The sequence below is a fragment of the Amblyomma americanum genome, unplaced genomic scaffold, assembly GCF_052857255.1.
Source record: "Amblyomma americanum isolate KBUSLIRL-KWMA unplaced genomic scaffold, ASM5285725v1 scaffold_12, whole genome shotgun sequence".
Lineage (NCBI taxonomy): Eukaryota > Metazoa > Arthropoda > Arachnida > Ixodida > Ixodidae > Amblyomma > Amblyomma americanum.
In genome coordinates, this window is record NW_027526484.1 from 226,188 (window position 1) to 370,366 (window position 144,179).

The 144,179-nt window shown below is 45.1% G+C and overlaps 1 protein-coding gene across 3 annotated transcripts; it reads left to right on the top strand.

Annotated features, from left to right (window-relative positions):
• The first annotated feature begins 25,063 nt into the window (after positions 1-25,063).
• Positions 25,064-91,877, top strand: LOC144111901 (nose resistant to fluoxetine protein 6-like). 3 transcript variants are annotated; one of them, XM_077644938.1, is made up of 15 exons: positions 25,064-25,525; positions 36,006-36,217; positions 36,537-36,648; positions 60,742-60,808; positions 60,928-61,019; positions 64,119-64,298; positions 65,136-65,229; positions 67,501-67,587; positions 68,058-68,229; positions 68,731-68,813; positions 77,905-78,027; positions 80,532-80,652; positions 87,958-88,147; positions 88,884-89,026; positions 91,501-91,877. In XM_077644938.1, exons 1-15 carry the CDS (start codon positions 25,240-25,242, stop codon positions 91,708-91,710), a joined length of 2,172 nt encoding a protein of 723 aa, XP_077501064.1. In that variant the 5' UTR covers positions 25,064-25,239; the 3' UTR covers positions 91,711-91,877. The 3 variants fall into 3 exon arrangements, with proteins under 3 accessions (XP_077501064.1, XP_077501063.1, XP_077501065.1); XM_077644937.1 differs by having other exon boundaries at positions 25,065-25,525; positions 60,724-60,808; XM_077644939.1 differs by having other exon boundaries at positions 25,458-25,525; positions 32,730-36,217; positions 60,724-60,808.
• The last annotated feature ends 52,302 nt before the right edge of the window (positions 91,878-144,179 follow it).

Sequence of the window (144,179 nt, forward strand, 5' to 3'; positions counted from 1 at the left end):
TACTGCCAAGTGTATACCTAAGAGGCGGATGGCGGTTTACCGCATGCTAACAAGAAAAAAAAACTTGTTCGGAATGCAGCGCCCACCTCGCTGCTTTATCTTCGGGACGTTTATGAAGCGCCTGGAGACGTCAGTTATACGTACATGTGCAAGCAGTGTGACGTGGGCGGTGGTAAATGTCGACACCTTGCGCGCCTGCGGCTGCTTTAATTATCGCAGAAACCCCGCCTGGCTCTCGTGACGAGGCATGCCTCCAATGTTTTTAAGAGTGAGGGTTTCAAGAAGACTGTCGCGTAGAGTATATGTGCGGTTAAGGATCGCACTTTTTGTTCGCAACTTTGGCGGGTTTCTTCTTTCAAGGAAAAATAATAACTTACAATTCAGTGTTGAAGCTACAGACTGGGGTAATTCCTTTATTGTTCCGTACAGAGTGACGCCTAGCCCTTTACTTCGGGACCGCACGAGTGAGGACCTTAATTAGGATGGAAAACCGTGCTAGTTGCAACAGAATTATGTTGAATCTGTTCAGCGCTGTGTTTGTTCTCTTGTCTTCTGGCCCCTGTTTTCTTGCGCTGGTTTTTTTGAACATCAGGACCTTATCCGTGTATATGCGGCATTTTTAATGTGGCAGTAGGTGCGGTAGGAATTCTCTAGTGCGTACTGCCATGCTGCGTTCCATAACAAAATGTGCGACAAGGCAAACTTACAATCTCTGGAAGAGTCTTTGGGAGCGCTGTCGGCGCACATAGGCAAGCGCTCTCGTGTTTTGTTTCATACTGCTCCCGCCCGTAATCGCATGGATGCACAAGTGAGGATTTCCTGATCTTCAGTAGACTTATCAACCTATTAAATTCCTACTTTTTAAAAACATATTAACCTCTTCTCTTTGTCTGAATACCGCTAACAAGTATGTCAGGAAGAGCACTTAATGAGCACTCTGTTGTTAACCGTCCGAGTCAGGGTCAGGCGTTGTAGCAAGAGGCGGCAATAAGGGAAAATTTGTCGAGGCTAATTTTCGCTTTGATATTCTTGAAACCAGAGTCAATGTTTGATTAGATATATAGAATAAGTACCTTGATATTTTGAGTGAAGTATAAGAATTGTGTTTGGCCATTACAAAAGAAAACATGAACAACGAAAAAAATGCTTTTCTTTCGCTAGGATTGAAACTTGACAGCTCTTAAACATACCGTATGGATCCCCACAAATGTACGAATTCTTTTGTGCGTTTGCCAGATTTCCTGTGGCAATATTGTGAGGGAACGTCCCGTAAATCTAGACGACTAGAACAGGACACCAAGATGTCCTTTCCTGGTATCCTGCCGGTGCGCTGTGAGCGGTCGCTGTTTTTGTACAGGCAATGCAGAAGCGGGGATCTCTTGCAGGCACATTGCTGTCTGAAGGCACTTTTAGCAGATAACTCCTTAAGAAGTTTGTTACTCGTCTTTTTTGTACTTGTGTTGCGCTGTATTGTTCAATGCGTGTGTTTAGTGTTTTTTCAACCTCAGTTGCTGATTTAATTGAAGCGTTTCAGTTTTATTTATATTTGTTGCTAGTCGCAGGACCTCATTTGCTTCCCCATCACACGGAGAAAACGATCTTCACGCTTCTTAATAATATGAACTCCCAGTATATACCGCGGGAGAGCCTAAACATATATTGAGCATATTGTTATCAAACATGTAGTTATGTAGTCACCAAATTCGAAACCTGCTTCTTTGAAGCAAAGATGAGCATTTCCTGAAAGCATTTCTCAAATCACGGTAGGCTTTTCCACGTAGTCATTAAGGTGCAATCTAAAGTTCATGTTGACTCTAAACGTGCACCCTCCTTGTCAATCGCAGTCACTCCTCTAGCTGTGGAACTCATGCCTACAAAGTGTACCGCCAACGAGTGTCATCGCCAGACCGCGTGATAGATCATTATCCCGTGAACTGTGCTTGCCCGTAACTTCGAAAGAACATTAAAATAAAACCGTGACGCTCATGTTTGCCACTTTCAACACGCTATTCTATGCTATCTTTTTCTGTATTACTCTTAAGCTGAAGGCACAGACGAGCTTTGGCACCAGTTTCTGCGCCGTAATTTACTATTGCTTTCAAAAGTTCGCGGGACGCGAGTGCACGAAAAAAATTTCTTCGGCTAAGTCATGTATTGCAGTTGCTTAAAACATGCAAAGGTTTAAGGATACGTGCATGCATTCGCGAGCTGGTCGCGTTTAAGAGCTACAGTAAACTTTTTTTTTTCCGAGGATATGCTTCCCGTAATGTTTTGATCCAGAGAGAACATTCATACGCTACAAATGTCGATGATGAGTGGCTGGATCTCTGAGCAAGCTATGAATGAATTTGAAAGAACAATAATTGGCTAATACTTGCAATGCAGGAAAATTATACTTTGCCTTCCCGTGGTTGCATCGTGTTTTGTCAGCGCGGCAACGCTGATTGTCATGTTATGCAGCGGGAAAATATTCCGGATTTGTAAATACCACATGCCACATTCCTTAGGGTAGGCGAAATAACGTGCTTTTTTCAAAGTCCCACTTATTTTTGACCCGCAGCACTTTGCTTATGGTATTAATTTTCCTGACCATTACTGTCACATGATTAGAAGTGTTAACCGAGAAGTCAGCGCCGAAGTGCCACCGTGGCAAGTGTGCGCTGTAGCTTTCAATGTGTGACCAGTGCATTTGGGGTGAGTGCGTGCCATTTTATTTATCATGACACAGAAGCGCTCTTTTTCACTAGATGTACTGGTGCCCTTCCTCGAGTTGGTTTCCCGACAAACGGACCCTGGCCGCTAAAGGCGCTGTAAAAATCTTGGGTAATCCTCTTCCGCCTATTAGCATAACTTTCTAAGAGATGCATAGCAAGCAGTAACGCCCGGAGGGATTGCGCTGATTGCTTGCAGATACAGGCGTCCGCCCTTACTACCACATTACAACACATTACTTGTTGACATTTCGGTCTCTTTCAACATCCACGTTTTTTAACGCTTTCATATATGCGCTCTTCTAGTCTTGTTAATAATTGACGAGACAGATACGTTCTCTAGTCATATATTTAGTGCATGCTTTTACGTTCCTTAGGCGTATGTTTCCTTTTTTAATGTATTTGGCCTCTGTTTTGCCCTGTGCTCATTTTGCACCAGGAGGCTCCGTGTTTGTTTCTTACTCGTCTTTTTCATTATTCTACTTTTGCCCTTTTTCTTGCTTGCTTTTCCGTTCGGCCGCCGTGGTGGCTCACTACGGTGCTCGCTGCTACGGGCTACGGTTCTCGGCTGCTGACCCGAAGGACGCGGGTTCGATCCCGACCGCGGCGGTCGAAATTCGATGGAGGCGAAATTCTAGAGGCCCGTGTACTGCACGATGTCAGTGCACTTTAAAGAACCCCAGGTGGTCGAAACTTCTGGAGCCTTTCACTACGGCGTCCTTCATAGCCCGAGTCGTTTTCGGACGTTAAACTCCCATAAGCCATAAACCAAACATTATCCGTTCGCCCTCTGTTTCTTCAGTGCGCAGTACATAAGCTAGCTTCGTTTAAAGTGTCTTTGCTAAAATTAAAGTGCAACCCTGCATTGTTGTTTCAGTTGCTTCCTCTCTCAATGTAACTAAGCCGCAGGCACTCCATGCTAAACACAATGAAAAGAACCTGAAAGCCTATAGGTTCCTGTTCCTGCCCGCAATAGACTTATTCAGCATCATTTGGATACTCCAAGGGGAATGGAACAGCTCACCGTGAAACAACTTCGACGAGCACACTCACTGTGGTCGTAGCGCCAATAATATTCTTCACAGAGTATGATCGACTGCAGCTGCTTGCCCACCTCGCTGCGCTGTTAACTGTACGCATACTATTTTGTGTACCCTGGAGAACCGTTTGTGCTCTTTATTAGAATTTTGTTAAGATTAAAAAAAAACCACAAAACAACTTCAAATAAAAAGAGCTGCCCCAACCATGTCGACAGCAGAGACAGAAATACGATCATTCTACGAGGGAATTATTTGGCGTACTATTCTACACTTCGAGTGAAAGCTCCTGGAAGGCTCACATGTGGACTACATGGGTACTGAAAATGCCGCTGAAATCGAAAGTTCATGAAATAAAAACAACAATAATACATGTGACACAGAACACGGTAAGTCTGGTAGATCGCACGGTAGTGCTTGTCTAAGAAAAACCAACAAGAATGAGCGGTCGCAGGGGCCGTAAATTAGTATGTATTGTCTAATTCTGCTGCTTTGATCTGTTCTGCATGAAATGTTTTCGATAAATGATTTAAAAAAATTACTCCTTCCGTATGTCTCCTGATTTCTAACTCGATTAAATGACAGATGAAAGCCTTTTACACTGCACTAACCGTTTTTCCTGTTGTTTTAGTTAATGGACGTCTTGTGAGCTTGATAAAGCAAAAACAAATGCGGGAAGGAGCAACAGGCCGGTCAGTCTTCAAGAAGAATGCAAGCAGAGCTTGAGAGCACTTTCTGTTCAGAGCGTCATCAAATATGACAGCATCCATGTGACAATACAGAGGATGCGAGGTTACCAAAATATGGCAGGTGACATTGGGCGCACTCGCTCTCCCACGCTAAATTTACTCCGTGGCCTCAGCACAAAATTGGTCTCGCTACGGCCTCATTATTTCTGCTTAGAATACGTAGGCATTATCAAGGCAGCCCTAAGTAATTCGTTCATGACACTCAGTACACTTCGTTAATATAAACTGCACTCGGAATCTACCCACCTTCACCGCCTTTTTAAATATTACCCTTCAGAGAAGTACTCTTAGTAAGCAGGTTGCTAAACTCAGCTAAACTCACCCCTTGGAGCCACCGAACATCTAACCTCATACGGTAGAAGGCTCGCTCATTCGTTGAGGCAAACTATGGTATTAGCGCCCTACTATAATCGCCCCCTCTTCACTCTGTCCCTGTTCTTTTTTTATTTATGCGCATAAACTGCCCATTTGCTCCGGCGAACACGTCCACCCTTCTTGCAACTAGGGCCGTGCTGTGGTACACCCGCGAGCAGCACATCTTTGCATAACTCAATTACAAAGCTAGAAAGAGGTTCGGCTGTACTCAACTAAACGCGCTTTCTGGTAGGGCTGTCATAGCAGCGACAGGAACACACATTAACGGTAGACACTCTTCCTAATCATATAGAATGCTGCGTAAAAGCGTGAAGTGATTGCTGCATGAAAGCTTAAGCATTCGAAACCAATAAGAGATGCAAGCGGTTTGTGGTCCCCTGAAAATAGTCTGAAGCGAAAATGACGCGCACTTTCGAGCGTGACTCCAAATCCCAAGCGCGAATATTGGAACGGCCGTTGCCTCTAATTCGCTTTTGACGGATTTGAGTGGGTCTGGGAAGCATTCATGCAGAGATAGTTAAGATATCCAAGCGCTGCGCACCCGTTGTGATCTGTCTAAATTTGTTCCCAGACGCACATGAAGGTTTTTATGTGGGTCAGCTAGCCTTCTGGCCCTAACGTGTCTGAAGTAGAGAAGAAAGTCGGAATTCGGACTAACAGGTTGATCTGACGAACGCGATTATAAAATGTCTACCAGAAAGTAGGACAGTTAACTGATATCTTTCGAGTTCCCTTATATGCGTTCACCTTTGAATGCAGCGTTTACAAAAACTCGAAAAACTGCGGGTTGAGTCGATTATTCAACATAAAGAACAGGTTTTGAGACGTAAAGGCGCGACTCCTCCTCTGCTCTGTTTCTCTAGTTTTTTTACACTTTCCTCAAAAAAAGTGTCCTCAGTTCAACGTTTATTGTAAGCTCTGCAAATGATGTCATGAATAGTCAACTGTTGAATTTACTCACCTTCACATATTAGCTTCCATGAGTAATTTTCTTTTTCCACGCCGTCGTGAGCAGTACAGCATAGCCATAGTATAAAACGTTTTGCAGTGGGTGTTTGAAAGACTTTACACTCTTCACAGATGGCACGCAAACCATCACGCCCTTACTGAAGAGGACACGCATGTTCTCCATCGCAACCTTCTGCAGAAGAAGGTATATTTTGTGGTATTTCTTCCTGCCGTGCGCAATATCAAACGCAGCAGTTATTGTGAACTGTTGAACATACAATGAAATCGTGGAAAGTTAAGCTGTAGAAAAGGAAGAGTTGATTACAATGCATCACCTGGTTTGCCGTACATTTATATTTTCTAGTTTGTAGTTGCTCTAATATAGCTAAGCATGCAGACTGCCACGTAGCATTGGCCATATATGTGTAATAAACACTACAATGAATTAAAATCTGCCTCTGATGCTATATTTATTCAAAGGCTCTAGAAAACATATGCTAATCACTACGTCATAATTACTCTAAGGTCAAACAAAAATCCCCAAGTTTTAATTAAATACAGAGCATAAAAGGTAACAAATTTTTACTCCTCACACCTACGACTCCGGATAACTGTATTCTGTTTATTGCGTAAAGCCTGTGCGTTGCAAAGCAACTAACGATGCAGGTCCTCTTCTCTCCCGCCAGTTTCCAAACGCTTGCACCGATTACGTCAAGGGAAGCACGCAATCACAAAACCACTGCAGGTTACGACTGCGGTAGAGATCGGCTCATCACCATTGCTTGCCCGAGTAAAGCAGAGAGGGGTACATGTAGGCCACTATTACCTATGTTCTTCAATGTGGTGGGAACATCCCGGTATTCGCCGCTGACTTTTCCTCGCACTCTCTACATCTAATGACTCCTGGACGCAGTACTCTTTGTTTCTAAGCGCGCGGTCGGGCATGCAAACGACTTCCGTTTGGTAATTCCGCTAACCTAGTCTTGAGAGAATGCCCTCTTAGAAGCTCCCTTATAGAGTAGAATAAACACCTATTTAATTGCCGCATGGTAGAGCCAGTTGCATTGCGACTAAACAAAATAAAAATGAAATGAATAGCACAAGTATGAATATCAAATTGAGCACATAAGGAACTCATGTTCATGGATAGAACAAGTTCCTGTCACTAAGCTTGACCAGACAAGGATAGAAAATGAGAGGCTTGTGATGTACATTATAAAAACCCAATGGTCACCCAAACCATGGAAAGCATACAGCAATGTATCAAGGTTTTTTTATTTACAAAGCATCGTGCGGGAAATTTGGCGGCCGTCGGTTTGGATCCCACCGCCAGAATGTGGTCGTTTTTTATTGTACTTTAGAATCAATTAAATTCAAGCAATAAAATCAATATACTCTAAATTTCTAATTATTTACAAATAAAAGCACTAGAAACAGCCCCCTTTGAATCGTTTCGGTGGCCGTTGACTTTATTTATATCTTACTAGGCTTGGATTGATTTCACAGCTCCGCCGATGCCTCTACACATAAGCGTTTTTTAATGAATAAGGTACAAGTAGCACCAAAATGCAAATGGTGAGAGCAACTTTCATTGAAACGTCAATACCATGCGAAAATTTTTTCGGTGTTTCCTATGCGTACTCTAGGGGATTGTTTCGTCTAGATTTAATGGGCATGTCATGGGTCCCGCCATTGTGCTCGTGCCTGGGCACGCCATTCTCTGGTGGATCCTGTGCGCTGAGTAGACATTGTGATCAGTGAAGTGACACTTAAAAAAAATCGACAGAGAGACTTAAGGCAGCTTGAGTTGGGGAATAGGAAAGCATTCGGCGTCTGTATGTTTGATCGGACGACCACGTTGCACTTCGGGCTGTGCTGATCTCGGAGCTGTAGCGGTTCATGGTTCACTGTTCATTGCGCAGGCACACACACAGCCGGCCCCAACGAAATACAACGAAGAAATGTCGCACCGCTGGCAGTGCGCTCCGCTGACAGCGCCACTGTGATCACACTCCACTGTCAGCGCGATGTATGACACCCCCCCCCCCCCCCCCCCCCACATACACACACGCGTATGACACCACTCGGAACACTGTACGACGAACTGTTGCGTTGTGATTTTGATGCGACAGTCTTGGAAGGTATACAATTGAAGGTGCATATGTCGTCGATTCGAATCCATGTGAAGACAAAGTCAACACAGTGTGATCCGCAGCCGCTACCCCACGTCCCGCTTTTACAGGGAGCCACTGCGCATGCACAGATCACCTTGAGGCTGGCGCCCGGTGTCGGCCAGATGCTTGCAGGTGTGTCGCGTCGGGAGCGTGGATACGATATTGTTCCGTGAAACGAAAAAGTTCACCGACGCTGGGCTTGTCGGCGCGGAAAAAAATATGGGACCCCATAATAATAGTCTCACTCTTTTAAAATAGCCTCCTGAGCTTGCTCGTCTTTCATGATGTACGAATACACTACAAACGTTATCCTGGTGTTAGAAAGCTTGAACAAGTAATTATGATTTGCCTCAATAAATAAAAAAGAAAACAATAGATTGATACTACGAATAATTAACATCCGTGCTGGCCACTTCGCCTTACCGAACAACATGTAGCAGACACGCGGAAGGAGGAGTTGCCTATAGCGCCTTTATTTCTTGCAACGGCCACTGGGAACAGTTTTCAGTAACGGATACAACTTAAGTGCGCACTGAAACTCCGGCCATACTCATAACCGGCACACACTGTTCCTCCGCGACAAGAAATTAATAGGTTTTAAAGCTGTTCTAAGCTGAACAAAAAGCTAATCACAAGGCGAAATTATGAGCGTGAGAATTCTGATATGTCTTGCTTGTCTAATAGTGAAGCATGAAAATGTTAATTTTGCACCTCCGATCGGTTAGCGGGGTAATTGAGTGCCCTGCGGCAAAGGCTAGTTGCTGCCAGGAGCTGTTTCTGTAGCGATAGCTATATTACGGTAGCATTTCGAGCCTTCAGCGTGGCGGCGCCGCCACCCTGTGGTTGCGCCGCCACGCTTTCACGTGGTTGGTAATGTGGTTCGTCACGTGGTTGGCCATGTGTCCAAGTCCCACTCGGCGAGTTGTAGCTATCGCCTCACTCCAGGTTTAACCAGAACTAAACCACCGCCATGTTTTTCGAATTGTACCATACCTCCGTAGTGTGGTGAATGTTCTTTGTTCTAGCAACGCCTATAAACACCACAGTGGAAAAAGTTGGGTTGCCTCGTCTGTAACCTTCCGAGGAGTCCGACTGTGCCTCTCAAAATTTTTCGCGATGTGAGAAGCATATTACAGTTATTATTAATATGAGACAGGAATGTATCCAATCCACTCCCAGGCCACGGCTGATGAAATTAAAATAGGCCTCTCCCGAAAAAGTCCTTAGCTAAGCGCCTATTAAGAGATCCTGCAAGTGTATTTTTAGAAAAAGAACTGACTTGCTCGAGGTGCTGGTACTGCTTCTTTTCGACGACTTTACCCAAAAAATTGAGAGAAAAACGTTTTCTTTAAAACTGGTATTAAAGGAACTAAAATCTGCCCCTTGACACCTCGCACCATTTATTCCGCTTATTAGTGCTTGCTGAAAACTCTGAAGTAAAGTTTCCCGCAGAAATTGGCATGGCTAAAGAATATAAAGCGAAGCCTGCCAATGTTGTAAAGAAAAGGAGTCGCAGTGTTTCCACACCGACTGGGTTTGTCCTTGACAGGTGAATGAAACACCTTAGAATAGGAACGTTTAAGCGAAGGGGTTTAATATTGGTGTCCGTAACGTGAATTAGGAGCCGGTATACACAGTTTTCAGTGCTCCCTGCGACCTGCTGATGGTTCCAGGAGCAGGTTGAATGTTCGGGGATTTAAGCCTGGACTCCATGTACGCGAAAACTCACGCGAACGCGAAGGCGACGGCGGCAAGCGACACCGTCGCGCAAAGCAAAATGCATGTTTCGCTTGCCGTGTCGCTCGGATCTGCACCCACAGAAAATTTCGCTCGTCGCCCGGAAGTCCCCCACGCGACTGGCCAATCAGAGCCCCACAAAGCCGTTTCCGGTTTGTCCACGGTTTCTCACGGGTACATCCATAGCTGTTCAGGGGGTAATGGTACATCTCACGGAACCAGCGCGTCGTCTTGGTCATCGCCACCGCTGAAAAAATATTTGGTTTTGTAGCTGAGAGGCAGACCCGCATGATTTAAATAATTAAAACAATCTACTTGTTGGGTGCGGAGGGCTAACAGCATTTGGAGCGGGCTACGCGAGCGGGCGTACTGCAGGGAGAGATGCGTGTCGAGCCGCGGGTACGGGCGCTCGATCCACCGTGCCGCTGCCTCTAACTGTGCAGAAACACTCGCGGCGCGCATTCTTACTGGTATATTATAGTTTGCTCACTTACAGTCAGACTGCAGTGACAGTTTATGGGAGTGTTTTTACTAAGCCGGATTGCACAGGAACCGAACGAAAGCACACATCCCCCGTGAATCCGTGATGTGACTTCGTCTCCGCAAGCACGCCGGCGTGGTTATCTCCACTGCCGTATAGGAAATATTCCTTTTGCACTTACTATGAGGCACACTGGCAAAATTTTAAGAGAGAGAACAGGTTACGGGCGTGTTTCTAAGCTTGAGTGCGCAAAGCACGGAGTCCGCTGCGAACGTCACGGGTTCGCGTCGCCTGCCGCCTTCGCTTGCATGGAGGTTGCCCACAAGCGACGGAGCGAGCGTCGCCGTGCCGCCTTGTCGCGTCGCTCCCTCTTTCGCGCACATGGAGTCCAGGCTTTAAGGAAAATGCTTCTCACGTAATGACTGCAGTCGACCGCCCTAACATCAAAATTTCTCCCGGGATCGCTCTTGTCATAGTGCTCTGCCAGAGCTCTGCGGCGGAGCTCATCTTTATAAACGCAATTTTTATGTTGGTGGACTCTTTCTGAAAAAATTAATCGCCTGGCAGATGAAATGTGGGGAACTCAGTGCATAACATCGGATTAAGTTATTTTCGCCCCTTTTTGTTGATCGATTCTTCATCAGGGTCGATTTAAAACAGATGACGACAAACGGCATGAAAACGCTTTTGAAAATCAAACGTGAGAAGACATCACACCCTCGAAAGCGTTGACTTCAACATAAGGCATGCGTTCCTTGAAATGACGGTGCGGGGTGCTTTCCCACTAACTGGGATTGAGGTCAGGTGTGAGTATTTCGACAGCACTCTGAGAGTCAAGGTTTAGATTTACACGGTGGGGCAGAGGGGGACGCCAGTATTGCGGTTTTTGGGAGTTCGGAGGTTTCCGGTGCGGAGCTGTTCCTGCACATGTGCCTCATGTGGAGAACTTTTCGTTCGGGGTACCTTAATTTAATGTCCGCTAGGTGTTATTTCAGCTAATCGTACAGTTTCCCTCTTGTTGAGTTTCGGTAGTCTGGGTTTTCTGGTAGTTCAGTGACTTTGTTCCCATGAACCTCCTGTTCAAGATCGATGCTAGACTGCTTTCTCCGAAGTTAAATTACCATTGGGATGTCTTCATAAAATTCCACAGCGGCTACTTCGTTATATTTACCCTACATATGTTACTGCCGTGTTGGGAGTTTTAACATGATACCGATGGCCTTTAGACTTTGGCAGTGGCACTGACAGATTCTGTTGATTGCTTAGGAATTTCAGTCAATCTTGCAAAACCGAAGCAAGATCGCTGTGCCACCTGAACGTCGCCTGGTGCCGAAACTCCCGTGTTAATATTTGAGTGTCTTGTGATCATAGCATAAAAAGGAGCGGTCGATTCGTGCTGCGCCTACACTATCCCAATGTAGTAATGCAGGCGTCCTGACCAGAGTTTCCGCTTCAAAAGACGTTGTTGCTCTCGCTCTATTTTGTGGCTGAAGATGTGGCCTGACCAGTTCGAAGTCGATTGCTTTCTCAGAGACCGGCAGCAGAACTTGTGGAAGTTTTCGTAGACGTCGAAAGTATTTTGTGTCAGGTCCTAGAAACATATACAGCAAGTGAAATTTTCAGAGGCGAGCCGGAATGGTTGTTCCATCTCGACCGTCGGGTGACAGACTTTCGCGTCGCCAGTGCGTACGAGTTAATTGGTCCCGACGTGGCACGTGTGCCATAGATGTGGTTCACCTCTCAGTCACGCGTGCCATCTGAGTGCCTCACGGCGATTCTTGTGTGGATGGATGCGCATAGGGCGCCCTCAGTGCGCACGGGCTGGAACCTCCTCCGGACTGCATCACTGCCTAGTGTTTCAACAATTCCTTTTGTCACGCCATGCATACCTATCTTCGCAACGTCGTTATTGTAGGTGACAATTTAAAACGTAGCGTTGTTGACACAGCTCAAATCGGCGTATCGGGAGCTAATACTAGAAACAGGAAACAAAAATGTTTGAACCTCGTTCAATAGTTTAGTTTTTGGCTTAGTTGAGTTTAGATCTATTACATTAGAGGCCCCCTTTGGCCGGGTTGTTACTTACGGGGTGGAATTTTATTGACATGAGCAAAAAAACAGCGCGAATATTAAGCATGGAGGGTTACCGATAACATGTTATTCAAAGGTTGATGATGAAGCGATGTTGACAATGTCGTGGGGCAGGCTATTCAAGTCCATCGCTGTTCGAGAAAGAACGATGCAGAAAAGGTAGTAGTGTGTGAAGGTGGCCGTGCAACTTGAATGGGATGACCGGTGCTGTGAGATATGCGTGTTTCGCCTAGGATATACGGTGAGCGATTGAGTAAAGAATGGAAGAATTTGTGATAAAGGATGAGACTCTCAATGAGGCTATAAAAAGATTGGGGTGGTAGTCCTGATATCGTTTCCCATGAAGAATTCGTGACGTGGGATAGGTATGAAGAGTGGATGAATCTAGTGGCACTATTTTGAACTGCGTATAACGTACCAAAGCGACTCAGGATGTGGGGGATGCCGCACCTCGTTCAAGCAGAACTTTGTGCACTTATGGAGGTCCTATAGGACGACCTGGAAGGGCACGTGCCGGACAGAATTTTTGGACAAGGAGAGGTGAAAATGTAGCCGTTGAATGCAATCCTGCAATAAATGTCACCATCTTTTTTCGGTGGCAATAGCTCGGACCCCAAAAGCGGATATGTTCGTTTCTTAAGAGAGGTTCGCCTGAAACAGGTTTGAGTGCAGCGGTGAAACTGCGAACAACGCAAGAAGGCAAGCTTTAAAGCACCGAAAGAAAAAGCAACCCAGGAAAGCCGGTCTTGTGAACTTGGAGAGATGGTTTGGCTTTGGCTAAACCTATAAGCGGATGAGATCATAAAGTTTGCGGGTGTAAGGTGGCGCATATGGCACAACAGAGAGTAAATTCGATAGATGTGGGAAATGGCTTTTTGTTCTGCAGGAGGCGTAGTCAGGCTGCAGCTGATGATGACCAGCATGTTGTACAGACTGTGATTGCGAGATCAATATAGCATGATCAATGAAGACAGTGCAGTCTCTTTGAAAGTCTGAGAAGGCACTTCAGTTTTCATTCAACCTGCCAACGGAGTTAATTCGAGTGTCTTTCTCGACCGGGAGGCATAGTACAAAAGCCTTGAGATACTGCTAAGCCTAGTCTAACGAACAACCAACGAAGATAAAAGTTCCTGAATACGAAAATTAAAACGCCCAACTCACGGGCATCCTCAAACTGTACGCCGAAGGAGAAAAACTACCTGGAGCTGATCTGCAGGAAATGCTTCGTTCGTTATCGACAAGCTACACAACCCTTTATGTGTCATCGTGAATTCACGTGCTCGCTTCTGCGACCGCTTTGCAACTATCCGCACCAGATTATGTTGCCGATCATAGGAAAACCTTAACCTATTCACGTAATGTCAATCGCGTTGTCGCACCAATGTCTGATGTTGTAATCAGCGCAGTGCGTGGCATCTTTCAGCGGTGTTTCGGATCTCTTTTCAGAACCGCGTTCCCGTCATGTTTGCGGGCTGAGCTGTCGGAGCTGCTTAAAGAGGGATGAACACTTAAGCGTAATGATTGAGCCCCGGTATCAACAAGTTGTGCTGGCTGCTGTAATTCTTTCTAAACAGCGAAAACTCTACGGCAAATAGTTTTCCTTCTAAGGACACTCCCTTAGATAGACCAGAGGAACCGCACTTGATGCGGCCATCTTAGACAAGGCGTAAAAAATGGAGATCGTTGAATGCTCTTTTGAGCTTTGTTCAGATTCCAAAATTGGTCACGCCCTGTGCTGATCATTGCTTCTGCATTGTAAAGAAATTGGCGGTTAATGAGGTTTCGTATAATCTCAGCACCATACGGCTCGTCATTCAGTGCACCTTTGAACATGAGCGAAGCAGTACAAAGCCTTTTCCGCGATATCTTCGGATAAAAGAAATTTGTGATCTCCTCCGTTTGTAGTAAATTAGCACAAACATGTCGTTGTCTTCAGTGCACCTAAATGACCCGGCTGCTCGTAAAGCCTCGGCGGTTTCAACTCTTATGTCCTCCATATAATGCATCCTTAGAGCCGAAGAGTAGAGAAGCAAAGTAAAAAAAAATGGTATCTGCACAGTTTAAGCGAGACGGTTATACTAACGGATTTATACGCCCTGTAGCATACCGACCAGGCACCCATTTTCGCCCCACCCTGCTGCCTCTCCTTTCCATATCTTTACTCTCTCTAAGCTGCTATTCGCTATTGCCTATGTAAAGGATGTACGAGCAGTTCTTGAATTTTATAGAAAAGCAGAGTATTGAAATGATGATGATTATGTATTTTTATGACGTAAGGGCATCTATGGCTAAAGAGTGCCATGGCACAAGGTATTTTCGACTTCTCAAGGTGGGGTTAAAGACCCATTTCCCAAGCATTTCACCCTAAATAAGCCAAGCAGCAGACCAGGAGAAAGCTTGTGCACATTGTATCACCTGTGGGTGCCCGGCGGCACTGGGAATCGAACCCCGCACCTTCCGGAAGCGAGGCGGATGCTAAACCTCTTCACAATTTTCAATGCTTTTAGACGCTTGCTGAAGCGTCCAAAATGTCAACAGCAAAAAGAGGTGGTTTATGACGTGCTACTTCAGCTGTTGGCATGAGTTTAGGGCCCCGCAGCTTACATCAGTGTGACAATAAACTTCCGGGAAAGAGTTCGCCAACGCAAAAGGTACGCCGGCAAATGCGTAGCGGAATGCAGCGTTCTGGCGGGAGGCTGCGAAGCACAAGGCCATCGGAAATATTTTGACAAATTCAGGATGATCCACACGGGAATCTATCGCGGCAAAAAGACTTTTTTTTCACATGGAAATAGGGTTGGCTAAAGTTAAAAGGAAATTGATTGTCTATTTTTCCGCGATATCAAATTTCCGCCCTTTGCCTCCGCGGTGGCTCAGTGGTTAGGGCGCCCAGCTACTGAGATGGAGTTCCCGGGTTTGATCCCGCATCGCGGCGGTCGCGATTCGATGGAGGCGGAACGCAAAAGGCGCCCGTGTGCTGTGCGATGTCAGTGCACGTTAAAGATCCCCAGGCGGTCTAAATTATTCTGGAGCCCTCCACTACGGCACCTCTTTTATTCCTTCCTGCTTTCACTCCCTCCTTCCTCTCTTCTCTTACCGCGCGGTTCGGGTGTCCACCGAGATATAAGGCAGTTACTGCGCTATTTCTTTCCCTCAAAAACAATTTTAGTTTTTTATTTATTTATTTATTGGTACATACTGTCAATCCCATATGGGATTATAACAGGAAGGGCATAAGTTGAACAGTCTAATAAATAAGCACAATAAGGCAAGCAAGCATAACACAAAGGCAAACACTCAGCGTTGTGAGGGTAAGATGTTTAACAAGAACTCAAGAATAGAAGTAAAGGTGTATAAACTTTCAAATGGACGGAACAGACAACAGTAATCAAGGAACAGAGAACAAACACTGGAAGCCAATGAATCAATATTTTAAAAATGAAAGGCAAAAATGTAAGGTAATGCAACGGAAGAACATGTAGAAATGCGCACACAATGAACACGATCTGTGCCTGACTGGAAGGCGGGTACATATGCAAAGGTGCGTAAAGCATTTATTCCGTACCCAGTTGGTGTTCGACGAGGGCTACAAAGTTATTTAATGATGAGCAGCTTGTGATGGTTGGGTCAAGGGTATTCCATTCGCGTATGGTTAGCGGGAAGAATGAGTGTTTAAAGCAGTCGGTCCGGAAAGTGTACTCGTTTAAAGTATGAGAGTGCTTATGGCTTGTGGGCCTGGTATCTGTAAAGGATAAATATGTAGAAGTGTCAATATGCAGCTGATTATTGAGCAACTGGTGCATGAATCTAAGACGTGCTAGTTTGGCTCTCTTCTGCAAGGCAAGCATACCAGCTTTCTGGAGTAGGTCAGTTGGTGAGTCAGTTTGGCTATATTTATTAAAAATGAATCTGATTGCGTTCCTTTGTACTTGTTCTAGTTTACTTACATGTTGTTTAGTAGAGGGAAACCCGACAATATTAGAGTATTCAAGAATTAGCCTTACAAGGGTATTATAGGCTAATAGTTTTGTCTCTGATGGGGCTAGTTTGAGGCGCCTTCTCAAGAAGAAGAGTCTTTTTAGAGCCTTGGATGTAATGTGAGTTATATGGGAGTTCCATCTAAGGTCATGGGATATGATTACACCGAGGTATTTGTGTTCTACGACTTGGGGGAGTGGGATAATATTAATGACATACTGAGATGCTGATTTTTGTATTTTCCTGGTTATTGATAACGCGGCGGATTTTTTTACGTTTAGGTTCATTTGCCAATCATTACACCATTTATTTACTGTTTCAAGGTCGTCGTTCAGAGCTACATTGTCTGCGGCTGAACTGATCTCGCGGTATATTATGCAATCGTCGGCAAAGAGCCTGATGTTAGAACAAATATTTGATGGTAAGTCATTAATATAGATGAGGAACAAGACAGAGGCTAATACGCAACCTTGTGGTACTCCGGATGTTACAGGCACTAAGTTCGAGTTTTCCAGGCTAAGCGAGACGTATTGTGATCTGTTTGTTAAATAGTCTTTGATCCAAGTAACTAGGGGGCTATTTCCTAATGCAGATTCCAGCTTCATTATTAGTTTATGATGGGATACGCGGTCAAATGCTTTCGAAAAATCTAATAGTAATAGGTCTATTTGTCTTTGATTATCGATACCGGAGGATAAATCATGCACTAATTCAATTAGCTGCGTAGTTGTGGACAACCCCCTTCTAAATCCGTGCTGTAATGGTGATAAGATGTGTTCCCGTTCCAGGTATGTCGTTATATGTTTTAGGATGATGTGTTCCAGGAGTTTACAAGTCGTGGAAGTGAGTGAGATGGGCCTGTAGTTTGCGACATCATCCTTGTTTCCGGATTTGTGTATCGGTATGATTTTTGCAATTTTCCACTCATTCGGAAGAGCACAGGATGGCAATGATTTGTTAAAGATTATGCATAGATATTTGGCTGTCCATTCGGCATATCTCTTAAGAAATGAGTTCGGCAGGTTGTCTGGGCCTAGTCCTTTCTTTGTGTCTAAAGCAAGTAATAAATTTAGCATTCCTGACTCAGTCACAGTGAGTGGTTCTAGCTGCTTTTCGTTGCTGTAGTTTAAGTGTGGATCAAAACCGTTATCTTTAGTAAAAATTGATTGAAAGTAGTTGTTTAGGGATGTGGCAGTAATATGGTGTACTTCTCTTGAGCCTTCAGGTTCACTCTTTTTAGGGTTTATATAATCCCAAAATTTCCGGGGCGCGCGTTCCAAATGCTTAGGAAGCGTTTTTGCGAAGTAGTTAGTTCTGGCTGCTTTGATTTTTAATTTCATTGTTTGGATGGCTATTGTAAGTTGATTTTTGGCTTGTGGATTTGACTTCAATTGCTTTCGCAGTCTTTTCACCTTCCTCTTGGCGTGAATGATGTCCCGCGTAATCCAGGGATTTTGTTTCTTTGTTGTCTTTGTTTTATTTGGAACAAAACATTGAATGCAGTGCAATACAATGGTTTTGAACCGAAGCCATAACATTTCAATGTCTGTTGAAGTGTTGGAAGAAAAAACCTAGAAATGTTAGAATTCAAAACTCAGGTGATCTAGAATACTGGTGTCGTCTGCGTTACAAAAATCAGGGTACAAAATTTGTGTTTGAGACGAGATTACGGCATCATGGACGGGAACATTGCATAAAACCAATTTGTGATCAGATATTCCATCTAGGGTTTCAGTTTGAGCTTTGTCAGTAGGAAAATGATCGCTGAGAAATATTAAGTCAAGGATGTTCGATGCGAGTCCCTGTGATCGTGTGGGTTGATTTACTACTTGTGATAGGTTGAAGTTGAGCAAGAAATCAATGATAATTTCTGAGGAAGGAGAATTAAACTCTAACGTCTGCCATTTGATGTCAGGAAGATTGAAATCGCCGAGTAGTATTATTCTGGACCCAAAAGCATAGCGGCGCATGTAATTATATAAAGACCACATACAGTCACGATCGGCTGTAGGGCTGCGGTAAACACATCCAACGGTAATGCTACGTGAGCCAAAGATTAGTTTGCAAAATAACGCCTCGACGTTTTCGACGTCCGGCAAGACTGTGTATGGTATTTTATTTTTTATGAAGATAGCCACTCCGCCGCCACGTGTTGTTCTATCTTTTCGTATGACAGAATACGTAGGTGGCGTAATCTCAGCGTTCCGGACATCGCATGATAGCCACGTTTCGGTTACGGCCACAAAATCAGGTTCCAGGCACAGAAGCAAGGATTCCAGTGAGTCTTTCTTGTTTATAATACTGCGGGCATTTATGTTTAGGAAGCTTATTTGGGACGGTTTGCTTTGTGACGGGTGCGCGACGCCGGTGCATCTACCCTGATCGTTTTTTTCGCTGGGGGGGGGGGGGGGGTGAATCAGGCTCCTGTGGAACGTGTGAATCTGTTTCAATGAGTACCTTATCGTTTGTTGTGTCATCCCAACGGTAAAGGTTTCCGTTTATGCGTATTTTATCGTATACCAAATGTACTTTGTCTCCACTATCCTTATTTGCCATAGTTTCCTCCTGATATCGCGTACCCGTACCGAGTGGTCTTCGCCAATTGAGAAGTCACTCTCTTTTAGTTTGTGGCGATTTTTCAGCACTCGGGCTTTATCCAGGAAGTTCAGGAGTTTCATTATTATTGGTCTGCTCTTTTTATTTCCCGGCTTTCCTAGCCTATGTATCCTTTCGATTGTTACAGGTTTAATTTTGAGGAGCTTGTTAAAGATGCTTTGGTTCACTAATTTGTCAAGAGAGTCGTCGCTCTCTTCAGAATCATCCGGGACACCGTAAACTATCAAATTGTTCCTTCTAGAGTGATTTTCTAAATCGTCAAGTTTCAGTTCAAGGTCTGAAACCACCCCTTGCAGGCTGGCCACCTCGTTCAAACAGCGCGAGATCTTGTTATCGAGGATAGCAAGATTTTCTAACTTTTCGTCTATGGAAGTTAAACGTTTCTCCTTGATTTCTTTGAGGTCCGTCGCTATTTCTTGAAGTTGTTTCATCACTTGGGCCATGTCGGGGCCAGGGTTTGACTCGATGTCTCCAGCTTACAGAAGTTGTTTTCTTACATAAGATGCCAAATCATACAGCAAAGGACACAGCAGCCTTGGGCACGGCAGCACTACCAAGAATGGATCATCTGAACGAATACATTTGCCAAATTTTTTGCTCACCTGCAAGCGGATTATCGTACCGCATGCTTGCAGTGCCGCCGCGCCCAATGGTGCCGTGATGCCTGTGGCGTACTTTTATACGCGTTCGGTTTTCCGCCAGGGGTGCGCCGAATTCAGAGTCTGCGCTCTGTGTTCCAGGAAATGGGTAGTCATGGTTGATGCCGCGGCAGTCCAGCTTTGGTAAAGCCGTCAGCACGTGGTGTTCACATTCATCGGAGAGTCGGGTTAACGATGACTGTGTTGCATAGTCTTGCGGTCCGTAGGTTGCTGGCACCAGCAGCAAGGGTGACAGCTATCTGCAAAAAGTAGACAGCGGATTATCGTACCGCATGCTTGCAGTGCCGCTGCGCCCAATCATTGCTGAACAGAAATAAATGCCTCACTAGTTTGCGAACAATTTTTGTTACACAAAAATTGCGCATTTCGATACCTTAGTGGCAACCAACCATGCCCATTTTTATTTTTTAAATGTAATAAATATTATTAATATTTAATCACGTGACCCTTTAAGGTCGTTACAGGGTGAGTATTACTTAAGAGAGATGGGGCGACACAATCATATTAATAAACGCGCTGTATTTTAATAACAAGGGCAAAATACATATATTTATTAGAACAGGAGGCATAACACAAAATAGAGAAAACAGAAAACATAACGCAAAAAAATTACCGCATATTTCTGTCACGGAGTATGAGATCTTTCACCTTTTTATATCAGTTTCTGTGTCGGTATCCGATTGAAGTATATTCCACTCAATAATAGTACGAAGAATGAGTGAGTTCACTGAAAACTAAACATTTCGACAGAATTGCCTGCCTGGTTGGGTTCGATAACTCAAAATAAATTCTGATACGTCTCCGTCTAAATCTTCTTTTAGTTAGCCAACTCGACGTTTCGAGGCCGATTAGGCTCCTACTTCAGGGGTGAATGGCAGCTGTGGGAGTGTTTAATTATGCATCGACCATTACCGCACAGCCCGACAACGTCACTCACCGCCCTGACCCCCGGTGTCAACGTCATCCTCGTATCCTCGTTTTCCTTCTTTCAGCCCCTTGCTGCCGCACATGCATACGTAAAGACGCTAGCCACTGCCCCCAGTCATCCTTGGAGAAAGAGCCTAACCGGCTTTGAAGCGTTGGGTTTTCTAACTAAAGTCTTGCTTGGTGAGGTGTTCGAGTTCATTTTAAATGAATGGATTACCACAGGAAGTTGAATGGCACTGTACGTGTTTAACTGTTTAACTGTGATATAATGGTCAAGTTTTGAAAATATGACATGAGGTGGCTGAAACAAATCGTCGCGAAGAGATGGAGCTGGTAAAGCTTATGAAAAAGCGTTAAATGAGCAACTTCACGGCGATGTAGAAAGTCTTCAAGTCCGGCAAGTTTTCTTGATACTGAGACGCTTGCGAAAGGTGAGTAGTCTAAAATGTGAAACGAACAGCACGGCTCTGCAAGGATTCGATATTACTGATAAGGTAGGCTTGCTGAAGGTACCAAATGGCCGCGATGTATTCGATTTTAAGGCGTATTAGAGTGGTATAGAAAAGTTTGGTTACGTGAATGAGGACTTATTTGATTTGCGTTTCAGAAGACCAAACGGGTGATTAGCAAACTACAGTGAGGTCGATTTGAGGATGCCATGTTAAGTCAACCTTATGTGTGATGTATAGCTTAGCTGCTCGTTGTTGAAGAAAGCAACAAAACAGGTTAAATTCTTCACGTTTAGAGGGACTGTTAATGCTCATCAGATGAGAGCGAAGAACTTGCTAGAGTCTTTTATAGCTAGATTTAGCTACAGATGGTGTGCGATTTGCCTGAAGCGCGTTGTTTACCCTTGTGCTGCTGCGGCACGATTTCACGAGAAATATCATTCATTTTTTGGGTGTGAAGCTCGAGTTGGACAGTCAATGGAATGACAAACACCAAAAAAGTGTTAATTGATACATTGATTATGCTCGAATCTCCGTAAGTTTGCCATCATTCCGACAACATTTACCAATGCGAGGCGCGTCGTTTAAATGAGAGGTAACGTGTACTAGGAGTTATTCTTCAAAACTCTCGCTCTGTGTTGGCCAGATGAACAAGCTAAAGATGGCTTACCGACTATGGTTGTACACCTGTTGAGAAACGAAAAAAAATGCCCACATGGGAAGACACACAATGCAGATGAATCTTCAACGATTTAGTTAGGGATCATGCTGGAAAGGACGTGCTTATCAGCCGTTAGACGTTTAAAAGATCCAGGGTGAATGCTGAGCTCACTTTTATTAATGGAATAATTGCCTGAGCGGCGGGAATTTTCTGTCATTTGGTGTCCCACCCATATGCTACACGGTGCAATGATTTGCTAAAATGGCTGCACAGCTGGTCGTCAAAGAAGCCCGGAAAGCAAGCAATAATGAATGTGGAGATGATTATCTGGCTGGTGGCTATTGAAATCTCACATGGAAGGGCATTTGTTGCAATGGAGTCCTTTTTTTTCACTTCAAAACCAATTACCTCCAGCGTATCAGCTCTTGCAACATTTGACCCTTTTTCTCCGAAACCTCAGATGCTAGAAACATTATTGTTCCCGCTACCAAAACTACATACGGGAGGATTTACTGAACCACAATTATAAAAATCAATGCAAGTAATTTTGTTTCACAGGATGCTTAGTGACCATTTCGGCTTGTAATATTGGGTGGGTCCAATAAACCGCTAGAAATAACTAATTTTTATTAATAATTATGGGTCAGTAAAAAAGACACAGAGAGCTAATTACAAATTTAAAGATGTGAGTGATCTAGCAAAAGCAGGTCCCGAGAAAAAGGGTCACATGCATAGGGTAAAATACATGAATGGTCTAACTGGTGCACCCATTAAACTAATTTACGTAGTTTAGTTTATGGAGGCATAACGTCCCAAACCGACTCAGGTTATGCGAGACGCCGTAGTTAAGGGCTCCAGAAATTTCGACAACCTGGGGTTCTTTAACGCGCACGCACAACACACAGTACACGAGTCTGTTGAATTTCGTCTCCATCAAAATGCGACCGCCGCGGCCGGTATGGAACCCACGTTTTTCCATAAGCACCGATCCATCGAGCCGGCTCGCAACCCTTAACGGTTTAACTGTGAAACTACACCTGAAATCATTAGTTGGTTGCAGAGGTCCTGCCAACTATGCCCGCCCGCGGCCTATGCTACTTGAGGGACAACTGTGGACCCTTACGAGTTGAAGGCCGGTTCCCTAAGCTGTTATTTCACTCACCCCTTGTCACAAGCAACTCGCCTCCTGAACTATTAGAAGTGGGCTGAACTCGCTTTCGTCCGCAAAATTTCTTGCTTTCGCTACACTGGAAATATATAGTGTACGAATCATTTATTGCTGCATCATTCCTAGCGATTGGTGCACTGAAATTAAGTCCTTTAGTCGCGGTCCTATTATAAAATAACGATCGAAAACCTGAAATATACTAATTAGGAAACTTCGAATCAAAATTAGGGTATGCCCTACCGGTAATTTCTGTACGTTAACAGGATGTCACCACTGCGTTGTGCAGTTAGAAATTTGTTGGTCGCTGCAAGCTCAATTTTCCGCGTTTCCAGAAGTCCTGAGGAGTTCATTTTTGTGCCGCAAATTTGTGCGAAAACTTAACCTGCCACTTTGGACCAGTGAGAGTGCCATGTTTTTATATATGAGCTCGATGGCGAAATTTCGCTGCTGGTCGCCCGACCTCGGGCTCAGCAGCAAAAAAACTTATAGCCAATGCGCCACTGTGTCAGTTTCCTTTCAGTGAGTTTCGTGGTTTTCCGCCGCCCTTCTCGTCAGCTGTCATGCTTGGTCTGCGCGCCTGAATCCCTCAAAATAAATGCTGTGCCTTTTCAACCAAGGCATGAATTAATGGCGTGACTAGAGTTCCTGCACGTGCTTCCAAAGAGGACCAAGCCCACACAGCCAATGCATTTTCCTTCTGTTGAAATGCGTATTGAGCAGGCCCCTGCAATTTTTGTTGCGGTCTGTATGCGTCGTTGTAAAGCCTCTGAAGCGGTCCGCTGAGCAGTGGACACTGAGGTATTTTTCTTTTTTTTAAAACTTGGTTATGTGGCTAGTTCCTTGTTGTCAAATCCCATTTAGAAGCAACCATCAAAGTTCCTTTCGCGTTAAAATGAAGGGTTGCCTTGATAGCCATGAAACTATAATTTTACTCATCGAAATAAATGGCGCGATTATGACAGCAACACAGTAAGTGAAGCGTGCTGGAGTTGTCCACTAAAGTGAACTGCTACTCTAGCTGACGCTTCAACAACATTGTGCAAAATGCACCCATAGGTGAAGGTCGAGACGAGAAGGCGCATTCTAGCTACTCTCCTTTAATCGACTTCTATACACGCTTCGTGGGCCTCAACCAGCCTTGCGTATAAATGAATAGAAGAACATTACTATCAATCGGGCTGTGCAAAGCGGCCATTGGCCATTACATTATTATTTGAGCAGAAGGCACTACTCGGACTTGCAAAAAGAAGTGCGATGCGGATGTATGACTACGTGCCACATTAAATTCTACGTTAAACATGGCTCAAATTGGCTTTATCATGGCTACATATGGCCAGTCACCAGCTGCTCTATTGTGGCTGTTCATTCACAATCAAGGATGCGACGCCTTCGACTCAGTGCGCTGGTACCTTAACGGAGAATGCTTGAAACGCTGTAAAGTGGTAGCTTTGAAAGCGCTCAAAATTTTGCAACGCGAAACTCAATTAGTGCGATCCACAAGGGATCCAACACTGAGGGAACATGAAACCCATCTATTTCGGCCACGACAAGCTTCGAACGAATGACGTGACAGTCACGAAAGGGTTTGCAGTGACGATTGAACGCGTCGGGAGCTTTTAGACTTTCTGTATATATAGTTTTGGACGCCAGTATCTATGCGGAGCGATGATGCATATAGATGCAAAGAACTAATGAGATGCGGGGATCGCTTTATCTATGCCTTCTGTTCCATCGCGCAATAAAGTGGTTAGTCTGCGTTGGTGTGCTGCTTTGCCTATTCCCCGTGCGTGCCTCGTTTGCGCAGTTCTTTCTTTGCATCTATAATAGAGCAACTGGTCCAAAAAGTTTTATTTGATACATATCAGCCCACAGTGGAAGCGCTCCAACTTGGCGTAGCCTAAGTCTAGTTAGTTAACAAGGCGAAATGGAGAGTGGTGTTTTACCGGGAAGCGCCCGTATAGAGTCACGCCGGTATAGTAGATTGCGTGACCAGCAACCCACATCATACAACAAGGTCAACGAGAATAGTGAGGAAGAGAGAGCGACTGCGTCAGTTCGAGTGTTCTTTTCTCTTTTCGTGCTGTTTCCATTTCTTTCTCTATTGCCCAATCTAGCCAATGTGTCTTGTGGACGAAGACGCCTCTCCTGCCAAGAGCGCCGAGTATAGACGTCACGGTGAAGGGTTTTATATGCAGGTGAGCGGCTGATTCACGGCTTTGCGCCACTGAAATCTGGCCTCTCAACAACTGCTGCTAGAGTGCGCACGCTATTTCGACCAGCTATTGTGTCTCTTACACCTGGACTTCAAAACGCATTCGGAGTCCGGACAAAACGAAGAACGTGGTGGATTCTAAAGCAATCCCCATTAAAGCATACTTGGGCGCCTGATCATATACTTGCATTGTTTTCTAGCCGTAGAAAAAGTGAAGTAATCTGTGTTTTCTTAACTCCGGGACTTTCTGAGGGTGAGGCTCCGCAATGCGTTCGAGAAAACGCGTGATTTCTCTGCTCACCAGATTGTTCTTTGCGCTTGCGGTTGTCATCTGCTTGCGTGCCACGTCATGCGTCGCTCATATCGAGGCGAACAATCAGACCGACGTGAAAATCGTGGAGAAGTTGAAAGAGTGGATCGGCGACGCTATCGACCGGGCGCCGCCTTCGTTCATGCGGAAGCTGTTGGAAGCAGACGTGTCGTCCAAATGCAGCCTCGGCCTCCTCAAGCTTGTGCGTGGAGTCCGCAACCTGGAACCCTGGGCGCTGCGACGTGAGTGTGTTTGCCCATGTTTTTCTTTTTTGTTTCTTTTTAATCGCGCAGTCAACGAACACCAGTGCTTACTGGTTTTCGACATCTTCAAAGAGCGAAAGACGCATAATACTTGCCCAAATCTTATTTTCGGATCTTGTCGCGAATTGCCAGCAATTAGACAAGAAGTCTAGCGGATTGCTGGAAATGTCACTACATTCCGGTCTTCTAGCGCTCAGGCTCTTTTTGCGCCGCCATAAATCCCCCGAAAGACGCAATCGAGGGCTCCGTTATATTGGAAGGGACTCTCTGCTATTGGCGGTTTAAAAAAATGGCAGCAGTCATTGTAAAGAGTTATTTTAAGGCCTGTATTCGCACGTTTTTGCTACCTCCACCAAGGCGCGTAGTGTGTTTTTATCTTCTCTTCAATGGTTTCTATCAACTTATACCGCGGTGAATCATGTTTCGTGCTCAGGCTTCATTTCACGGGCTCGTGGTCCTGCACGCTTAGATTTCTCAAAAAAGGATAAAAATTCAGTTTCAGCTAGCAAAACTTCTGAACAAACTCAACATGGGCATAGAGCGCCGTTTATGGTGGCAAGCAGTGATGCTGGGAAGACATTACGTTCCCCCTTCACCGATTGATAGGCAGCTGTCCGATCCATGCCTACGCACAAAACAGTAGCACGTAAAGGATAATGATATATTGTAGTGCTGCTTACCGAAATACGTTGTAAGATTATCGTATTCGTTCGGTGTGTCGCAAATAGCAATAGCAATTAACAGCGTAAAAATACTTCGGGCGTAGAGCGTAATAAAAAAAACTGATGTGCTCGTTAAACGAATAAGCTTGACTTCCCCAATGCAGATGGTTTAGTAAATAGTTCTAATGCGTAAAGACGTATGAACTGCATTTCGTCTATGTATTTAAGTTCTTACCGCATATCGTTCACTCTCTGCATGCCACCAAGTATCATCTTACAAAACCGATGATGGGTAGCCCAGGCGACTGAAACAAAGCGATTTGCATTGCAGCAATTTTCGTCGAAAGAACAACCCGGAATTGCCACTCAAAACGCACCTCGGAGGCTCAGTGGCTGCGGCGTTTAGCTGTTTGGGCATTGAGCCAAAATAGAGGGTTCGATCACGGCTACGGCAGCCAGGTTTTGATGGAAGCGAAAAGTGAAACCTCTCAGGTCGTGAAATTTACTCGCACGTCAAGTACCGCAATTCATGTAAACTAATCGGCATCCTCCAACTACTCACAACTCCACAAGTCCACGGTCGGGCATTACTTTCGAAAATTCGTCGTTATATTGGCAATCTCATTATATGTCGCAATTATTAATCAGGTCCGCCTTTCTCGCTTGCTACTTTTCTTTAAAAAAATAATGCTGCTTGGCTTTTCGAAGAAGTTGTTTGCTTTAATGTTTTGACAAAAATTGTTTCGATCGCTTGATAGATATCTGTATTTTGCGAAAGGATGTAAAAGAACGCATCGGGAAAAAATCAGGTGTTTCTCGTATCTCTTGTATTTGTTCTTTGTGATATGTACAGAAGGTCGCACAATATGTGCAATGAAACGAGGATTAAAATTTTTCGTTCTTTTTTTTACATTCTGTTAATTCATCGAAAACTCCCAAACTCCTGCCATTTTCAGATTTTTGTCTATAATTCCAGTCGTGTATTGATTATCTTGGATTGTTTGGTCTCATGTACTTTCATAAGTGATACTAATGTGGAAAAAAATAACCTAGGTATTGAGTGATATCTGCGACAAAAAGCAATACATACGCGAAAACGCCGTTGAGTGAATCTCGTTGGGTGAAAAAAGAAACCGCATCATTATCCACGACAGGTAGTCGAACCTGTGGCAGCGCGGGCAGACCAGATTAAAAAGCCGCTGTGCGAGAGCACTATGCTCTCGCCGCCGTTATTTTTTTTATTGCATGGAAATAGTCCCGAAAAGAAAAATATAAGCATGCTTACGTCACATTCTAAAACATCAAAAGTCTGGGAGGCACACACCTGCATCCAGATAGGGGAGCCATCTAGGCGGCTCTTTCAGGGCAGCATATACTTCCCGCACCCAAGCGCATTGTGCACGAAACAAAGATTTCGACGACCGCGGTGATTCGGCATGCCAGTAGATCATGGGGCTCTTCCGAACACTAAATACTCTCAGCAACATAAATATATTTTACGGCACAGCACAGTTTCTCTGCACTGGAAAAAAAAACGGATACTATAGGGTATGATGTCAATGGCCTTCTTAATTGTTCGTTGTAAACTGAGGCTCTCACCACAGCCTTACACGGCTTATGATAAATTGCAGCACATCCTCGCGCTGTGCATTGCACATCGCCGTCATCATCTTTTGCCATCTGCGATGCGAACAGATCAGATCAGTTTAACCTCGATCAGGGCTTAACCTGAGCCTAATGTGGTCGCCAGGCGTGCCGACGACCCAGCAAATCAAAAACATGAGCCCATCAAGTTAACCACAAGCTTTCGCACGTCTACTCTGTTTGACTCCACTAAAACCATACAAATTTTCTTTTGATAGCAGATTTCATAAACTTCAAGCTCTAAGAGTTTCATGGTATTAATTTTGTTTAGACAAAAGAAACAAAAACACTGGTTTAGAGCAATCGTTACCTAGTTCACAGTTCCGTGTGCCCTGTTCATCGTACAACATGTCGGCACGATGACTATTTATTTTATTCAGGAATACAATATTGCACCCAAAAAAAAACCTATGGTGTCTGATGGCATTTAATTATCGATATCCTTCTCTGCTTCGCAGTACCCCGTCATCCTGCCCACTGGTTCGCCCAGTGGCCCCGTTTAGAACCCGCCGGTAGGAGTACGGTGGCAGCGTGCGAAAAAATACAAAATATGTTTCTGTTATCAATCATTTTGGGAACAGCGCTAACACAGGACGGAGCGAGAACACAACATAGGCGCTGATTAGCAACTAAAGTTTATTACAGAAGTATATATATATATATATATATATATATATATATATATATATATATATATATATATATATATATATATATATATATATATATATATATATATATATATATATATATATATATATATATATATATATATACATAAATACCGTAAACCTAAAGCCCAACTCTCTACTCTTCAATTTTCCTGTTATTTGAGTGTTTTAATGACAAATGCAAACTAATGCACATTAAAAATTCTCAAGGAATCAAAATCTTTTTTTGGGGAAGTGCTGCTTCCCATACAACTATCTTTTTCAGGCAAATCTGACATTATTATGAGCCGCACTTGGCACGTTTGAGAAGAGATAATCTCGTGCTAACTTTTACGGCCACCTGCGTACTTTCCACTTTAAGGTTAATTAGAAGCTGTAATTCACCTTTCCCAGTTAGTTAGCGGGGAGTCTTCGCAAATATCAGTATACAGAATCATTTTTCATTACCTCTTATTAGTTGTTCCTTCTTATTCATCCCGCCACTATCCCTAGGAAAAATGGAGTGCAACAAAGCAGAAGGATTCTGTTGCTGTTCCTCACACTTTTTTCTCACTGGCAACCTTTGATATTTCTTGTGACGAAATCGGCTTTTTGTGCACTCAGAGACGCATTTCTAGCACCGTCATATATGCTTCCTTCATTCTAAACAACAAACGTGCCGACCCGACTTTTAGTGGAATCGCCTTGTATTTAACCACACAAGAAAGCCTCACCAGAAGCAAGAACTTACCAAACATATACGCCCGATAAATACGTCGTATTATTTGCATATGAGCACTCATTCAAATTTTTTGCTGCTCGTTGCGAAAAAAAGTAATCACAGCTTTAAAAAAACATCTTGCTTCAGTTTTAATATGGCCACATAGTGCCTCTTTATTTAAGCACATAATGTTCCCATCGAACTCATGGCAAAGTAAGCTGTTGAGTGTGCAATTTTTTTGAGAATCTGGCATTGCCTTTGTAATTCATTAAAATTATTGTAGCAACCAATATTATTGAAGACATGAGCCAGTGAGCATACAGGGTCGCAAGCTTTCCTTGCTCAATGCGTTTTCTGTCGTTGAACATGTGGTTTCTCCTTGAAATTCTGCTGCCACTTTTTTCGTCTCTATTAACTGATAGCGACGTTTTCATGACTGCTTCATTAGCTACTACCGTACTTTCCATGTCCACAGCGCTGCTGTTTTTACCTCAGCGCCATGAATATTTTCATTACTGCCCAAATGTGGCACGGTCCTTGTGCTGCGTCACTTATCTTATTCATCTCGCTATCAGTTTGCTGCCCTTGTCTCTGTATACGAACAGTTACGGACAGAATGATACGGACCACGCTTGCGTGTTCAAACTCTTCTGTCGTTTTATGTAACGGAAATAGAAATCTTTACTGTCTTTATGTGTAAGGAAAAAAGTAAATATTACCTCCATATGCAGCAAATAACCATTAATTTTGGCTAGGTAACGTGTCAGAAGGCTTTGACCGTCGAACCGTGGTCCATATTCTTCTGTACGAGACTGTTCATCAAAATTTATGCCCAAGCCTTATTTTCTCTTCGTGGCTTTCACGCTGCCGCTATGCCGCAGTGCTTGCTCAGTCCTCTGGCTTCAGACGGTGAAGACATGAGAGCGCATGACGAAACCCAACTATAACTCAAAGCAAGGAAAGCACAGGAGAATGTGTTTTTTTGCGGATTTGATAACTGGCTGGCGAGTTTGTACTGTAGTTTTTTTTTCCCTTAAAGTTAATTGATTGGAAAGCAGAAGAAAAGACCACCGATGCCGCCGATGGGTTCGGATTCCACCCGTGGAATTTGTAACTACGATGTTCACCAGTACTGAATTTTTTAAAAGTTATTTTTTTCACTCTATTTAATTACTTGAATGAACAAAATATAAAAATACCTTGACTTACTATATATAGCGGTGAAAAACATAGTTGAAGTTGCGGAAAACTATTGTGCCGCGGTTTATGTTTAACACTTGGCTAAAATTAGTTGCGACACCCAGAATAAAGTGTTTTGCGCTGTTATTTCTCCACAAACTGATCGGACCGTCACATTAAGCGCTCGAAGTTAAGCAAGCAGCCATGAGTTAGAAGTTTTAACATCTTATGAATCGTTCAAGTGCAGCTCTGCATGCACCAGAGCTCCGGAGGTATAAATAATAGCCGACACTAACGCTCAGCTCAGGCAACACCCGCCACTTTATCAATGATTTGCGACGTTGAGCGCGATGTAGAGTTTTTTAGCTAAAATTTTTAGTGGCATTATAATACCAGTGCTCGCGGACATCACAAAATAGGCGAGTCAAGTTAACTAATAAAGCGATTACCTAAATTTTAATTGTATTTTTTAACTACTACCGATAGTCGCCTCATTTCAATTGGAGATTTGTTCCCGGCGGTTAGTAATAGCCATATCAGCATCTAGAATTTTTAAAACGCGATCGCCTTAGCAGCTGTGGTTCGACTCGACTAATCTGGGCCATTTCCCGAGCCGTTAGAAAACCGCGCGCTCGCGCGAGGGCGCCGAACGATATAAATCACATGGCGGTGTTCCGTTTCGCATGGACAACAAGACATTGTGGCCCGCCCGCGCTGGGGCAGCGAAGTGGCGAGGAGCGGGGAGCATTGCAGCACAGGTGGGGATGAAATTGTCGCGAGATACGTGCCACGAGTGTCGCGTGATACGAGTGTCATGATTTGATTACACGTCGCTTTTCGCTCTCTTGCAAGCGTGCGGTTTTAGAATCGCGTGAGAATTTTCCCGCAATATTGCCAAAGAAGTCATGTTTTCGAAATTCTAAAAACTAATATGGCTGATAACAACGGCCGTCTACAAAACTCTAATCGCAATCAGGTGCCTATCTGTAATAGTGAAAAAGTTGTACTAGTTGTAATAGTAGGACAAGACTTCTCTTTGCCTTAAAAACCCTATGTAAAAAAAATTAGGGGCAGGCTTTCCTTCAAAACCTTGTATGTACCTAAGAAACTAAGTTTCACTAATTAACCATTAGATGAACACCGTTTGGGGATTAGGACCAACAGCAAATTCGAAAGTACAGAAATTATATATTTTTTTATTTATTTAAAATTGATTTTTTGGGGAAAGGAAATGGCGCAGTATCTGTCTCACATATCGGCGGGCACCTGAACCGCGCCGTAAGGGAAGGGATAAAGGTGGGAATGAAAGAAGAAAAGATGAAAGAGGTGCCGTAGTGGAGGGCTCCGGAATAATTTCGACCACCTGGGGATCTTTAACGTGCACTGACATCGCACAGCCCACGGGCGCCTTAGCGTTTTTCCTCCATAAAAGCGCAGCCGCCGCGGTCGGGTTCGAACCCGGGAACTCCGGATCAGTAGTCGAGCGCCCTAACCACTGATCCGGAAAATATAATTCTATACCAGTTTTTGAAATGAAGAAAAAGTATAAAGAAATGCTGTGCTTCACCCCATCGAAAACTGAAACTGACCGCAGTGGGCTGGCAGGAAGCTGAGTGCAAACGCATCGACAGCTCGTGATGTGTCCTGCATACGTAGCCTTATCTGAACTGGCCAAGTATCGCGGAATGCGGTTGTTTTTTCTTTGTCGCTTGGGGCAAGAGCAAGTAGAGTGACTGCCGTTTACGTGGCTGTTATTTGTGAGAGCGACGCAGCAAAAGAGACTGCATGCCATATGTACAATAGAACAGGCGATTAGAATTTTGCGCCGCCGTCATTGCAACCCTTCATGAGCGGACGATGCGTTTGCAGTGAGCATGCTGTGCGCCTTACACGGTGAGTTTGTTTTTTTTCCTCCACAAAAAAGGACCACATTTTCTGGCGCTACAAATCATCAGACAAGGACTTCTGCTTCGTTTAAAAAACTGATATCGCATCGTTTAAGTTAATTCAGTTTAAGTTAATTACCTACATTGTTAGCGTGATTTTAAATAACGCCTTCTGGGGCTGAGAGTTTGTTCCTGAGAAAATTTCCTTTCTATCATAACCACCTTATCTCTGGTATCTTTGAAAATGGTCCCTGGAACACTCGGTGCAGTGTTACCCGTAACGTGCTGCACACTTACCACAGTTTCTTGAGTAATGCTGATCTAGGATTTTAAAGCGGTAGATTTAAGGCTCTCCTTGAGAAGTGAATTCGTTCTTATAGCCTGAGCTCACTCGTTCATATAGCCTGAGCCAGTCGTCGACATCGGTGCCGTCGTTCCCAGAAAATGTACCGGGGTCACGGGGAGGAGCCATGACCACGAAGGGAGCAGCACCAGCAGGAGTGGTTCGTGACTCGCAGGATGGAGCCATGATGGTAGTAGGCCCGACCTGAAGACCGCTTCGGTGCTGCGTGACGTGGAGATCGTCCACCCAGCACCTCCACCTAAGATATTACGTGGCCTGAAGTCTAGGCAGGCACAAGGACGACCGGAGTACAGGGCACAGATCACAGCGAACACCGAGCGGATAGCGCCCACATACCGAACACTTCCTCCACGTCGTCTTTACGGAGATTATCCGTTGCAATATCTACGTCTTGTGGTTTTCCACGTAATCTGGTAGCTTACGACTGCATGCGAATGAGTGTGTGTGAGATTAGAGAGGCACAAATGAAGGAAGTAGTGATAAGGAAGTATAAGAATGCATGTCGGTGAGAGGTAAGTGTACGCGAGCTGTATGGTTGTGTCACGTGACATTGGTGCGTCATGTGATCTGGTAACGTTAGTAGAGCATGTGATCAGGTAATTTGCAAATGATATAAAGTGCAGTTACTGACCGCACTATTAACGCTATTGCGTCATAGTCTTAAAGGCGGAGCTTAAGTGGCCCTCAAATTTCTGTGAAAAAAAATGAGATAAATTTTGCCTGAATCCTATAAACGTGCGAAATCAGATTTGCGTGAACGATAATGACAACGATGAAGACAGATCATTTTCTGGCTGTTTTCGCGCACCAGATACAAGTTCATGAAGACGACGATGTGCAATTCACAACGCGAGAGTGTGTTGAAGTTTTTTTGTTATGGATACTGTAACGGCCCTTGGGTGATTGCTTTACATGATTGTTATGTTTTATAGATACCTCAATTTTAACACGAGGCGTGCTTGGCTACGGTGATAGCCTAGTTGGCATGAGGGATGGGGTGTTTCACGAGAATTTTTTTCTCGGCAGCAATGGACTGACTTGCCGACGCGGTACCTCGGGCTGCGCCCTAAAATGTTATCGCGATCCCAACACACACTGGAACGAAGAGAGAAGGGGCAAGAAAGCAGACGCATGGCAAAGAGGGCAGCTGTCAATCTTTTCACGTGCCTTTGTCTGCAATGTGTTCCTGAATATGTGCTCTGTGCGCCGCTCAGCAATATTTAAAAAAAAAAACCATCGTATGTTTGCAGTTTTTCTTTGGGCATCGACCTGGGGGAAAACGGTGCGAACAAGCATCTTTATTTCAGTCAAACGCGGTGGCATTGCACTGGTTCGTTTATTTTTTCGTCAAGTGGTATCACGCTTTATTTTCCTTCGTGTTCAAAATGTTTTTTTTTTGCGGAACTTTTATAAGTGCGGTTGCAAAGGCTGCTTCTCGGAACCATAGTGTCGTCATGTGAAAACATGTGTGATGCAGTGAACAGATCTTTCCGCGAGGTTGTTCTTTCCTTCAAGTGGTTGGGTGTACGTTTTTCACCAGGATAGTTGTACAATGTTCCCCAAAAAAGTTGTATAAGTATCTGGTTGAATTTGTAGTGTCGCCACATCTGTATCATGCTCCTTACTGTGGAGGGCCAGGGCAGGATATATTAAATGGGTGAAAAAGATGCCAGTTTGGCCGACAGTCAAAACATTCTTTTACATGTTGCATTCTAATACATTCCTCGTAAAAACCTGGCTCCATGAAAAACAAATCTTTGTCTCATGGACCTCAAATTACCTTTTATGTAGGAAGCCGGAGACAGTTAAACATGTTTTCTAATATTGGTGGGACGCATTATTTTTCTGGGATGTCCTACAGAGAACCATCAAAAAAGAACTCCCGATGCATCCTTATGGTATCCGATTTTTGCCACTTGATCACGAAGATGTACTCAATGACTTATGAATGTTTCTTGGCCTCCACAGCTTGTGGAAATCACGAATGCAAGTAAGGCATGCGGATATTGACACTCGCACGGGGCGTAAAAACTTTGTTGAAAGCGCTGTTTATCTACGGTAATGTTACTAGGCCCAGCCTTACCCACCCCATTTGGTAACACTGCTAGATGATGTAGCCAAATTCAAGAAATTTTAACTTCACTCGAGTCAGCTCAAGTGTAGCTACTGTTTTATTATTATACGTGACTAATTGTTTTCTTGTCAATCTCCAAAATGAAGGGGAAAAAAGCGGTGATAGCCTAGAACTCTTGTGCACTGGCCAGCTAAGCTGATCTACGCTCGCCGTCGCGGGTTCAACTCACAGTCGCGCAATATTTGTTTAATTCATTTTTACTTATTTATTCCACTTGGCACAAAGCCATAAACATCGCAAGATACTTGACGCAAACCGGCAAACATCACGAGACCTTGCTCGGGTTTTACCCATCGGAATAGCGCTTTCGCAAATTAATTGAAAGTTCGGCCGTGGTTTTCATGTAGTCAGGAGTTCGACGGAAATCCGTCTGGTCAGGCATGGTGATGCAATGAAGTGAAGTAGCAGTCACTGACCATAGTCGAAAAAAGAAAAGACGTGCTAGCTAGTTTATACTTGTGTTTCGACTTGGCGTGTGTAAGTAGGCTTACTTAGTTACGTTCGACGTCCGAACAACGATTTCTTGGAGTTAGTTTCAGTACTGTACTTTCAAGCTCACTTTCCTGAAGGATAAATCGCTGTCCTACGACTGTGATACCTCGTTGTGTTGTGTGTCGCGTCCGTATTTTATATACAGCGTGTTCAAAATTAGATTTTACTGATTTTGTTCATACATGTGAAGCGTCGTACGCTAATGCCGCTTTTGTACGTAGGTAAAGCGGGCAGGCGGACGCAAATTGTGGTATTAATTGCCCCTGTAAATTCAGTAAGTATTTGAATTAATTAATCACTTTTATTGCGTGACGTTAACCTGCCAATTTATATTAAGAACTTGGGGGCAGTTGCTTTCGGGGGCTATGCATTTTGTACCATTTCTATAACGCCCCCTGTCCTAAGATGCGCACGTTTCACATCTTTTTAAAAATCAGTAAAGACTTATTTTGAACACGCTGTACAACTTGCAAGAAGGAGCCCTAAACTCTTCATGCGCCCCACAAAGCCTGGCACAAATTGCTTGTAAACAAAAGGAGCCGCATGTGTGACTCGTAAAATGCATCGACATGGTTGCTCTAAACGTCATGATAGTACGTACACTGCTGCAGTGTTACCTTGGTCTGTCTTCTTTCGAAGTTGCATGTTAACTCGCGCTTTCCTTGAGTATCTTTTGCTGAGGGATCCACAGGTTCCCCAGCGCACGTTTGAGGCGCATGTTTTGCAGTGTTAGACGCCTCGGGAAAGTACCCCACTGGGGCCTTCCAGCTGTCACGAGCCGACCTGGGCGCCTTCGACGAATGCCTCGAGACCGTGCAGCTGGACGAATATGGTCGCGAGATGGTGCGGGGCCAGTACTGCAACCTGCTGGTTTACGCCACCAACAACAGCGACCTTAATGACCTCATCACTTCGGCCATGGTGTTTACGCACCCTCGTGTGAGAAATGTTAATTTTATTTTCCGTACTCTGGGAAGACCATCGAGTACAACGTCTCGCTTTACCACCTGCTCATTGCACTCATTGTTTTATATTTTCAGATAATTTCTATGTACTATTTTCGTGTTTTTTTCTATTCTTTTCTTTCTTGAGCAGGAAAGTAAACCTGGTGCAAATTTACGCCAACTGGAAGCTGACTAAACAGCTTCGTGAGCAGAAACAAACAGTGCATCAAGATATACTGTCGCTCAGTGTTAAATAGCAGACTTTGAAGGCGCAGACAGTGCACAAGAATCAATGAGCGTCTCTCTTCGCACAGGTTCGAAAATTCACAGGCAGCCTTTTCGAGCAGCGACTCCCACTCGTCCGCCTTGGAATATGCCTACTCGACGACTGCACCCAGGATGAACTGCAGGCGCTGCTAGTAGCAGGTACGTCTCCACCAGCTAAGGATACGTTTACAAATCTGCTTAACTGGAGCAGTGATTCTAGGTACATCTCTCCATAAGTATACGCCTACTTTTTGAGCTCGGGGTGTTTCATGGAGGAAAAATCCTAGAGTTGATTTCGTCTGTCCTCTATAGTTATAGCGTACTCCGGTTACATCCAGGAAAACGAGGTCGAATAGAAAGTTAGCTGCAGACGGTGCTTTCCATGAAAAAAAGTGCGGGTAATGAATCCGTCAGAGCGTCGCATGAAGTGCGCCCGTGCTCTAAACAAATCTTATTTCTGTCTCGAAGCTGTGTTTTCAAACGACGAGAGAGATGGGACGGTCACTAAGATGTCTACTTGCTTATTGTTCTGCGTAGACATATGTTCTCCAGCAAACGTTTATCATTGCATAGATGCGAATAAACAGGAAAAGATAGATCTGACATTACGGGCAAAATTCTCGCTTCGAGAGGGCCTGTACTTTAAAGAGGAGACGTGCTTTGTCAGCTTTGTTCTCTCTTCCGTTCTTATGCCCCTTTACCTCTTACAGCGGCCGCCTGTAACGTCAGGACTTACAGCCTACAGGCAATGCCCCTTGCCGGCTGTGTTATCAAAGGTGCGGCTAATCAATGGCAGAAAGGCCAAAGAAAAGAAAGCTTAGAGAATACAGCCCTATCCTGCGGCTTCATGCAGTACCTTGTTGCTATTACATGAAAGTGTAAGGAGCGCGTTCTGCTGAAAACCCGGAGCCATCATCCGACGTACTGAGTCAGTCGGGAAAAAATTCCAGAAGTTGCAAATAAAGATAACTAATGGCGGCAGGATCCAAATGATGCTAAAATTGGTGAGAATATTCCTCTAATCGGGGTACTTCAAAATATAGAAGTTATTAATTGAACGAAATTCCCCGGCATTAAGGTTCAATCCTCTGCAACACACAGGTCAAGAAGGCTTAGGGCAAACCCTCTGAAACGCATAGGCCAAGAAGGGTCGTGTATCAAGCGTGTTGTGGAGTGCATAACTTAGTAACATGTGTTTGGGATGCGTACTAATGTTATAGTAACTAAGGAAATTAAACCAAATATAAATATGACAGAGAAAGAAATAAAAATAAAAGACAAGAAAGAGGAGAAGCCGATAACGCGTCTCCACATAAGGCGAAGCTTAAGCGTCCTCCTAATTTTTTCTTAGTTTGGTGTCATAAAAAGGAGTGGAACTCGCACGGACGGGCCATTATAATGCAACATTGTTGCCCATAGCTTCTAATGAAATGGCATGGAAGCCATCTTGTCAGCCTTATCTATGTTTAGGAACAGTCTGGTGGTTCATGAATCAAACGCATCTAAAGGTGTTGCAGCAGAATAGAAGTTTAATGGAGTCGTTATACTGCATTCCTGCTTTTGTCTGGTTTTCTTAGGCTTGTCTGGCTTGAAACCTATAGGGTTACGAATTTTATGTGATGGTGATTTGAAAATATTATTTGTTGATTATCTCAAGACCGGGTTCACAAAAATGCTTACCGACTAGTCGTAACTCGGCAAGCCCTAGGCTGCAAAGCCACAGCAGCCAATAAATGCTGCATCCGATCTGCCTGGAAACCATGAAGCGATCATAGATATGAAAAGCTCTCCGAACTAGACTCCTAAACTCTACAAGATTGAAACCGGCCGCCACCGAAAAAGTTCCCCTTCTTTCACGAATGCTTGATGTATAATGACATATAACTTAAGCTAGCATAAAATTGGTACACGGGGTAGTGGTAGAAAGGAGCTCAATTAAGGCGTACAGGAAAACGTAAGCGGAAACAGCGATCTTCGAACAATAAGCGCAAAAGACATATTATGCTCGTTTGTGAGCGAACCATGCGCTGTAGGTTAAGATCCAGTGTTCCCATGTAAGGCATCGTAAGCAGGAGATAGGGTACCCTTACGATGGCGGGAAAAAATGTTCGTACGTGGGCTAAAATTCGTAGAGGATTGTACAAGTTGGACATACATGCTAAAGAGAAGAATGGCGCAGCATCAAGTAACGAGAAACAGCAGTGCTCTCTTGCTGTTCTCGTTATTTGATGCAGCGCCATTCTCACCTTTTGGCTGAAATTCGGCCATCATTTCGATCATGCAAAGGTAAGCCGCTCGAGTCCAGTGAGTCATGTACAGGGGGTGGTCTCCAGTGCGTCGTATCCATTCTGGTCAATGAGAATAAGCGATCCGCAGTCTTCTCAGGTGCGTGGATCTAGTTCTCGATAAAACCTAAAAGTATCATACTAAGTGCTCTGTATCGGCCAGCGTCGCGCTTTGACGCCTAGTGCCTTGCCCAGGATGCCTTCTGGTCGGCACATGCCGTTGTTAAGGGGAGGCATGTCTGTATAGGGAGGGTTCGCATTATCATGAGGCCTGTGGCCACCCAACTCCCATTACAGCATGGGATATAAGTATATGCTTTGGCTTTTGGGACAAGCCAAATTTTACTCGGCTCTTGCGCTCCGAGCAGATCTTTAATGATCTGGTGAACCTCATTTTTACCGAAAAAGTCACCTAAAAGAAAATGTATTTTTTCAGTGCGAATAACGGTTAACATCACACAGAAACTAGCGGATGTCTGGAGCCTATTCTAGATAAGTGTTCTTAGTTTTTTTTGCAGGTAGTTTTTAACCATTTCTAACCCCCCTTAACTACAGACGGCTTCCCCTAGTGGTCTGTTCAACAAATACCTTGAAGCGAGCGGTCCAAGAAAGAGTAATGACCTGTCGCCTTTGTGGCATGATTGTACCAAGCATTGCCCATGCTAACGACGCATTGCAGTGCGTTTCAAATGGCTCCTGTGGTTTTCGAAGACTTTTTTTCTCAGTGTTCACTCAGAGGCATGCGGTAGCAGTGCAGAAGCATAGGAAATACGCGAGGAAATAACTGCAGTAAACTAGAAAATATTATTTTCTGTAGCAAGACTTCCTTGCTGAGACGAGCCCATTTATAGAAACAATAAGCACGGATGAAGTAGCTTACGCCATGCATCGTAGCAGCACAAGCGCTAAGGTATATTTTCGCATGGAGTAAGAGCCCGAGGAAACCCTAGTAAAGGGGTTCTGCTTTGAAAAACTGACTATGTTGTAGATTTGAACTTCATGAAACAGAGCCCAATTTTTATTCCTCCAAATTATGAAAAAAAAAACACCTGAAGCAAAGAGGCCCAGATATAAGGCGTGTGTCCTCGTGAGGGGAGCCCGGATGGCCTCTTCCTGCCCTGATTGTTTAGAAACTTGGCATCTTCACGGTCGCATTCTTCGTACGGAATATCAGTAAGAAACGGTGGAAGCCGTAGCATCCAACTAAAATTTACGCCCTGTAAAGGGATAGATGCGAAAAGCCTCCCGCGTTGCCGCATTAGAGCGCTCGTCGCCTATCTAGTCGGCGTGGGGTGGATGTAATACTAGGTGACTATGAGTGCCTTCTTCTATATGTCTTGAGACGATGTGTATGTGGCTGGCCGGGTGAGTGCGACGGCGGTGTGAGGCAAAAGCGCAAAGAGCATTTTTTTATTAAACCTCTGTGAACAGGTGTGCTTGTGCTACGGTGAGCTTGGTCCTTAGCCGCAGTTAAGGATGTGAGCAGAGAGATGAGTGAGGGCAGCTTAAACAGTTGCGAGAGCTCACGAAAGAAACTGACAGTCTGTCTCTTCGTCGAGGATAGATGTCAGGGTGAAAAACGTTTTAGGGAAGGCGTAGTGCATTCAAGGGCGGGTCATAGATGGAGGTATAGCTTGGTGGTATAGATGTGATAGATGGTAGACAGAAGCTTCGTGATAAGCTGGTAAGCGCGCTGGGCTTTCATTGCCATTTTTGGCGTCTAGCGACCATCATCACCAGCGCCGGTCACTTGCCGAAGAGGAGGAGGAAGAGGCTCCAGCACGCGCTAGGCAGTCGCTGCATCGACCGCCATGTCGTTCCGGTCCTTACCCTTCTGACCACGTCCCGTTATGAACGTTACCTAATACACCATTACCTGAGCCATGAGTCCATCCTTGGTACAGCGGATTCCAAACATTTCAAATTCCCATGGAACATACGTTCCTGCGGATAAAGACAATGTGAGGTTTCCATGACGCTGTTGCGCTGTAGGATTCCTCGCCTTAATCTATATGCCGTTCTGGGTTCACGCCGTCGAATCTATGTGCGTCATGCGGGGACGTTGAAACGGTAGATCCTTTCATCCTCTACTGCCCGCGGTTTGCACGGCAGAGAAATCGGTTTTTGCAAAATCCTCGCGCTCAATTAGGACTGCCGTTTACTCTTCCCGTCCTCCTTTCCTTCGGTGCAACCGTCAAAGGGCATGCGATTAGGCAGGTGTGTCAGCCTCTTCACAAGTATATCATTGAAACCAGGAAATTTTTGCGTTAACTTCTCGATGCCTTTACTTTCCTCTCAAACTTATTTTCTTTCTGATTAGTTCTTAAAATTTACATACTGTACTCGCACCGCTTTGTTTCCTCGATTTTCATTCAGATTGCCTCAAGCTCTCTCAAAATTTGTGATTTTCTTTTTCTCTCAGAGTCCTCTCTATTTATGATCCGCTTGAGATAAACCTGGATGAGATTTTTCATGTTTGGATCTGCACCAAACCCTGGCCAATCCCTCACCGTGGGTATGTGCCATCGTATTTGAGACGAAAACAACAACGACCGCCATGTTCGTGGCTGTGCTGCTTCGTCACCGCCTGCCTGCTTCGTTTCCTAGTGGTGCCGGGCGTTTATTTTGGTGAAGGTCGTTCCACGTTCGTGAGGTTTTTGCCAGGGTTCAGGGTAGCTCTGCTGACTCGGGTGATGTAAGGTTGTCGGCGCGCTGTGTAGGCATGTCTTTCACCTCCCCGGGAGGAGGCTCGGCAGCCTGGTTCGCCAGCCTGCCGGCCGAAAGCTTGCCTTTGAATTCATGTCTAAAAAACGGTGTCAATTCAATTCCCGTGGCGCTTGTACCGATTGGTGATGAAATTCTCAAAATGCAAAATCAAAAATAATACAGCATCAACTGAAAAATCTAACCAGGCACTATCTCGACATCTCTGAAGTGCGACCTTTTGGGATGCGTGGCATTGATTGTAAGTCGGCAAACGTTTAATGTGTGTCGCATCTGCTCCGGTGTAATACCGTCACTTTTCTGCCGATTAAAGCCTTAATTCCTGAGCAGCTTGCGTATTGTACGGGAAGTGGACCCGTCATCTTCAATTCAAGAAATTTTGGAGGAGTTCCATGAAGCCGGGCCGGGAATTATTTCTCTAAACCGCTGCTCTCGCGAGATGGCTGGAGTGCGTGTTGCAACGGAGTCAGTCATAACAACTTTTTCTGGTCGCACATGCCCCTGGGAGTTGAAAATTTGCCGATTGTCTACCACGTGGACCCGCTGCATCCTCGACCCCTGCAATGTGCCAACTGTTGGAGATTTGGACATTGTGGTAGAGTCTGTAAGTCGGCGACCAGATGCCGGTTGTGTGGCGAAGGCCACTCTTCCGACAGCTGCACCGCTGAACAACCAAGCTGTTGTCTATGCAGTAACAGTCACAGAGCCGATGATTCCACTTGTGAAAGTCCGTCACAGAAGCAAAGTTTATTGGAATTAATTGAGCAGAATCACTGCTCACGGGCTGGCGGTTATGCACTCCTTAACCGCAAAAACACTCATATGCCAGCCTTGTGCGTTCCTCTACTCCTGACCTCGAGGCCACATTGTCTGCCTCAATAGTGTCAACCGTCGAAACGGCACTCTCAGTTGTGGTCGAGCGCATGCCCAGCACCTTCACGCAGGCGTTGTGTGATACTGCTACAAATCAAGCTATTTTAAACCTCAGCTAGTAGTTTCACCAGTATAAACATCACTTCAAGCCTGTGCTCATAGTTTTGTTGCCACGTCATCACCCAACGTGCCGTCTCACGTGCCGCCTCTCGACAGCGTCCCTATTAGTCTTTCTCGCAACACTGTTTGCACTAATGATGTAGAAATGGCTTGCCCTACGCAGAAGCGTCGTGCTTCAACCTCTCCTTCTAAGTCCTCCGTACCCCAGCTCAAGAGAAAAAACGGCCTTCTAGAGTATCTTCAGTGTCAGATATCCTACAAGAGTCTGTTTAAGCCTCTATTCTCGAATAGGCATGATGGCGGGTGTAAAGGTTCTCCATTGGACTTGCCGCTCTACTGCATCTTCTCTTCCTGATTTAAAAATTCTTCTATCTTCTCATAACCCAGATATTGTGCTCTTGCAAGAAACTTGGCTCTCCGCTTTGAAGTCATTTTCTTTAAGCAGGTTTCGTGTTTTCCGTGCGGACCGCATAAATGGTAGGGGCGGTGGGTTGGTGAACTCGATTTTGTCAAAATTGTGTCACCGGGCATTAATAAAGTAATGGATTCTGATTGCGAGCTTCTAGCTATAGCTCTAAGTTTGCCGCACTGCGCTACAGTCACAGTCGCAAACGTCTATTTTCCAAATGGAGTATGCAGAACAGACCATCTAAACAGCTTACTGGAAAACTCTAGCAGGGTAATCATTGCAGGGGACTTCAACTCGCATCACGTCGTCTGGGGTTCCTATACTGATTCACATAGACATATTTTATGGGAATGGATGTGAGGAAATGATGTGCGGTGTTGCAATGCTCGTGCCATAACCTTCATCCGCAGACACTCGCGCTCAGTTCTCGATTTGTCCTTGGCAGCAAAAGGAGTAGGTATAGGGGCATGGTCCACAATTGAGTGCGGGACATCTAGTGACCACCTGCAAATTACTTTCACCATATTGATGGGCCCCCCTCTGAGATCATGGTTCTGCCCGGAAATTAGTTAATCTTGCAGCCTACAACATCTTTGCGTGCCTCCCTTACATCTGATCTTTGTTCATGTAGGACCGACAGGGCACAGCGAGTGTTTTCTTCAGTTTTGAAGGCTACGGAGGGCTCCCAGTTCACTGTGCGTTCTGCTATTTGCAATAAATCACCATACCCATGGTGGCATGACGCGTGTGAGACAGCTTTCCATCGTAGGAAAGTATCGTACAGGACCCTTTCGCGTAATCAAAGCCCGGCAAATTGGATCAACCAGAAATTTTTATACAATCAAAATTTCACCACATATTTGTCAAATCAGAAAAATAGGAAGGCCTTGTATCGTTTTTATGGAACGGAATGTGAACTCCTCAGCCGTGGAGTTAACCAGCTCGGTAGTGCTCTCTCCACATGAGGCGAAAAATGAGTTAGAGGGAATTTCTCAAGGGCTTGCTTCACGTTTTCAGCAGCGTAGAGTCCCTCTGTTCGCCCCATACCCCTGCTCAGACTATGTTGTGGTTGACAAATCAGAATTAACAACTGCAGTTTCTTTAATGCAATCCTGAGCTTCTGATTAGGATGGTGGTACGGTCGTTATGTTGAAAATCTTTGCGCAAGACTTCAGTCAGGACCTCCTCGATATTGTCAATATATTATTGGAAACTGCATGGTTGCCGCACTCCTGGAAGGTGGCAAAAATAATATTGCTCTTAAAAGATACAAAGAAAGGCTTCCATATTGATGGCACTCGGCCGATAGCTCTAACATCCAATTTGGTAAAACTCCTAGAAAGGATTGTGGACAGCCGCCTATCAGTGCATGTTTCAGAAGTCAACGCATTGAGCTCTGCCCAGATTGGCTTTAGCCGCGGATGCTCCATTTGGTCTGCCCATCCCAACTTAGAGAGCAGAGTCCGCCTTGCTATGCGCAAGAAAGGAGTATCAGCATTAGTTACGCTTGACATTGCTAAAGCGTACGACAGTGTTGAATATTCTATCCTTCTCTCTAAATTGGCATTATTACAGCCGCCGTAATACTTTTATGCATAGATAAGCTAATTTTTAACTGGATGGCAGTTCTTTTGCCCGGACGGTTCCTTCACCTCAGACAAATATGTCCATACCAGAGGCATGCCACAAGGTTCTGTACTTTCGCCACATCTATTCAATCGGCTGATGTGCGACATTCCTGTACACGCTGATGTTAGAGTGTATGTTTATGCACATGACATAGCCTTTTTTGCTTCTGCAGCAGACATTCATGCCCTATATCGTTCTCTTCAGGATTACCTCAAAGCGCTCGAGGTTTGGCTGGATACATTAAATTTGGTATTAAATGTGCACAAAAGCAGCGTGCTAGTATTTAAAACCAAGATGCCTCTATGTATATCGCTACACTATCGCTCGGACAGTATACCTCAGGTGGAATCGTTCAGGTATCCACGCGTCATTTATGATGCCAGTATGGATTGGCGGCCCCACATCAAGACTAACGTTGATAAAGGTGAGCGTGCACTAGGTAGGCTACTAGGAATAAGTATTAGGAAATTTGGCATGCGCCGAGAAGCGCTTGTACTTCCCTACAAGGCCTATGTTAGACCCATTTTGGAATTTGTCAGCATACTTTTTCTGCCTCCCCTAAATATAAGCTTCATCCGTTGCTGCTGTTAGAAAGGCGCGCACTACGCCTCTGCATAGGTCTCCCTCAATCAGTTTCCACCGCAGTTCTGTACCTGGAGGCTCGTATTCCCGACCTTAACTGCCGTTTTCACCTTTTAATTGTCAGGACTTTTTTTGCGAGAATTTGAGTCGGTTATTGGTGTCGCTAAACCTATTTTCGTCTCGCACCCAGCCCTCTTTCTCACTCCTCATTGGTCAAGGTTCCGCCTTTCTCAAGTTGTTTTTACTCAGAACCTTTTATCCAACATTGGTAGTTTTGCATGCAGGGTTGGTCGGTCAGAGTACCCTGTGGATATTGCTTTTGATTATACCTTCCCACTTAATGCGAAGAATCTGCCTGCAAGGACATTAACTGGTCTCCTCTTTGATCACCTTGCCCATTTCCCGCAACATGCTGTGATTACTACAGATGCGTCTGGGTCCGGCCGGAAGGCAGCGGTTGGTATCTTTTCTGCCTTACTCGTAGAGCTTTTTGGTTTGAGTCCTGAATTACCGAACCATATTTCTAGCAGAGTTTATGGCTCTTGGGCTGGCCGCTTTAAAAATTCCCACAACTGTTACTCAGGTGATATTCCTCTCAGATTGTCTCTCTGTTTTGTTAGCGCTGGAGTACACACCAAACGCTTCTTTTTTGAGACGCTCACTAAAGTTTTTTATTTTTATTCCTGGATGGGTGAAAGAGGTGCGCTTTGTTTTGATACAAGGCCACTGCGGTATTTTACAAAATGAAGCAACAGATTTTTGGAAAAATCAGCTCTAAACCCAGGCAGCACAACAGCATTGGGCGAACACTGGGCGATCATTGGCAAAAATTGGCATGAATGGCGGTCCTACATTAGCATTTAGGCAAAGCGCTACCACTTTGACACATTGTCCCGACTTTCAGGCTAGTTTTAGGCCAACGTTCGGCCGATCGAGGGGCCAACGCAGGCCCTGCATTCGTTCCACGTAATCGGCCAGTAAAGGCCTCGGACTGGCTTTCAGCTTTCGAACACTAGCATCCAGCTATCGAACATTGGTATCCACCTTTAAAATATTAATAGCCAGCTTTCAAACACTGGTATCCTGCTTCGAAAATTGGCACATGCAACAAAACTCACTGCCCAATGACTGGAACTGTGGATGTGCTATTCAAGCTAGCAAATATTCATAAGTTAGTGTGCCTAAGAATTCAAGAAAAAGACCGGTTTATTGCATCGAGTTACAAGGATTACGCTTCTAGCGCACGCAGAATGGCTTGCGCTGCTACCACTCATCCCGGGAATTAAAGGAAAGGAGGACCCAAGAGAATGGTGGCAGAAGCTGCGGGAAAATCATTTATTTTCAAGTTTGCTGCGTGCCGATGTTTAGGTTGGACAACACAGATCGGCAAGTTGCTGTAGCGCGGCAAAGACATCCATAAAGTGCTTAAAGGAGCTGTCCTCCTGCGAACTGCTCAGTCATATCTGAAGTAATCGTTGTTCATATCTGAAGTAATTGCTCCCCCCGGTAACGAGGATAATCCCCGTCACCGGAGGGGCCCAGCGGGAGATACTTTTCCGCCAACGCTTGCAGGAGGACGTGTTCAGACACACCCGCCACCTTTTGATTATGAACTATGCGATCAATGGCTAGACTCTGATTTCTTTTGCTTTGCGAATCGTCGAGTAAGTGTTTGAGCAGGTTCCATTTGCCCCCCGCTCTCATCTGCCCGTCAACCGAGGAACAGACTTCGTTCCATTGCTGTTTGGACAGTTCAATGGAATGAGTTTCTGTTGCACAATTGAGCTCTGCAATTTCTTTCGGAGTCGACGGTGGAGTCTGTGCGTTCTCCAGCGGCTCAAGACCACCTTGGTCATAGCTTGTACGCCCTGCTGTAGTCTTGTGAACAGACTATCGAGATTATTGTAGTCGGTCTGGCCTGCCTTCCGCATTTACCGGAAGGCATCCCAGTCCGTCACTTTAAATTCCCTGGTAGGGGCTGTGCTAATTGTTAAGGTAATCTCCACAATGAAGTGGTCGTTACCCAGGTTCTCTTGCATATTTCGCCATTCTGCTCCGGGAGCGTTCTTGACGAATTCCAGGTCCGGAGTGGTGTCTCGGACTACCGATGTGCCGGTTCGCGTGGGGTATTGAGGATCCGTAATCAACTCCAGTGAGCAGTCAGAAACTGCCTGAAGAAGGAAATTGCCCTTGCTGGATTGGCGGGGGTATCCCCCGGCGTTGTGGAGTGCATTGAAGTCACCCGCTATGACTATGGGGGCCCCCTTGGTCAGGCCCATCGCTTTTGTCATGATCGTGGCGAATGCCTGCCGTTGATCCGACGGCGAGCTGTATATGTTTAAAAGGAAGACGCTGCTCTTAAGCCAACTGTTAGGGATAATTTCAACCATAATGATGTCCGGCCTGGTTTTACCAAGTGGTATTTTGTGTACTTGAAAGGAGTACTTCCGTGCGACCAAGGTTGCTAAACCCCGCTTTCCCTCCTCCCGTATCGATACGACCCGGTATCCCGGGAAGGTGGGCGCGTCATCGAGAGTTTCTTGTAACAGAATTATGTGCGGTTTGACCGCCTGTGCCGAAAGGAATTGCTGCAGCGCAGCTTTGCGCCGTTGGAAACTGGCACAGTTCCGCTGCCAAACAATCGACTTATTGGGATTGACCGCCATGGTGATTGCCTTGGATTGGCCATTCGACCGTCGTGTTGACGGGGACGGCGCTTGAAGGTAAAGGTGCCCGACGGGACTCCTGCGAAATCGGTCTAGCCGTAGCTAACTCGGCCTGTGCACTTTCCAGGGACGCCCTCCTTCTAAGGAGGGCAGTCACGCTTTCAGCGAACTGCTGAATTGCCTGCTGCATGCTTTCTAAGTCTTTTTTATTGGACTCGGTCTCCATAGAGTCGACGTCCCCCTTTGGGGGCGCGGCACTACGTTTACCCGAGCGCGCCTGTGGTTCCCCTGATGGACGCACCTGTTGCTTTTCGGCTTGCGAGGGGTAAGACTTACGGAGCGACTCAAAGTCAGCCATCATCTGCCGCATTTCTGCTTTAAATCGGGCGTTCTCTTGCATGAGCTGAGCGACTCTGGGATCTACTTTATGCTCCGGCAATGCTACCTGTGTTACCTTTGAAGCCGGCGTCGTCTGCTTCGTCTTGGCACGATCTGCCCAGGTTGGCGTTTCCTGGATCCGAAACCGGGAGGTAGAGCACCCTCAGGAACGAGAGCAACCTCTGGAGAGGCTGCGTTGTAGACCAGCTGGCGTGACGGAACGCTCCCTCCTGGGGGCTCCCGCCGCGTTGGAGTCACCAGCCCGGTTCTCCTTGGCCAGCTGTTGCTGCTGGTGCTTCTTCTTGGCGCGCTTACTACGCCGTCGGCGTCTGTGTACGACGTATGGGACTTGAAAGCGCTGCATACACGTTTTGTCCGCCGTAAGATGCGGGCCGCCGCAGAATGCGCACTTCGGCGAACACTGCTGGTAGTCAGGTGGTGAGGTTAGTCCGCAGCCCCGGCAATCCTTATTCGGGGGATTGGGGCAGACGTCCGCACGATAGCCCAAACCGCCACTAGCGTAGCAGACCCCAGTTTGGCGTTTGCAGAGCGTGCAGCGCAGCATGGGGACGACGCACAAGACATAGGCACTCTCATGCAGTCGAAGAGGACGACCACTGTGGTGGTGTTCTTAATTCGTTTGGTTTCCAGAGCCGTCGGGTTACGATGGTTGACGATCATGCGCTGGAGTGGGGCCTCGCTGACGTCTGCGTGGACCCCTCGTATGACCCCTTTGCAGGTGTTGTCTGCGGCCGCGATGTATGCGGCCACCTTGTATAGTCCTTCGCTTATGCGGATGTGCTGAATCCCGGCGTAAGCGGAGGCGTTCTTCTCCGGAGGGGGGGGGGGGCCTCGACGAGGCTGCGAGACGTTGCAGCACGCCTTGCGGGGCAGCCGTGCGGCAACTACTCTTCGAGCCCACGTGGGATTTCTTGTTCGTTGAAACTGGCGTTTCTTGCCGAGCTATCTTCTTCTTGCCTAACGCTGTCGTCCAGCCTGGGCTGTTGGCTTCTTCGGAGATTTACTCTCCTACCGCCATTTCTACTTCGGTCATAATGCCCCCCTTCGTCGGCATAGGCCTAAGCCTAGCCGCGCCTAGCGTCGCCGCGGCGTGCTCGAAACAAAAAGTTCCACAACTTGCGCACAAGGGCCACTCACCGAAAGTATTGCTCAGAAGAAAGCATGTCGAATGGCGTGCATTTCAGCGATAGGTGACATAAAAAGCAGACCGAAAACATTTACGAAGGCGGGAGCCGATCTGTCATTGTCAGCATTCGCTCGCTGCCGAGCTCGGTCTCCCTCAAGAGAGAGAGAGACAAAAAAAAGCAACATGTGAAAGAGGTTTGGAACTCTCGGATAATGAGTAATAAGCAGTTTGGAAAGCAAGGGTGAGGAAAACGCGGTAGCGTCAAAGTATTCTTGCAAAGCCTCATGAGAAGCATCATAAAACAACAAAGAAAATATTATGCAAGCATTTCGCATACGGGACATGTGGCAAACAAGCTAGGTTAACATGCTTCTAACACCATTTGTCAGGAGATTTATTCGCTGGTCGTCGAAGAATCCTCCAACTTTTTGTTGGTGTGGAAATTTCAGGCAAAAAGCTAAAATAAACAAAACCGTGCTGAATTGTGGCTCGCAACTATTTCCGATGCTTTCCATTAATAAAGGTAATGTTCCAAAGCAAAAAAAATATTTTCGAGCAAATAAGTAGTGACGTCTGAGAGAGCTATAGCCCTCAATGCAAATTACGCAACAGAACAATAAAATGCACAAAAAGCAACATTTTGAAACAGTACGATCTGCAGAAAAGGAAGGAAAAAGCAAATCGAAAAACACAGGGAAGGCGCATCACAGGGAACGGCGTACGGAAGCCTAGGAATCTCATACCGCGTGATCGCGTGTGTCTATGAAGCGGCGGCCTAATATTTCGCGCATGCGCAAATTATAATTGTAAATCACAAGGCCACTGCTTCGGTTATGGACGTTACCATAATTGCGCACGATGTCGGCTTAGGGAATGCACTTGCACTAAGTTATTGCGTTTGATTTAGGATCTCCATTAAGCAGACACCCACTGCGCAGTGCGGCAGTGAATTCTCTAGAATGAAGCAAAAAAGCGTCTTTTTAATTAAAAAAATTATGAAATGAAATTCATTAAATTTTTTTAGAAGGAAGTCCTCTTTTGCTGGTTTTCGGGTACTCGCGCAAACAGAGCGTGCAATAAATCTTTCAAATACATAAATTCCATAAAAATAGGCGGGTTATTATACCCAGAAATCGGACAAAGGCGACAGCGTGAGCTCTGTGCACTTCTCAAAAAAAGTATATTTTTTTAGCGGCTTGGCTAAGCCATATATTAATTGTTACAAGAATCATTAGAACTGGTTCACGCCAACGCACATTCGGTTATTACTAAATTTACGAGAAATTCAAAAGAGAATTTTAGTGGTTAGTTGCACCGAACGGACAGAACAAAATTCGATGGCAGCAGCACCATTGCTATACAGCGAGCGAATGCGTTTGGAATGCTTCCGAACGCGTTTGGAAATTGTTGCGAAGCACCTTACAACTCAACTGATCAGCGACTGAGTCCGCGGCAGACGTCGCCGCACCGCGCCTCGACGGCGTCGACACTCCACCTATAGTTTCTCCTGCACGAGAGCTCCCTCTGGCCGGCGCGATCTGCTGACAGCTTCGGTTTCATTGAGTTTTTTTTAAAACTATCATTTATCTCCGACTGCACTGTCAGAAAATATTCGTTGTTTAGTAACTTCACGCATATACTGCGAAAGTATTCGGTAAGAAAAAGATGAATAAACTTCAAACATTTGAACTCGTGCAAGCCCAGCCCAAGAGCTCAAACGAGTTTTAGCGTGTTCGAAAATTACTAATTGCCGAGATGGTACTCGACAGTAAAATCAATCTTCTACACAGTATAATAGATGGTACAATGTTCACAAACATCTGCCATATACTTTTAACACTGGATAAGGGGAGGCAAGCCAAGGCTAATATAGCCAGGTTTCGAAAATGGCTTAGCCATTTCTGGCAAAGGCTGGGAGAACTCTGGCTAACATGACCCACGATAGCCAGATTTCGAAAATGGCTTAGCCAATACTGGCAAAGAATGGGAGAACTCTGGCTAACATGGCCCATGATAGCCAGGTTTTGAAAATGGCTTAGCCAATTCTGACAGAGTGGGAGAACTCTGGCTAGCATGGCCCATGATAGCCATGATTTGATGATAGCACAGCCAATATCAGATGCTCATTGGCAACTGTTGGCCTACTTAGGGCCACGCTTTGTCAGTGGCTTTCTAATATTGCCCCGCTGTCTTATGCTACCTGGGATTGCACCTGCTGCCTGTAGCGTCCCAAATATTGTTCTTTTCTGTATGACTCGATTTCAGTGTTTTCAGTTTATAATTGCCACGTGTAACGATCCCTTACTCTGTACTGTTGACTACCAACATCTCATGTACCCATCGAAGGCTAGTGCGTGTAAAACCCGGCAGTGTGAGGCAGCGACGACTCTCATGCGGTGCGGGATTCCCCGTTTAAATCTTTACTTATGTAGATGCGGGTGCAGTGCCACAAACCTTTATGCGGCTTGTGGTGAAGTCGAGACATTGGAGCATTTCCTACTCTCTTGCCGGAGGTTTTCACATCAGAGGAGAGCACGCCTAGAAATTCCCATTATGAAGTTGGGTCTCACTTTGCCGGTTCCCCTCCTCCTCTCTTTCGGCGCGAGCGCCAGGGGTTTTGCATTGCATCAAGTTTGCGAATACCTCACAATTATATAACAGCTACAGAAGCAGATTCCCTTGCTAATTGTTTCGAAAATTTACGCATTTAAAAGAGCGTTTGGATATTTTCATATATTCAATTGTTTAATTCTCAGATATTCTCTCCCAATATTTTGTTTCTTCCTTTTGTTTTAAATTACTCTGAAATTTCACCCAAGGCTCAATCATTAGCTTGAAACCAGTTTACCTTATTCTATTGGATCTCCCCACAGAACCCTGACCAATCCCCTGTCGTGGGTATGTGCCATGTCACGAAGGCAACAACAACGACCGCCATGTCAACGCGACTTCATGAAAAGCGGTCACAGTCGTGCAGTCACCCCTGACCATTGTTACGCCGGTGGTAGCATGGCGGATGTTGCGATGCAGGGTAGCGTTGTTTGGCCGGAGAAGGGATGAGGAAGGATGGATGCTTGCATTTGGGAACGATAAACACAAACAGGCTCATTGGCACTTATGAAAAATTATTGACATATTTTACGAAAGAAAGAACAAACAGTCAGGAAGTAAAAGTACATAGCGTCGAACGAATCGTTAAGCCTTCGGTAATACACTTCGTTTCCCTTTTTTCCAGGCGCGCGTTCTGCTTTATTCTTTTATGCGGTAGCAGTGCATGCTTTTTTTGTGGCCCACTGCGAGTTTCACTCCTCATGCAAAATCTTCAGCAGTGTCGCCACAATGGCGCTGGTGGCTTTCGCTTTTTCCGAACCCGTCTAGTCAGTCTGGCCTTTGTGCGGTGCCGATCGCATCTGGAGTGCTGCGGTGACATCCTCGGACGATTACACTTTTGACCGGACTTCAACCTTAGAATGTTTTGGGCCCTTCCGTTGTCCTTTCTCTGCGGTCTCCTTTTTGGCTTGGCTCTCCTTGCACGCAGCCGCTTTCCAGAAACTGCCCTAGCTGTTCCGTCTTGCGCACCTCCCTTTCTGGTTGTGCCCTCATCCTTCAGATATGTTCTTTGAGTAAGCACCGAGCCGCATTTCCTACTTGAATTTGAACTATCGGCTCGCGCTTTTAATGAGTCACTGCACGTCGTAGACTCAAATTGTTCCGACTGCACTTTAGTTTCCACTGAGCCTAGCATCTTGCTCTCCTGAGGTCCGCTATCCGACCACACGATACTGACTCTCTGGCCAGCAAATCTACCTGAATTACACTCTTTGGTTAACGTTGCGTTCTGGCCTGGGGTTTTAGCGGCGCACACAGATGACTCGCGGTCACTCTCTTTACAGAAAAGCGCCTCCAACACTTGGCTACTATATCTAGCCAGCCGCATCGAAGGAGTGTCTATTTTGACTCCTCACTGCGCTGTCCTACGAGTTCTCTAATTGCTTCCTGAGGAAAAACATCAGCCTCCGAATCGACAAATGCTGCCCTTGCATCTGCCGAACTGGCGTTCCTTATTGGGCTTAAATATTTCCTATCGTTACTCCCCTGGGCAGCGGATGTGTCCCCAGCTGACCAAGCAGGCTCCCTACGCTGGTCGCTGACACAGTGATTGGAGCGCTGCCCACTTCCATCACTTCGTACCTTGGAGTCCGGTTTCCCACGATTTCAAAGTACCCGGAAAGTGCGCTCTTTTGTGTCCCATAGTTGTCGGCCTCCTCGTCGGACAGGCGCGTTAATACGCCGCCGACATCACATGGGAGGATGGCCAACAACAACCTTGACCAGTAGCTCTGGTCCAGCACCTCCTTAGTGCAAATCCGTTTGAATTTTGCGAGTAAATTGCTGAAATTTTCTCCTCTGAAAATATCTCAAATGGGCCATCGCTCTTTCATAATTCTGCACCTGAACTTTACGCGTGAGCTCTTGCTGCTGTTGTTCGTGTACTTTCTCTAGTTCAGTCCGTATCTCGCTACTCTTCGCCTCCCATTCTCTCTCTCATTCCTCGCGAAGTTTTCCCCTTTCCTGTTTCTTCTTCTCGCGGTGCCTTCGCTCCAGAATAAATTCCCGTGTCTCGTCTTCCTCCTCGACTGTTACCACCTCCGCCCGCATAATGTCCAAAATTGCTTCTCTTGTTCTAGTGGCGCCAACTGAAATGCGCATATCTTTCAGAATTTCAAGGAGGAGGTCCTCTACCTAGAACTTGTCCATCGCGGATCGCACCTTGTGCCGCTAATCCCCACTGACTTACAAGCTCCACCTGGTAACGATCAAAACAAGAAATTGGCGGTAGTTTAGTTTGGGATAAACCTGGAGTGACGGCACATCTACAGCTGGCTGAGTGGAGCTTGGTCACGTGACCAACCACCTGATCAGCCACGGCGCCGCGTCGCCGGCAGCTGCTCCGTACCACGTGACCAAACACGTGACAGCGTGGCGGCGCCGCCACGCTAAAGGCTCGAAATTCTACGGTAATGTAGCTGTCGCTAAAATGCCAAATTTTGCATTACCCAGAGAACCAAAATCCCACACCTAACATCGGCCTGTGCTAGTGCGGTCTGGCGAAATGAGTGGCAAACATCGGGCACTCACCCTGTCGAGTATGGCCGACACTGTCAGTCCCGTAGCCTCCATCCAGATGTTGTCGCTTGTGGCTTCAGATACCCATCGCTGATCCACAGTTGTTGGGGCGCCCAGACTTCAGATCCCGCCACTGGCAACCAGTTGTAACGGGTCGTGTAGCAGCATCCCACCGCTGCCACCAGTTGCTAAGGCGCCTAGGCTTCGGATCCCAACGCTGCCACCAGGTGTTAGGGGTCGGGTAGAATGGCCAGTTGTTTTGATGCAGGGTAGCGTTCTTTGGCCGGAGAAGGGATGCGGAAGGATGGAAGGTGACATTTGGGAACGATAAACACATACAGGGTTACTGGCACTTAGCGAATCTTATTTAAAGTTTTTCCGAAGGAAAAAACAAACAGTCAGGAATTAAAAGTACATAGCGTTGAGCGACCGGATAAACCTTGTCTCCAAGGCCCAGAGCGTTCGTTCCGGCTCAAGATGCTTGTTAAATACACTAAGGCTCCGCCCTGTGCCCGCACGATGCACAGATCGGAAGAGTCACCGCACATAGCACGCGGAGCACCGTAAGAATGACGAGGAGGGTTCGGAGGTCCGCTGCTTCTTCGCCCGAAGCTGTACGTCTATCCAAACACCGGCGCTTGAAAGTCACAGTTATTTTCGCGAAGGCGCCGTTGTCTTCTTCCTCTACCGTCTGACCACCGTCGATCGCGTCTTGCGAGGAAACAGACGAAGGGAAGGTCATCTCCCCCCTTCGTGAAGAGCGTGGGAAAGATTCTGCAGGCGAGTTCCCAGCAGATCTTTTTTTCGTTGGGTCCTCGTGGGGTCAACGATCTGTCGAAATTGCCGCCACCACGTGTTCATCCCGGTCGATGAACCTTCGCTTTAATCGCCGGTGCGGATCCCGTTCATAACACCATGCACCGCGGGCTGGCACCACCTTCTCGTCTTCGCCTCGTGGCTGCCGCTTGTAACGTGGGTCCCTACGGATGTTTTAACAGCCACCCCGTACAGCGCCTTCTCCTTTAGTACTGGGCGGAACAGTCAACGTCCTTCGCTGCATTCGTGAGGTTCATTTAGCTGTTGGAAGTGCCTCAGGGAACGCCCGTTTTTCAGCGGCTTTAGAAAAAATTGGCTGCTTAGAATAGATAAATAAAATTGAGGGAGCACTCTGTCGACCTAAAGTATTGTGAGGCAAAACCCTTTAGCGCGGTGTTGCTGTTTGTGTCACTGATGTGTGGTTAAGATGTTAATTAAGTACACCATTGTTTGTTAATCCTAAATGCTGGAGACACTGGAGAGCATTTCGGAGGCATCGATCTGATTCGACTCCTTTCTGCAAACACTCTCCAGCGTCGTAGACAAGGAGAACTACATATGCGTTGGCAGGACATAGCGTAGTCTGTAACAACCTCAGCTGCGGAACGGAAGGATGGTGGTTCGAATCTCATCGTGCGCAGAGATTTTTTGTCTTATCGAGTTGAAGAGTGTCACGGATGGACTAACGCACAACTCGAGTATGAGCCATTAAAGGGGCCATGACATGGTCGTCCTTCGTATTGCAGTTTTGTGCTTCATTGACTAATACAAGAGCTTATGATTCAATTTCCGAAATTTGGCTGCCCTGGACGCGCTGTATATTCCAAAAAATCCGATCGAAATTGAGACCGGGAGACTCCTCCCACCAGCAGCGACCACCATATTGAAAGCTCTCGTGACGTCACTAGCACATGCACGGAGCAACGTCGTCTGCTCTCGTTGCTGCAATATGCGCAGCGAGGTCTCATTTCCTCCTGTGCTTTCGCGGGCGACCGAAGTAGCAGTCGTCCCCCATATATGAATAACTGGTACCGTAAAAACGATAATGACAGTAACGCAGTTTTTCTTCGGTATAGGTAGGGTTCGGTCACACTATAGGCCGATGCGACGGCGATCGAGGTCGTTGGGCTGATCGGTATGCAAGTGCCGTCGCTGACGTACTGGTCTGTCACGCTAGACCGACGACGACGCCAGTACGATCAATGACCGCGTATCGTAGTAATGTTAATCAGCTTAGCGGGAACCAGAAGAGTGTGGTAGGGGACTAGTTGGTATGACATTCTATAAACTTAAGAATTTTAAAACTTATTGGGCATCATGCATGCTAACCACGGCGACATACGCGATGTGCGTGCACCAGCAAAGATGTGCTTTCAATCAGTGCCTGCGCATAGAACCGATCGGCGAGGCAAGCGACACGGGCAGAAAACGCCGCACGATGGTGCCGCTCGTCGCTCGACACTGTCGCCTGGGCTTGTGCGGCCGAGAGAAAGCTTCACGCACGGTGAGGCGACGGCCGAAAAAACTGCGCTTGTGTACCATATCCGTACAGCAAAAAGCGAAACGAGTGGCTACATATCATGTCTTCAAACTTTCTTACTAATCAGTGGGGAACTTTTGCCATATTCTTGAATTTCGGTCGACGGTGTATCACCGGCCCCTTTCGTGACGAGGCCTAGCGAGTAGGCAGGGTTCGTGTGTGCGGTTTCGGCGATTGCGGAGAGCAAATTCGGAAGTTTTATTGCCTGCAAATAGCTGTCGAGCGTACTTTTGACTACAGTGTCCTCAAAGCGTCGAGTGCCTACATAGCAGGACGCGAGTACAATAGGGGGAAAGTGCCGATATGTGACCCGGTCTGCACTGCATGTACGGAAGGCAACCGGCAGCAGCCGTCGGCGTCGACTGTGGACAGCAAATCTGGTTGTTTTCATAAATTCAAGTAATCTCCGAACGTATTTTTAGCCAAAGCGATCTAAATTTAATTTTTGATGACATAAGAGAAAACAGATACAATAAGCGGGAAGCGCCGGTATCCTATGCGAAGCGTTTCCCAAGCAGGCGATATAGCATCATCTGCGCTTAGTGCAGTGTTATCATGGTGTGTAAATAAGTAAAAGTGCAAGTTGTGAGCAAGAGTACGTAATATTTAAGATAAGGAGAACCCACCTTGGATTTTATGCCACGCATACGAGCAGTACTTTTTGCGCACAGCCATGCATGTAAACAACCCCAGCGCGGGGCTGCAGTTGTAATCGTCGCACTCCTGGGGCACAATGCGCTCGCGCAGCAAAATGCTAAATGCTGTATATTATTTCGAAGCACCCATTTAGACGGCGGCGACAATTCATCTGTGCGGGCAGTGAAAGCATTCGAGTCGTTAGCGTTTTGCAAGCGGCTTGGTTCCTGCAAAATGGTTCTCGAAGGAAATGTATGTTCGACTTATAAACGCGTATATGCAGAGAGCTCGTCACACTCGGCACTTTTCTCGGCTCCTTTCGTGCCTCAAGTTTACTGTAGAGCACTTTTTGATAATTTTGTGTTGAATTATCAAGTCGATGAATAGCGGACAAGAACTTGGTAACTAGCTACAAAACGCCGCGGCTTTCACGGCGCACATCGGTGAAGGCATGCACGGCACGTGCCGCTTTTCACATACGGGAGCACTTGACTGCTCAAAAGAGACCACACACATAACATATGAACAGCATGCTTCTCAGCGTAAAAAATAAAGCAGAGGTCCATCGAATTCTGTTTCCTCAACAATCGGAAAGTGGGTGCCACGGGCAAGTCCGCTTTCTCAAGAATCACTCAGTTCGCGTACTAAGTTGAAGGCTTCCCGAAAGAAACCACGGAAAATGCATTCTATTTCGCTAGGCTAAAAGGCAAAAACTTTTCGAGCGACCGCTGTCTGCGGTGTGCATGCAAGCACCTCAACAGCTCGCAGCAGACGACGCGTGGCGTGTATGCGCTCGTGACGCCAGCGATCAGAGGTTGCCAGGCCAGCAAGCAGTTCGCAAAAGAAATGAAAAAAAAATTCGTTTTAAAAATATTTACCGCACAGAATCAACTGAAAATTGGGGGAATTTAAATTTAACCTGCTGGGAATTAAAGGCGATAAGCAGGGTATGCGTGAATATAGGCTGTCATGGCCCCTTTAAAGGCTATCGCCTTAAAATGAGACGAAGACAGCGACACCAAACGCTCGACACGAGAACTTGCAAGTTTGAATAGCCGATTGCCGAATGGTCGAAGGCGTCAAGAAACGAAGCTGCTTTGTTTGCATCACCGCTCGTTCGAACCCGTTCAGGGCCCGTTTTTTTTCTTTTTCTGCAGGATACCATATGAACGAATTAACACCTTTGAAATATTCCTGATAAATAATCCCTTATCTAAGCCGTCATGATCGGTTTCAGGTTTGTTCTCGTGTGTGGCGTCATGTTCATCTCGTTTTCTAGACGTTGTCCGAAGTAATTTTAGGAGAAAAAATCTGAAAGCGTTTCAGGCTTAACAGTGTGGAAAAGGTATTTGTTTCTTGGAAGTAGCAAGCTTCGCCGACTTTTAGAACATTACTGCGACAGCCGTGTACTAGAGCTTGGACTCCGAGGCATCGCACTTTTCAATATCTGCGTCGTGGGTTTAAGCGGCCACTTTAGGTCGAGTTTTCTTTTCAGGGGCCATGCTGTGGAAAAAAAATTGTTGCTGACAAGGTGTGGTAAATCTTATAAAAGGAGTTGCGAAAGCAGGAATAGGCGCCTAGTTAGTCTGCGTAGACATAGGCGCAGTATTCTTCGGCCAGCTTCTGATCCTAAGAGTAAAACGTTTTTTTTTTGTTCACTGATCTTCGGCGCGATCAAGTTCTGCTGAGGTGTTTACTGTCGCCTCGCAAATGGCGATATCTAGAGGCACTAAATCAGGCCGGCCAGTTATTAAAGCGACACTCTTAGAGTGGACGTTCAAACGAAAAGCCATGCGTGTTGTCAAGCTAATTCAGAATTGGTCGAGAGAATTGTGACGTCACTCGTTGATCTGTGGAATGAAAATGATTACAAGTCAAGTTAAATAGCGACTATGACCTCGTAGCTTCACTGAACTGTCATTATGACTTATAAGAATGTAGAGTAAATTATTTATTTCCAAGAACAAATATCGTTAATCAGTCTGGAATCGAACCCATGACCCTTGGGTTCCGAGTCAGGCACGAGAACTGCATCAGCATGGAAACATATCATCCAGCCGTCATAGACCCATTCACTCGACTTACCATTTCGCATGACGGGTAGCGTCTCTCTCCATTCACGGAGCTTGATATGCAATCATGTTTTTACCTTGCCATCTCGGTCGATGTGGCGTCGAAGGACATAAGTAATATCGTTCCCTGGAATTTAAGGTCCTGATCTGTAGAGTTCTACTCTAGAACCAGGGTAATGCCTCACGTGTAGGCTCCTGCCCCCTCCCCCCCCTCCCCCCAACCGCGCAGACAGATTTCTTTGGATACGCAGAAGTTCAGTGCAAGCACTGACCCATTTCTGTGAAGTTTGCAATTGGCTGACGAGTTCGCTAAATTTTAACGAAGTTTAGGTGTTCCTGAATTGCACGTAGTCGACTTGATCTCGCCGGTGAGGCAGTGGTATTGGGAAAAGATTGAATGGTGTTCGATATATGACGAGCCCAGCAGTACCTCGACTCCGTTCGCCAACGTGGGACCGATCATTTTATTGACGCAGGCACTAGATCTGCTGTCAGTTAGGATAGGTTAGCGTAGAGAGGGGCGCATGTACACCTGCGCCTTGGTGCCCGCCTTCCACGGTTGCATCATGCTGCACCGCCCCGAACACCTCCCTGAGTGGGCGGCAATGTAATTGTCCGACTCGCTGCTGCCTGTGAAACAATAATTATCTGGTCGTCAAGTAAATAATTTCTGTTTCCCGCTAAGTTTGCTGCAGAAGCCAATTCACGATGCTGTTCCAATCTTGGTTTCTTTCATGAGCTACCACACATTTGAAAATATGTCCACGGCAACGAGCACGTTGAGGTTTAATCATATTCTGCTCTAAGAGCTGTCAACTATTTAATCTTCGACTGTACCGGCAGTGCCTATTTAGTGTGTGATATTGTGTCTCTCTAAAGTGTGCCTTTATTTTAAGATATAAAGTTTTCATTTTAAGGAGGTGGCTATTGCGAGCTAACCCACTTTCTTCATTAGGGTTCGCATCAGTTACCACTGACAACGCAGTTTGAATTTTCAGTACCTGTTTCTCAAGACTTCAGACTCATAGCGAGCAATCTATACGATTTTCACCACAAATGCCATCAAAAAGAAAAGTTTGCAGTACTTCCGGGAAACAATACCTGCAGGAATAATTACTTCGAATGTAAACGCACGCATCTGTTGTATTTTTAGAGTGAAAATATTTTCTACTGTTGTACTCAACTGCTCTTTCAATTAGTCTTGACACTATTATTTTTTGTGTATTTCAGTTCTCCCTCTTTCTGCAGATGTCAGCATCAAAAATTGCGTCACAGCCACTAATTTTGCCTTCACTAAAGGCCAAGTTCTTATAATGTGAGTACAGTAAACGACCCCTGGAATGTTTTTTACCCAACTGCAGCCGTAAGGTAGGAAACACGAAATGAGTGTTAATTCTTTCATTTCGTGCCTCTGTTTTTACTTGTTCTCGGCAGATCATTTCTGGGCGTCCTGGCTTTAGTCGTCCTGATTGCAACAGCAGTCGACATCTTCAGCTCACAAGAGGATCCGAAAAGGAGGAATCGAAGTAAGTTTGGGCTCTGTGAAAAAAAAACGAGAAAAGCATAATCGCTCACCATTGTGACCATGCAACGCATATGATGCTTTTGTGACTGATTAAAAGAACTTTATCATAAAAAATTTCAACTGTTATCAATAATTCTTTGTCCCGAAAAGAGAATGTGTCGTTGACTCAGCATTTCGCCGCAATCTTGTTTAACCGCATATAGGTACATCAAACATTGTCATTGCGTTGCATTGGCGTTTCGTAACAATAATTTTAGTCTCCTGACAGAGTTTGATGGTATTCTGTCGAACCATTCTTTCGCGTGTTTCTACTGCCGACTCCGTAATTATACCTTCATTATTTTATAGTTCATTGCTTGAACATTAAGGTCGTCGTTTTCGTTTAAAACCGAATATTTGTTCTAGCGCGAATATCGGTTCTAGCGGTCTTACCGCTAGCTAGTTGATGAATTTCTTTCTTGCTAGTTTCTTCTATTCCCTCTTCGAGTAAAGGCTAATTCGAGACCTTACAATCCTATCATCGCAGCCCCGCACCATTGCGGCTTTTCCAAGGCCGCTTCCTGTTCTCTCGTTTGAGTGAAAAGGTATCCGTGATTCGTAAATTATTTCTCTCGGCGGACAACTAATAACTCCCCCTGCTCTTCCTAGAACCTATGTTATAGTCACCTACTGTCTGGTCTCCAGCCTGCTTCTTGCCAACCTTGGCATTAAAGTCACCCATCAGTACTGTGTTTTTACTTTCCCTATTGGCGATTCCACGTCTTCGTAGAAGCTTTCGACGATCTGGGCGTCATGGCTGGATGTAATATAGTACGCCTGTACCACCTTCAGTTTGTACCTCTCATTCCGCCTAATTATGATAACTCCGACACAGTCGCTTAAAGTATAAAAGTCCTCTATGCTGCAAGCTATATCCCGATTGATGAGGAATCTCACACTTATTTCTCGTCTGTGGGATAATCCACGATAGCATAGGACGTACCTGCCCTTTAGCACTGCGCACGCCTCCTCTGTCTCCCTACCCGCACTAAGCCCTTTGATATCCCACTTGTTATCCGCTAGGTCCCCGAACAGCACTGCTAGGATAGCCTCACTGGATAAGGTTCTAGCCTTAAACGTTGCCGGGTTCAGTTTCCAATGAAGATTCTTAGCATCCTCCGCTGCGTCGCCGGTCTGACCGCCGCCTTGGTCAGTTGCTCCTCAGCAGTGGAGACTGAGGGCCGAGAGTTTATTGGATATATCATATAGCATGTTGTAGCCAAGTACAACCCCAGGGTGGCCAAATCCTGTTCTGGTGAGGGAGGGCATTGTCGGTTCTGGTCACCGAGATCAGGCAGCACCCGCGGCCTTGTTATGCAATTTCTTCGACACCTGGAGTATTTTTTATACGGTAGAGAATTGCTCGCGACTGGGATTCGAACCGTGGTCTTCTAGCCCGCCAGACGGATGCTCGACCTCTACACCATTCTGCTTTACTTTACATCCTTGTAAGTCATAATGCCATTTGCGTCATGATAATTAAATTCAAGTTAAATTGTGACGACGTCGTCGCCACAATTTAACTTTAATTTGAATCGTTTTCATTGCACAGCTGAACATGTGACATTACTGCCCTGTTGACCGATCCTGAATTAGTGTCACAACGCGCATGGCTTTTTCTCTAAACGACCGCTGTAACGCTGTTGCGTTGAAACCTGGTTAGGAGGGAAATGGCGAGAGGCGCCCGAAAGGTTAATGAGCTCGACAACCTCTTTACAGCACAGTTGAAACAAAACAAGCATTTGTAATTTCTATGGAAATCAGTATCTGCATGGTCATTCGAGTCTAAACTATGCTCCCTGCCGATAGTGTCACAATCTGATCAATGGCTTAGCCAGTAAAAACAGTATAAGAATTTTGGCTCGGTGAGTGGATTCGCAGATAACACATTATTATATGCAGACTTGCAGTATACCGAACATAAGTAGACGAGTGTACTCATTTGAGCGATTCTCTACATTTGGGAATTGAACGTAGAGTGTGTCGAAAGAGCGACGCTCATTAAGGGTTCATTCTGGTCACAATTCAAGCAACCGCGAATAAGACGCACAAAAATCTGTTTGCTTACGTCTTTCCTGCTACAGCAGGGCTTCTCGTTTCGGTCGTTAGCGAGCGTTCTCAGGCATTTGGCATTGTCTTTTAGCGCACAATTCTAAGTGTCCGTGGCCGTCTAATGTCCATTATCAATAAGGCGCTGAACACGAGAAGGCTCTGCAAACGCGGAAACGAAGAGCCATGGATGATTTTTTTTCCCCTGAAAACTTGTTCCCTCTATTTTGGGCTTCTTTAATGTCTTTCAAGCATATGGTCGCGAATCTTTGTGCTGTTTGTTTACGTTCAGAGCTACCAAAACTGGAATTTATGATTTGCTTGTGACTGCAGATGCGACCTGACTTATCTCGAATAATCGCGGCCACACGCAACCGCTTCTACATGGACCAAGATTGTTGTGGTTGCTTTGGCAACTTACCTTGATGATTCTTAGTAAGCTTTAAACGTAGCGGGGCCGACAGCGGCATACATTTTGCTCGACAACCGGCGAATACAGTTGTTCCTATCGCCGCTGCCGAGTAATTAAGTTTTTTTTGTGGGCACCGGTCGACCCAATAAACATTTTCTTTAGGAAAAACTTTTCGCTGCCTTCCTGACTTCTGGACTCTCGTCACTACGTGACAACAACATCAACATGGTTTTATGAGTTTCCCGCCATAGGTCGCGTATTGTAAGAATGAGTTTGTTCCACCTAAAAAAACACGATAATGTTAGGACTAAAGGTCAGTGTGTAAAGTGATAATTTCATTAACTACTAGCCGACGCCATTTACTCGCCTTAACCCATGAGAATTCCTGCTAACTAAATGACGGAGCAGAAAGCAATATATCTGGGTTGAGAGAGCGAGCCTGAGTGGATGCTGTCGTGAAGGGTATTGAAGGCGGTAAAACAAGTAAAAAACGCACAACACACGCAAAAAAAAACACATGGTATACACTAGCTCGCCAGCGCATGTATCACAGTTTACAAAACAAAGAGTGACGCGACGCTATAATCTTTTTGTTTGCAGGCGCCTTGCTATCTGTTTTGAAATCCTTTTCTGTTGCGTCGAATACACGAATGATGCTTCACATTGCACGGGAGAAGAGCTCTGACGCCTGCAGCCTGAGGTTCCTGCATGGCATCCGCTTCTTCAGCATTGTCTGGATTGTGATGGGACACTGCTACTGTTCTCCGTCTGATGTATGGTGTACGTGAGTCCATGGGACAACATTTCTCCCGTCAATTATTTTCGTGCAAGAGTTCATGAGACAAGAGAAACTAGAATTGACGATAAGCGTACATGTCCGCCTTTGCTTACAAAAGCACAGATAAGGTGATAAGTGCACTCAGATAAGTGCACTCATATTTTGTAGGCTAACAAGCTCAGGTGACAATTTTCCGGTCTGAATAAAAGAGCACGAAATATTGCGTTCCTGGAATCAGGATTACTGGCTTCGACTGTGGCTTGCGGTGATAACGTATTGTGCATGCGTTAGTTTTCACGTTACAACAAACACAACGCGCCCTGATCCGCATTCGATCATTCAGACGTGCCAGCGTTTTGTCACAATGAGGATTGCCTTTTGCGGTTTGTTTAAAGATGCTTGAAGTGCGAATTGCATCCGTCAATGCTCCTGCGCCCAGGTAACATATTTCTTATCGTGTTTATTTCGTTACTTCCTGGCCACAACCCTAAATCTAGGGACCGTATCAAATACTCATGTTTCCGCAATGTATACTTCCTATCGATTACTTGATATAAACAAACTTAGAAAAAAATTCTAAGCCTCATGAAATCTACACGCTTACGCCAAACTGCACAATGTGTTTTGAAAGTTAAGCGCCAGCCACAGCGGCCGAGACCTGCGTGGGCACTTGGGTCTAAAAAACGTGACGGAGTAATCTTTGAAACGTGGTTAAGGCGGCATATTGCTGCTGTACTTCGTACAAAATATTGGAGTCTGCTAAGATTGGGCTTTTTATGAACAATTCCACGGAGCTGGGTAAGTGTTAAAAATTACACTCTGCATATTTCTGTTTGCAGCCCGAATGATGAACATGGTATTATACGCTGATCAGTGGCAAAGCATGATCCTAACAGCTGGATTCATTGGCGTTGACAGTTTCTTCTTCCTAAGGTGCGTAGCATTAATTCATCGATTCCCTCATCACCTTATACACTCACAAGCCCGAGGTGTGTGCGACACGAAAAGTCGAGAGAAACATTATTACAGTTATGTCCTCGCAGTGATCACCATCAAATAGAGGTTCATCCATTTCGTTTTTAGAGCGCCAAGCCGTGTAGACACTGTACTGACGTTCGAGAGAAAGAAAAAAAAAACACGACGCACGGGATTCAGGAGGCTTGAGGCACCTGACGCAAGGTGTTAAACAAGTCACAAAAACCCAAAGTGTATGAAAGACGCCCTTGGCAATAGATGTGAACAGGTGGGATTGAAAATCTGATACGGGTAACAGCAGTGAAATTAAATAGGGTTGTTGGCGATAGCGCCAAGGGCAGACAAGTATGTATTTTACACTTCGTGCGAGTAATTCAAAATATAAACTCTGTAGTGCAGGTCAGAAGCGCGTGAAGTTTCAAGGAAAAGGTTGTAGGCCACTGAAAATAACCTCAGCAGACGCAGTGTATATGAAAATGCCACCGTTCTGAACCGCTTTTGTCTCCCTGATGCGAACCTGTTGCGTAGAACAAGACTGCGGCCGCTAGAGCGACTACGCAGTTTTTTTAAATAAAGCCTGTTTTATTTTCAGCACTTGGAGAGCTCGGAACAAATTTATTTAGTTAACCACAACGACCGGAAAGAAATAATGCACTTCCCCTGTCGTGCTCTTCCACTGACATTCAAAATTAAGTCCGCTTGGTGGGCGACAATCGCTGAGACGAGAAACAGTAGAAATTGCTTCTTTAATAATAATTAATAATAATTGTTTTTTTTTGGGAAAGGAAATGGCGCAGTATCTGTCTCATATATCTTTGGACACCTGAACCGCGCCGTAAGGGAAGGGATAAAGGAGGGAGTGAAAGAAGAAAGGAAGAATAGATGCCGTAGTGGAGGGCTCCGGAATAATTTCGACCACCTGGGGATCTTTAACGTGCACTGACATCGCACAGCACACGGGCGCCTTAGCGTTCTTCCTCCATAAAAACGCAGCCGCCGCGGTCGGGTTCGAACCCGGGAACTCCGAATCAGTAGTCGAGCGCCCTAACCACTGAGCCACCGCGGCGGGGCTGCTTCTTTTACGCAGAATGAACATTATTTAAACCTGTGTAAAAGGTGGCCACCCGCCTCTCATTTGACGGTTACGTTCAGAGAAAATCGAAAAAAATTTCTTCGGACCAACTGTCCGCTTGTTCGGACTCAAATTTCGCACAAAGGTGGAATTTGGCGCTCACTTTTTTTCTTATGTATACGTCTCGGTTGGATACTTGCCTGATTCGGACAGAATTAATCACAAATCTTCATCGTCTTCGGACCAATGCAGCAAGCTTTCACGACTGTGGCACCGGTAGCACCATCTGCGCCCACCGGTGGGACGATTGCTCTGCTTTTAGCTACAGGTGAAGCTGCGGGGAAAGGAAATGGGGAGAAAGTGGTTTTGTGCTTTGTTTGAAAGCGCTTTCTCGAATACTGCAACAAAATTGGGCACAGAAAACATTGCATGTGACTGTCCCACCACCCCACTCCCAACACTTAGTCTTCCTTTCATGCGTTTCTCTGCAACCTCGGTAGAGTCCTCATTCGTCCGGAAAGCACGTGATGGCGCTACTGCCATCATTGCTGCGAAAGCCTTCTGCTTTGGTCCGCCGTCGCCGCAAAAAAAGGGTATTTTCGAGTAATTTGAACGAATAAGGCAAATAATCCATCTAAATGTAATATAAAACAAAACTGTGCGCCAAATCCTCCTTGTCTGCGAAATTTTAGCCCGAAGAAAAGGCCGAGATAATTTTGTTTCATTTTCTCTGATCTACGCAACAGTCAGTAGTAGCTTTGTGAAAGCTTACTCGGCCAGATGAATAAAGATGTGTGTCCACATAATCTGCGGGTAATTACCATCAATACATCACGAGGTAAAGTAGTCAAAATGGCTTTCGCACTAAATATTCAGAAGGAAGGCCAGCCGAATTTGTTTCTGGGCTGCGTTGTGTTGAGCTGTCTATTCCTCTTAATGGTAGAATCGCGTTTCCTGAAGGAACCCAGGTTTCTGAAGAAGTGAAACGTCGTTTCTAAACATCACCTTTAATTACTGAGAGTGAACACCTCGCCGTCTACAGCCAGTGCTGCGATCCGCGATTCGGCTTTACACGACTTGAAGCAACACCTGTATTTCTTGCTTCCCCCCAGCATGTGTGATTTCGTCATGCTTATTCATTTCTCGACCTGTTACAGTGGATATCTTCTAATTTCGATCGTATGGAAGCAGAAGAGGAATGGAGTGGTCGTTTTCCTGTTTGCTGTTGTGAGAAGATTATTCAGGTATGTTTCGAAACAAATATGTAACACTGGATATGTAAAACTCGAGCATGCAGCACATTGTAATGAACTAGTTCTGCAGATTACTTCGCGGATCGCTGCTAATTTTTTACATTAAATTGATGTTTGGCTCTAAACATCCCAAAACCACTGGTGTTATTGCCTGGACTTCAATATGTAAGGTAATTGAAAACGGTGCTTGCAAGAAATGTTCTTTAGGGAACATGGAAAGCCACACACAGTTTATTCATTTTTAAAACAGCATTCTATGCCTAGTGCAATGAATAGTTATTCGGCTCATTGCATTTAATGATTGCTTATCAGTGCTCAAGTAATTTTCCTTAATACTCCAAAGCACCTGCGGTGTGGGACACCATGACAAGTAAACTCTCCTTCCTCTCCCCCTCTAGCGAGACCGTGATACGCAAGTGTCTCGCCCAACGCATGCAGCTCAGTACAGCCTGATCTTTCAGAACCATGGTCCCAGTGTTCTTCCTGCTCATGTGTCTGCAACTGCTGCCTCTCATCGCCTCCGGACCGGACTCCAAAGCATTCTTTGAAAAGATCGACGAAGATTTCCGGAGACAGTGGCTGGCTATACTACTACAAGTGCAGAACTATGCTTTTAAAAAGGACGCCATTGCTGTAAGGATCTCGACAGAGTGGAAAGTGCTTAGGACGCATATTGTTTATGTTTATTCTATGTGTGTTGTATTCGCTTTCCGAGTGCACAATGGCAGAGATGCGTGTCTGCCACAAAATGGAAATACGATGCCTTCTGTCTCTTTGTCTTTATGTTAGGAACCCAGAATGACGAAGCGTTATTTGTTCACAAAGGATGGCTTTATTTGTCTCTTATTAGGAATAAGGGTAAGAAAAAAAGATATTGTTAACCTCCAAAGAATTGTGGCATCTATTGAAGCTGCTGGCTGCCCAACCTCGTGGATGCCACACTCCCATCCTATTATTAGCATCGATCACAGCTCATCTCTCAACTGCAGAATATGAGAAAGATGAAGACAGCAAATATTAATCTCGAATTCCAACTGTATTCGTCAAATGCAATCCACTAGTGAGATGCCCCTTTTGTGACGTAAAAACAGAACTAAATGAACACAGCATTACTCGCAACATTCTTATCCGCAGCCCGTGTTCGGTCATTTCTGGTACCTCTCCGTCGACTTCCAGTTCTTCCTTGTTACCCTGCCGATACTACTGCTGCTGAAAAAGTAAGTGCCGAATCTGCTTGATTGTAACGTTTTATAGGTTATTTGCTCAGACAGCAGACTTCAGCGAGCGTACCTTAGCCCGGCTTCTGCCTCGGCACACTTGTGTCTACTTTGTGTACATGAGCAAATATTTTCTGAGGGCAGCACTCGCGGCCCTAATTAACATCATGTTACGTGCCTCTAGGGTGGCTCAGGCTGCGTGATAACCATCCATCTCATGCACAACTAATGACTGCAGCGCCGCCAGAGGCGGCCAGCTGAAAGTCACGGAAATGCATGTCACGCTGTTAATTAGCATCAGCGCTTTTTGCCTCTTAAGAGCGATGATCTAACTGGAATCAGAAATTTCGGCCGCTTTCGTGCGCTTGTGCTCTGCTTCAGTGACCAAAATTTGCATAGAAAGAGAAAGAGAGAGAAAACGTTTATTTAGGTGAATAATTCCCAGAAGCCGGGTGGTCGTGGCCCCTAGTCCAGGGCTCCACTGGCGGCAGCTGACTTGCGGACTAGCTGGATTATCCAGGTTTGCTGGTCCTGGCTGTCGCTGGTCAGGGCTCCACCCACTGCTCGCGGGTCGGGTGTGGCACTAATAGTTTTTTCTCCGGTTTGTCCTGGAATTTCCAAATTTATGGGAGAGCATGGAACTTGCTCCGCACCAAGGACAGTAACTTGGGTATTGTGTGGGTCTGATCTTGTATGAAAAGTGAAGACTCCGATAACTATGTTTTTCTATTCTCCTCCAGTCAATGGAATCTCAGGACAGTTTGTGTGACGCTAAGAAATGTCATGTTTCTAGTATAAAGTGTTCTAGCCTGCACCATAAGGTCCTAGGAGAGGGGTGGGGTAGTGATGATGATCCGCCCGAATTTTGAGAGCTAGGGCTAGAGCATTCGCTCCCTGGTTTCCGGCTACGCCTTGATAGCCAGGTATCCATGTCATTCCGTGCGAGTTTGAGAGTGCACTTAATACTGTGCTAGCACTTCAGTGAGGTTTTCCAGCAAGGTAGTCTCTGCTGGCTTGTTGGGAGTCCGTCACGACGTGCGATGGCTTGCCCTGCCGGTCTTGAGCCCTGATGGTGATGGCTATGGCCAATGATTCTGCTGCCGCAGGGCCATTGGCATATATTGAAGCCCTAATGATTAGCCTCTTCTCTTTGTTGACCGCAGCAATCGCGAGCCTGCCTGGCTCGCCATAGGCCCCTATGTCCACGTATACTGCTTCTGGTTCTTAATATTTTTTTGCCAGTGCTTTGACTCTGACTCTCCTCCTACCTTAATGCCGCTCGTGGTGCATGTGTCTGGCTATCGGGGTTATATAGACCTTCTCTCTTACAGGTATCGGAATTTAGAACTTGCTCTCACTAGTTCGTATTGCCTGTCATAACCCCACTCACGTCAGAATATTCCTACCCCCTTGTGTTGTGGCTCTGGTTTTTTTAACCCTCCAGAACAACCTCCCTCAGCTCCTCGAAGGTGTTGCGTACTCCGAGTGCCAAAAGACATTCCGCTGATGTCGTTGGTGGGATATTTAGAGCAGTTTTATAGGCTTCCCTTAAGACGGTAACAATGACCCTTCTATCAACGATTCTAATCTCTTTATATGGGAGCCCAGAGGTAATCCGGGTTACGAATAGGGCTTGGACTAGGCGGAGGGTGTCTGGCTTCCTTCCTCATTCCTTGCAGATGCGAGGTTACCCTTCTAATCATTCTTGGTATTTTCTGACCGTGTCCTTGAGAGCGTTGATTGTAAAATGTGCTCTCAGATTGCGTTGCAATCACAGCCCCAAAACTCTGATCTTCACTTTTTCCTGAATTTATTGGTATCCTAGGTAGTTTTCAATCTCTCCTGGGGACATTTAATTTTTCCTGTGCGAACTGATAAGTTCGGATTTCTCCAGAGAGCAATGAGGACCGTTGCCTCCGGCAAATTATTCGACTATACCTATAACTGCTTGCAGAGCTTCTTCCTTCTGCACCAAAAATTCCTGCGTAGTTCTTTTGGGGATGTCATCCGCGTAGAAAGTGAAGCCGATATCTTCGCGGGTTCAGAAAATTTTAGCTAAGTTGAGCATTCCTATGTTTAACAGCATGGGAGACACTACAGAGCACTGCGGCATGCCTTTTCTCGGCATGGGCACCGCGGGTGACCGGATCTCTTCATTTCCTATGGTAGCTGTGCGATCCGAGAGGAATGCCTTCACGTAGTTGAAGATTTTTTCCCGCAGTTGATATTGTTTTTTTCTTGTATTAATACCTTCACGTAATTGAAGATTTTTTCCCGCAGTTGAAATTGCTTAATTCTTGTATTATGATATGGTGGCCAATATTGTCAAATGCTCCTTTCAAGTTTAGTGCGAGCAGGATGTTTTCGCCGTGTTTGAGGATGGTGTTAATTAGTTCTTTAATACGTAGTAAGGCGTCTTGGGTGCAGAGTCTGTTGCGGAAGACCAACATGCAGGAATGATAATAGGTTGTTTTCGTCTATGCAATTTTGAAGCCTCAGGTGGATTACTCGTTCATAGAGCTTTCCCAAGCAAGAAGTGAGGGAGATTGGACGGAGACTCTCTATAGCCGGAGGCTTTCCTGCCTCATGTATATTGATTATGTCCACGTGTTTCCAAGCTTACTGCAGCTGGCCCTTCTCCCACAGTTCTCTGTTGATGTACTTGGTTAGGTCCGTCAGGTGGTCGGTGCTCAGGTTCCAGTTTATACCGTTTGTAACCCTGTCATCCCCCGGGGCAGTGTTTCTTGTGAAAATATGGGCTGCTGCATAGACCTCGGTCAGTGTTATGGGGGAGTCAAGGGTAGAGTTTTGCTGGCCCTCATATGGAGTTTTCAAGCCGGGAACGGGTCCCCTGTGTATTTTTTGTGTATGAATTTTATTGAATCTGCATCCATGCTCGGGTATTTATGGGGTATCAAGTGGAGTGTTCTGCTTGAGCACGATTTTACTTTCAGTAGGTCTATCAGCGAGTCACAAAACTCTACGCAGTTTTTCTTCCTGAGATTTATAGGATACTCCGGAGCTTCTTCCGTAACCTTCCATATTTTTAATTGTAGTTCTCAATTTAATCTTTGCCGTTTCCACGGTCTTACTAGACATTTTCAGGCATCCCATAAATGGGGATGATGTCTGTCTACCTCAGGTGACTCTGTTGTCGTTTGGATGCTTTCGGTTGTCTTTGCATGAACATCTTATACGTTTTAACCCAGTCTTCAATTCCTGTGATGCCGCTTTCTGACGGTTTAATAGTCCTGAATTTATCCCACTCTGTTATTTTTGTAGAGCCAATAGTCCACCTCATGTGGGCTGTCGTTAAGAGTAAGCTAAGAATCGTTTGATCGCTGCCCACGGTTTCTTCCATGCTAGTCCGTGTGCATTGGCTTATGTTATTCGTGAAAGTTAGGTCTGGGCAGGCAACTATGCTAACACTGCTCCCTATTGTAGTAGGGGACATGATGTCCGTCATTAGGCAAATGTCTAGGTGTTCAGCCGCATCCAGGAGGTTGGTTCCCTTCGGGGTGCTCTTGTAGTAGCCCCATGCTGTGTGTACAGCGTTTTAGTCCCCCATAATAATGAGAGGGTTCTTTTCTGCTATAGATGCGCATTCGAGTAAAATGCCTTGAAGTCTTATTACGTGTTGCTTGGAGAACTACAGATGATTAGGACAAGCACGCTCTGCTTTCTTGTTTTTGAGAGACAATCTCGATGACGACTTTATCAACTTCCCGGAAGTGGAGATCTTGCGATATAACTGTTAGTGTGGGTGCCACTAGTGTAGCTACTATAGGTGCCGTATAGCGGGTGTATTGGAGGTGTCCCTTGTCGTACGGTGCGTTTCTCGTTTCTTGGAGGCAAATGACGTTGGTGGGCATTGGTTGATTTTGAATAAACATCAGCAGTGAGCTACGTTTCCTTTTTAGGGAGCGACAGTTCCACTGCCACACTTATAGAGTGTCCGGCTGCCACTTAGGGGACGAGGCCATCAGCGTTGCTTGTCGATGATTCGCAGTGGCTCACATCTGTCTCGCCAGTGGGTCTTCGTTGGGTCTTTAGGTGTGGGATATCGGTGATTCCTGAGAGCTTTCGCATCCCATGGGTTAATATTTGAAATTTCAAGGTGAATTCTTCTCGGTCTGCCACAAATTTCAGTCTCTTACTGACCCCCTTTGCAAGAACAGTTGTAGTTTGTGTTGAAGCCTGTTAAGACGTTTCTGTTGTTCGGATAGCTTGATTTTTCTTTGCTGATTTTCCTCCTCAATCCTTGCGCAATCCTGTCTTAGGCCATAACACTTCAGAGCAGCAGGAATAAGGACCTCAAACCAGCTTACCATTTTGTAGCTTGGCTTCAGGTGGCTTGGCGTCGACGCTCGGGAGGTTCATGGCCCCTTGTGAGCTTTATTTTTTTGGTGTATCTTCTGTTAAGGACGGATGGAGTCGCCCCCCCCCCCCCCTCCCTGGACCTCCGGAGTTGGATCTTCTTCTGGATCCGGTTCTGGATCTCGACCGGGACTGTGGTCCGGGAGTCCATGTCAGCTGCCCTTCCTTTTCCTCCGTCGCGAGCCAGCGCTACTCGATAGGGTTGAACTGTTGATCTTTCCTTCTGACGTGTTGCCGTGACGACTTTTGTTGTTGTTGGTTGTACTATTGGATGGCGTTGTTGTCGCTGAGTACGCTGACTATCTTTAGGCGTTCCTTGCAGGCAATGTCGCCCGTTGGACGGTTTCCCTGGCAGGCCACTCACTTGGCTTCGCAGGCGCGGTTTTCCTCCGGGTCACGAAATCCGCAGATGCGGCGCACTTTGATGTCCGGGGTTTGAGCACACGTCCGATCTGTGGTATGCTTTGAGACATACTTGAGAAATCTGCCGGGTCGGTTTGTATGTGGAGCACGCCGTCTCTCCTCCGTTGTAGATAACGTAACGGCGAGGATGGGGCCTAGGAATGTTAGCACTGCCGTGCGAGACCTTCCTAGCATGTCTGCTTGAACGATCTCTACCCCCTGGGTGCGCAGTCGAAGGATGGCTAGGAGTTATTTTGATGGAGTGTTTGGGTTGACTCTATGAAAAACTCCTCTGATGACGTCATCAGGCACCGCCAGACAGACGTTGACTGCATAAGTATCCCCTTCCAAGCACAGACTCGTGACGTGTCGTACGGCATCCGCGGCCTCTTCATAGGGAGTGCTATGATGATGTTTGATCCTTTGCGTGGTCTCACAATAAAGTGGTCGCATGAAATTATGTTGTGGCGGGCTGTCAGGATGACTTCTGAAAACTGGGATGGAAAGAATAGCTTTACATCCATGCCCTTCTTTGGTCTTATAATTATCTTGCAGCCATTTTTAGGAAGCGGCGGTAGTTTCCTTTTCTTCTGAGGCATCTCGTGAATTGCCGGCTGGTCTAGTGATGCTGTCGTCTCCTGAGGTTTTACGACCGTCTGAAGTGGGGGCTTCGGGAGAGCATAAATCTTTCCTGCGGTCACCACTTGCTCACCATTTTCTAACCTTTGACGATTCTTCTTGCATATGTTTACGTGCCAGTTAGAATGAAGGTCATCCAGCGTCCAGGCACGGCCTTCTTCCACATGTGGATGACTTTGGATTTGTGCGTCTAAATTTATTTTCTGATATTCCTGGGGATTCGTAGAGTTCGCTAGTTCAGTGGTTGGTAAGCACAGACCACAAGGACCCGCCCTGTTTTCGTTTGATGCATCCATGTTGACTGGGTCGCCTTCAGTGGGCCTCGCCATGCCTAGCGTGGCGGCCACCGCCTCGAAGCCTCACAAGTTCGTAGAAATGACGTAAAAAATACTCACGAGATTGAGAAAGGCATAGATGAATACCGGATGATGTCGCTAAGTTCCTCGAAAGAAAATTTCAGAGATTGTAGGGTGAGGATCCATAGCGCACAATGTTCAAGGGACACAACACGAGTCCAAAACTTCCACTAAACGATCTTTATTTGGCGCTGAGAGCCTTATAAAATCATGTATGGTACAGATATAGACGACTAATAACGAGTATTGTGTCAAGGTCATGATGTGTCAAGGAATGAGGACAAAAATCACAATAAAAAACGCCAATCAGTGAGCAAGTTTGACACTATCGCCAGCTTGATTTGAATTAAGAAAGCTTTGTGTTTTCTTGATAAAGATACCGAGGATCCCTGAAAATTTTCTAATCCCTCTTTTTGCAGCGCCGCAGCTGCAATTATCTCCCTCGTTTTTCGGTCGCTATATTTTCCTAACACTGAACACTCCTCGAACTTAGGCGCGAACTTCTGACCTCACAGTGACGAGCCAAATTACCTGGCCTCTCATCTCTAATATTTCTGAGGGGCTCACTGAGTCGCTTATTCAGGCACCGGCCTGTCTGCCCGATATACAACTCGCTACATGAAAGCGTCAACCTGTATACAATGTTATCGGTGGAAGTTGCAAAGAGGTTCTGATGCCTTACAGAGCAGGCCTTCCTATCTTGCTCGTGCGGACATTGTCCTTACACATGCAGGACAATTTTTTTAACTCCAATTTTTTCTCCAATCGTTTTGAGGCCGTCGGAAAGCCTGTGAATATAAGTAATTACTTCAATTTTGTTCGGACCTCCTTTTTTATCTGTCAACCTCTGTTTTTTCTTTGCCCGCGTATGCTTTTTGTTACTGCTACTACGAGGTACCTCGACTTACCCGCTTCCTGAAAGCGATCAACCTGATTACTGAAACATGTTGTCATTAGGAAGGTGCATGGCTTATTGACTGCATTAGACAGGCATGCTTTTACTACTCCTCTCTTTGCCAACTTCGTATGTGCCGAGGTAAACGCTAAGAGAGCCTTATTCCCTCTAGACTCATATATCCAGCAAATTCGACTCGAAGCTAGTTTTAAGTAAAAAAGAACGGAGCATTGCCGCAACAGAAAGCTCGTGAGCTAATGATAATGGCTCAAGGCACTTCGCAAAGGTAGATATTGTACTTTATGCTACCTGAAGAAGGCTTCTGTTACTCTTCCGAAGAACTACCAAGTATTAATCTACAAACCTGAACATTTTTATCACCACTCTACTCTCTAGATTACTCTGGATGCTCCTATCTGTGCTCGCAAGAAACAAGTTACTAAGGGCGGGGGCTATGCAATACACACCAATACACACTCCCTTTTTTTACAGATAGACTTCCCCATTCCACTTAACAAAGGTTGACGAGAGGTAAAAGGACACTAAATTCAAGAAGCCATCAACTGAAATAACAGCTTTAGTTTGAAACAATACCGCGCCTGATTTATGAATATAGTTCTCAATGCTTTCTAAAAGCTGTTGATGAGTCAAAGAATAGTAAAGCTTCTTTTATCTATTGAAATAAATCCTACATCTGCACCATGACGCCTTCTCAGGCAGTGAACAACTTGTACTGAGCTTCTGATTAAAAATGGCGCCCGTGTGGGCAGTTTGTTTACAAAATTAAGGGGGTGGGATGGGGGTGCATGCGAGGCTAGAGTACGAATGAATACAGCATGCACTGATTGCGTCGTGCAGTTTTAGGATAAAGTCTTGCGCATTCATAAAACATTGGTCCTGTTTATTACTCTGACAAATGGATATATATTGCTCTGCGCGTCGTGAAACGCATTGCACGCCGTGTTCTTGCACAGGTGCGGCGTGGCGCCTATTTCAAATCCTGAAAGGGTTTTTCAGAGGAGTGGGGACTAGAGTTCTTTTCGTATTTTTGGTACATAGACCACTGACGATGATTGACAAGGCACACAACACCCAAACTTGTGATAAGGGGGTACATAAGAGGGGCAAACTGCCTGCCCAAGTTGGAGCACCTTTTATTTTTCAGTTTGCGTGCCAGCTGCGAAGCATCACCTTTTGAGGACGTCCAGCTTGTATTTTCTTTTCTGCATGCACTAGCGAGGTGTTGACTACCTGTGTTTTGTTCCCTCGGTTAATGCTTTCAGATTTGCTTGTACTAAGGAAAGCAGTTATCTTTGTATAGAGCCTTTCAGTACCATGCTGGTCTTGGTTTGAGTCTAATCTTTGTGCTCATTCTTTATGTTGCCCTGTAAAAAATAGTTTCTCGACACTCAGTCTGTTTATTAAATACTGCATGATGAATCACCACTTGCTCCGAATAGAAGACAAGCGCGCCAGACACAAAGAACCTTTGTTGATTTATGAATCCATGACTGCCTGCAATAGGCACAATTTTCTGTGCAACTTAAATTGAAACAAGTTTGGTACGACCAAATTTGCAGAAGAAATTAAACGAGACATTGTCCTCCTGTGGCCAGAGGCAAGCTTGGGTAAGCGCAAGTCATTCTAGATTTCCGCCAGTGAAGCAGAAAGAGGAATTGTGTGTCCCTAGCTTTTACCAACCGCTGGGCGGGCTTAAATCTATTCGGCGGCGCGTAAACAACCCGAAATTCCCTCCAGTGAAACCGAAACAAGTGTGGGCCCGCTGCTTCATGAACCGCTAAGTGTATTAAAATCGATTTTGAGTGGCACGCGAGCAAGAAAAAATTCGCAATAGTGAAACCGGAACAGGTAGTGTGTGGTTGCTCTCACGAACCGCTAGGTGTGCTAGAATCAATTTTGCCGCTGGGATCTTGGGATCTGTAGGAGTGTCCTCTCTTATTCAATCTTTCTCTATGGTAGAGGCTAAGAGAGTCCGCGTCATTATCCGTGTTGCGGTGCGTCTCAGGCAATCCAAACAAACACGATCCCACTTATAAGGCAAACTGGTTTACGGTGCACGGTAATTTTTTCCGTCTATCGGCCTAGTATCTGAGGGCTCCCCGAGTCGAGGTAGAGATTTCAATCGATACAACACGTAAAGAGCCAGATTAAAGAGCTACATTACCTAGCTCCTCTACACTCCCAAGATACATTCCGTTCACTTTGTGGGACATGTACAGCTTGATACAGACGCAACATCCGGATGCCTCTTGCCGGGTAATCACTTCATTGTCACAACGGAGCCCCTTATCGCGCTGCTTGCTACTGATATGTGAGTTATGATTTCGTTTGGTTTGCTATGCGCCCATTCACGCTCTTATAAGATTCGTTCCTTTTTTTTCAATTTCTGCCTCTCTTTAAGACGCCCGAAAGTTGCTGTTGGTGTGCTCGCCCTCCTGTCGTTGGTAGGATGCTCAATAGCAACGTGGCAAGTCGCTGCTAGCAGGAAGACACCTTTCATTGTGTTAGTCACCGAGTCTTTATCGTAAGTACATCTCCATTACATCTTTTACCCTTAAGTACTCAAAACCTTACCAGCTTTCACGATGCCTTCTTGGGTAGCCGAGAGTAAGATACCCCAGTAAAACTCGTCTCATGGAAACAGCCACATTAGTAAGCCGCGAGACTTTTACAGCTGAAATAACTTTGATAGTTCACTAGTCATATTAAATCAATTTGCTCGGTTTTTCAGTTGAGGCAACACAGATAGCAGATGACGCAATGTTTCTCATGGCACAGAGCCAGCAAGCAATTTCAAACGTGCGCGTGTACATGGAACTTGTCTATTACTTCCTGTAGGTGACAGGGGCACGAAATGCACTAGCTAGCAACGCGGGCCCTTGATCTTCAAAACTTTGGGAACGAACCGCACTAAGAGAATCTCAATTGGCATCTGTTTTTTGCAATACATATATAGATCACTGCACTCAGGGTCTTATAACTTTATACGGTATGCAGTTCTTCTGGCAGAAAAGAAACCGCTGTCGAAGAATGTAACCAATCGGTGACGACCTTCATTCGATCGTGCACGTGCCGTCGCATGTTCAGTGACCATCTTGCGACGTGGTCTCTCTGCTGTGCATACTCTGGTGAAGCACGATTTATGGCTGCATGGAAGCAGAAACCACGAAACTAGAGCTGAATAATTACGAAATGCCTTCAAGCACTCTGTGTTCCGATATGTTTTACCGACTCATAAATAGGTACATAATGCCTACCCCATCCGCCAGCGAAGATGTTCTTGAGCCATGCCATTGTGTCACCTCCATGAACAAGGCCACTGAAATTGCTGTCTCACTTTTCTTGAAACACAAAGTGCAATATAAACATTCTGAGTGTACGTTCGTTATATGAATGAACGTGTTCCATGAAGGTAATTGCCAAGTAGTTTAGCTTACTACGCTAGATCTATCCTTTGAAAGTTCAACTAAATTGCTGCTATGTTTTAATCTAATAATTATATTTACCAACAGGCCCAACTTGCAGTCCTTCTTTGGTTTTCAATAAAAATACTCTGCTTGAACGGTCAGTTCGCATTCACTGAAGGAAAAGTTCAGCTCGGGGCACCATATTGGCAACAAATATGATCTTTGCACCGCACAGAATTTCACGATTTACTTCTTAAATAATTCCATTGCCGAGAACATGTTAGGCGGAAAAAGAGGGAAACTGTTTAAAATTGGTAGAGCTTATCTCGATTTGAAAGCAGTTCCAGCTTCCTGAACGAGGAAGTAAAATATCACTGCTTTGAGGAAACTACGAAGAAAAGAGAGAAATATAAAAAAAATCGATTGGATAAAGTTGATGTGTACTTTCATTGGCCTATTGCCTTGTTTCTATACAACTTCTCAGACACGAATACTGTTCTTTTTATTTTAGTCTTTTTATCATTTTTATTATTTATTCATTTATTTACTAAAGAACAGAAAAAAGCCACCCTTTAACCAAGTCGAGCGAACGTTCCTCAGTGGTTGAGGGGTGGACCGTCTGACTCACGACGCAAGGCACAGCGGCATGTGTCCCGGGTCAGTCATTTTTGTTTCCAGCGCAATTGCTTGTCCTCAGGGAACTACATAGTGTTGCTGGAATGACTGTACGGCTCTGTAGACCAAGAGGAACTGCGTAGTGGCGTCATCAATGCTTTATATGTGATTGTTGGGTGTGTTGTAATTACCTGTCCTAGGTCATGTAGTTTTGACGCCGGGACACTCTCGACCAATCCCGATTTTCTCGACACAACAGCACCAACTACGACCGTTTCTCCTCAGAACGGGCCCATAAACAATATCGTGTTAAAAAGGGCAAGCACGAGTCGGCGTTTTGCCGTTCCTTACAGGTGAGGACCTTCGCCGCAGTAGACAAAACGATTAAAAGTTGTATTCTGGGCCTCGGTTTCGCCGCACTACCTGCAAAAATATTTTATTCTTGGCTTTGAAGCTAGCTTCGCCGCTTTACTGCACTGCAGGCAGGAGTAGACAGTTTAATGAGGGCATTCTTGACCACCGCCAGGTGGCACGAATGGACAATGTTCCGGTATCCTGAGCATGACAGCATAAAGTTACCACTGAACCGGAGTTAGCAGCGGTTCTAAAGGGTGCTTTTTCGAGCCTTTCACGACTGAAAGCTCTAAACCTTTGCATGTGAGCGATATATTTAAAAGAATGAAACCGAACCCGGCGACTGCGTTTTATGGAGGAAAAACGCTAAGGCGCCCGTGTGCTGTGCGATGTCAGTGCACGTTAAAGATCCCCAGGTGGTCGAAATTATTCCGGAGCCCTCCACTAGGGCACCTCTTCTTCCTTTCTTCTTTCACTCCCTCCTTTATTCCTTCCCTTACGGCGCGGTTCAGGTGTCCAACCATATATGAGACAGATACTGCGCCATTTCCTTTCCCCCCCAAAACCAATTATTATTACATTTTTCTTTTTTGTAGTCAGCTCTGGTCCCTCGTACTGCTACAGAATTCTCACTATACTTGTCTCCTTGCAGGACCTTCTTGGAAACTGGTTACTACTACTACTTCTACCCGTTCTACCATGCTGTGTGCTACTTCACGGGGTGCATAACATTTTTCCTCGTTTCGAGGTTCAAGACAAGAAAGATATCACTGGTGAGCAAGTTAATAAGTTTTCCTCTCTTAATACACGCTCAGAATTGTGGCGTCCTGATGGGTGAGCTTCTGGTACTCTAACATTATGCAAAACAAAAGGCGCTAAAATGATATTCAGATACTTTGCTTCATGCGATAGGCCCTGAAACACCATTACAAAAAGGCGCGTTTGGTATTCGTTGCTGAGAGTTACTGTTGCGCTACCGCAGTTCATTTGTACCGCCTAGTTGCTGCATGATGCCCAAGTGAACCTGAAGGAGCCCGGCGAGTAGCTGTTTCAAAACCAGCACGCGTTAGTTCTAAAATGCCAAAGGGAAAAGGAAGCTAATCGAGGCCTGGTATTTGAAATGAAAAATTTATTTGAATACAGCAAATTGTGCCCAGCTTTGCTTTTCACAAAAAAAAAGCAAAATTATGGCTGAGTATCACATATATAATGCCTTAGTAATTCAGAAATGCACATACAAATACTTAGGTGTTATAATGTCGAATGACTCTTCATGGAGTGCGCATGTGGATAGTGTGGTTTGCAAAGCCCGTGGGGCGCTGAGTTTCCTTTAAAGAAATTTAAAGTGTTCGCAACCAAACCTCAAAGAAACTGCTTTCATGACCTATCATGGAATATGCCTGTGTTGTATGGGACCCTGCACGGCAATCTTTGATTGAGAAGCTGGAGAGAAATCACAACAGGGCAGCAAGGTTTGTCTTGAAAGGTACGGGCGAAGAGATAGTTGTACGGAAATTAAAAAGTATTTGCAATGAGAATCCCTTGCTTCTCGTAGAAGGAAGTTAGGGCTAAAATTATTCTACTCAATATTTCAAAATAGAACCGGACTAAAAGGGAAACTTATTTTAAACAGCCCTTTTACGTTTCAAAACGACATCATAATTCTTGCAAAATTCGAGAGTACCGTGCCAGGACAAACTTGCTTGACAATTCATTTTTTGTGAAGACTGTGCAACAGTGGAATCGCTTATCGGAAGTGCACATGTGCTCTGTAAATGAATATGTCTTTTTTGAAAATTTGTAACCCCCCTGCTGTAACGCCTTCGGGCAATGCGAGGTAATCATTGAATAAAGAATAAAGACAAGTTTCGCGCGTGAGTCTGCGTTCTGTGCTGCATGTGGAAGTGCAATAGCTACGTTAGACGCGCATCACAGTAGGATGTAACAATATGATGAGTTTGCGGGAAAAAGTAGCCGAGTTATGCAGACGACAGCTGCAGGTGTGAATGTCGCATTGCAGGTGTCGCAGAACTGATCATGAAGTGGGCGGCATTACGGTGTTGTGGATAGTGTGGCTCTATGCATGAGTCGTGTTCATTTCCGCTGTCGTAATTCTCCGCTCCCCTTCTCAGACTGCCGCAGCCTATTCGCCGTAAAAGTCACAGCGATGTGAGCGCCACACATGTTGTGGCTGATGATAGGCTGGCTTACCTCCACTACAACCACTGTGTAGGCGATGCCTCTCGCTCCAGGCAGATCTCTGCCACGATGGTTGGGCGGCGAGACACACAGCCGCTAACATGAAAAACATTACGGGCTCGTCTCGGCATCTGACACCAGCACGGCAGAGACGGAGACATCGCCGCAGCCTAGGTGTTCATTTCACACTGCACAGCATTTTCAGACAAATCAGCTTTAGTGTGAGGCCCCCATTATAGCGCTCTTTTCGGGATGAAGAGCAGTAATCACGTACGGCATAGGGCAGACAAATTTAATCCAGAACTGGATATCCCCGCTCACATGAAGGAGTTGAAAAGGCGTCTGGGTGCCACTGCGCTGAACACGGGCATGGTGTTCATCACTTGGCAGCGCAGATAGTGACGGTTATGACGGTTGACCTGCGGCGACTTGCGTACGTTGACGGGGGCAGAATTATCGACCAATCTTCGCAAGGTGGATTGTCGTCTCCCGGCAGGCGAGGCGGGCTCGGCCTCTGATAACTATGTACCTCGCTCATGTTCCCCAGTGTTCATGTGCGGCCTTCACATTCAGCTCGGGTCCTTTTTTCAGGAAGTCGGAGAATAGCTGCGATTTCTTGGCCTCCCTGAAACGGACGCCAGAGTCCTCATCGTCAGCACGTCATGCCCGCATTCAAGCGCGTTGTTCCTCTACCCGTCTCGAAACGCGCTTTTGTGGCAAAGAAGGGAATTATTCAGAGAAATTGCAGGAAGGAGGTGACTCCCGCATCGAGCGCAACGTATGCCAGTTCGACCGGCCGTTAGTAGCTGTCACACCAGGACCAAGACAGAAAACACAAACTGTGAACGTTGCGCTTGAATTCGTAGCGTGTTCGCCCTTTCTTCTTCCTTGTACTATTCTCACAGTGAATTCGTCAATGTTCACCAACCAGCCCACAAACAAGCACTATTGGAACACAATATATTTGTGTCGAGCCCAGTGGGGTACTCTCGATAGATGGTACTAGAATGCCTCACACTGTGAAGGCGAGCTCTTCGTGCATGCTTATTTTTTTTAAATAACCAAAGATCAGCAATTTGCCTTATCAGTCCCAATCATCGGAACCGCCGTGGTGGCTCAGTGGTTAGGGCACTCGGCTACTAATCTGGAGTTCCCGGGTTCGAACCCGATCACGGCGGCTGCGTTTTTATGGAGGCAAAACGCTAAGGCGCCCGCGTGCTGTGCGATGTCAATGCACTTTAAAGATCCCCAGGTGGTCGAAATTATTCCGGAGCCCTCCACTACGGCGCCTCTTTCTTCCTTTCTTCTTCCACTCTCTCCTTTATCCGTTTCCTTACGGCGTGGTTCAGGTGTCCGCCGGTTTATGAGACAGGTACTGCACCATTTCCTTTCCCAAAAAAACTATTATTATTATTATTATTATTATTATTATTATTATTATTATTATTATTATTATTATTATAATCAGAGCCACCCATTTCTGCACTTCCTCGTGATAGAAAGCTTTCGAACGAAAAGATCACTATCACCTGGTAGTTTGTCCACCCACGTTCGAGTGTTCTGCACTCTCGATAAACCATGCCTCTATTGTCGGTGGTCGTTATGGTGCTCCGCGTATCATAAAAATAAACGCGCATTGACTTGATTATCCGGAGTCAGCTAATCAAAAACCACATTTCCATAGTTCATCGCTTGAGAACATGCCGCTCTGTGCACTGACCACCCTTACCACCCAATAACTTAGCAGCCGTATGTCAGGCGAATAACATACCACCTTTATGAGCAACCATAATTTTTGAGAAATTGCTCATGAATGGCTCACGTCCTGTCCAGGCTTTACAGCGCTGCCTGAATTTCGATGAAACAGAGTATAGAGAAGTTTCAATACAGGTAAAGCTAATAGTTGGACGCAGGTTACGTCGTGCAAAGTTCTCTGCACTGAAAAATGTGTCTCGCCTTCTGGTTCCAGTCGTTGCTTTCTGTTTTTATTGCAGTCTTTATTACACCATTCGTGGCGGCTCAGTGGTTATGGTGCTCGGCTGCTGTCTCTAAATGCGCAGGTTCGATCCCGGCCGTGGAGATCTCATTTGGATGTAGGCGAATGCTTGAGGGCCGCGATGTGTGCGATGTCAGTGCACGTTAAAGAACCCCAGGTGGTCGACACTATCCAGAAACCTCCACAATGGTGCCCGTCACAGCTTGAGTCGCTTTGGGACGTAAACCTCTTAAACCAAACCACCAATCTATCCTCAAAATTGCGATGCTCATAGAGAAAAGGATGATTGAATTTGCGAGGACATCCTTGCAAGCTAGTTGGTATATATTTGGCTGAATACCCAGCTCAGACAGACGAGGACAAAGAAACGGAGTGGACAGGACAGAGTGCTCACTTGTTACGAGTTATGCGATATATTCTGACGTGTAAGAAAGCGCTTCTTATTTTGCTGGAAAATTCTAGACCAGTCGCCTGTTGGTTTCAGGAGGGTTCTTGCCGCCACGGGAACTCTTATTGAACTAAAACTTCTCCGTTGTGTAGTTAAATGTACCCAAATTCCAGGACTGTCCAAGAGGTGAAAAGCTGCTATAACGAAAATATCTCGTGTTTCAACATTTTTCGCCAGTTTTTAACTGTATCATATTTGTTTTAGGTTGGTTAAGCCACTATATCGACACGGAGAGGAGTGAATTCATTGCTTTGGCACCAGCCAAGTACTGTGTTTTACACTGAGCCAGCTTTCCGGATCGGTATCTCTATGGCCGTTTTGGCGTCACACATAATGTTTCCTTGATTTTTTTCGTCCCATTCTTCAGATTTATTTTAGTGCAATTCATTTCATTATGGCTTGACGTTCATGATATCATGTCTCACATTTTTGGACAAAAATTTTCAACAGTGCAAAATTATAAGGTACTGTTACGGAAATAGTGAAGGTAGTATTCTGTTCTTGCAGTGTATAGAAAAATCCTTCTTTTAAAGTTTTTTCATCGCTTGCATGGAGCAGTTAAGACGTTCATAGAAAACCAACGGGGAACCCCTTTGACAAGCGTAAAAACGGTAATAGCAAAAAACATACTAGCCTGTGGACGGGATATCTGCCGATGTATTGATCTTATAGCATATGAAAAACTGCGTTCATAAGCTTTTTTTTCTTCAAAAATGCCTTTGTTCAGAGTTAGGTATGTTGTCTAGAATTGGGTAAACAAGCGCAAAACACGGGACGAAAGAAGAAAACGGCACACAACGCTCGAACAACTCAGGTTTAATCCACCAGAAGCGAAATGTATACCCAGAAAAAGAAAGATAACAAAACAAAACACAACAGACAGACAACATGACCGACAACTCGATACAAGAGATGAAATCATAATCAAGCCAACAGGAGAGACAGGTGATTTCTTTCTCGAGTAGGTGAACAGATGGCTTGCTGGCACAATTCTGGCCACTCTGCTGAATGATCATTGTCTCGAAAACTTTACTCTCTTACTTTGTTTTGTATTTCTTGATCACGCTCGTGCGGTCCAAAAAAGGACTGCAGTTTTCGAGGGACAGTTCTTATAGCGTACGGCTAGACTGCCGCCTCTGCCCATGTTATGTAATCAGGCGCGCTCGCTTAATGTGGTGTTAAGACAACGAGCCGTGTGCCCAACGTATGTTTTACCACAAGAGTGTGGCACATCATACACGACACCGCACTGACAATTGGTATATCGTTCCTGGTGGTTCGTGTTCCATGAGGGTCGTAAGGGTCCGTCATTGTTGGCATGCCGGCAGATGGCATTCAGCTTGTTTGGGTAGAAAAAACCATCCGGATCCCAGCGCGTCTCACGCACTTCTTGATGCGACGGCGCTGTCGTATCTAATTTGAAAATCCTGGCTCAGTTCCATTGGTTGTTCGTCGTTCATTCTTGACATTAGTACCTAGGTTTTACTTTTTACGAGAGCACGCCTTTAAGGTCCTTCTTACTGAAAACGGTAAGTTCAGTATGCAAGCTGCATGTGTGATTTAGGCCTCTGGAGCCAGAGTACTAAGACAAGTTTGGCGCACGGCCACTAAGAAGAAAAACCTCTTCAAGCTGACCACAGATAACAAATTATGGAGCTTGCTCACGTTACAGCACGGAAATAGACTTCACAGATGCATATAACATAAAGGTAGACCCTACGTGTGTCTTCCAAGTCCTCGAAATAAAATAAAATGTAACCTGACAACCAAAAGTAGGAGTCCTGTCTGGGAGACACACCACTTGGGTTTAGGTTTACCGCTCAAAGCAGTGGGCTTGAGGTTACAAAAGCTTTTTAACTGAGCTAGCAAGACGAAACACTATGCATTCGTTAATTACTCAGGCGTGTACGGCAATCGTCCAGAGGGTGGTAAGCGCGTGGCGTGATCTGCGATAAATGATAGACGAGCCAGCAACAACAAATTCATAATGACATTTCATTGAACCATCACAGACACAATGCAAAAAATGAATGTAAAGAAGATAAGTAGCGTAGTTCAAGGCAGCCTTCGGTTTCTTTGTTTGTATCTGCAAAGAAGAAGACGTACATTCGTGCGACAGACGAAGATGACCCTGCGCTTCAGTCGCATTGCCATCGCCGCATGTGTCTGTGCTCGTCCTGGCTAATCTCTGACTGTTTTCGCCACCGCTCCCGCCGTCCCAGTTCCTTTAAATAAACACTCGTCTTTCAGTATCACTGCCCAAGCCGTTCGAAGTGAGGGGTGGCCGCTCACTTAGGGAAGATTGGTGCGCACGTTTCGTTTGTTCAAAACATGGTTGGGAGCACTGGAATATGGTAGCGCATGAGTGCAGACACGTGGTTACATTTCGTATTCCGCGGGTTTTATTTAAATGCCGGACAGCGCAGGCGGGTAAGTTAGCAGAAAAAAAATTTGATCGGTTGTTTTTAAGCCCCTCTACAACTTTGCGGAACGCTCTTAACTCTAGAGTAAACATTGGAATTTTCACAAAAGTCATCTTAGTGAGTTAAGCAATTGAGCGGAAATTGAAAAATACTCCGCGCCGCATAAGAAGAAAGTCGATGGCTTCACTCATCTGCTATCTACCGCTTTTTTAAAGCCATGGCTCTATATATAATTAGAAACAAAACCTTACATCTAAACTTTTAAATCAGGCGAAGCGCCATACGCAATTGAAACAAACTGAACTCTGTTCGGAGTCACCTGGATTGGTTTCCAGCATTATTTTTATTCTTCTTAAATAAATGTATAATTACTGCAAATTAGGGAACGCTTGCAGTGTTGATTAAATATCAGCAGAATAGTTGTTAGCCATCTTGAAAAAACAGCTGGATAGAGTGTTCGGGGTATGGCACATTGTGCTGGAGGTACAGTCTTGGTCAAAAGTCATGAGGCCAAAGGCTTTTCGCTTCAGCCGCATGACAGTGCCATTACGACACTATTGAAGACCTAATGACCTTGAAATGCTAGCAGAAGGTTTCATCTTGCGGTAAAGAAGCTTCCTGCTAGACTTGTGTTTTAAATAGTTCGCTGCGCGGAGCATTCTAAGAATATCCACTTCTCTGCACCTGAACGCTGTCGCTTTAAGAGTTTTGGCCAAGACTACCTTTTGTATGGCTTTAAAAAAAGCCTCGGAAATATTAAATACGCCATTTGTCAGCCTCGATTTGAAGCTGTAGAAGTTTTAAACTGAAATATGATGCGTTCGTGAAGAGGAAACCACTTTTAACACTTAAGAGCCCCTTGCTAAGTTGCCTACCCATGACAGCAATTTTGTTTTCATTTCTTCGCAAATAAATTGTACGGCTGTCTCGAAGATGAACACGATAGCTCTTCCTGCTCGATCCAGAACAGCGGAAATATAGATGACCACAAAACATTTTTCGCGCTTTTAAGCCTTTGCAGGCCGCAGCATGGTGCGTTGCTGTTTCCTGCGGGATGGGCTGTATCTTTATGAAGACGGCGTGGTACCGCACCAGAGACCCCACAACAGAATTGGGGAAGCTCTCCGCAGCGTTCTTCGACCGGATCCTGTGGTCCGTTTTTCTGTCCTGGATCACCGTCGCCTGTGCCACAGGAAGAGGAGGTTATCAGAGAGGATTTCATTCTTCTCGCAGATTTTCAGAAAACACAGTTTATAGACAGTAGTTGGTGGCAAGATAAGAAATTTTGCACCACTTTTTTGAGAGAAATACTTTAATGAGCACGAATTAAGGACAAGCTGCGACAATGGGGAGTGGACAAAAAGTCGTTTCAAGTCTTGGTGGAGCCTTGTTTTTGTCAGATTAGCTCGACATGAAATTCAAAATGACCATGCAGCCGTTCTCTAGGTGGGGCAAGAAAGCTGCAGTATTAACGTAAACTACAAACTGAACTAACAGCTCAGCTTGGTTTAACGGACATAGAAAACGCTCTGCACAGCGACTTTTGTTAGCACGTGTTTATTGCGCGAACTCGCGCCAGAAGTTATGTTTTCTGTGTTTCTGTCCAGCAATTCTTTATTCGAGCTCTGCTTGAGAGGTGGTTCACAGCCTGGCTTAATTCTGTCTCATACAATCTCAAGTAGATCGAACATTTATGCTCTGGACTTGCTGAAAAGTGAAAACTTTGCCCGAGCATATCCCATGGATTAAGATGTGGAGAAAAAAAAAAGATGCGGAAAGCATTGCTACCCCTTGTCCCACATTTCATAAGGCACATGCGAAGCAGTTTTTCTCTGAATTCAGATAACTGGCAAGCGCAGATGGCTTTCTCTTATTGTAAACGATACAGACCTCAGGAATGTCACAACATCTTACCCATCTTGTTTATTGTTTCCATAGGCTTCGTGAACACGTTCCTCTCGTGGAGCCCCTTCACGCCTCTGAGCAGGCTGGCATTTGGGGTGTACCTTATACACCTGCTCTTCATACAGCTCTTTCTGTGCATCTCCAGGGAGAGGTTGTTCTTCTCGCACTTCTTTGCGGTGAGTGCCAGGGACAAAACGCTTTATTATTGGAAGTTTAAACTGGTATGCGCAGCACCTAAGGTACACAGGCACAAGCACACGGCACACAGTGTACACAAGTAGCACAACCTTTGGAATGATTGCCACAGTTTAGGACGAGAAGTCAAAACCTGTTCCCCCGTGCCACTTGCTAATAGTTTGACGCCCGTGAGCATAATATATTATTAGATAAAAAAACTTGCAGCGTGACGAGATTACAACTTCTTTCTGGCCAAATGTTTACGATAATCCCCCAAGGTGGAGTAGATAATAATAAGGGTGTAATTACTCATTGGCATCCACCCAGGCGCAGCCATACAGCTACAAAGGAAAGCTCAATCCCCACACTTTAACCGTCCGCTCTATTCGCAAGCTGCCCAAGTATACAGAGCTCACGGTGCATTTGTCTGCTACCACAGGCCGCAGAGCTAGCACTGCAGCTAATGTATGTCTAGAATACTATGTGAAGCGGGCAGCACTTCACATCTTCAAGGCACGGTAGTGATAGCCCTCGGAGTTAACTGATGAAATTTTTTCGTGAAGTGAACACTGAAGAAGAAAATTATGGTAACGCACGAGCATCAATCTTTCTAAAATCCCAAATCTATTAAGAAACACCCCCATGGCAGTCTTCGTAGAGCGGTATTATGGTTAGCTCATCGCTTTGAGGGTTCTTTCTGTTCCTTAGCGCGTTTTTCGCAAGTGTGGACACGCATTAACAGGGGAGCTCACGTGTATTTCCACGTTCTTAATATTGTCGATGCTGTCAATTTTGGCGCTTGTGTCTTTTCATCCAGGGCGTCCCTTCTAGGCAGCTAGCCTACAAAATTCACGTGTCATTCAAACAAAACTTAAAAATGCCACTTGAACTCTAAGTGGTAGATGCATAGCCATCGGCGTAAATATTCTATAGCGCTCTTTATTTTTAACTGATGCTGGCGATAAAAACTAAAGAAAGGAAGCTTTCGTCAAACCTCCAACGCGGTTAAAATGAATACTGTAACACGACTCGTTAGAGCATAGCTCTGATTAAATGCGTTTACCATGAGAACTACAGGCAAATCTGCTGAGATGCACGCGCAGAGTGCGACGCAGAGCGGGCGATGATCTGTGCCTTCGCTGCAGCCTAAGGCAGTGGCAACAACGGTAGTTGTCCCACGAACAATTAAACCATGCTTGCGGCTCCGTACCTTGTATGGTGCCGGCAGGCGCAGAAGCTCTGAGTGAGCTTCGCTGTCCGTGCAACGGGATAGTCCAATAACAGTCACGATAAAGGTGCCACCAATATGGAATTGACTACACCTTTCCTGTATCGAAGAATGGTTTGTATAAAATTACCTGTGGGCTTCAGTGTACAGGTAAAATGATGAAATAGACCGGCGTTTATTTCTTTTTGTTTAAAAATCCTAACGGACTCCGAAATGCTTAGTCAACATCGTTTCGGGTTGTCAGTGGCTTCAAGTGCAGCGATTTTGTTTTTTTCCTTTTGACGAAACTCATTCGTGTTAGAAAGAAAAATATAACGGTGCTGTCTTTTTGAGTCAGATTAATTTCCCACTTTTATAACAGCATGGAAAACTACGTCCAGTGTACACAAGTTTCCTCAATTACCCGTCTCCACTATGCTTTTAAAAAAAGAGCCAAGTAAAATTTCGTCCGTCAAAATAGGCAAATGGAAGCCTTAGTTGTATATTTGACAAGTTAATTCGCTGGCGCAGGCCAGAAGTAAATTTGTTGGTCCGGCGTCTCTTCATTATTTGCTCCTGTGGCAATCCTTACCGTGTCATATTCGCAGCTGCACTTTTCTGCATATCCTTCTGATGATCTACTCTGTAAATTATTCCTGAGAAGGTACGGGGCACTGAGGCACGGAAGGCATGGTAAAAGGGAGTTTTGCACAACGCCCAATTAACGAATTATTCTCTCTTTCCAGTTCTGTACTCGTACGAAGTTCCGAAAGGCATGATGCGTCATAAACGAAGATATTGTATATGCATCCCGTTCATGCTACGCTTTCTTTCTGATGTAAAAAGAGGTGCTTAATAGCTTAATAGCTTTCACGTACAAACTCTACATACTCGGAGCACACATGAAGCCTTTATATATATATATATATATATATATATATATATATATATATATATATATATATATATATATATATATATATATATATATATATATACATACATACATACATCGGGAGTATTGCGGGTTCTTCTATATGTTCTGTTTTCTTGTAAAAACACCTATGAATTGAACACACATCCTTCCACAAGAGCTGTATGTTGTTTTTTTCTGTGAGAATAAAAAAGGGCAGAACAATACTGAAAATACTATTAATAGTTTAGCTTTTAAGACATTATCTCTCTTATTCCACGTATGTGAGGCTTGTAAGCAATCTCCGCGCGTAATAATAGTGAAATATGTGTTTTCCCTCCTTCTTTTCGCAGGTTTCGCTCTTCTTCACCACAATTGTGTGGAGCTACCTCCTTAGTTACCTCTTGTTCATCTGCTGCGAGGCGCCAACGGGGCGGCTGGACAAGCTAGTCTTCGAACCTCAAAGTAAACAGACCGAGAAAAGCGCTGGAGACGCGGCACCAAATGCAAACGGCACGGAGGACGGACTTCCGCAAGTCGTTGCAAAGCTCCGAGATGCCTAACTGGACCTTGCAAAAACAGAGAAGAACGCTTCTAATGCCTTTCTTCACGATATCTGCAACCAATCAGCTGTCATCTTTAATTCGACTGGTGACGACGTAGTTGTCGACAACGGTCGACCACTGCCAAGAAGTTAAAGCCAACCTAATAAACGACAGCACACGGTAAACTTTCTCTATTTATTACTTCTTCACAGTTATAGCGAAGACAAGAACATAGGCTTAACACGACTGTTGCGCCAGCGTTTCTTCTTTCAGCTACGTACCTGTGTGTTTTAAACAAATTCATAGTGAGGCGTACAAAACATGTGAATTTTTGTGAGTGACAAAAGATTAAAGTGACGCAAAGAAACGAGAGCAGATTTTTGGCGGTTCCTTTTAAAGGGAAGTAGAGTCTGAAAATGGCGATGACCCTTCTTTTTAATTTTGTTGCTGCAGACGCCTTGAAAAATGGGCTCTGCATGAATACAAAGAAAGCTCTTCTTTCTGTTCGACTGGAAAAATTTTCATACGCTTTCAAACTTACATCCGCGAACTTATACGCATCTCAGTTGTAACGAGTGCAGTGAAAAACTCGGGAAACCATTGCTTTTTTTAAAGGAGCTGGCGAAGTTTCGCTCAGAAATAATTAAACCAAAACGAAATGAGTGTGCGTAATTGGTTAAAATTATACCTAGGTACCTCTTTTAATTTTAACAATACTCGTACGACAGCGACCTTCAATATTAGAACTGTGAATTTTTCTCCCAGTTTCACAGATCTGCTGTTTTTTATTTAGTTAATGACCCTTATTTATATGTATTCGAAGTCATTCGGTGCGCCTTGTCTGTGTAACCTCGTCATGTGTTTTTTGTTTTTTCCCCGCAAAGCGGAGTAGAGCAGAATGTAAAGATATTTCGGTCAATGCGGGGTGCTCAACTGCGGTATTGTCGTAGTGAGACATATTGGCCTTTTCGGCGAAATAAAGCAAAGCTTACTTGCTTTGGAATTAAAACCGTGTATGAGGCTATAGTAAGGACGGTGGCAAAGAGCCACGATTGTACACTGCTGCGTTTAGCTTTGTCAGTACTGGAGCTACGGCAGGCTTAAAATATTTATAAAATGAATTTGTCAGCCCGTTGTGACAAGAAGACTTGCCTGGGTTCAGTTATTCCCTTCATTTTGTTATTTTCTCGGGTGAAAACACTGCGCGGCTCTTATCCAGCTCCACTGGTTGAAACCGAAAACCATCAGCTAATAGTGAAAGCATACTAGTGAAAGGCGCATGTGACAGATGGCGGCAGCTGTCAGGCAATCACTGGAAAGTTCGCCGGCCCGTTTGTCTCCTCATTCGCGCGCTACGATCCTGCTGCTGTAAATACTGGTATAAGCGAACGAAAGAGCGTAATCAGCTGCGTTCATCACTCGGCGGACCTTTTGCAGCGGTAGGCCGATGTCTTTGCGATGGTTTCTGCGCCTGCGTCAGCCAGCTGGCGGGCGTGACGGTGCAAGTTGCAGCGAACACGCCGCGCTTTTCAGATGGAGATATGGAGATATAGTCCCAAAGTGACAAGATGCTGAGTTGGCGAAGTTGCTTTGTCATGCATGAGATCTGTTCATGGCAGTGCTGTCACTTCCTAAGGAGGAAGCAATGGTCGGGAGCAGTGGTCAGGCACAGTTTGTGATGTGCTCTTGTGATGCCAGTCATAAGTGAGATGGAAGCTTCATTTATAAAATGAAGTCGTCAGCTCGTTGGGGACAGCGCCCTGTCCTGTCCACTTCTGTTCGTCCTTGTTTTTTTCGCGCTGCATTCTTTTACCATGTTTTGACAAGGAGACTTGCCTGGGTTCAGTTCTTCTCTTAATTTTGTTACTTTCTTGGATGAAATAGGGCTTTCTAACCAAGCCTTAGTTTCATCCTATAATCGTGTTATCAGCGGCAAAAATTCATTTTTAAAATGTTCGATCCTCACCGAACAAGAAGCGAATAGGGCCCTAAGTTTCAGCAAAACGCACGTTTTATATCGCCTTATTGCTTCTTCAGAGACCCCTGTCATTCAATTTCATATATTTGACTCAAATGAGCACGACTTTTCTCAACGCCGATAATGCGTTTAGGTAGGCCGCTAATCAGCCATCAAGCGTTCAGCACTTGCCTGCAGCGCAGCTCCTCGGGAGCGTTCTTCATCAATACTTCCAACTGCTGCCTTTGAGATCGAATCCCATTGATGAAAACACTTTGCTTCATAAATTTCTCAGCTGACAATGTGCTCATTTTCGCACGGAAAATTTTGGAAACTTTTTTTCATCTTGTATAACACCAGAACTTGCTATCGCATTCATTTTTAGTTTCTGCTTAAAGTTTTCCTGCTCTTCTGCACTACGTGCCTGCTAATCATTACACAACACGTCCATGGCGTCCGCTGTCTCTCTAACAAACAGTTCGTCTGCCAGAACTTGATCATTAAATTTCAATGATTGCCAAACGAATTTGCTGCGAGTGCGTTGTTTCCCAACTCCAAATGGCAGCAAGCAATTATCATCGATACAGGATTCACTTGACACTAACTACACAAGACCCGTATGCTTGATACAACAGTGCATGACTTTTGCCTGGAATGTCATGCACCTTGCAAGCCATCTAAACTTTAATTACTCTTTTACATGCAACCTTTATGGTCAGCAATTACTGCAACTGTACGGTATAAAATTTGGAATCACTTACCGTTTGAGATCAAAATATCTAGAAACTTGAATACTGGGTTAAAGACATTTTTAGTGACATGTAGTTTCAACCCTCTATAATATTTTGTTTGTCTTTTTCTTCTTTTTCGTGTTATGACTGGCATGCATTTGCACTGTTTGAGTTTCAAGTCTGTTACTGTGCTTCCAAGCGTGAGCCCAAACTGGCGTTGTCTATAAGCCCATTTATTTTTGTTGTATCATTTAGGTGTGAAATAAAGCAAATAACTGCTCTAGCTCATTCTCAAAAAGAGTGTAAAGCTCATTTCACAAAGACAGGGACCAACGTCTTGAAGCCGACATCACAGCGGTAGTCCGCGCTGGTGTCGCTTGAAGGGCGCTAGCTATAGATCTGCCATGCGCTGAGAAAACACAAGTTACCCTATATCAATACAATTGGTCAGTGTTAGACAGCTGGTAGACGCTTTGAAAGAAAACCGTCTTGTCATCAAAAATATTAGATGCATAAACGTAAGTCAAACGCCAGTGTGCACCGTTAAGGAGGAAGTCTCACAACCAAAATATCACGAAATATTGTCACGCACAAGATAGGAGCAGTGAAATGCTGTAACCCAATCTTGAAAGAGCTATTGACAGAGTGCCGCATGATGTACGTCAGGTTTAAATGCACGGGAATGCTACCCCGCGGAAATACGCGAGACTCATGCGCTTTTGTCGTCCCTCTTCTTGTCCCGTCCTTAGCGCTAATGTATTCGTGAAAAACTTATTTGTGAAAAAACTAGTCAAACTTAAATATCTTACGGACTCGTGGGAGTGTTACGCGGCACGACAAGTAATGCGCAAATCGAATAATATCTGCTACGGTGGTTTTGGCTGCGGAAGTAGTCTTTGTGAAAAACTAGGAGCCCACCGTAACAATAGCCAGGGCAAGAGCGCTGCCGATGGATGGTGCTGGTATCGTCTGCTGTTGCCGCTATCTAGGCGGCGCCAGCTGAGGTGACGTTGCCTCTTGCTCCCGCGAGACCTCCTCAGCAAGTTCACGAGAGCGAGAGAGACATGCCTCCTAGTACGGCGCAGCCTCAGCAACAGCGGCTACGGAACCTTGGCGTAATGCAGTAAAAGCCGCGAGTGATTGGACAGTTCTCTGTTTCGACCACCACAGGATAGGTGACATGTTTAAAAAATAGCCTGTTTAAAATGCGCACACTACAAGAGACAGTTTTTTTTTTTCAGCATCTTAGATCCCGGAGTAATTCTCTGAAGGGGAATTTTTGTGGTACAAGTAACACGAAGATTTAGAGACATTACAGTTTCAATGAAGAACGGCTGACCCATTGATCCCCCCATCCCCCGCTCTCTTCGACCCCTAAAAACTTTCCATGAGCAATATAGTTCGAGACTGTTAAATGCAATGTTTTAGAGTAGGAACATACACACTTCGCCGCCCCGTGCACACTTTGTTGTCAGTTTTAAACTGTCAACAAAAGGAGGCGTTCGGATTCACTTTTGTGCTCTTTCTTCAAGCGGACTTAGCAGCAATTTCTCCCCGATGTAAGGTTGTCGGTGAAGAACTGCGCGAAGCTTTATTGATATATTTAGGTTCCCAGAATGCGTGTGTGCTTGATGCATGTATTGCTTGCTGATACGTCAAGTTGCCATAATAGCGACAGTGCTTTCTCTATTTCGTGGAGTGAGAAAGCTTGGATATCAAACCGTGGAAATGGGGAATAATGTAGATTTTTGTTGCAGACGGTATTTGACCATTCCATTTTAGCAACTTGCGATTTATACCGGAGCATTACCCCAGGCTTACTCAGGATTAAAAAAAAAAGTCATCTAGTGCTTACCCTTCAGTTAGCATGTTCACTCCCGCAGTGAGAAAATAGCGGGAGCGAGTCGCACGGGAAGCTCACTGGAAGCAGATTCTATTATCGCATGTCAAAAAGAAATCAGTGTTACAACAACTCGCTCAGGTATCAACTTATTGGTCACAGGCATAAAAACCGGTGTACTCTATTATGGCACACTGAAAACCTCGCCAGTTTGCTACTAATTTGCTCATTTTACACTGAACACACTCATTTGTCACAATTCTATTACGCAAAACGGCATAGATCGTTCGTACTTGTCAGCTTTCTTGGAGGTAAGACCTCAAGCATTTCTTTAATATATTTATGTGTTCATACGAGAAAATAAAAGAACCGCGTGTGCATATTTAGGTGAGAAGCATGATGAAGAAATAAAGACAACGCTCGGTAACGCGGCTATTGGATGCCTAGATGTATAACCAGTAAATTAACAAGACAAAACGAAACAGGAATACATGTACGCACTGTCTGAGGACTCTGAAACGCAAGCATCACTATGCACAGAAATGTTCTGCCGGAAAAATGAGCACCACTGACCGCCAAGAACGTTTTAATGGTCACCTGCATCATTTAAACACGAAGGTTCGAATAAAAAGCGCCGCGTCGCCGGCGCGGCCACTCCCCTCCATGGAGCGACATGCTACACACTGTCGAAGCGTAAGCACCAGCTCTGTAGTGACGGCTCTTTTGCCGTTAGCTGACCACAATACGTGACACGGCGGAAATCTGCTACGAAAGAGTTTTAAGCCAATCAAGGCGCCAAGCAAGGTGGGTTGTCGTGTGGATGACGCCACGAAGGACTGCAACCACGATGGCGTTTGACTGCTTCCGGTAGACGCTAGCATGCGCATTGGGCTTTGTGAAACCGGTCTATTCTGAGAGAAGTTTGCTTCCCCAGTGTATTGTGCGGGTAATGGCAAAGAAATCAAAATAAAAAAATTCACGTCTCATGCAAACAAGCATAAAATTAAGTGTAAAAGTCAGCACAAACTCATATCGAATAAAAAAACAAAAATTCACCCCAAGTACTTATCACAAAGAAGTGCGAGAAGAACATCCTCTCCCGGCATATGCGCAGCCAGAAACAGGCAGGTGGATGATGTACACACCGAAGGATATCCTGCTCAGGGGCGTGAAGGCATTCCAAGAGAGGAAGGTGTTAAAGAAGCCTGTGTTCGCGGAAGGACAGGTGGAAATACACAGATAATCCGGATATATAACGGAGTAACGAGAACAGAATGCGCAATTATTTCTGTCAGCGACGGCAGCAGGAGAGAATATATTGGAGACTTTTCGGAGCACTCACTGCCGGAAGCATATAATTTTAAATATATAGGGCAATACACGGACTACGGCAACTCTTATGTAACAATGCACAAATTTAGGTTCAATAACGCTTTAAAAAACACTGGTAAATATTGGTTCAGGGTGACAGGCGTGAGCAGTCATGCTGCTGAAAATAGTGTCCCCTTTACGCCTAAATCTGATGATGACGGGCTCAGGGTGGTAGGCTTGATTTAATAGCGTGTTTTATTGCAACACACGCTCGTGTCACTCAGGTTCGATCGAAGTTCCAGCCCTATGAAGCCCAAGAAGGAAGGGGGAAGCTAGGTGACGCATCGGGAGAGTGAAAGCCGTCAGTTTGTGGTAACTGACTGCTAAAGCGCCTTTATTTTAAGCACTAAATGCTTTTAACTCACGTTTTTGGCGTGCCACGAGTGACCTTGTCGGCAGAATGGAGCAGAACCACGTCTGCTAAGCGAAGGGAGAGCATCGAACTTTGAGGAAACTTTTCGTCTCTCTCCTGGTTCCTACGTGCGGGGCTGCCGGAGCACCACATGCGTCAAAATCGGTGTCTGCCAACTCCCACGGTAAGCCAAGACAGCGCGCGTCGCGAAGGAGCTAACTCTATGTCCTGCAGCCCAAGCGGCGCACGAGCAGTCCTCGTGACGTGTGAGAGAAACGAGAGCGGAGAGAGTCCACCGTCTTCACAAGGCCGCTCTGCGCGTGCGCGCGTCTTATCCAGCTCCACTGGTTGGAAACGAAAACCATCAGCTAATAGTGAAAGCATACTAGTGAAATGCGCATGCGGCAGATTGCGGCAGCTGTCAAGGGAACACTTGCCACTTCGCCGGCCCAGTTGGCTCCTCATTCGCGCTCCACGATCGTGCTGCTGTCAACCGTGGTTTCAGAGAGCGAAAGAGTGAATTAACCTGCGGCCATCACTCTGCGGCCCCGTTGCAGCGGTGGGCCGATGTCTTTGCGATGGTTTCTGCGCCCGCAGTCAGCCAGTTGGCGCGCGTGACGGTGCAAGTTGCAGCGAACACGCCGCGCTTTTGAGATGGCGATGTAGCCCCAAAGTGACGAGATGCTGAGGTGGCGAAGTTAGTTTGTCATGCATGAGATCTGTCCATGGCAGTGCTATCGCTTCTAAAGAGGAAGCTGTGATTGGGAGCAGTGGTCAGGCACAATTTGTGATGTGCTCTTGTGATGGCAGTCATAAGTGAAATGGAAGCTTTTTAGCATAGCAGACATGCTGTTCACGAATGAAGAGAAAGCACACTGGATTCTGGCTTTCGGAGCATCTCATGGGAACAGAAGGCGCGCTGCAATCCTTGTGCAGCAATAGTGGCAAGGCAGGCGGCCAAGTCCAATGAAAATTCTGCATACCTATACCTACGACAGAGGGGCAGTTTAAGCGGACACGGCACAGAGCAATTGTTTTAAGTGAGGGCGTCGATGCCAACCTTTTGCCGCTATTATCTTCGGATCTCCAACCAAGCGTACGCGGCGTAAGCCGGGATACCGGAGTGGCCGAGTCATTAGAAAGGCAGCGCTGGCGGACAACGGACAAGGCCAAGAAGTGGAGTAACTGCGTTGAACTAGTAAGTGTTATCCACAAATCTTAAGTCCCCCTATACCCAGTGAAATGATTCCTTTTCCATTCAGAAACAGGTCATCTCTATAGGGTCAAACATCGCTCCTGTTATGAGCTTCCTCTACATGGTTATGCATGATATAGATTATATTGGGACTAAAAAACAGAAAGAAGAAAAATAGGTCCCAGTCCGCACCACTAAGTATAACGGGCTTATAGCTATGCATGATGAGAATTTGGCAAGGAACTTGAAAATTTTTCACTGCTTAAAATATTTAGATATGTAGATGAGTGCCTAATCATCCTATGCGGCCGCTACGATGCTTTTATGACCGAAGTAGTGTGGAAGTTTCGGAATGTCGTATAATTCCCTGGCCGACGAGGTGCGCCGTGGAGACGCAGGAACGCGGAACCTTTCCTCCTTCACCGCGGGCGAGGAGCCAGAAGGTCAGCTCGAGAGCGCTGCGCAGCCTCCTTCCTCAAAACAGTCGCCAGCGCGCACTGCAAGACGCCTCCGGAGCGGTCGCTGATTGGCCAAAAGTGACAACGGGCAAGTGCGCTCAGATCGGCGGGTACCGGCCGTGGCCGGAGTGAGACGACAGCGAGCCGTGACAGCGAGAGGACGTCAGTTAAATACCTCCCTTCTTCCCTCCTGGTCGTTGCCATCTTGCCCCGTCAGCCGCAAGACCAAGCCTGACGGCAAGGGTCGCAGATCAAGCAGCCAGCGATTTTAGGAGAGGCCAATAAACGTTTGGGGGGCTCCGGGCAAAGCGTCCTGTTCCCTGTTTTGTTCTTATATCTCAGTTCCACTGCGCCGCCGGGAGAACGGCCGCGCGTGGTGTGCGATACCAGGAGCTCAGTGTTTACGGCCTAGACCTTAAAAGAGGCCTTGGCTTTTCTGCTTCAAATAAACAGTCTATAAAATTTAGGACTGCAGGCGAGAAGTGTAAGTTACAATCATTTTTTCATTGCAGTTTTGCAAGAATAAAACGAGCAGGATAAATGAAATTGTCCCTACTGGGGTCTCAGATGGACGCATATTCAATTTAATACAGATGAGTGACTTGTACAACGGTAGTTTCACTGACGTAGGGGCAGTGGAAAGTTATGGCGCAGATATCCTAGCAAAAATTAACGTTGCTAACTAATTAATTAATATGTAAACGCCAATTAAGAGTACGCATGATGTGAACACAAAGGTAACTTTTTTAAACATGCATTCCAGCGTCATAATACATGAGAAAGTAAGCCATTGAAGTCGCAGAGGTGCAGGAAACATGCATAACATTACACTTCGCAATGTTTACTGCCATTAACCACAGGTTACAGCAGTTGGAAATGGCGTTATTATTATTTTCGAGCACGAATATTTTGGAGTTAATTTCACGAAAGACTACACAATCATCCGCGAAGACGTGGATGTTAGAGGACACGCATTGGGCTAAATCTTTAATTAAAATAAGGAAAAACAGGGGACCTGAAACGGAGCCTTGTTGCACACTGGAATGGACGGGATTTAGCAGGCAGTTGAAATTGTTAGCCGTGATGAACTTGTATCGGTCACAGAAGACATGTACTGGCCAGGTTAGAATCGTGCTATGTAAGTTAGATTTGCTTAGTTTGAAAAGGAGTAGCTTATAAAGAATTTTCTGGAGGCTTTAGAAAAATCAAGAACCACACAATGGGATATATATGAAACGAAGGTCGAGGAAGATATGAGGTTTTTCGGAGAAAGCTGCGTTTCTCCAGCGAGATTCTTGCGGAAGCCATACTGCATGTATGTAAAAAAAATAAAAGCTTTACAGAAAATTGACGATGTTTGCGCGAAGTGCGTGTTCAAGGATTTTTACCGGCATGCTTGTTAATGACATAGGGCCGTAATTGCAAGGTGAGTCCTGATTTCTCCTGATTTCTCGGCAGGAACAACCATTCCCATCTTCTCTTCTGAGCGGAGGGTACTATCGTTGAGAGATTGCTGTATCGGTTAGCGAAAATGAGAGCGGAGGACAAATGTGTGTCAAAAATCTACGGTTGATTTGGTCAATTTCTGGAATAGATGACACTTCCAGAAAATGGATAATGCGCTTGGTTCGTATTGCTTCAATAATTACTGGGTCCATTGGTTGAAGTTCATCGCATGTCATGATCGGAAATGTTGGATCAGATAAAATGTCAAGGTAACCACAAAAAAGAACTGATTTAATGCCTAAGAGGAGGTCTGAGGAGATAAAGTTCCACCGTCGGAGTCACGAAGAGTTACTGTATTCTTCTCAATATTGTTGACAACTGTCCAGAACTTCTGATGATGGGCAAGGAGTGCCTCGTACTGATTAGAACAGCCTAGCAGACCACGCTCACTACAGCGACAGGATTTGTGTGCATGCCATTGCCCTCGCCCTCTTCCACCTCTCCTTCGTCTCCTGGCCCAATAGAGCTGCACAGTAGACGCTCTCGCGATGTTATTAAAAATCTCGGTGGCAATACAACGTCAGCCTTGACGGTATAGCAACACAAAAGGTCGAGATTATACTCTTATTTTGTACCACAAAAAAAAAAGAAAAATCGTACGCTCACTGGAGGCAGCGCTTTCCAAAGCGTGACGCATGGTAAGGGCAGCTGTACGATCGTTTTTTAGCCGCATGCGGTCGCGTCCTTGCGCCCATGCGCACGGGCCGAGGTATGGGACGCATGAACGTATCCGTCCGGGCGCACCAAGTTGGTCAACTTCAACTCTGTGACGCATGAACGGATGGTCGCATGACAGCTAGTGGCTGCTGTCCCGGGACATGGAAGCCCACGCCCTTCTCATTTTTACCTGCGAGAGATCGTCGGCCGCCAAGCGGAGTAAAAAACAATGCCTAGTAGGTGGCAGCAATGCCGAGAGACATATAATGTTGGCGGCATGTAACTTTATGAGTGTAGGACAGCAACTTAGAACTTCGCCGTCCGTAAGAGAGACGAGCGAAAGTTCCAGAAGTTCTTTTGTCGCCGTCTAAACCGAGTTGATTGAACTTCCTTCAAACCTACGCTTGAGTCTACACAAGATGTACGCTGTAACGGTGCCGCTAAGAGTTTATTTGGAGCCGTTTGTGATAGTTTTGTGTTCCTTATTCGCGCGATGAACTTCACGAACAGCAGCTAGAAGCAGCTCTCCAGGGTGAACTTCCTGCGCATAGAGCAAGCTTCACAGCGAATTGACAAGTGTGAGTGCAGTGATTGCGGTTGGAACGAGCGCTTGTGCGTTACCAGTGTATGGCCTGCAGGTATAATTAAGTTTGAAAAGCTCACTACGCACGCCTTGTTTTCTTAATGCTGAAATGAACTTCGAGCTGTTCAGCAGGTCGTGTTTCTTGTGCACGCTTGTGTACTGGAGTTTAGAAGTGCCTGAGTGTGATCTGACGAAATGAACTTCCAGCTCTATTGCTAGTCAATTTCGTTGCAGCGGTTGCAGTGATCGCGAGCGCACGTCGTTTTACCTGCGGCGTAGCCATCACCGACATTGATCGTGATTCGTGTGTAACTGTGTTAGACAGCCGCAGTCACAGCCGACGTGACCATTCTGAAACCTGTGTTTTGCGTATGCGTAAAGACCTCGGCTGCAGGGTCGTTGAGCTGTTTTCTGCGGGGCACAACGAAATTGTCGCCACCATTCTGCGGCATTGTGCTCCATAAAGTGCATTTTGTGGCTCTGAGTGGCCGGATAACGATGGTATGCCGGCGGCGCTGTTCATCTGTGTGAAAACATCGGTGTGCATGGCAGCTGCCACTTCTGGACCGTCTGTTTTTACTTCCTGCCGGCTATAGGTGCCTGTATCTACAATAAACATTTGCATGACAAATTGAATGAATCCAACTTCCTCTGCATGAGATCATGGGCTGAGCCAAAGCAACAGCTTTAATTTTGGGTTGTGACATGTTATAACCCGATAAGGAACACTTATTTACGAACACAAACCATTGTCCACACTTATTCTCAGGCGTTTCACAATGCGCAAATCTTTAATAAGTGCCGACTAGTACAGCGCTGTTTCATGAGCATTTCATTTTAAATCATGCAAAAAAGAACTAAAGCAGATGTTTACGCTTCTCTAAGCGAGCAACCCATATACAATTGTGCCTTATTAATATGAACACTTTGATTCCGGATCAGAACTGTACATAGAAATAGTTTTCAATATTAGTGAATCGTGATTAAAAACATTAACATTTTCAGGAAACCGCTGAGATTAACAATCATTTTTGCTTAGCAGCATCGAGACAAATGCTGGAGTATTAAGTGCATTATTGTGGTTGCCATAGCCACTGGTAAAATGCAGGGATATTGCAGTGCCCAGTGCCATGACAGGCGCGATAGAAACTGCATTCATTGAATCAGCGACTGATCGAATATTATTTTATTTTCTTTCACTTCACTGCTGTCGCCAAGCTCATAAGCAACTAGGCTTTGATGGCGTCGGGCAGTTGTTAAGCAGCGCTACCTAGGCAAGTTGAACCAGCTTCTGTGAGATGCTCTGGAAGCCTTTATAAGCATTTGCCATCAATGCACTTGCACACATGCATCTGGTACATTCATATACCTGCGACTGCCTGCAATGAACATAATTTTCCTGTTGTGTAAAGGCGATGGTGGGCCTATGAGAATGTATTTGTCAGAAATGTAGACTGCTTCGAAGATTTCCTTAGCCTTCGTTGCATTTGCTGCATTTATAAAATGGTTTGCTTGAATGTAGATGCTTGTTTGCACCTTCCACAATGCTCAGCTATAGGTTTTTTGGGACTCCTATCTGTTCACATTTGTCGTATGGTCGCGACAGGGCCATTTTTGTGCATATGGCCAAACCATGTTAACAAAGTTTATTCTGATTTTTCAAAATGTGCAATGAGCTGCTGCACTGCTGTTGGCTCTGCAATGCTGTCGTTGAGGCATTTCTGAAAGTCCTACAGTTCCGGTGCAGCCATCGACCTGTCGGGGCTGACACCACAATTAATTTGAACGACATTCTTTATTCTGCATATTGTGTTTCCAGATTCCCTGCTTTGCACGTGTGGTAAGTTCCCCTCTTGCCTGATGTGCTTTAAACTCTAGTATTTGTTTGTTCTTGCCGCGGGCTGGGTTTAAAAAAACATTATTTTAGTGTTGCAAGTAGATACCTGTGAGGTTATAACAAAAAGGTCATACTGTAAGCGAGCGGCTTAATTCAATTTGTGCAGTAAACAAAGTGCGGCAGAAAATGAGTCACCGAGCCATATAGTGTCAATGATTTTGACATCACAAAGAGAAGGGATTTGTCAATCAGAAGCTGCGATCGGAGAGAGTCGGCGTGCCTGGCAGTTCAATGTTTAACAAAAAGCCGCACGCAACGCTACAAGTGGTATGATGGCAATTTCAGGTTGCAATAGCCATATGATTCAGTCCTTATTTGTCGCCAAACACTTTTAAGAGTCCTTGTGCTGTGCAATAATATCTGGTCACCACAGTTCAGATGGTCGCAAGGAAGTTTTCATGTTAAAAAGGGGTGCGTGATTTGAAAAAGTTTCGTTCCCTGAACTGTCCATAATTCATGTCTCCATATTACAACGTGGTTACTAACAAGGCATAGTTAAACACTGCAAAATGTCGTTATTTTTTTAGTTCTGAGAATGTCACAAGCACCAAATTATTGCACCATTTTTATGACTAGCATCTGGTCCTAATCACGAAAAACATTATGTATACTCACACTGCTCTATTGCTACCGGCCATGCAATTGTTCTTTCCAAATCGGCGCACCCTTTGAAAAGCCTTCCTGTGATAGCCAAAATGTATTTTTTCGGGACATACACTTGTACCTTGATCTTTTTGAGAAAACATGACATAAAATCTCTTATAGAATAATTCATTGCATTATATTGTTCTTGGGTGTCACAGTTGGCCCATGTTAACTTTTACTCATCCTGCCGTTATTTTTTTAGAATCTCAGGCAAACCCCAAAGGAATTCCACTTGGGCAGTTCCTTTTTCTTACATTCATTAATGACCTTCCTTTCACTCTTCCATTCAGCTAGTCTTCATTGATTGCTATGTGGTCTGCCATCCGACTATGAATACCTACATTCAAACCCTCCAGAATAACCATCTGCTTGCTCGAGGTCGCCCATTTGCCAGTTTTAATAGCACTGCATTGATAGTATTTACTGTCAGCCAAACCCGTCTCCATTACGAGCTGATATGTGTCCGTATTTTTTTTGTGCTTGTAGCCTACCCTGTGTCAGACGAAGCAACGCAGATTTTCATTATGTGATGTGGTTAAAATGCTAGGTGGGTATGTTTTCGCATGCGACTTTTATGTGCGTGTGTCATTTTATCCTTATCCTCATCTGAAATGGCCAGCCAGGTATGCTATGGAGACAACTTTGACAGCGTTTATAGAAGGGTACCTCCATCTCCTCTATAATAAAGCTAAATTCCACGTACAGTTCGGTCGTCATGAATTGAGTCAGCTTACAGCGGCAGTACTTTGCTTACAATGACGGCAGTGAAACACATGGAAAGGCCAGTACTCAATACTAATTATACTATTTTATTTATAGAGTTACTGTTTTTCTTACATTAGTAATGCACACGTGTTTTTATGTAAGACCCTAAGGAAGATTATCATTTTGGTGCATTATTTAGAAAAAGGAGGGCACAAAACAAGACAATTGTTTGTCTAATACATGAAGCCCTTCTAGCACGATTTAAATTCACATACACTTCCTTTATGAAGCAGAAACGTAGGCATAGCTTAGGCAAAGATATTCAAGCAGCTTAGCTAAAGATCAAAGTTATTTTAACGTAAGGTATGCCTAAAGGGAACTTTGGCAATTATAAAAGCAAATTGGCAATGATATAAGATTTACTTTGCAGAAGATGTTGCTCTTAAGCAACAGCTAGAACGTTCCTAAAACTTTAACATGGCAAGTGGTTCTGAAAATGTACCCTTTTTTGTGCTTTCTTGGCAACCAGAATCACTGTTACAATCACTCATTTTGTTTCTAGTCAGAAAAGAAGTCTCAAATGTAACTGGAAAGCTATATTAGACGGTATATACATGTATGTCCTACTCACTTCAATGCTTAATTTGTATTTCATTGTATTTTGTGACAATCATCCTGAAAATACTTTTCGACAAAATCTTCTTGAGATAACCTCTGTACATTGTGACTGGATACTTTGAAACGAAGCAACGGACACACAAATAAACGACACACACGAGTGCTGCTCACAACTGAAATTTTATTCCGTCTGAAAGACGTTTGAATAAAAAAAAAACATGAGCAGGGGTAACAGGACTGCTGCAGCAATGGCCGGCAATCAGTGTTTGGTTTTGTTTATGGGGGTTTAACGTCCCAAATCGACTCAGGCTATGAGAGACGCCGTAGTGAAGGGCTCCGGAAATTTCGACCACCTGGGGTTCTTTAACGTAAACTTACATCGCACAGTACACGGGCCTCTAGAATATCGCCTCCATCGAAATTCGACCGCGGCGGCCGGATCGAACCCGCGTCTTACGGGCCGGAAGCCGAGCGCCGTAACCACTCTGCCACCGCGGCGGCTGGGCAATCAGGGTGGTCGCGTCAAAAAGATGGCAAAAAAGAGGAAAAATTAATTTATAAGTGTTAAAAGACGGTGCGAAGAGCCGTGAAAGGTGGTCAGGTGGAAAACATAATAAAAAAACAATAAAAAGTACCAAAAAGGGCGGGGAATGCGTTAAAACCATAATGAACACAGAAAATATTATATTATGCAAGTGAATACTTAAAACGCTGAAGAAAGTAAAAGCTTTAAAAACGTGCTCAAAACCGGGGAACTAAAAGCCTTAAAGTCATGAAGACTCTGCGGAGGATAAAAGAAGATAAAGGCAGTACCAAGCAGGAATTAGTGAATTATTCAACTGAGTGTGAGAATCATGAAACCTTAGGTGCTTGTGAAGTCACCCAGGAAATCGAGCTGCGTTCTTGGCAAGGAGATGGATGGAGTGCTCACGCATCGTTCACCAGCATAATAAACTTGGAGGGCTTCGACGATTTCCTTCGCCACACTGTCTTGTCCTCAGCCGATAGTGGTGCAGTAATTAAAGTCAGGGGTGCGCATTCGTTCAGGAATGTGTTCCCCGATTTTGCACTTCTTACAGTGCTTAGTCAGGCGCTCAAAATGGCTATATTTTTAACATTGTTTTGATGTTCTTGGAGTCAGATATTGATACACCTACCAGTTTAATGATAAAATTCTCACGCAGCATCACACTGGCACACAGTAAATTTCTCCTGTATCACAGGGAACACATTGGCCCGAGTGTGTCACTCAACACCCTCGGGGTTCCAGAGGGTTATTCACTTGGAACAGAGGGCGGGAAGCCAGGTGGATGCCGTGAAGACGACATCCACGCCGGCGTGCTGTGCGTTTTTCTTGAGACGAAGGCTGGGTGTGTGGAGGTAGGCCATTACCCCAACATTTCTGCTCTTATTGTTTGAAGTAGCAGGACCCAAGTGCCGCCGAGACTTCTTGGTCATGGAGCCAGCTACGGATACTAAGAGATGTAAAAAGTAGCTTACCGTTAAAAGGCGATCGGTCTGGTTATTGGAGGTATCCAGGATGAAACGCTCACATAATTTTGCCGCGCGTTTGGAAGCCTAGTTTCGCTATGCCCGCTTGAAAAGTTCTGTGGGGGCTGACGCGAACGGCAGGAGTGGCTTCTTGCCTCTAGGTTGGAAAAAGCAGCAGGTGTGGTGATCTGAAAATCTTAGGCTCAGGTGAAGAATTCTGATTGACTGATCGTTGGGTGTTTCACACGTCAAAGGGAGAGGTATGCATCGGTCAGATAAGGAAAGGCCTGCGGTACCGCTGAGGTGAAATATTCGTAGCTGCAATTTAAAAGGACGAGATAGTTGTCAACGTACCAGAACATTTTGACCACGGCCGTCTCAGGAATCATGTTATGCAGGATTCGGTTATGTTGGGCAAGAAAAAGTTCGCTTAGATTGTATTCGCTATAAAGTTCACTTCAGCGCTTGTGTGTGTCGTTTGTTCGTGTGTCCATGTTTCATCACGCTGTTTCTTCCTTTTAAATACATTATCAATTAGCCCGGAACCTTGCTCGACAGTGGACTCTGTTTCCCTGAATATACGAAGTATTCTTTCCCAGCCTCAACCAGGATTCGTCCAGGAGATATAAGCCGGTTTACCAACTCCCACACCATTTTATGCTTATACTGAAGGTAAAAGGCATGATTGACCTATTACTAAGTACTATGCAACCACTTTGTTTTCATTCACATGGACAACTTTAGAATTTTTGGGAGTTCTACAGACAACATGCCAGCTTGTTTCTCCATTTGTCACCATTGACCGGCTCTCATCACAACTCTCCAGGCTTGTTTGCACTGCGGCATTCTAGATTCTGCAATTCTAGTTGGAATATGAGCATAGGAATGACTGATAAAATAAAACGGGTGGCCCGCTGTCACTGTGCGAAATATGAAGCGGTGCATTTCAGCGCAGTTATACATGGATTGGCCCCTTTAATTGTCACCATCATCATCATCATCAACCTGACTTCACCCACTGCAGGGAAAAGGCCTCTCCCATGTCGCTCCAATTAACCATGTCCTTTGCCTGCCAGCAACGCCCATCCTATGCCTGCAAACTTCCTAATCTCATCCGCCCACCTAACCTTCTGCCGCCCTCTGCTACGCTTGCCTTCTCTTGGAATCCACTTCGTTACCCTTAAGGACCAGCGGTTATCTTGCCTTCGCAGTACATGCTCTGCTCAAGCCCATTTCTTCCTCTTGATTTCGACTAGGATGTCATTAACACCCGTTTGTTTCCTCACCCACTATGCCCGCTTCCGGTCTCTTAACGTTACACCTAACTGTTGTATATGTGGTTTCGGTTTCGGTTTGGGGATCACCTGCCGCCAGAGGCACCAGTGTCGCTATGTGTATATATATGACTGTATGTGGAAATAAACCGGGATGGTTTTGGTTGCTAGCAGTTCATGTACTTGAGCGGCACCCGCCGCTACAACATTGGCGACGAGGACGGGATAATTTCGGGGGGCGTGACTTTCGCCGATTGCTTTCAGGCGCCATGAGCACTTCTGGACTCGCGCCGCCGCCCCCGTTCCTGCCCGTGCCTGGTCGACCTGCTGTTGCGTGGCCGCAATGGTTCCGCATCTTCGAGAACTACGTGCTTGCTTCGGGGGCCTCTGACTGCACGCCGGATCGTCGCAAAGCACTACTTCTTCACAGCCTCGGCGTAGAAGGTCAGCGCATGTTTTACACATTACCACTTCCATCGTTGGACAACGTCAAGCTCGGTGAGCAAACTGCTACTGAGAAAACGTCGGAAGATAGCAAGGGCACAGGCGACACAAGGCCTGAAGTATCGTCGTACGATATCGCAGTCGCCGCTCTGCATGCTCATTTTTCGGCAACAAGCAATGTTGTTGCCGAACGGCATCGTATCAGTAGGCGAGTTCAGCAAGCTGGTGAATCAGTGAATGAGTACATCACTGCATTGCGGGAGCTTTCTGCTACATGCTCTTTTCCTGCCGAAGAAGATTCGCTGCGTGACCAGTTCGTTGCTGGTATTTCGCCTCGGAGCTTGCGCGAGCGACTTCTGCTTGAAGGATCGTCTCTCTCGTTCGCTAAAGCAGTACTACTGGCAAGGCAGTTTGAGCTGGCGTACAATGATCTGCAAGAATTTCCTTCTGTAGATGTTTGACGCATAAATACTCGTGGAAATACGCCTACGCGTACACCAGAATCCGACGAGAGCTCGAAGTGGTCGCACAACCGCCAGTATCGTTGTTATCGCTGCGGTTCATCCCGGCACAATGCAGCATCAGTTCGCTGTCCAGCCAAAAGCAAGCGTTGTCACCATTGCGGTGTCATGGGTCACTTCCGCTCAGTTTGCCAGAAACGAGGCTCCGCTCCGGTGCGTGAGGTAGACAGCCAAGACTCTCCTAGCGAGGAAGTTTTGAGCAATCTAGCTGTGACGACGGCCGCTCCCTCCGCTGTTTACGTCACAGTTTCGATTGACCGTGCGGACATAACTTTCTTGTAGATTCTGGGTCGTCAGTTTCCATTGTTGCACACGATCTTTTTAAGCAGTATTTTGAAGGCAAAGTACTTTTGGCCCCGACTGTTCGGTTACTGGACTATTCAAAACAGCCAATTCCGGTTCGTGGCTGTTTCTTCGCTGACGTTACGTACAAAGCTAGCACAACAAGCCTTCTTTTCTACGTCGTAGAACAAGGCACCTCACTCTTGGGTATCGATGCCATCAAGGCCCTCGGTCTACAGATTGATGGGTCATCTCTGCAATGCCTTGAAACGACGCTAACTTCTAATTCTCGAAGGGAACAGCGCCCTGACCCGACGAAAGCCGTGCAGGATATTAACCTCCCAAAGGAATTAGTTGGCGAGTTTGGATCTCTTTTCGATCCAGGCCTTGGCCTCGCGAAAGGTTTTGTGCATCACGTCAAAACGCGATCCACGGTGCAGCCAGTGCAATCTAAACTTCGGCGCCTTCCGCTCTCGCTACGACCATTAGTCTCGGAAGAGCTCCATCGGTTGGAAAATCTGGACGTGATAGAGAGGGTGGATTCATCTGAATGGGTGTCACCCATTGTGGTCGTTAAGAAGAAAGAGGGAGGTATTCGCCTCTGTGTAGACCTTCGACAAGCAAACAAAGCTGTCGTAATAGACAGCTTTCCCCTTCCTCATACAGAAGAGCTATTGCATAGTTTAGTGGGGGCTACAAATTTTTCTAAGCTAGACCTCGCATCAGCTTACCACCAGGTCATGCTTCACCCTGCGAGCCGCGATTTGACCGCATTTATAACTCATGAAGGCCTCTTTCGTTTTAAACGAGTGTGCTTCGGACTGGCTTCCGCGCCTTCTGCATTTCAGAGTATGATGTCCAAAGCCCTGCAAGGATGTAAGGGCGTGCTCTTCTATATAGATGACATTATAGTCTTCGGACGGGGCCGGCAGGAGCACATAGATAACCTTGCAGCAGTACTTCAACGCATTAAAGAGGCAGGACTCAAACTGAACAGCAAATGTATCTTCGATACGCAGGAACTTTCATTTTTGGGTCACAGGATCACAGCAAGTGGTATGGTTCCGCTGGAGGAAAAGGTTGCTTCCATCAAGGATACACCGGCACCCACCAATACAGCCAGCCTTCGATCGTTCCTGGGACTGGCCGAATACTACTCTAGGTTCGTTCCCAACTTTGCCGATATGGTTGAACCGATGCGCGTTCTGCTTCGAAAGGGGCAACCATTTGTTTGGTCTGGCGAGGTAGACTCCAGTTTCCGAAAGACCAAAGAGGCACTTGCGTCCAACATAGTCTTGCGGATGTTCGATGCATCTCTTCCAGTTGTTGTTTCCACTGACGCTTCAGACTGTGGGCTTGGAGCGGTTCTCCAACAGGTGGAGGGAGAGAAACTACACACTGTCGCCTTTGCTTCTCGAGCGCTTTCATCTGCAGAGAGGAGATATTCAGTAGGAGAACGCGAAGCGCTTGCGTGTGTTTGGGCGTGCGAGAAGTGCCATGTTTACTTGTGGGGACGCCATTTCACGTTGCTTACTGACCATCAAGCCTTGGTCGCATTGCTGTCTACTCAAGGGCCAGGAAGGCGTCCTTTGCGGATAGCACGGTGGGCGGAGTGCCTACTGCAGTACAACTATACAGTAAAGTACCGGAAGGGTTCGCAAAATCGAGTAGCAGATGCGCTCTCTCGCCTCCCTGCGTCACCTCCTCAGGAAGAAGAGACTTTACCAGACGAAACTGTATCAGTTGCCCTTATATCTTCTTGCATTACCAGGGAAGAGTTTGAACAGGCCCAGTCGGAAGACAGCACACTGCAACGAATCAAGGCCTACATTGAATCGTCCTGGCCTGCGCAAAAATCTCTGCCGGGTGAGCTTCAACCTTTCCTCAAACTTCGCGATGAACTGTCAGTGGTGGACAATTTGATTTTGCGTGGCGAACGCCTTGTGGTTCCCGCCTCACTTACAGCGCGGATAATTACCGCTGCTCATGAGGCTCACCCTGGAATTGTACGAACGAAAGCACGTCTGCGAGAAAAATTTTGGTGGCCAGCCATGGACAGGCAAGTCGAGCTAGCTATTCAAACGTGTAGTATATGCCAGGCAGCGGACAAGAGCACGAAGGCTATGGCTGCACCATTGAACCCGGTCCCCTTACCAAAGGAACCGTGGCTAAAGCTTGGCATGGACATTGTTGGCTCATTTGAGAGAGCACCACACGATTGTCGATATGCGATCACGCTGGTCGACTACTTTTCTAAGTGGCCTGAAGTATACTTTTGCAACCAAGTCACAACACGCACAGTAACAGGCTTCTTGGTGTCAGTGTTCGCACGTGAAGGTTACCCAGAGGGAAATTGTTTGCGATAACGGGCCACAGTTTTCATCTCGAGAGTTCCAAGTTTTTCTGCAGGATCGCGGCATCCGCTTGCGGCATTCGTCCGTATACTACCCGCAAGCAAACGGACAGGTAGAACGGTTCAACAGAGTTTTTAAAAGCTTTGTTCAAGTGGCTACACTCGAGCAGCGTCCCTTACGCCAAACAGTAACAGAATACTTGGGCATTTACCGTTGTACGCCGCATGCCACAACTGCAGTTGCTCCAGCACTTCTCCTGCATGGACGTCTACCAAGGACTCGGCTCGATGTCGTTGGGTATCCGTCAGCAATATTTGCAACCGACCCTACTTCAGAGCTCCACCGCCTACGCGAGCGGGTGAAGCAAAAGCAGCAATCCAGTAAACTATACACAGACGCTCGCAGGGCCGCAAGGGAAACCAAAGTGAATGTTGGTGACCTTGCACGAGTACGCAGACAAACTGCTTTTAAAGGTGACCTGGCTTTTAGCCGTCCAAGAAAAGTGATAAGAAAACAGGGGCAATCGTCCTTCCAACTTGATGATGGAAAAACGTGGAACGCTTCAAAGTTGTCAAGGATTCCACGAGCTTCTGCATCTATCTGTGGGTGGGGGGAAAGGAATGATACAAATGACACCGCTAGGGAAAGCAGCTCACCGCCTACCTTGGAGAGACCCGTTTCAGAAGCGCCAACCGGAACTTCAGCTGTGGCTGCTGCGAAGCAGCCGCCTATGTCACCAGTGACCGGCTGTGAGCCGGAAGAAACTTCGCCTGCCGCCAGTGGTTTCTCAGAAGCATCGAGACCTCAGCGTAGGGTACAGCCATCAAGGAATAGACGACCTCCAGACCGCTATGGACACTAAGTACAGAAAGACACGTTTTGCAGTGAACGTGAACGTGTCACAATCTGCACGAGTGTTGAGTTTGCTGACGTTGTGAAATATGGACATAAATGGAGTTGTATCTTGTTTTCCTCTTTTTGTTTTATATTTTTGTATTAAGTGCATAAGACAAGCACATTGTTGATACTGTAAATATAATTCTGTAAAAGAGTACTAACGTACTACCACTACTAAATCACTAACCCATGTAGCTGTCCCTTTTTATAAGGAAGGGAATATGTTGTATATGTGGTTTCGGTTTCGGTTTGGGGATCACCTGCCGCCAGAGGCACCAGTGTCGCTATGTGTATATATATGACTGTATGTGGAAATAAACCGGGATGGTTTTGGTTGCTAGCAGTTCATGTACTTGAGCGGCACCCGCCGCTACAACACTAACACTTTCCTTTCCATGGCTCGCTGTGCTGTCTTAACCTAAGCTGAACCGTTTTCATTAGCCTCCTCGTTTCTGCCCCGTAGGTGAGTACCGGTGATATACAGCTGTTGTACACTTTTCTCTTGAGGTATATTGGCAACTTGCTATTCATGATCTAAGAAAACCTGCCATATGCGCTCCGCCCCACTCTCATCCTTCTAGTTATTTCCCTCTCAAGATCCGAATCAGCTGTCACTACCTGCCCTAAGTAGACGTATTCCTTTACCACTTCTAGCAATTCGTTGCGAATTGTGAACTGCTGTTCTCTTGCTATACTGTTGAACATTACTTTGGTTTTCTGGATGTTTATTTTTACACCCAACGTACTGCTCCGTCTGTCCAACTCATTGACCATGATTTGCAATTCATCTCCTGAGTGATTCAGCAAAGCAATGTCATCAGCGAATCGCAGATTATTTAAGTATTCTTCATTAACTCTTATCCCTAACTGTTCCCAATTCAGGCCTAGGAATACCTCCTGTAAACATGCGGCGAATAGCATAGGCGAGATCGTGTCTCCTTGCCTGCCGCCTTTTCTTATTGGAATTTTATTGCTGACTTTATGGAGGACTAGGGTAGCTGTACAGGTACTATATTTCTTCCAGCATTTTGACATACGGCTCATCTACACCCTGTTTCCGCAATACCTGTATGACTGCTGAGGTTTCCACTCATTCGAATGGTTTCTCATAATCAATGAAGGCTATATGCAGGGTGTGGTTATATTCGGCGCATTTGTCTATCATCTGATTGATAGTGTGAATATGATCTCTTGTGGAATATTCTTTACGAAAGCCTGCCTGATCATTTGGTTGATTAAAGTGTAAGGTTGCCCTGACTGTATTAGTGATTACGTTAGTAAATACCTTGTAGGCAACGGACAGTAAGCTGATCGGTCGGTAATTTTTCAAGTCCTTGGCGTCTCCTTTCTTATAAATTACGATTATATTTGCGTTCTTTCAAGCTTCTGGTACTGTCGAGGTCATAAGGCATTGCGTATGCAGGGTTTCTAGTTTTTCTAGCAGAATTTCCCCTCCTTGTTTCAACAGATCTTCTGTCACCTGATCCTCACCAGCTGCTTTTCCGCTTTGCATTGCTCCTAAGGATTTCTTTATTTCCTCTTTCGTTACGGGCGGCATGACGGATTGCTGTGTGCTACTGTCTCTGTCATTAACGCTCTGATTACATTGGCTACGTTAAAGATTTGTGTAGAACTCTTCGGCTACTTCAAGTATCTTATCCATATTGCTAATGACAATGCCCTCCTTGTCTATTAACAAATACATCTGGTTTTTCCCTAAGCCTAATTTCCTCTTCACTGCTGTTAGGCTACTTTATTTAGAGCACGCTAAATTCTCTCCATATTAAACTTCCTTATGTCGGGTACCTTGCGCTTATTTATTAACTTCCACAGCTCTGCTAGTTCTGTTCTGTCTGGAGTGTTAGACGTAATAATGCTTTGACGTTTTTTAATAAGATCTTTCGTCTCCTGAGATAGCTTGCCGGTATCCCGTCGAACCGTCCCACCGCCTTCTTCTACGGCGCAGTCCGTAATTATAGCTGTCAGATTATCGTTCATTGTATCAAAATTAACATCTTCTTCCTCATTTAAAAGCGGAATATTTGTTCTGCAGTTATATTCTGAAAATCCTCTATTTTCTCTCTTACCGCTATCTCGTTAATGGACTTCCTTCACTAGCTTCTTCCGTTCCCGCTACAAGGCTAAGCTATTTCGAGACCTTACCCTTCTGTGGTCGCTACAACGCATTTTTCCGAGGACCTTCACATCCTGCACGATACTAGGTTGAGCACATAGTATGAAGGCAATTTCATTTTTAGTCGCCCTTTAGGGCTCTTAATTGTCACCACACTGTGCTATTTCAATTTTGGCTTTTCTAACGAACTGAATAACATTACAGGAAAAAACCAGTACTGTTGCACTGTTACTCTTCTGTGAAATGGAGAACTTTCGCAGTTGCAACTGATTTCACATATTGCAAATTATTAGAAATGTCATAATTTTCTCGTGTATTAAATTCGTATTCGACAGCAGCGTGCTAAAATGTGAAATCTTTACTGCATGTATAATTAAGGCACACACTTCATATATCGATGAATGGATGTGTCTTTTGCAATAACATTTAAGTGCGGAGACAGGAAGGAGGCATGTCTACATGGCAGTGAGAACACACCCTTATAGATGACAACTATTTCCTTACAGAATAACCTACAAAATAAACGCAATTAGTAATACATGTAAATATACTGCAGTGTGCTAGGTTGAATAATAGATGATTTAACCTGAAGTTCATCTCACCTACGTGAATTTCCTTGTTATAGTTACAAACGATCAATATTGACCGCTAACCTGGCTTGTTGTAGTCCCGTGTCCTTGGCTCCGAGAATTAGCGATACGAATCGCGTCGTCATTCTGAAATCGTTATTGCACGTTTGGGAATAGCGTAACTTTCAATTGTGGCACTCTTCAAAAATTACAGGGCAAAAATTTTAGATCCTATTGAGAATGGTTGCATATATGGGCGGTCCTCAGTGGATTCTAGCCGACTACCTATCGAACGAGTTGTGTCACGATCGCAGTATGATGTCTTTTTCAGTTCGAAAAGTAGAAATATCACTAACGTTCATCGTTTCCGGCGAAGCTGTTTCAAAACCTCGCCTGCAAAGTTTGTTTTCACTTCGCTCGCGGACATGAGGGTCGGTCGCACCGATAAACCATGGCTATCACAGCTGATCGCGGTTTTACCTTATGCGAAAACTCTCACAGCTAAACATGTCTTGGGTGAGCCACAATATGAATGTGTTGGTATTAATATGGCAAGATATATTTATGTTTTGCTACGGTAATGCCTGTGCTGCCACACGGGCCGCGGTGACGATCGCGGCAATCAGAACACCGTAGTCGTCCGCTCGGTCGCATACAGCAAACTTGATTGTGCAACATCACATCCGTACCGCACCCTCACAGTTCCGTGCGCATGGCCACAAGGACGCATCTGCCTCACCTATTTCATTTCATTTCTGCATTCTGCCTGCTATCCTTTATTTCCGCTGCCCCAGCTCAGGTGCTTCAGTATCGATGGCAGATGCCGGGGCTCGCAAAAATCTTTCTTCCTTTTATTATTATTTTAATAAAACCACTTACTACTACTACGCGGCTCAAAAACGATCGTACAGCCGAATTAAGCGGGAACTCTGCTGAAGGGGGTAGCTGTACTTTCTTTTCTGCTCACCTACGTGCGTCAGCGCACCGATTTCGGTCATTTCGCTGGCTTGTTAATAATTCAATATAGCGATCAGGCTCCAAGGCAAACCCGTAAGCCTTTAGATTTTGCGATCGTCAATGGTGGCTGGTCATGCTAGCCACCACGATTTTTGTTCGCATGGTTTCATCCCCTGCTTTTCTTGCTTAACCTGTCTTTCCGGATATCTCCCTGTTGGGCTACTACTGCCAAGTGTATACCTTAGGGGCGGTTGGCGGATGGCGGTTTATCGCATGCTACAAAGAAAAAAAAACCTGTTCGGAATGGAGCGTCCGCCTCGCTGCTTTATCTTCGGGACGTTTATGCAGCGCCTGGAAACGTCAATTAGACGTACAGGTGCAAGCAGTATGAGAGGGGGGGGGGGGGTGCAAATGACGACACCTTGCGCGCCTGCGGCTGCTTTAATTATCGCAGGAACCCCACTGTTTGTAGTGGCGAGGCATGCCTCCAATTTTTATAAGAGTGAGGGTTTCAAGAAGACTGTCGCCTAGAGTATATGTGCGGTTAACGATCGCACTTTTTGTTCGCAACTTGGCGGGTTTCTTCTTTCAAGGAAAAATGGTATCTTACAGTTCAGTGTTCAAACTACTGACAGGGGTAATTCCTTTATTTTTCCGTACAGAGTGACGCCTAGGCCTTTACTTCGGGACTGCACGAGTGAGGACCTTGATTAGGACGGCAAACCGTGCTAGTTGGAACAGAATTATGTTGAATGTTCAACGCTGTGTTGAATCTTTTCAAATGCAGCGCTGTGTTTGTTCTCTGGTCTTCGGGCCCCTGTTTTTTTTTTTTTTTTTGCGCCGGTGTTTTTCGAACATCAGGACCTCACCCATATATATGCGGTATTTTGAATGTGGCAGTAGGTGCGGTAGGAGTTCTCTAGTGCGTACTGCCATGCCGCGTTCCATAACAAAATGCGCGACAGGGCAAACTTACAATCTCTGGAAGAGACTTTGGGAGCTCTATCGGCCCACATTAGCAAACGCACACGTGTTTCGTTTCATACGGCTACCACCCGTAAACGCATGGATACACCCACGAGGATTTTCTGATATTTAGTAGACATATGAATCTCTTAAATTGAACTTTTTTCAAAAACATAATAACTTCTCCTTGTATGCCTACCTCTAACAAGTATGTGAGGAATAGCACTTAATCCGCTCTCTGTTGTTAATCGTCAGAGGCAGAGTCAGGCGTTGTAACCAATGGCGGCGGCAATAGCGGAAAATAAGTCTAGGCCCATTTTCGCTTTGATGTTCTTGACACCACAGTACAAGTTTGATATAGAATAAGTACTTTGAGACTTTAAGTGAAGTATGCGGATAGCCTTTGGCCATTACAAAAGAAAACATGAACAACGAAAAAAAAGCCTTTCTTTCTCTCGAGCTGAAACTTGACAGCCCTTAACGTACCGTGTGGATCCCCCACAAATGTCCTAATTTTTTTTTATGCGTGTGTTAGAGATCTTTTGTGGTAGTACTGTGCGGGAACGCCCCACAAATCTAGACGACCAGGAGAGGACACGAAGAAGTCCTTTCCTGGTATCCTGCCGGTGCGGTGTGAACGGTCGCTGCTTTTGCACAGGCATTGCAGAAGCGGGGATCTATTCCAAGCACATTGCTGTCTCAAGGCTCCTTTAGCAGATAAGTCCTTAGGTAGTTTGTTACTCGCCTTTTTTGTACTTGTGTTGCACCGTATTGTTCAATGCGTGTGTTTAGTGTGTTTTCAACCTCAGTTGCTGATTCAATTGAAGCGTTTCAGTTTTATTTATATTTGTTGCTAGTCGCAGGACCTCATTTGCTACCCCATCACACGGAGAAAACGATCTTCGCGCCTGTTTATAATGTGAACTGCCAGCATGTACCTCAGGAGAGCCAAAACATATATTGAACACATTTTTATCAAACACATAGTTATCATTCAGCATATAGTTATCAAATTCGGACACTGCTTCTTTGAAGCAAAGATGGGTGCTTCCTGGAAGCATTTCCCAAGTCAAGTTAGACTTTTCCTCGCAGTCATTACGGTACACTCTGAAGTTCATGTTGACTCTAAACGTGCACCCTTCTTGTCAATCGCACTCACTCCTCTAGCTGTGGAACTCATGCCTACAAGCTGCACCGCAAACGAGTTTCATCGCCAGAGCGCGCGATAGATCATTATCCCGTGAACTGTGCTTGCCCGTAACTTCGAAAGAACACTAAAATAAAACCGTGACGCTCATGTTCGCCACTTTCAACACGCTCTTCTATGCTATCTTTTTCTGTATTACTCCTAAGCTGAAGGCACAGACGAGCTTTGGTACCAGTTTCTGCGCCGTAATTTACTATTGCTTTCAAAAGTTCGCGGGACGCGAGTGCACGAAAAAAATTTCTTCGGCTAAGTCACGTAATGCAGTTGCTTAAAACATGCAAAGGTTTAAGCACACGTGCATGCATTCGCGAGCTGGTCGCGTGTAAGAGCTACAGTAAACTTTTTTTTCCGAGGATACGCTTCTCTTAATGTTTTGATCCAGAGAGAACATTCATAACCTACAAATGCCGATGATGAGTGCCTGATCTTTGAGCAAGCAATGAGTGAACTTGACAGAACAATAATTGCCTGATACTTGCAATGCAGGAAAATTGTACTTTGCCTTCCCGTGGTTGCGTCGTGTTTTGTCAGCGCTGCGGCGCTGATTGTCATGATATGCAGCGGGAAAATATTCCGCATTTGTAAATACCACATCCCACATTCTTTTATGTAGGCGAAATAACATGCGTTTTTTAACGTCCTACTTATTTTTGACCGCAGCACTTTGCTTATGGTATTCATTTTCCTGACCATTACTGTCACCTGATTAGACGCTTTCATAGAAAAGGCAGGGCCAGACCGAAGTGCCACCGTGGCAAGTGTGCGCTGTAGCTTTCAATGTCTGGCCAGTGCACTTGGGGTGAGTGCGTGCCATTTTTTTCATCAAGACACACAAGCGCTCTTTTTCACTAGATGTACTAGTGCCCTTCCTTTAGTTGGCTTCACTACAAACGGACACTGGCCGCTAAAGGCGGTGAAAAATCGTGGGTAATGCTCTTCCGCCTTTTTGCATGAATTTGAAAGAGATGCAGAACAAGCTGTAAAGCCCAGCGAGATAGCACTGATTTCTGGGAGCGACTGGGGTCCATCACTGGCTACCACATCAAAATACATTACTTATTGACATTTCGGTCTCTTACAACATCCACCTTTTTAAAGCTTATCCAGCCTTGTTAACAATTAACTGGACAGATTCGTTCTCCAGTCATATTTTAGTGCATGGTTTTACCTTCCGTAGCCATATGTTTCCTTTTTTATGGTATTTGGCCTCTGTCCTAGTTGCCCTGTGCCCATTTTGCACCAGGCGGTTTGGTGTTTGTTTCTTACTCGTGTTTTCCTTTATCCTACTTTAACCGTTTTCCTGGCTTGCTTTTCCGTTCGCCCTCTGTTTCTTCAGTGCGCAGTACATAAGCTAGCTTCGTTTAAAGTGTCTTTGGTAAAATTAAAGTGCAACCCTGCATTGTTGTTTCAGTTGCTTCCTCTCTCAATGTAACTAAGACGCAGGCACTCCATGCTAAACACAATGAAAAGAACCTGAAAGCCTATAGGTTCCTGTTCCTGCCCGCAATAGACTTATTCAGCATCATTTGGATACTCCAAGGGGAATGGAACAGCTCACCGTGAAACAACTTCGACGAGCACACTCACTGTGGTCGTAGCGCCAATAATATTCTTCACAGAGCATGATTGACTGCAGCTGCTTGCCCACCTCGCTGCGCTAACTGTACGCATCCTATTTAGTGTGCCCTGCCGACAACCGTATGTGCTCTTTATTAGAAGTTTGTTAAACTTAAAAAACCCACAAAACAACTGCGAATAAAAAAAGCTGCCCCAACCATGTCGACTGCACAGACAGAAATACGATCATTCTAGGAGGGAATTATTTGGCGTACTATTCTACACTTCGAGTGAAAGCTCCTGGAAGGCTCACATGTTGACTACATGTGTACTAAAAAAAGACGCTGAAATCGAAAGTTCACGAAATAAAAAAATACTATGTGTGACACAGAACACGGTAAGTCTTTGGTAGAGCGCACGTTAGTGCTTGTCTGAAAAAACAAACAAGTGTGAGCGGATTGCACGGGCCGTAACTGAGTGTGTATTGCCTCCTTGTGCTGCCTTGATTTGTTCTGCATGAAATGTTTAAAAAATTATTCCTTCCGCGTGTCTCGATTTGAAACAAGATTCAACTACAGATGCAAGCCTTTTACTCAAAAGTAACCGTTCTTTCTTCTAATGGACGTCTAGTATGCCCTATAAAACAAAGACAAACATGGGAAGGAGCAAAAGGCAGGTCACACTTCAAGACGAATGCTCGAAGAGCTTAAGAGTACTTTCTGTTTAGAGTGTCACCAAATACCACAACATCCAAGTCACAATACAGCGGATGCGAGGTTACCAACATATTGTAGGTAACACTGGGCGCACTCACTCTCCCACGCTAAAGTTACTCCGTGGCCTCAGTCCTAAATTGGTCTCGCTACGGCCTCATTATTTCTGTTGAGAGTACGTAGGTATTATCAAGGCAGCCCTAAGGAATTCGTTCATGACACTCAGTACACTTCGTTAATATAAACTGCACTCGGAATCTACCCACCTTCACCGCCTTTTTAAATATTACCCTTCAGAGAAGTACTCTTAGTAACCAGGTTGCTAAACTCAGCCAAACTCATCCCTTGCAGCCACCGAACATCTATCCTCATAAGTGAGAAGGCTCACTCATTCGCTGAGGCAAACTATGGTATTTGCGCGCTACTCTAATCGCCCTCTCTTCACTCTGTTCCTGATATTTCTTTTTATTTATGCGCATAAACTGCCCATTTGCTCCGGCGAACAAGTCCACCCTTCTTGCAACTAGGGCTGTGCTGTGGTACACCCGCGAGCATCAAATGTTTGCATAACACAATTTTTAACTTAGAAAGAGGTTAGGCCGTACGCAACTAAACGCGCTTTCTGGTAGGGCTGTCATAGCAGCGACAGTAGCACACTAACGGTAGACACTCTTCCTAATCATAGAGATTGCTGCGTGAAAGCTAGAAGTGATTGCTGCATGAAAGCGTAACCATTCGAAACCAATTATGAATGAAAACGGTTTGTGGTGAAGGTAGCTCACCTGAAAATAGTCTGAAGCGAAAATGAGGAATACTTACGAGCGTGATTCCAAATCCCGAGCGCGAATAATTAACGGCCGTTGCCTCTAATTTGCGTTTCACGCGTTTAAGTGGCTCTGAGAAGCATTCATGCAGAGATAGTTAAGATATTCAAGCGCTGCTCACCCGTTGTGATCAGTCTAAATTTGTTACCAGACGCACATGCAAGCCCAGCTTTCAGGGACATGGCCGTTTAGTTCGGCAAACAGCCACCACGGGCCGCTTCACCCTGAACTCCTTCATTCTCTTTTCTTTTCCCCTTTCCTGCCTCGCAAAGCCGCACGCAGGCAGACGGGAGGGCGCACAGCTGCCGGGTTGGGTTGGGCGGTTAACCATTGTTCGGATTCCACACTGTAGGAGGAGGAAGGAGCATGTAGCGCTTTGTGGGCGAAAAAAAAACTATCAATGCGGCGTGAAGCCTTCTCTGCGCCTGAGGAACGCATGTTCAGTAGCAGGATATTGAGAAAGCCGCCCAGTTAGAAGAGAAAGAGGGGACGGAAAAGGCAAGATGGCTGAATGGCTTGCTGAGGCCGTTCGATAGGGACGCTGTGTGGGATGAAAACGCGTGGTTCTTTTTGACGAGTTGTAAGGTAGAGAAGAGATACATCCCAGCAGAAGCAGGACGCAGTGATACAGTGTGTCATGTCTCACCGGCGCCGTATCTTTTCGCTGCATTACAACTAGCCCAAAGTGCCACCTTAGTGAACTCCTGGATTTAGGCTCGTGATTAGAAGCCAAATTAATATGTATAAAAATAAAAAAATCCAGGACGCCGAATGCAGTGATGTGAGATACTTGTAGAAGAATTTTTTGGGCGAACGCAATGGAAGCGTCCCAAAGGCCAATCTCAACAATCATTTGGGGAGTTAGTTGCAAGATGCCGTCTTGGTTGTGTAATTGCTGTCGCCTATCTTTGTGGCGGATCAGTGAACCAGCTCTTTAATCCGCGTAATGCCATGTACAGTTTTCAGAAACACGTCGAACTCCTCATCAGCACGACTATAGTTCAGCGCTATATTTCGCGAAAAGTAACTATTATAAATGTTCTTTTTTTTTTTCGAGGACGGTTACTGACTGCAATGCTCTCCCTGAGAGAGTGATATCCGCTGTTGACTTTCTGAAGGCCTTTGAGGACGTATTTTAGTTACTGTATAGAGATATACTTCAGTTTTATTTGTCGTGCATGCTTTTATTACTGACTTATTGCCCTTGTATGTTATATCTTTGTACCCTTCCTGCTTGCACCCAAGCAAGAGGTCTGCAGTATTGGGTAAATAAGTAAATAAATAAATAAATACAGGACTTCGTGTCCAGAACTTAGCGTATCTAACATCAACTGGTGAAACCACGAATAGCGGCACACTCCAGTTTTTTTTTGTGACCGTAGTGAGACACTCCTGTGCAATCTGAGGAGACTGAACGTTCTCTTGGACACCGTCTCTCTCATCGTGTACCCTCAGCGTTCATGAACTGAGCGGCCAACAATGGGTTTGCGGGACAGTGGTAGAAACACATTGTTTAAATTAAGGGGCTCAGATGGAGCAGTTGCCAACAGACCACAGTAAGGGTAATCCCGCATGTACATTGAAACCACCACCACTGCTCTCCCAACAAGCTGCACAGAGCATGGGTATGATTGTTTCTTGCTTCTGTTACGTAGTTATCAAACAAATGTATGTACCATTGTTTACGCTTGTTTGTTAAATTATCCTAGCCCGAAGAGTCGCCGCGGTGGCTACGTGGTTATGGCGCTCGGCTGCTGGCCCGAAAGACGCGGGTTCGATCCCGGCCGCGGCGGTCGAATTTCGATGGAGGCGAAATTCTAGACGCCCGTGTACTGTGCGATGTCAGTGCACGTTCAAGAACCCCAGGTGGTCGAAATTTCCGGAGTCCTTCACTACGGCGTCCCTCATAGCCTGAGTCGCTTTTGGGACGTTAAAACCAAATAAACCAAACCAGACTAGGCCGAAGCAAAAGAAAAAAAACTAACCGTCCTTACCATGTTTTGTGTACTACAGCTCTTGTACATCGTAATCGGGCCGGACAGTTATTCAGAACACTGACTTTAGTGTTGCCACAAGATTAGAAGCGCTGCAACGCCATGCGTCGGGTTCCGACTTTATATCCCTCTATGGTTGCCTGTCTCGGTCTCCCACTGCATGCAGTTTGTACATTTGCAGCATAGTTTCTGAAGGGAATCTGTGGATAAAATTGGGACAAGCAGCAACGTAACCTCCCGAAAATGAACACAACATCGCTATACAGAATACGCGGAGTGTAATACGCTTCTTACCTGCGCAAATGTAACATTTGCATCGCAGTCTCAGGCTGCAAACAATTATTACGTTAGAACCAGAAAAAAAAAATCAGGGGGCACTTTGTTGAACTAAAGTGCGGTGAGGCGAAAGCCTTTAGGGCGGTGTTGCTTCTTGTGTCACTGATGTGGGGTTGAGATGTTAATTAAGTACACAATTGCTTGTGAATCTTAAAGGCTGGAGACACTGCAGGGCATTTGGGAGGCATCCATCTGATTCGACGCCCTTCTGCAAACACTCTCCAGCGTCCTAGACAAGCAGAACTTCATATGCGTTGGCAGGAAGTAGCGTAGTCGTTAGCACGCTTGGTTGCGGAACGGAAGGATGCTAGAACTACTCTCTGAGTATTTGCATGCTTGCATTCATACTATTATGCTCCTGCAAAAGTGATGAAACCGTTTGCTGTATTAGTTGCCGGCGGCGACACCATAACAATAAAGTAAAGACTTCGAACGGTGATTCCTTGTCAATGCACTGCTATCAGTGAGTGTTTGCGACCCGATTTTAGGATATTGTCTCGCTTGTGAGAAGAATTCGTTCTTAACTCACTCTTGAAATCTTTTAACAAAAAAATAACTAAACACATAGCCTCACTAGAGAGAATACATGGGTAAGTATTTCCCCTTCATCTCGTTAGAGAAGCTGAATTCGCGTTCTTGCTTGTATCATACTCTTTTCAAAATTTTTTGTGTGTATATTGAATTTTTTCTTTGTTTTGTGCCTTGTTATGAACGCTGCCAAGCTGCAGACGTGACGGACGTTCATTAATATTGTGTTCGCTGCAGCAAATTGCGCGTGCTTTTTTTTTTTCTAATGTATACAGATTTTTCTTTTAAAAGCCGTAAAAGACGCATCGTCGTGGTCCGTGCAGGTGGATTGTGCGCCAAGGCGGAGATTATGTCCGTGTTAAAGTTAATTTAAAAGACTATTAATGAACTATAAATTGAAGGCTGTAAACATCGAAAGTTAACCAAGTCTTCAAAATTCTTTAATAGATACGAAGTCTTTAAAAGGATGCAATTCCCAAAGTCACTCGCGAAATGCGCCGGTAGTAGCACATCTCCACTTTATGCCATGGGGATGAGTTTATCGCCGCAATAACTAAACAGCGATACTTAATCGTCGGGCCGACCAGCTGCCTTCTTCTGTGCGCCGCGAGAGTTTTGGGGAGGCAAAGCCGCTTGGATAGTGAGAATTACTCGCCCACATTCGACAGTACTAGTATAGGACTGACGCGCCTGACAGAGTTCCTGACAGAGACGCACCAAAATAAAAAAGAGGAAAACAGGGAGCACGGCAATAAAGTATAAAAAATGACGAATAATAAATGGCGTCGGCAACCAGCTGAAGGAACATGGGCTGGGAATGAGGGGGACACATAGGTATTTGGCTTTTCCCGTAGCCGCCTTTGTCGCTTCGACTCGGGCGGCTGGAATGCGCGTTTTGACATGGATGGGTAGCAGGTGCTCGTCACGTGCAAAGCCAGTTTAGAAGAAAAACTTGACGATTCTGCTCATCGGGCCTTTCCCCTTCGACGTCACGCTGTTTACCCCAGGGATAGGTCTCTCTCCGCTGTAAAAATAGTGACAATGCTTTGGCTTACACAACCGGTTTCGTCGGAAGGTAAAGCAAAATTAAAAAAAAGGAATTCTTTCGCGATGTTTAGTTTCCGGGAGGCGTCTTGGGACAAAAGGGAAAGCACGTGAGACTTGCACGTGATCCCGAATCCTTGACGCTGTTTTTATGCTATGTTGTTCGCTGGCGTACTATAAATACAGTACCATTGAGATGCTGAACACCATTCGTCCACACCCAGCATCTGCAGCCTCACCTTTCTGCCAGAAGCAACTGATGTACCACTCCGTCGAGAGAGTCATCGCGAAAACGGTAAGTTTTTAACTTTTTTGTTTGAATATTGTAACATTAAAACCTTTTTTATATTTGTAACGCACTGCTGGGTACATTTAGTCATTACCTGTGGTTTGATTTTGGTATGTGCAGCCATATACTTCATCAGAAAAATAAAGTGCATTTATTCCATCTGCAGCACTAAGTTTGAAACCTAAGTAATGGTCTTTCAGAGATTGTTAAAAAGGTACCCTGGAAAACTCGCTCCATTTAAAATAACGTCAACGCAAGAACAAAAAATAATTACGCATTGTATTAGATTATCTGCTTTAAGTGGGGATGATTCATCTATCATCGAACACACAGACTTGTTAAGGACAGTATGCATATGGTAGGGAATAAAACAACCTTGAGGGTCACTTATATTTACTCCACTCACGCATCATTTACTCTAATAGCTGTGACTGTTTTCACCCGGTTTAGGAACGAGGTGCAAACTGCATTCCCATATTCAAATGCACTTGCTCCACTTTGCACCGGACTAGTCTCGAGCAAGACAACATCGTATCATTCACAAAAAATGTACAAGTTCATGTACATATCGTTTTCTGTAATGTTGTTATAAAAATGTTTGTTGCGCTTCTGTTATGGGTCACAGCATTTTCGCGTAGTATTGCGTGCCGGCAAATAGTTGTTCAATTTAGTATTTCATATTAGTAAGTCGCACCGACCTTAGCATACCGAACTTAGTATTATACCCCTGCTACACGGGCGCTTCGAATGCCTTCCAACCTAATGTCATTCGACTCGACTGCCGAACTTACGCTGTTACATGAAGTTTCCCAACGGCATTCGGTTCGGATGACATTCGAGGCGACGGAGCTCGGCGGAGACATTCCAGATTTTGGAATGCCGTCGAAACGCGAACGCAGCCCGAACCGACCAATAGGCGTTGCCGCCGCCATCGCTTCAGCCCGCCCACAGCCGCGCGAGTGCTTTCGGCTCTGTGGCTGCTCATTTTGATACCTGCTGATCGCTTTTTCCGGCTCTTTGCTTAGCAAATAGCTCATGTTCTGTCTACGTAAGTGCTTGAAGATAACAGTGCACCAAAGAACATTTACCGCGTGAGCATGAAATTTCTCCAGCAGTGTGCTGATGAGGACGCCTGCGCGCATATACTATTGTTTACATCGCTGCGTACGAACAGCTAGCGCTCGTTTGCATGACTTAAAACACATTCTGCGCTTTAGTTCTATTAAATAATCTTATCTTTTTTGTACTGGTTGTAACCGTGGCTTGTTAAGGCAGTGCGACAATCTGTGGGAGGAAGCGCCGATACGATCGCTCGCCTGAGAAACACTTGACAGCTGGGCTACTGACATCGTGTACGATCGGCGCTTGTCGCTAATTGTCCCGACTTCGTCCGACGCGATCAGTAGTTTATTTTAAACTGCTTTATACAGAAGTATGATTGGGGACCGTTCGCGGTAATTGAAAAGGCATAACTTGTTATCCACAAAATAGCAACGGCGACGACTGCTGCTGGCCGTAAAGCAGTGCTCGGCGGTTTGGGTCACACCGGCGCTTCCCGTTCATCGTATGCGCGCCCTGCGATGTGAGCAATAGTTGATTTGAGGTCACTGTTGTCAAAACTACACTCGTCGATCATTTGCGTTCGCTCAAACTTGTGAATTCGCTCTTCAGAACCGCCGAATTCGAAGACGTAACCCTGCGGGACTCGCTAGGCCTAGTCGCGGAAGGGAACGGAGTCGCCGTCGATTAAAATTAATTTGGCAAGCGCTTATAGCTGGTGAGTGTTCGAGTGTGCACATGTGAAATATACCCGTTCCTTTCGCTTATTAACAATATGGATAAGGTAGAAGGGCGAATATATTCACACCGTCGCCTCATCAGCGTGTTTTCGCTCAGCCGCCGGCCTGCCGAGGACATGAAGGCTGACAGTCCGCCGGTCGGATTCGACGGTGTCGTTGGCCTCAAAAACTTGTCCCACTACAGTCATATATGCTGCTGTTGACCGTGATAGTGTCGTTGTCGCACTAGTGTGACCACCGCCGCCGTCGTCATCGTACACTGAAAACAAGCTGAGGAAATTTGAAATGCGTTTGGAAAGTGTCGTGTAGCGCCGCGGAAGTCCGTCGAGTCGGAATGCCATTAAAAGTTGCGAAAGTCATTCGACTCAGGTGTCATTAGAACGTGCCCGTGTAGCACAGGTATTAGCCTTTCTCGCGATTGCCAAGGACGATTTCTATTAGCGTTTTTCGTGATGACGCTCTGCCGCCTTCATATTAGCAGCAGCATTTTTTTGTTTCATAGAGATAACATGCCAATTTTCCTCGTAATAAGGTGCACGTGCGCTTGCGGATCTTATAAACCTAATAAGTACCACAACAAATAAAATCCTGAGACTCAGTTTCAGTTTTCCTACTTTTGGTTTCACCCCCCCTCCGCTATCTTCAGATAATAATAATAATAATAATAATAATAATAATAATAATAATAATAATAATAATAATAATAATAATAATAATAATAATAATAATAATAATAATAATAAACACCTTTATTTTCAGACAGCACATTTACAATTCTTAGGACAAGTCTGCCCAAGCCATAAAGGCTTGTCGGGCAGTACTCGGCAGTCGGTGAATGACATATGAAAAACAGGTGTGACAAGCAAGCAAACAATGATAAACCTTAATATGAAAAGCAAACAGGAAAAAGAAAACAAATTAAATAACCGACATATGGGTTTTTAAGAAGTTCCTTAATTGTGACAGCGAAGAAACTGAAAAGATCGAATCAGGCAACGAATTAAAAATTTTGGGTATGTAACAATTACGAGTGAAGTGGCCATAATGAGTGTAGCAGCGAGGTACCGTAAAACGGGGATGTCGAGAAGAACGAACAGGAATTAAAGGAACCAAAAATTCGCTCTCCCAAAAGTGAGCACGAATAACTACATGATGGAAGAGGGCATCAAAAGAGGGCAGCTGTAAAAGCGAAAACAAATTGCAGTCAGGTGAAGCATCCGTGTTGTATGCCACGGATCGAAGGATGTTCCTTAGTATGGCATTTAATTTCATTCGCCAAGTTTTTGAGCAATGATAATATACAGTGGCTCCATATCTGAGGGTACCATAAATAAGAGCATGCGCAACAGGCTTGCGAGTCTGAAAAGGTAATAAATATCGAACATTGTATAGTACACATGATGAACCACGAAGCTTGTTACATACTACAGTAAGATGACTGTTCCAAGACATATCTCTGTCAAAAAGTATACCAAGGTACTTAACACTGTTTGAAAAATTAATAGGAATGCAACAACAATTAAGACAATGCGAAGAATGTAAGAACAATGGTTCAACAGACGAAATCTTTTTATGGGGATTATGAAAACAAATGAGTTTAGTTTTTTCTTGATTAATTGAAATCGAATTATTTAAGAACCAGTCCATAACATGCACCACATCTGTTCTAAGAGCCTCCATGGCCAGAAGCAACGAAGCATTTGTTGACAACAATAACGTGTCATCGGCGTATTGAAAAACATAACATTCTGTCACAGCATTTGATAAATCATTTACAAATAAATTGCAAAGCAAAGGCTATAAAACAGAGCCCTGTGGAACACCTGCCGACAGAAATGATTCAGAACTTCGATGCCCGCTGATTTCAACAACTTGAGCCCGATTAGAAAAATAGACTTTCAGCAAATTATTAAAAGGACCCCTAAACCCCATGACATCAAGTTTCTCAAGCAGTAGGTCATGCCGAACACAATCGAAAGCTTTGCTAGCGCCCAAAAACAGGCCACATGCGAGTTGGTTATTATCAAAACATGAGTAAATAATATCAGTAAAAGTTTCTAATAACAAAACAGTTCCTTTACCTGCAATGAAACCAAACTGTGCCTCTGATAGGATATTATTCGTAAAAATAAAACTGTGCAGAACTTGGAATAGGTGCTTTTCAAGAATCTGCGCAATCGCAGGTAGAATTGAAATAGGCCTGTCATTTTCAATATCTTTTAAAGAACCACTTTTATGTAATGGTTTAACTATGGCAACTTTTAAATTGTGTGGAATGAAGCACTCAGTAATGAATCCGTTCAACATAAAAAGAAGTACCGACTGCAAATTCGTAAAATTCCGTTGGAGGTCACTCATTCTTATATTGTCAATACCTGCAGCTTTCTTGGAATTGAAGCTAAAGATTATGCTATGAAGGTCCTGGGGTGTAATAGTCGGGAGAAAAGCTGAAGAAGCTGTGCAATACAAAGATCGTGGAACCTCATAGTGGGATAAAGGAAACTTCCTGGAAACCTGAGAGAAAAATGCATTAAACTCAGAGGCCGCAGAGGGCAAATCTTTGAAGGATTTGGCAAATGAATAGCTAATGGATTGTTTCGGGTTTCGTCCAAAAAGGCAATTGATAGTTGACCAAGTTTTACGTGAAGAGTGTTGGTTGTTACGAAAAGCCGAATTGAAATAGTTACGTTTCGAAGCTCGAATCATAGCAGTGACTTTATTTCTAAGCAACCTGAAATTATCTTTGAGGAGTGTGTTTTTGGGACTACGCTTGCAACGTGTCCAAAGGGCGTCTTGTTCTGCAATGGCCTTCAGAATGTCACTTGTTATCCAAGGAAGGTTTGGGTTGCGTTTTTTGATCACTTTGACCTTTTGTGATGAGGCTATTATAGAACTGACAACCTGCACAAACCTGCCATACACGTTAAAAGAATTAACTTCCTCGAGGAAAGAGACCCAGTTAAAATTGGCTATAAGGTTATCAAATGTGGCAGTGTCTGTATATGAAATTCGCTCCTTATTGGGGTATGATTTTTTTAAAGAAGGAAAAAGAATATGAGAACCTACAAAGTAATGATCTGAAAGTTTATATGTAATTACCGAAGAGAAAGACTGGGCAAACGGAGCTCTTATATTGATGTGATCAATACAAGAAGCTACGAAATGATGTCTCAGGTACTCTTCTCTTGTGTAGTCTTTTATCGCTGGTTCAATACCATGTTTTGCCAAGATATTTATGTACTCGCAAACAAATGAACGTGCTGGTGACAAGGTGTCAATATTGAAGTCGCCTATGAGGCATATAGAATGATTTGGCAATAGGGAGCCCAAAAAATTGTCGAGCTCAGAAATTCTTTCACATTTTGGGAAGGAGGCCTGTAAAATCCTAGTAGAGTAACCTCCAAACTTACGAATGGTATCTGCAATGCAACGCACTCAGCAAAGCAGAATTTGGATTGTAAAGGGTTGTCATTCCATTTGCTGTGAACAAAAACAAGAATTCCACCGCCTGGCCGATTTGAGCGTGGGAAAGAGGAAACTAGAGTAGCTGGGTAACGAAAAAGAGGAGAGAAGTGTGGTAGGGATGTTTATTTCGGTAAGTACAAATGCATCAATAGTATTTTTAGAGGTGTCAACAACAGCCAAAAATTCATTCCAATGTTTTCGCAAGCTACGTATGTTTACATGAAGTACACTGAACGCGTCCTCCTTTGGCGAGACTAAGTTACAAAATTCATCAATATTGGCGCAATGGGAAAAAGTAGAGTTCATGATTCAAACTAGTTTATTCAAATCGGTAGAATCATGGATTCGAAAAATAGAAGAGACTTCGGTCTTCCTAGCAAAAATTTTTCCATGTTTGACCCAAATAAATTTAAAATTATTTGCCTTGCCTTTCTGCTTAGCCTCCCAAAGTAGTTTCCTGTTTGATGTGGTGAGGTTGCCGTTAAAGTATATTTCAGATAGCTCCCCTTTTTCCACTAGGGGCATGATCTGGCTTTGATGGCTCATCCATTTTTCTTTCGCAGCGACAGAAGTGAATCTCACCAGCAGAATTGGTTTTTTGTCTTTTTTCTGCGGAAGACAATGAGCTGCTTCAATATCTGAGTCAGTTAGCTCAACTTCCAGCTTCTCTGCTAAGTTCTTTAGTGAGTCAGACACCTGCTCACCTTGCTTAAGAGAGAACCCCTGTATTTCTAAGTTCTGCAGCCTGCTATATTGCTCCATGTCGTTAATCCCTTTCTGAAGGTGTCGTAGTTGTTCATTTTGTCCCGCCACTGTGGTGTTCAGAGTAAGCACTTCATCTTGAAATGAAATCGTTTCCTAAAGTATTGACAAAATGTCTCCATTTGTCTTTCATTTAGCGCAAAGGATACCTGATTCATTGGAAAGGGTACTCCAAATGGCATTGTACCCTGGAGCCTAAAGGCGCGCTCACATTAGCGGGAAAACGCGCAACGCAGGACGTTTCCCGCGCGCCGCTTCCCGCACAAGCCGGTTTTCCTCCCGCAGACAGCCTGCTGTGCCGTCGCGCAGAGCGATGGGTCCGGTACCTATTTTTCCCGTGCCGCTGACGAGAACAGCCATGGGCGCCGACCGTGAACCGTGACGTCGGTCCCAGTTCAGTGACCCCATCGGCGGAGGCGGAGGCTGCGCGCGTCCGGCCGGCCGGCCGGTCGGCCGGGCACTCGACGGCTGCTTTGCCAGCATGGACATGCGACTTGAGATGGTGCAGGAGAAGCGAACAAACAAGTATAAGTACGATTACCGTAGCCAACAGCTCATCGTTCGAACCAGTCATCCTCGAGACAAAAAGGGCGACGGGAGGAGAGCTAGCAGACGATCAAGACGACGACGCGAGAAAAGGGCGCGCTTTCCAGTCTTCTCTGGTGTCACGTGACTATCCCCTTCTCTTTCTGCTCGTTCGGGTCCTCCCTCAGCGCCTCCTCTACATTTCAAGACAACTGCAGCGAGAAAACGCGCGTAGTGTGAGCGTCATTCCGAGGAGCTGCGAGGCAGCGTCGACGTCGACGCTGTGCAGCTGCGGGAAGATTCCCGCTAGTGTGAGCGCGCCTTAAGAGGAATCTCAACGATGCCTGTCTGCGCGAGTTCACATCACCAAGGAAATAATCGAATCGACGCCTCCAGTCTGCCCCTGAAGAGATCGTGTACGAAATTAAAAAAAAAGCTGTCCAACTGGCGTCGATCAAGCGGTCTCCTGAAGGTGAAACTTGACCAGGAAATTTATCGATGGGCTTTTCACGGGAAAGGCCATTACAAAAAAAATGGCTACTCTGTGAGGAACAAGACTTCTCCAGGCTCCAACTTCCGTCTGCATGGTCGATACGGGAAACGAAACTTGGGAACACGGTGGCGATTGAGTTTCCAATCAGAATTAAGGGTGGGGTAACACTTCATAAGTCCTGAAAGAGGTTTCCATGCGGATTTCCTCGTGAGACCTTGCAGGTTTTTATCGTGACAAAGATCATTGCTGGCGCATCGTGATACAGTGATAAGTGTTTATTCCCATGGAGTTTTACGTTTGTTCTATTTGTTTTGTTTTCGCGTAATTTTGGCTTGTTTTGTACAACGTGTCACCTGTTTAGCTCACTGAGTGTTACTGTCTCTATTCCACTGCTATGACTTCTTGTTCGTCTAATTTTCTAGTTTTCATTTAATTTGTTGTTTATAGCTCCACGAAATGGCCACGCCAGATAACCATATAATCTTGTCTGCTACCTTTGACAGTTGCAGTGTCACATTCACGCTGACCAATGAGACAGCTGTAAAGACAAGACACGAGAAGGACCTTCTTCGAAAGACATACTTTGAAACTGTGCAATCATTTTTGCCCCCGAATGTAAGGCTTCCCATTATGGGTAAATATTTTGAAGACCGGTTTACGTCACTGTGCAATATTGCGGATAGGCGCTACAGGAATTTGACAGGCCGTGCGAAAGCGTCCTTCTTAAAAAATAAAAGGTTCATAAAGATCCACTTCGAGTCTCAATCTAGCCCACCTGAAACGGATACCGGAGAATCCATAGAGAACATCATAATTTCTGCTTTGAAAAAAGAACTCGAAAGAGTAGGAACAGTTTCAGAAAAGGCCATAAATGAGCTCAGCGACACTCTCTGCCTATAAGGCTAAGCTCCTTAACCTAGAGCAGGAGAATGAAAAGCTGAAATCCGAAAAAACTGCAATGCTACTGAACAAAGGAATAATGGTCGGCGAGGGGTGCAAAAAAAAAACAGACCGAAGGAAGCTTAATGCCGCTGGATATTCCATCGCGCAAGCACTTGACGTTATACTGGAGAGCTACGGCTTAGATGTATGCCAGCTTCTCGTAACTGATTTAAAAGGCCTGCTGCATAAAGTAACATTCAAGGAAAATGGAAAAATTATTTGTAATTGCGGTGTAAAAAGAGGTTTCTGCAGCAATGGTCAAGTTAACTATAATGCCCTTTCTTCGCCAAACAAACAAAGCTTGCGAGAAGTTGCAGCCCTCTTGGACGTACATTTTGTCAGTAACGTTTTCTGGGAGCACCTCTCCGCGAGCGTCCCTAATCTGCCTACCATAAGGCTAATAAATTCTTACAGAGAGCACCTGGATAGCAGGATAACTGTCTTCAAGACACCAGGTACCTCACCTGGCGCTCAGGTTTCATTTGAGGAAGACTTGGCGTTAGCAGCGCAAGAGCTAGCTAAAGATGTAGGCATAAGTGTGACAGAGATCTCCACCGAGGCACTCCTTGTAAAAATAGAGGGTGATGGCTGCGTTGTGAGTAGACGCACGACATGGAGAACATTATCATTCGTCTTCATTAGCAAAACGCGGAAGCTACAAAGCCATAACCTTCATCGCCTTCTCGGTGTGGCGGAGATCTCTGAGGGTTATTTTGAAACAAGAAAGGCTTTTCGGGATTTGATAAAAGAAATTAATGTTGTCGCACGAAGGGGTAGCATATATGTAGGGGACCATGAGAATCCGATTCGCATCTGTCTAGGGTCAGATTTGAAATTTTTGCTTGTTGTTCAGGGTCTGCAGTCTGCTGCATCACACTATCCTTGTCCATTTTGTCGAGCAAACCCACAGACAAGGTGCTCAGTTCTGACATGTAACAGGAGCTTTAATGAGCCTCCTTTGATCCGCACTCTTGAGAACATGAAAGCGGATTGCTGCGCAGAGGCGAACGGGATGAAAAACGTGCCATTGTTTAACTTCGACTCCGATTTAATAATGCCTGATGTATTGCACATGAAGTTAAGAATAGTTTACCGCCTTGTAGATGGATTGCTTTCAGAAGCAGAAGACAGAGATTACCGTGAAAAAGTCCGCAACCCACGTTGTATGACCATACACGTTCAGGACATCGTTGACGCCATAAATAACTGTGGTATTAAATTTCACGTCTGGGGAGCCAATAAAGGAAACAAGGGAAAAACATTCACGTCGGTATCGGAGGGCGATTGTGAGCGCCTGCTGAAGGCTTTGCCTGAAAAACTGGCCCGGAAATTGCACCCTCAAACAGAGGAAAAAACTTTGCTCCTTTGAAAGCTTATGCGGAAAATTTTGTACCACCTGGAAAATGATGTTGAAGGTCGCAGCATAGAAAGAGAAACCTCAGAATTCTTTCACACGTTCTTAGAATTAGGAGACCAAGGTTGCAAAGGCTATGGTGGCGATAGAGTTACGCCGTACATTCATATTCTCGCGCACCACGCTTCCGCAAAGCACGAAAGGTTGAAGTGGCTTGGTTGGTTTTCAAGCCAAGGATTAGAGAAAAAAAACGACGTGCTAAAGCATCTACACCATGGGAAGTATAACAAGCGGAATGCAGCCGCTGACGCTCTCAAGCTGGCAAAAAGGCTTGAAGTGAGTGAGAATATCAGACTAAGCCGTGCATATAAAAAGCGGGACCAAACGTATTGGTTTGAGGGACTTATTCAAGAGACACGGGGGAAGAGGCTACGCTGTGCAGAAGAAAAAGTGAGCGAAGGAAACTGTCTACAAAATGTGGATGACATGGATGCAGGAGAATTGCGCACGGAGCTTCGGGCTATGGGAATGTCGACGAAAGACAAATCAATAGAAAAACTTCGCAACCTTTTAAGGAAAGAAAGAGGAAAGCAATGATTGTAGCCACAGGAGGAGGTAACCGTTATGTGGTGAGATGTGCCTTTTAGTTTTGCGTGTTTCCTCCTATATTTATAGTGCTGTGTTGTACCTCTAGTTTAGAAAGCGCATCACTGCTTGAAGATGAAGAGTACTGTTCCTGATTCCTTATGTAACCTGCCCCTAAAGGAGTGTTCGGTGTGTACTAAAAATAGTGTATTTGTATTATGTGACTGTTTACCTGCCATATATGCCCTGAACATTTTTTTGGTGTAATATAAATGTGATATGTGTGTTTTGTAATTATTGCTGTTGTCACTTTTAAAATGATCTTTTGGCTTTTCTTTTGCGTAAGATAATTCTTTTATGTAGACAAACCATGGATAACCGATTTATAACGCAATCAGTACAGCTAGAAAAAGTACTTGGGGGGGGGGGGGAGGTGCTTTGAAAATGAACATGCACACACGCCTTTAAGTTCTGCGGGGCAGCAGGAAAAAATTTTGGAGTGAATTTAAGAAAACTTATTGGGCGTATCGGGCGTAGATCATATGATACTGGCATCAAGTGCACAATACGCACAAACAGGCTCGAGAAAAGTGACGACAGCAGTACTACGCACATTCAATGCCATCATTTATGTTCATTTTGTATGTCCTTCTTTGCTGACTCATTTTGTTTGGCAACCAATTAAAAGTTTGCCTTGTTCTTTATTCTTTTCGCAAAGTATTGCTTTTTTTGTGTGCCATCTTGCTGGGAAGTGTGTTTAGTTATATTCATATTCGTTACGTTTGCAGTGCATCGTTCTGGTTGTACATGTAACATGAACACAAGGTAATGACGCTATGTGATTCTGACTGTACACATTTTGTTTCCAAATGTTGTATAAAATGTGTATAATAAAATATTTTATGTCGGCACTATAGCCCTTGTCCTTGCCTTTTTGTGGGGAAGTTATAACCCCTTCCGCACCAGCTATCAGATAGTGTGACAAGTGCAAGTTTATTGACAGCGACGCTATGAAAATAGACCTATTACATTTGCTCGATTTCCTCCCCAAAGGTGTAAAGGAGAAAAGAAATATAACCTCCAGTGCTTCGCATATTGCAGTAAACGTAACAGATCACTTCCCATGAGTGTTATCGTTACGAAGGCTTCCCCTTCATTCATGATAATTTGCTGACATCGTGCTTTCCGCTACGTGCTATAATGACATCCCCGCCTGCTATAATGACATCCCCGCCTATTTGATATTCTCATTAACTTTGTAACATAGAATGCAATTCGTGACTTATTTTATTGGTATGCATTCTTTTTTAGCGTCTGGTTATTTTTGTAGCGCTCTACCTCTCTATTACAATTGTATTTGGTTTGATTTACCAAACGCTGCTGCTTCCAAAGTAAGCGACAGTATTGTTTGTGCAGTATAATTCGTTTTTCACGTGACCACAGAAATCAAAGCTTCTGCAGGCAGAGTAACCTGGGAACTGGGAAAAGCTACAATGAAATAATACAAATTCGTTCTATTACGGGCTATGAGGGACAGCGCACTGGAGCGCTTCGAACTAATTCGACCCCCCGGGGGTAAACAGCCGGAGCGTTGTTGCATTTCGCGCACGCTGAAATGTGGGCATAGCGGCTGGGTCCTGAGCCGGCCTTACATCACCCGGCACCCTGTGCAAGACTTTGCCACCCCCCCCCCCCCCCACCCGGCTCTCTCTCTCTTTGAATGTATTTGTGGGGGGGGGGGGCACTTCTAGTTTTCATTCTTTTGTCTCAATGTAGTATTTGTACTGGCGTGGGCAGGACACTTAATTGTTTTTTATTTTTCTTCCCCCTCTAATTTATACTCCTTGACATCCTTTGATCTTGCTATTGGCGGTCAGTTTTTTACACGTTTTCATATCATTTTGAAGAAGATGAATCTTAAAAGCAAGCTGCTTGCGATAACGCAACTCATCTATTATACTGGTGAAATAGAAAATTTATTGCTTAAAATGATTGCAGCCCAGCCTCAAAGGACAGATGCAAACGTTCTTCAAAGAAATCTCTCGAGACAGTCGCTTCAGACGATTGATATGACATCGCGACTAACCCTGTTAATCCGTGGTTAACCCTCTTGCACCTGGCGGCCCCTTGCGATGTCACTCTGGGAGGTGCGGGAGAATTAACTGCGATATCATGACAATCGGCCGACGAAGCAGCGTAGCAGCGGCTGGCAGCGTCGCAAATTGCGACATCCACCATATTTACCATTTATACATACCGTTATGAACTGCTTCCTTAAATACGTCCATGTAAAAGCGCTTTTTCGTAGCACAGAAGTGGACACAATTAAATTCACAATTTGTTTGCAAAAATGGAAAAAAGTTGGCGGTATCTTGCGGTATCTTTAAAAGCGAAGTTTCGTACCTCAAAAGCGAAGCCTCATTTTTTCAGTTGTGTTACACCGGATGGATCCCGGCAATACATCATGCATGCATATTACAGAAGTCAGAATGAAAGAACAGCAAAAAAAGTCGCCAATAGCTACAGCAATAAAAGTATGAATAGTGATCATGCGTGAAATTTTTCATTCATACATTCATACTAATATATTTCTATAGAAACGAGCACATTTATTAAAATTAGTTGACCAAAACAAAAGGTTCTGAACCCAGGTTAGAACTCTAAGTGCAAACTTGAGTCATCATATTCGGACAACACTAGAGTCACTAATTTGAAAGCATTACAGGTGAACATGGCAGTAACAACCTGAACGTCTATCTAGACGCTATTTGCTTCTAGACTCCAAATTCTGTGTTCTGCCCGACAACAGCTGCACAACTCCAGAATGTTTCTGAGTAAAGCTATATCAAATTTTCTTAATTAAGTATTTAAAGAATAAACTTAAACATTTATATCCGCGAATACGTTTTGATGTCGGCCGTTTGAATGCCGCTACGCTCTTTAAAAGTAACAAAAATAGCTAAATTTCAGGCGAGCTAGCTCTCATACCCTAATATATCATGATCACATGCCCCAATAAACTTTTTAGATAATAGCAAAGGGCTGACAATTTGCAAAGTTGCTCCACGACAAGCATATATGAACAGCCGCGAATACTTTATGTAGCTTCGCTAATGCATGGTCATCGTAACAACCTTCTTTATTTAAAGCTCCGGTCGAGACACTGGGTTCGAGCTCTGACATGTGTTCTTGTCTGCAAGGCAAAAGTCACTCGATAAAAAGGTAAGCGTCGAAATGGACGCAACTTCAGCAGTCCGAACCATTTCTGCAGCGTAGCTCGCTACCGGGCGCCATCTTTCATATTTTAGGCAACATCAGGTTTCAATTAAAAGGCCTCAAGAAGCTTCTTGATCAAAGCTATGCCAGATCGTTGCACAGCATTTTAAACACCATATATTTGGGTACCTAAAACCGGGAAGCATTTTCGATATCTATCCCTGTTACGATGCTATACAGTTTCAAAGTCTGGAAAAATGCCAAAACTTTGGCCCCCTCCCGTAGGCAGCATCGTATAATATTCAAACGCGCTGGGAAGCTCGTGTATTAATAGCACAGGACTGAAACTTCGGCACATTCCTCAGCTAAGTGTATGTTACACAAATCCCCGAAGCATTTTTTGTAGGTGCTTTTGTTCACGTTTTACGATTTTTTTTGTACCCCTTCCCATTCAGTTACGCTCCCTGTCGCCGCCACTGCCGGTAGATGGCGCAAGTAGTAGAAGTCCCAGAAAGCTGGGCATGGGGGTTTTTACGTGGGTCAGCTAGCCTTCTGCACTTAACTTGTCTGAAGTAGAGGAGAAAGAATTCGTACTAACTGATGGGTCTGACGGAGGCGATTATAAAATGTCTACCAGAAAGTAGGACATTTAAATGATATCTTTAGAGTTCCCTCATATGCGTCCACCTGTGATTGCAGCGTTTACACGAACTAGAAAAACTGCGGGTTGAGTCGATTATTGAACATGAAGAACAGCTTTTGAGAAGTAAGAGCACGACTTCTCCTCTGCTCTGTTCCTCAAGTTTTTTACACTTTCCTAAAAAAAGTGGCCTCAGTTCGACGTTTTTTGAGTTCATGTAAACGCTGCAAATGATTTCATGCATAGTCAGGCATCATCGCATTGTTGAAGTTAAGCACCTTGACATACTAGCTTCCATGTGTCATTTTCTTTTTCCATGCCGTCCTTAGCAGTGCAGCATAATAAGAGTATAAAACGTTTTGCAGTGGAGGTTTGAAAGATTTTACTCTCTTCACATGATGAAAAGTAATCCTCCACGCTCTTATTGAAGAGGACACGCAGGTTCTCTAAGGCAACCTTGGGCAGAGAAAAGTATATTTTTTGGTATTTCTTCCTGCTGTGCGCAAAACCAAACGCCTCAGGAATATACACTGTAGAACATACAATGAAATCGGGAAAATTAAGGTCTAGAAAAAGAAGATGTGATTACAATGCATCTCCTGGTTTTTCGTAAATTTATATTGTTCTAGTTTTTAGTTGCTCTAATATAACTAAGCATGCAGATCGTCACACAGCATTGGTCATATATGTGTAATAATCGCTACAACGAATTCAGCTCTGCTTCTATGCTATATTTTTCAGACTCTAAAACCATATGCAAATCACTACGCCATAATTACTCTAAGGTCAAACATAAATCCCCAAGTTTTAATTAAATACAGAGCATACAAGGTAACAAATTTTTACTCCTCACACCTACGACTCCGGATGACTGTATTCTGTTTATTGCGTACTGCCTGTGCGTTGCAAAGCAACTAACGGTGCAGGCCCTCTCCTCTCCCGCTAGTTTCCAAACGCTTGCACCGATCACGTCAAGGGAAGCACGCAATAACAAAACGACTGCAGGTTACGACTGCGGTAGAGATGGGCTCATCACCATTGCTACCCCGAGTAAAGCAGAGAGGGGTACCGTTAGGCCACTATTACCTATGTTCTTTAATGTGGTGGGATCATCCCGATATTCGCCGCTGACTTTTCCTCGCACTCTCTACATCTAATGACTCCTGGACGCAGTACTCTTTGTTTCTAAGCGCGCGGTCGGGCATGCAAACGACTCCCGTTTGGTAATTCCGCTAACCTAGTCTTATGGAAACGCTCCCTTACACTCTTGGCCAAAAAGGACTAAAAAGGGTAGGGAGGTTAGTCCTTTGCCAGGCTAACTGCGCTGCCACAGGTATTACTTCTTTTGGGGACCAACTGCTTGGGGAACAAAAGTTGCGCCTGCTGCGGTTACTTCTCTAGGCAGTAAGGATTCATCCATGCTGGAGTAACTATAAAGAGCAACTCTCTCTCCCCTTGGTTCAACAGTTGATCCCTCCCAATGATCTCTACAGGACAAACTGTTTCTCCTCTTGGTTGAACAGTTGACCCGTCCCATTGATCTCCATAGGACTAAATATTCCTCCTATTGGATCAACTGTTCATGTTTAAAACAGCTTCAAAAATAGTAACTGTTGGTTTGTTAGGAATGTTTCACCTGCATGGTCCTCCAGACACTAACCAGTGGCTGTACCTCACCTTGTGCTGCAGTGCCAGCATTGCTTGAGTCAGGAAAGCTTGGTGCTCATACATGATGGACAAAATGATGGCAATGCGCAAACTGATACTTTATTTACAATTAGTTTTTTTCTAGTAGTATGTACGCAACACGCGCGAGTGGAGTCGGCCGCACTACGCTCTCAATGCCAAGAAGCCGGCTCAGCAGATCAGAAGACTTCTGCGCTTTTGATAAAAGAACTAAATCGAATGCCCAGTAGAGAGAGCTGTGTCGCTTGGGCCTCCGAAAGGGTTGTTTCTTGTAATTTTAGGGCTTTAAGCTCAACGCTGAAGGCTGCAGCATGCAGCAGACTTCCTACATATGTGATCGCTGGCACATAATGCGCCGTAGCAGGGTCCTGCAAGAAAAGAATTTTGTGATTAGGCATTTCTTTTAACAAAACACAAGGAGTAGATAGACATCACATACTGCAGCGTAAAGTGTGTGTGCATAGTCAAGCATTCTGGATTTTTAAAACCGAGAATCAAATCTAAAATCTGTACACTCTTTATTATCACATTTATCTGTTGAACATAATTTTAAGCTATATTTATTGCCTCAGGGCTATAAAAATAAGCGAAGGGGTTAAAACTGTAGTAGTGATAAATTAATAGGAAAACGCTAGCTGATTTATGAAGTCCAGTAGAGAACGATGGTATGGTCCCTGCTTCTAGGCAATATATGAAGCAGGGTTGCTTGGTGAAAGACCCGCTATCTTCAGGTGCCGGATCCTTGTAGGCTTGAGAGCTGGGCAGTCCCACAGTAAGCAATGAATGTCGGCTTCAGTGTCCTCGTGTTTACATATCGGACACCCAGGCCGAGGAAAGAAATCTCGGTACTGAGGCCACTTCGGAGTGATGGCAGGTGTGAGGGTAACCCCGGCCCGGATACTCCTAAGCGCAACCTCCTCTGCACAGGAAAGACCGCGGGGCAGGGTTACCGCTCACGGAGGGATGAGAGCACGTTTGCTGCGCCGGAGGAGTTCCTTTCTTGATGGAAGGAGGGTGAAGTTGTCCAAATGAAGGAACCGAGGCCATGATGAGCCTGGAGTAGCGAGGCGGGTTGCTAAATCTGCCTCTCATTGAGAGGTGAGCAGATCCATGGGACCCACTCAATACTTACTGGATGCGGCGGGAGGCGTGCCACGAGCCGGTGGATGTCCTGACATGTCGTTGTACAGCGGCTAACACGTCGTAGCAACAGGACTACTTGAAGGGCGTCAGTGCGGATGACAACGCAGGCCGCAGGGAGCATGTCACAGTATTATGAGGCCATGCTGCACAAGCTCTGTATTTTGGTTGGTCAGTAGTGACAGAGCTGAAAATGAATGAAACGTGTGTTTCAGAGCACAACAAATGTTGTCAAGAATGCCAAGGCATCTGAAATTGGAGAACACATTCGTATGGAGCACTAAAACAGTGCACTGCATTGTTCATTCATTAAATCAGTCCCTGCTTGCTAGGCTTGATATAGGTTTTCGAGACCGAGCTACAGTCCAAGTGGATCTGCGAGGACAATAAATTCCTTCAAGCCCTACCGCACTTGTAAATGATGCCAGTCGAGTGCTCTAGACAAGTATGTAGATGTTTCCACATAAACAGTGGAGCAGTTTCCTGATGCGATAGTACGCACCGCTCATGCGCATTTACATTTGTATTTACTTTCCACTGCCAAAGACACGTAAATTTATCATTAATTCTGCTTTATAGTACACCAGTTATGAAGAAATACAACCCAAGAGCCAAGCAGCAATATGCAGCTTAAAGGAGCAGTTAATAGTATTGGTCATAAGCAGACAATTAAGAGAATGAGGGAGGGTTTATTGATAGGAAAGGCAGAGAGGTTGGCCCGAAAAATAAATATCTGGCCTGCTACTCTGCTCTGGGGGACGGGAAGAGGAGATAAAAGAAGGTCACGATAGGGGACGATGATGATGGGAGGAGGGAGATGAAAAACTACTTAAAAAAAGGTACACTTGCTGACATCACAAACGCGAGACAAGGTCCGTGTCGCTCAAAAAGCGTGAGAGCGCTCGCGTTGCCTTTACAGTTCTAAAACTATCTGGCCAAGCGTCGAGGATCAAATCCTCAGAGAGGAGCGATGTGTCCATAGGC

Coding starts and splice junctions, on each gene's coding strand:
- LOC144111901 (XM_077644937.1), top strand. CDS start 25,240: ATGCGTTCGAGAAAACGCGTGATTTCTCTGCTCACCAGATTGTTCTTT. Junction 67,588..68,057: donor GTTGTGAGAAGATTATTCAG/GTATGTTTCGAA, acceptor CTGATCTTTCAG/AACCATGGTCCCAGTGTTCT. Junction 89,027..91,500: donor TCTTCTCGCACTTCTTTGCG/GTGAGTGCCAGG, acceptor TTCTTTTCGCAG/GTTTCGCTCTTCTTCACCAC.